Source organism: Eumetopias jubatus, unplaced genomic scaffold, assembly GCF_037043125.1.
Source record: "Eumetopias jubatus isolate StellerSeaLion01/CBP00866 unplaced genomic scaffold, mEumJub1_p1.0 scaffold_15, whole genome shotgun sequence".
Taxonomy (NCBI): Eukaryota; Metazoa; Chordata; class Mammalia; order Carnivora; family Otariidae; genus Eumetopias; species Eumetopias jubatus.
The window spans coordinates 54,868,789-55,012,967 of NW_028274821.1; positions in this window are offsets into that span (position 1 = coordinate 54,868,789).

The following is a 144,179-nucleotide window of genomic DNA, read 5'->3' on the forward strand; positions in this document are numbered from 1 at the left end:
CTTGAAAGGCAGGTGTTCTAGCAATGAATTGCCTTGGTTATTGTCTGAGAAAGTTTTTATTTCTCCTTCAATTTTTAAGGAGAATTTCACTGCATATTCTAGGCTGGTGTATGTTTTTCTTCTTTTATCACTTTATGTATGTCACTGCACTCTCTTGCTCTCAAAGTTTTTGATGTAATTTTGATGAAAAGTCTGATGTAATTCCTATCCTTGTTCTTCTGTAGATAAAGTTCCCCACCTCCCTACTAAGCCCAGATTGTTTTTAATATTTTATTTTTATATTTCCTGCACTTGTACTATGATATGACTGGTGTAGTTACTTTTGTATTATTTTGTTTTGTGTTCTCTGAGCTTCCTGGATATGTGGTGTGGTGTCTGTCATTAATTTTGACAGTTCTTGGTCTAAAGACTTCCAATATTTTTCTGTCCCATTTTCCCTTTCTTCTCCTTTAGATATTCTAGTTATACACATCACACATTTTGAAACTGCTCCACAGTTCTTAGAAATTCTCTTCATTTTTGGAAGTTTCTATTGATCTATCTTCAAGCTCACTGCTTATTTCTTCAGCCATATTTCATGTACTAATGAGCTCATCAAAGGCATTCTATAATTTCTGTTTCAGGGTTTTTTATTTCTTTTTTTTATATCAGGGTTTTTTATTTCTAGCACTTTCTTTGATTATTTCTTAGAATTTCATTCTCTCCTTATATATTATCTATTTTTTACAGCCTTTAATATATTAATCATATTTACTTTAAATTCCATGTTTGATAACTCCAACATACATGTTATAACTAAGTCTGGTTCTGATGCTTGTTTAATCTCTTTAGACTCTGTTTTGTTTACTTTCAGCATGCCTTATAATTTTTTGTTGAAAGCTGGACCTCTATTAGATAATAGGAACTGAGATAAATAGATCTCTAATGGGGAAATTCACGTTGATCTACCTGGAATTTAGGCTGTGTTTAATATTTGCTGTAGCTGTAGATGACAGAGGCTTAAAATTCCTTTAGTGTCTTTGTTTTGTTCTCCTCTCCTTTGTGTGGGTTTCACCAAATACTCTTCTTTCACAGAGTGTCTATGTCTTGCTGCAATTTCAGCTGTAACACACTTTTAAAATATTAGAGCCTTGTTGATATGGTAAAGTGAGGGTGAAGGGCCCTGGCTCTGGTCTGTGAATTTTACGAGTGTTTCAATTCTATATAGTTTTCTCCTCTCCTTCATTTAGTTCAGACAGGAAGATGGGAGAGGACTGTAGTGAGAAGAATGCCCTCCTCCTACCACTCTGGGACAGACTTGGATCAAGTCTTTCTCCTAGAGTCGTAGGCCTTTCTAATGGAGAAGAATCTGGATATATTTCACAAGGGTTACTTTTCTCACTCTCACTGTCATAGCCAGGAGGGGTCTTTCCCAAATTTCCCCTTTAAGAACATGGTGGCATTCATGGAGATAAAGAGTGACCTCCCCCACCTATGACTGCAGCCCCCAGGAGTTTCTCACTCTCTCACTGCTCCACACTCAGCCCCCAGCAAGTTTTTCCAAAATTACTACTTAATTTTTCCACCCACTTATTTCTCTAGCAGTTTCTACTGTAGGTAAATGGATCTTTGCTCTCTCTGGATTTGCCTGTCTCTCCAGATTTTGGGATATATTTTCTTCCCTACAAACTTAGTTCTTTGATGGGCCTCCCAAATTCCCTGATTTTTGGTTTGTCCTCCTTTTTCTTGTTGTAAGGATGAGAATGACAACTTTTAAACTCTATATTTTAAAGCTCATTTAAAGTCTAATTTACTTTTGATGGTGAAGAGAGGTCTCATTTAGTAGGTGCTATTTAATTTAAGACCTTTATGACAAAGCAGTTCTAGCCTAGTGACAATAAAGGAGAAGAGCATTCTATGCAAAGCAAACATTACATCCAAAGCTTCTGAGAAGGAAAGGCTAAGTAAGTTCAAATCCAGTGTGCCTGGGACATAACAAGTGAGTGGGAGAGTATCAGAAAAATAAGTTAATGATGCAGAAGGGGGCAAGAAGAGATAAGTTACTCTAGGTCATGATACGAAATAGATTTTCTTCTAAATGTATTGGAAAATTACTGGAAGTTTTATGAAAGAGAATGACATTGTCTGGTTCATCTTTTAAAAAGTGGCTTTGGCTACTATGTGGCATAACAATTGTTCTAGGATAAGAGCAGGAGAAGAAAGACTAATTGGGAATTTACTAGAATAACTTAATGAAGATGAGAGTCAAACTAAAGCTGTAGCAGTAAAAAAGGAAAGAAAGAGATACATTGGATTTTTTTTTTAAGATTTTACTTTTTTATTTGAGAGAGAGAAAGAGAGAGAGATAGAGACAGAGCAAAAGCAGGGTGGAGGGGCAGAGGGAGAAGCAGACTCCCTGCTGAGGAGGGAGCCTGACATGGGGCTCAATCCCAGGACCGCAGGGCACCAAGATCATGACCTGAGCTGAAGGCAGACTCTCAACTGACTGAGCCACCCAGGCACACCCACTGGGAAATTTTTTAGAGACAGAAAGAGAACGGCTTTCAGACATAACTGACTGGGAAAAGTACGGAGAGGGGGAAGCTAACTGGTGAACATTATTATGGGAAAAGACCTGAGAGGGATCCTAGATTAATTAATTCATTGCCACATTAATCAAACAAACAAAGTTGTCCAGAGAGATTATAAAAATTGACCAAAGGTAAAAAGCTAGCATGATCACTGCTCAAAATTCGATGATCTTCATAATAGGCCCCTCAGTCATCATTACACTTTGCTCTATTATTTCTGAGCATTTTTATTTATGCATAAAAATAAGATATTTCTACCTCAAGCTTATTTATATATAGCATTCCCTTTTTTCATCACTTTTAAAATGAGCTGCAAGCTAGACTCTAGTTTCTTTAAAAGTTTGTGAGTGTTAGATAATCCTTTCATAACTCACACAATGAGTTAATTTTGGTAAAAATTAAAGTGAAAATAAGACAAAGACTCAACCAGATAACATTAAATGGTGTCACTGTAACAATGACTCAGAAAGAAAGAGAAATTTTACACTACAGCACCAGGTAACTGTCTTAAACACACAGCACAGTGAACCTTGCCAATTAGTTTATAAAGAACATACCCATAGTCCGATGTAAATTCAAATGCATCTATGAACTGTGACTGAATCAATTAAATGCATATGCAAAAGTGACGGTTTAAGATATGTAATTGCAATTTGCAATGCTTGGAAAAGTATCTGCCTTTAAGTTGTTCTAAATCTTCACACCCATTTTGTGGTTTGACCCTATCTATACTATAATGCTTTAAATAATAAAGTGCTAGCATAATTTTGCCAATGGGAAAAGCCTGTAGAAATAGTCCTTAGCTGTATAAAGAGAAATATTTATTCTGTAGGATTGGTAAATAGGCTAGCATAATTTTGCCAATGGAAAAGCCTCTAGAAATAATCCTTAGTTGCATAAACAGAAATGTTGATTCAATAGGATTTTATAGGATAGGTATACAAGTTACCCAATAACCTGTGAACCTTGTTATCTTAACTTTGAATATAACTGAAATTTTTGAAGAGTAGGCATTAATATTTCAGTTGTAAAAATAGCTATTATGTATTGTGTGCTATTGGCCAGGCATTCTCTTAAGTATTTTACATGAATTATTTAAATTTAACCTATGAATGGAATTTCTTTTTTACCCTCACTTTTTAATGAAAAATATGAGACACTAACAGATTATATTACTTATATAGTATCACACTTCCAGTAATTTTAGGAGCCAGGACTGAAACCAAAATAATCTGACTCCAGAATCTCTTCTCTCAATTGACTGCCATACCGCCTTCCTGTTGCATCATACTGTCTTCTTTTTCTATACTGGATTATCCCCACTTTGTTATACTCTTCTTCACAAAGGAATTGAAAAAAAAGGACTAATTTTAGGTACAATTATTAAATAAGATTAGAACAAAGAGAATATATTTGCACTTATCTTTCACCTGTTTCTTCATTCACTTATTATCCAACCAAAATTTCTTGAGCAGCTCTCAGGCATTGTGACAAGATAGGAGAACACTGAGATTAAAGACAGTCATTATATTCAAGTAGTTTTAAATCCATGAGATGTCTACAGAAATCTGCATTTTTTTTATTTTATTATGTTATGTTAATCATCATACATTACATCATCAGTTTTTGATGTAGTGTTCCATGATTCATTGTTTGCGTATAACACCTAGTGCTCCATTCAGTATGTGCCCTCCTTAATACCCATCACCAGGCTAACCCATCCCCCCACCCCCCTCCCCTCTAGAACCCTCAGTTTGTTTCTCAGGGTCCATAGTCTCTCATGGTTCGTCTCCCCCTCCGATTTCCCCCCCTTCATTTTTCCCTTCCTGCTCTCTTCTTCTTCTTCTTTTTTTAACATATAATGTATTGTTTGTTTTAGAGCTACAGATCTGTGATTCATCAATCTTACACAATTACAGCGCTCACCACAGCATATACCCTCCCCAATGTCTATTACCCAGCCGCCCCCTCACCCACCCCCCACCACTCCAGCAACCCTCAGTTTGTTTCCTGAGATTAAGAATTCCTCATATCAGTGAGGTCATATGATACATGTCTTTCTCTGATTGACTTATTTCGCTCAGCATAATACCCTCCAGAAATCTGCATAATATGGGTCCTTGGTCAAACAGTATCAGTATTGCCTGGAGGTTTGGTAGTAATGCACAATCTTGGGTTCCATCCCAGATCTATTGAATCAGAACTTGCATTTCAATAAGAGCCCTGGGTAATTTGCATGCACACTAAAGTTTGAGAAGCAGTGACATAAAGATATGTACCCTGAATGTCTATGTTCCACAGACACACTTGCACATGTTGCTTATTAGAGCTCCCTTTTGCACTCATCAAGAGATAAGTAGTATCTCTTTGAGGACCCACAGTGAGTACAGGTCATGAGTCCCACTCATACTCAGGGAATAGCTGATATTGCTCGAGTGCAAAGTATTAGAGCCAGGATAATTTTTGTCACGCATCTGTTCTGTTTATATTTGGCTTTAGTGGTTAGAATTTTCTATTATGCAAGATGAGAAGAAAGAGGTTAAGTGAAAGAGATGTCTACATCTAAACAAGAAGGATTTGGATTGTTCAGACAGCCAGCAGAATAATATTAACATTAACAACAGGGCGCAGAAAATTATACCCAATGATAAGTTAGCATAATAATGACAGAGACACAATTAATATGCAGACTTCAGCACCCCAGGGAATTCATCCCTCACTTCAAAATAATATGAAATTATTGAGCACGTGTGAAGTCATGCAATGAGCCATTTTAATTACTAAATCTGATCATTATAGAATGTAGGTTGCTATGTGATGAAAGATACTAAGAAGGGACTTTAGTGTTGGAAGTGCTTAGATTACACAAGTTTTTGCAAAAGTTCATTACTAACACTTTGGGCTGTCTTTGGTTGACTTGTTACAAAAGCTATGCTATATGTGTGGTCAAAGTCAATAAAACAGATTTTCCAAATTAATCTGGCCACTAACCGAACGCTAAACCTTTAAACTGGTGATGGGTATTAAAGAGGGCACGTTCTGCATGGAGCACTGGGTGTTATATGTAAATAATGAATCATGGAACACTATACCAAAAACTAATGATGTAATGTATGGCGATTAACATAACATAATAAAAAAAAAACTAGGACAAAATCATGAGAGGTAAAAACAATCAAGCCTATTCAGGATATTTATTGAGAAACTAAGCTCTAGAGACATGAATAAGTGAAGGTCACCTCTATGATTCTTAGTCCCCAGATAAACTTCTACTATCACTCAGGTAGTTCCATAAGACACTCTATTCTCTAGCTATACAAAATTTCTAGATAAATATTGTAGATTTATTAGAATTGAAAAGCCAGAAGCTAAGAGAGAAGAGGAATGAAACATAGTCATGGACATGGAATTTGTTAGAAAATATTTACAGTATGCAGAGCAGAACCTGACACAAAGTGGAGTTAACAAGAATCCATCTTTTTGTGTGAAATTTGATAGTCAAAAACAACTAAATAAAGCCTCACTGCCCCACTAAAATGAATACAAAATTTTCTTTCTGCTAAAGCATTAGTAACTTAAAATTCAAATATGTAAAGACATGCATTTGCTTAGCATGTGTCATACCTTGCAGAATGTCTTTATGTACATCACAGATTATTAGTTGGGAAGAGTAAATCATTAGTTTGTTGTACTATATTAGTGATTTATCTCAACTATGGAATTTACCAGTATTTTAAGTGGAATTTAACTCCTCATTCTGCCATTTTCAGGGTGTGAGATCTTAGTTAACTTAGTTTCCTCATCTATAACCTAAGGTCATAATATCTACTTCATAGAGTAGGTACTCAAAATATAAACCAAGTCAAAAGGGTTAAGAGGCCCAAAGAGACAAACATGTAACATTCTCTCAGGTGCTAATGCTCACATGTTAATAAAATTCTTCATGTTCTGAGCTGCCATCTGAGTTTTCTCTATCGATTACAATTGAATCCATCAGTTTCTTTTCCTGTTTACCTTGGTGTGCATGACTAGTGCTCTTATTACTTCCTTTTGTTTTTTCCAAAATGACAACTGCTTTTCTTCACATAAGTGGACATTCACTTTTGGTCCAAGGTAATGATGCTCACTAGAACAACATTTAGTCTGAGTAGCACTTTCAACAAATCCAAGGCATAGCTATCTGTCTGCCACTAAGAAAGTAGATTACTGCAAGGATTCTTACTACTATAAGAGTCATGTCAGAAAGAGTTATTGATTTATTGTCAAAAGAAACAAACTCATGTTGAAAGCACCTGGAAATCAATTTCATCCTTCTTTTTTTTTTAAAGATTTTATTTATTTATTTGACAGAGAGAGACACAGCGAGAGAGGGAACACAAGCAGGGGAAGTGGGAGGGGGAGAAGCAGGCTTCCCGCGGAGCAGGGAGCACAATGCGGGGCTCGATCCCAGGACCCTGGGATCATGACCTGAGCCAAAGGCAGATGTTTAATGACTGAGCCACCCAGGCGCCCCTCAATTTCATCATTCTTAAATACAACTTTTCCAAATGAAATGTGCAGTTGATACAGAGCTCACAAATTAGAGAGTGTGATATATGCATACTAATTTGAGGATATACTCTGTCCTAAATGCTTTCATATTCACCAGTACCATGATCCTCGCTTTATAATGTTCTATCCCATGGATAAAATATAGTGACAAGGAGAATTTATGGTCTAGCTATAACAATCCATACTTACGTAAACACACACATATATAGATATGCAAATACACATACACAGCCATATGTACATTATATATATAAAACAAGTGTATTCATATATTCCTTCTCTAACTATATTTTATAAAATTAGAACCACAAAACAGAGGAATAAAGAAATTTTACTATAAAAATAAGGGCTCATCTTTGTTTCTGTTCCCTAGGCCAAGGAATAAGATCTAGCCTAAGTTGAGCTCCCTACTCTGCTATTTTGCTGATATCACCCAAGTATATATGTTTGATTATAATGTAGTCTTTAGAATAATATATTCTTTTTTTAAAAAAAAATTTATTTATTTATTTATTTGAGAGAGAGAGAAACAGCATGAGAGGGGAGAGGGTCAGAAGGAGAAGCAGGCTCCCGCCGAGCTGGGAGCCCGACGTGGGACTTGATCCCAGGACTCCAGGATCATGACCTGAGCCGAAGGCAGTCGCCCAACCAACTGAGCCACTCAGGATAATACATTCTACATGTGGTCCTGTGATTCGGGGGAAAATAACATTGGTGAACATATATGCATTCCCTTCATTTCAAGACTCTCAGAATTAACTGAATCTCTTTAAAGTAAACGTCCTACACTGGCATATGTGTACTCTTCTCATTATTATAGGTTTTCTATTCTAATTATTTTATGTTATCTCATATTTTTGTACCTAGAAAGTAATGTAAAAATTCTTATAAATAAATGTAAGGTATACATTAATACAAAAGAACAGGTAAGTTATGTAATTAAGCTCAACTGAGAGTGGTAAATGTTTGCTGATTACCTAGAATAAAGTAATCCCTAAATTCTACTCACACTTCCCATGAAGTCATAAGAAATTTTTTTTAAAACAGAATTTATGAGAAAAGAGTATTTTAAACTAAAAATCATTTTTTAATTTTTAATTTTTTAAAGATTTTATTTATTTGAGAGAGTGAGAGTGAGAGAGAGAGAGCACATGAGAGGGGGGAGGGTCAGAGGGAGAAGCAGACTCCCTGCCGAGCAGGGACCCGATGCGGGACTCGATCCCGGGACTCCAGGATCATGACCTGAGTCGAAGGCAGTTGCCCAACCAACTGAGCCACCCAGGCGCCCCTAAAAATCATTATTAAAATCTCTATTTTGGAGATCACAAGGGTCAACCACACCATTAATAATATTTTGAGCTACCTTCAAATTACATCTGATGTACATAACACTCTGTAATTCTTTGTGCCATTTATCAAATTAGTCAAAGTCCCTTCTCTCAAAGAATACTGCAGTTTAAGCAAGCCTGAAGTATTTAAAATATAGCTAAGAAGATTTTCATAATTCGTAAATAAATTTCTTCAACTTTGTGCTTGTTAGTCACAGTGGGTATTGCTAGAATGATCATACTAGCACAGCATGTCCTCTGGGTTTATCTAGCACTAATTACTCAAGTGACCTTCTAGCTCACAAAGTCAAAATGTCACATTAACACATGTATTTCCTTTGATGTGCTTGCCAGACTTAGAAATGCACAGTGCTATAAATTGTACACAAACATGCTACACACGTACCCCCTTCCCATGGCAGAGTGGGGACAATTTTCTGACATATTTGTAAAGTTAACTAATAAAAGCATTAACACAAATCTTCCAAATGTAAGACAATGAAAGGAAATGAAAACAACACATTTGAAAACATTTCCTTTTCCTAAAGAACAGCTTTTCAGAGCATACACCAGAAATAACCCTAACTAGGAGCACTATAGCTAAGAAAATTGTTAAATCCTAACCCTAGGAAATAGGCATTGATTTCTGTACAGAGACTGAGACTATAGCTTGCTGTGGAACTCCTTTTTTGGGGGCAACAATGACTCTGAGCATGATACCATTTTTAGTGCCAATAGATATCTGCACAGGACATTTTGATGAAAGAACAAAGGATATATTCTTCAGTTGGAGTGAGTTTGCTATTTCACTCTAATTGTAAGGTGATGACTAAATATATCTCCCCCACTACAAGTCAGAATAGCTGAAGAATTCACAGGAAATTTCATTTCAAAGACTTCACGAAGGCTGGGGAATGGTGAAGTGGGTGAGGAATTTTAGTCATCACGACATTCAAAATGAGACAAGATCTCCCAGTAGAATTCTAAGATGTGATAGCTCTAATTTTAATGCAACTCATTTTAAAGTTAAAGTCTTCATTATTCATTAGAACCTTGGAGTTTCAAAATGTGAACTTTGTGCTTCTTACCACCCTATTAACCAGAAAAGTACTTGCAGATAGATATTTTTTAAAATTTAAATCTCTAAAGCCATAAACTGGATACTCCAAATGTTACCCCCAATTATGTGCAGTTCATATCAATATTTGGATAGGATCGCAAATATTAAGGTAGGATTTCTTTCTCTCGCTTTTTTTTTATTACAATGGAACAAACTCTATTACCATCAGCTATTAGAAAATCACTGCATTACAGTTTATAAAAGAAAACTGTGGAAAGGTGGGAGAGTCAAAGGGAATAAAGGTGAGGAGATTCATGTTGAACACATGAGCAGAGACTGATACCTGCTTCCTGTATAAAGATTTATGAAAATGGAAGACCAACAAGCAGAGCACCAGGCAGTAAAGCAAACATCATGCACAGCATAGATGACCTAGGTCTATTACAATCTGCCTCATTCTTAGGCTCTAGTGCTATTTCAGAAAAAACAGTTTTCCTCAGTCATTCTTGTAATTCCATCTGTAGTCTCTGAGAAGAGCGAGGGGGCAGATGGACGACTGAGCAGTTGACTGCTGATATTATATATAGTAAGATACCACCCTTCATTTTTCTAAAAGTTCAAATAATAATATTGTATGTGAATGCATATTTTTATAATAGAAGTATGAAATCTCCAGCTCTATACATAATTCATCATAGGGATTTCCTCTAGGGAGGAAAAGAGAGCTTTGTGAAGAAAAAGGTAACATAAAGGACTTAACATTTATATCCAATGTTTTATTTTTTACTAAATAGTGTCTGGATCAATTATAATACAATGATAGCATTTATTTTGGGTGGTTGCAGAATGAATGTTTGCAACTTTACTCTTGATACATATTGACTTTTTAAAATATAAAAGATAGGGTGCACTTTCCAGTTTTGGAACAAAATGATATAGACTCCCGTTCCCCTGTTTTTCCACTTGAAATACAAATTAACACTCTGGGAATAATCCAACAATCACAGAAAATAGAAAGGTGGAAATACTCTAAAAACTGGAAAGAAGACAGTGGACTGACAAGAAAAGTTGAGACTTAAAGAATAATACTGTGGTGAGTTCCATGGAGTTGTTAAATCTTCCACACAGCACAAACTGCGCAGCACAGAGACCTGCAACCACGAATGGCCAATAGGCATAAGCATGAGAGGGAGCAGAAAAGAGAGGAAGTGGGGAGAAAGAGATAGAAGAAAGAAAGAATAAAGGAAGCGAGGAAAGGGGGAAGGAAGAAAAAGCCCCTACTCTCCCAAAACAATAGGGAAGAGGAATTGAGGAGGGGCCTAATGGGAAGACCTATAGCTAGGGTCAGCACTGTCCTAATCTGCCAGCAGTACAAGGGCTAACCTTTGTCCCAAGATGTTCCCAAAACAGTGCAACAGTGGAACTGGGCAGGCTGACTCAACCCATGCCTCACATCCATAGACAGAAGACAAGCTCTTCTTATAGAACTGGAGATGACAACAGGCCAAGTATTTCCTGGAGCTTCACCCACTTGCAAAAAGCAACTTTAAACCAATGTCTCCCTATCCTCTACATTAGAGTGGTGGTCACCCAGACAGAGTAACTCCTGCCTTCTACATAGCTGCAAATGATGATTCAGGTCAGGTACCACCAACCCTCCACTCAATGGTAGAAGGCAATTCCTTCCAGGATCTCCTGAACCTCCACCCAGTAACAGAGAACCACCCAATCACACAGCTCCTGGTCCTCCACCCAGTATCAGAAGGCTGTCAAGGTGGGGGCTTTCTCCCCCATACTACTGGCAAAGATAGAGTGGGAAGACAGTTGGCACTCGATGGCCATGGAAAAGGTCAAGGGAAACACTCTCTGTCATAAATTTCTGGAATCTATCAGCACCCTCCTCCAGCCTAAGGACACTGTGGACCAGGAAAATACCTTCTTCTCCACAGATTGCACCAGCAGAAATCTCATCTGAGCTCAAGTGAAATCAGATGATAATAGCATTGCAAGGGCCCAGTAAACTAAATTGCCTTCAGAACTACAGCCCACAAATTAAATCAAAACCAACATATTAAACAGGCAAATGCCTGCTAAAATAAAAGATTAAAACAGAACTAAGAATCTCCTAAAATAAGACAAAATGTCTAAGAGACTTGAAAATCACTCATCATACCAAGAACCAGGAAAATCACAGCATGAATGAAAAAATACAATCAACAAATGCCAACACTAAAATGAATCTGATACTGGAATTAGCTAACTAAGACTATCAAAAAAGTGCTTCAACAATCAATTGCACATTCTTTTGAAACAAATGAAGGAAAAAAAACTCTCAACAAGAAGTTTTTAAAAGATAAACAAATGAATACTGTAGGATTGAAAAAAAACTAATTCAATTACCAAAATAAAAATCTTGTTGGATGGTTTCAACTGTAGAATGGAAATGACAGAAGACTCAAGGAAATTTATGATGATCAATATAAATTACTTAATTTTAAGGAGAGAAAGAAGATAGATTGAAAAGAAAATTAACAGAGGCTCAGGGTTTTACTGAACATAAGAACTAACATTTATACTTTGGTGTTCCAAAAGGACAGGCGAGATGAGACTGACAAAAAGTGTGAAGAAACAATGGTTAAAATTTTCTCAAATTTGTTGAAGACATAAAGACAGGGGCTCAGGAGGCTGAGAGAACTGCAAACAGGATAAATCTGGAGATATCTATGCCAATACACTCCTTAATTAAACTTCTGGGCTAAAGACAAAGAAAGAAATGTTAAAAGCAACCAGAAGGAAATAGCATACTACCCGTGGAAACATGCTAACTCAAATGACCTCAGATTTCTCATCTGAAACCAGGCTGACCAGTGGGAAGTGAGACAATATTTTTCAACTGCTGAAAAAGACAACAGCCAGACAAAAATTATTTATTTGGCAAAAATATACTTTAGGAGTAAGAAAGAAATAAAGACAATATCAGAAGGATAATTAAAGTAATTTGTCACTAGCAGATCTTCCCTTAAAAAATGGCTAAAGGAAGCTGTCTAGTTAGAAAGATAATGAGAGTTGGAATGGCAAAAAAACAAAACAAAAAAAAGACCAAACAAAAAAGCCCCAAACCAAAACCAAACCAAAACAACCCAAAAAGCAAGCAGAAGATTAGGGACTCGAAGGGTAAATACAACAGACTATTGTCCTCCTGAGTTTTTTGGATCATATTTGATGGTTCTAGCAAATCATGACATATACTGTGGTGTTCAATGTATGTAAGAGAATCTATTGACAAAATTACATTTAAGAAATGGAGAGAGGAAAGGAAACTAAGTAGAAATAAGATTTCAACATTTACCAAAAGTTGGAAAATGTCGAGAATAGGCTGTGGTAAGTTATGTATTGTATCCCTAGAGCAACCACTAAGGAAATGAACAAAGTGCTATATTTAGAAATACCATAAATGTAAAAAGATGGAATTCTATAGAAATTCTCAAGTAATCCACAGGAAAGCAAGAAAAGGGAAACAAAGACATGAGAAATAATGAAACAAGCCAAACAGATAAAAATGTGAGCTTAGCTCTAACATACTCATAATTACTTTAAATGTTAATGTTTTAAACATACCAACTAAAAGAAATTGAAAGAGTAGATTCAATACTCCACTCAAAGTAATTGATGGAACTAGTAGGCAAATAATTCACAATTCTAAGACACTCACCAAAATAGACCATATTCTGGTTCACAAAACAAATCTCAATGAATTTTTAAAAAATGAAATCATATAAGGCATGTTACCTAATGATAATTAAATCAATCAGAGAAAAAACAGGAAAATTTATAAAGCAATTGGAAATTAAACAACACATCTCTAAACAATCCATGGATTAAGAGGAATTCTCAAACATAGTTTAAAATATACATAGAACTAGGGGTATCTGGGTGACTCAGTTAAGCATCTGCCTTGGGCTCAGGTCGTGATCCCAGGGTGCTGGGATCAAGCCCCATGTCTGGCTCCCTGCTCAGCGGGGAGTCTGCCTCTCCCTCTGCCCCTACCCCTACTCATGCTCTCTCTCTTACTCAAATAAATAAATAAAACCTTAAAAAAAATACATAGAACTAAATATAAATGAAAATACAAAGAGAGTGCTCAAGTAAAGCACTTGGGGTTGGGGGGCAGAGGGAGAGAGAGAATCCCAAGCCAACTCCCCACCAAGCCTGGAGCCCAACATGGGCTTGATCTCAGGACCCTGAAATCATGACCTGAGCCAATATCAAGAGTCAGAGGCTCAATTGACTGAGCCACCCAGGCGCCCCTTCCTTTTATCACCTAATCTGTTACTAAATTAGCCATTTCTTCCTTTGAAAGATTTCCTAATTAGATTTACTCATTAAAGCTTCCCCGTCTCCTACTCCATTCTTCCTTCAAGCTCAGTTTTTGGTTTTATTACTTTATGTTTCAACTGAAAAAAGAAAAATACTAATTATCTTCTTTGATTTCTGCCTTTGTGCTATACCCTAGAATAGTCATGCAAGCAGCACACGGATTTTACAACGCTACTCCTCTCCTGTCATTCCACTCAAATGTAAGCACAATGCTCCTCCTCTCCTTGGTGACAGTATCAGTTCCAAACCATCCTATCCCATCCCATTCCATCACTTAGCAGGATCTTATCGCACAAAATACACTTCCTCTGTTCTTTGTGTCTGCTCCCCTTGGTACCACATAAGTATTATTCCTCCACCGTTGTGCCTTCCCATTGTAAATCATAACCAACATTCCCATGAAATTTTCTATTGTCTCTTCCATCTATAAAATTATACTTCATATATGAGGTTGTAGCTGGCATGAAGCTTTCACTTCAGGTCCTTCAGCTTCAAATATCATGCTCTTCATTCTATTTAACTAGCTAATAAAACATAATAATAAAGACTTGGTAAATAATTCCATTCTCTTAAAAATACAAACTATTATATTCATACCCTTTTGCTCTATATTAATGCTGTAATTAAAATCTACTTAATTTGGGGGCGCCTGGGTGGCTCAGTTGGTTGAGCATCTGCCTTCTGCTCAGGTCATGATCCCAAAGTCCTGGGATTGCCCTGCACAGGGCTCCCTGCTTAGCGGGGAGCAGGGGGGTGTGGGGGGATGGAGGGTTGGGGGGGCGTCTGCTTCTTCCTCTCCCTTTGCCCCTCCCCTCACTTGGGCTTGCTCGCTCTCTCTCAAATAAATAAAATCTTTAAAAGAACAAAATCTACCAAATTTTGAAAGTTTGATGTCTCTATTAAAAATATCTCCCTCTGGATGTGACAAAATACTCTTCACAGGAATTCAGACTCTCCTACCCTAAACCATTTACTTCTTTTAAGTCTTAGCAAAAAGATTAGACATCCATATTTAACATATTTTTAAATTGCAAAGCCAACACACACACACACACACACACACACACGCACACACACACACACACATGGAAAATTGAATTTGAAAATGATAGACCTATTTTACTTCTAATTTGATAAATTGCTAGGATATAAAGCACAAAGTACTTAAGCATTCAATTCAAATGTAAAGTGCTTTATGGAATTTCAGCTTACCTCTAAGCAATGATTTTTTTTTATATACATCATAGTTTATTAAGAAGTGGTTTTTTAAATCAGTACTTTTTCCCCAAATCTAGTGGAGTGGCAATTTAATCATTGGTCATTTAAAAAAATTTTAGAACCAGATTCATAATGTATTTTTATACATTTTGTATTGATTTCAGTTAAACTAATTTTTTCCAATATATGATTCATTTTCATTTCATATAAATGATACTCTGTAATCTAGAATGGCTGTTATATTGTCTTACATCTAAAAATACTTTTATATAAGTCAAAATATACATTTTGCCTTATATGATGCAAAAAAACAGACATATAGCTGTTCTATTTAACACAGTATTTTATAAATCCAATAACATATATAATTCTTACTCCATTTAGCACACCATTTCCAAGCTCATTCTTTTTATGGGTTTTTATTAGAATATTAAAAAATTGCTTAGATCAAAGATAGCATTAAAGCTCTGAACCATTTTTATGTTTATGAAAAATTAAAGAGCAATTCCTAGTGATAGTGGTTGCCATTTGGTTAGAATCTGGCGATTCTATGGTCTGATCAAAACCAGAAATATAAAATAGGTGTTGTCAACCAAACTTAAAATCACACTGTTGTTTGTATGGTAAGAACTGTGCTAAGGTGACTTTTTAAAAACTTTATACATTGCATTGTATTAAATTGATAGGCTAGGTTTTTCTTTTGATGTAGATTTCCATGTCACTGCACAATGACTATAAAGAGCTCTAAACCATATTGGATTGTTTTTATGCCTTGGTACTGTCTCCAGCTACATACATATATGATTATATCATGTTATAAATTTCAAGAAAATTGTACAGAACTGTGTCATCACAATGTCTTCTATTGGGGAAAGCAAGAATTTTTTTTTTTAAGATTTTATTTATTTGAGAGAGAGAGAGAGAGCATGAGCCAGGGGGAAGGGCAGAGGGAGAGGGAGAAGCAGACTCCCATCTGATCAGGGAGCCCCATGTGGCGCTAGATCCTAGGACCCTGAGATCATGACCTGAGCCGAAGGCAGTCATTTAACTCACTGAGCCACCCAGGTGCCCCAAGATTTCCGTTTTTTTAATGCAGATCTCAGTATGGGTGTGACTAAAAATGTTTTATGAAATCAGTTTTCAAAATATAGTTGCTTTGTGTAGGTATATATCCATGTAAATTTTATCTTTAAAAACTCTATTCCATTATCTTGGTTTCCTATTTTGTAAAACTAGGTAACTAAGCTCATTTTTAAGTTTGTGATTTTATGATTTTATGGTTAGACAACCATAAATTTATTTTGGTTGATCTACAGGGAAAAACAAAATGGTTGTTTTCTAAAACTCAAAGAATGGATTTGCTTAAGGGGTATTCAGATATGATCCAGGCTCAAGAGCATATTCCAAAACTGGACGTCCATACACATGCAGATTTATTCAGTTACAATAAAGTTGGAAAATAGGTTTCTGTGTTTTTCAGCCTATCTTACTCTCTTTTCTCATACTACTCCCATTCTTGGAAACTTCTGACCTACAAATTTATACTATCCAATATTTATGTGCCTTATCTTACAGAATAATGTTGTGATGGATTTATTTGAGATCAAGTTTTAGAAATGCTGTAATAATATAGCCTTGCAGTCCTGAAACTGCCTCTTTTAATAATATCAGTTTAGCTGGGAGTAAAGGTTCATAATTTAAATCTATGGTATAATTCAGAATAGACTAAAAGAGTCATCTAAGGACGTACCTGATGTCCATTATCATGAATATGTTCTTAGAGCTGACTGCGCTCTTGTATTTAGAGAACAAAATGCTGCCTCTATCACTGGTAAGCGGGGAATGCAAAAACAGGACGATAAGACTAATCTCTCATAATATCTGTAACAAGAAGTCAAAATTTAATTGTTGAAAGCATTTGAAAGACGGCACATTTCCAACTGCTTCGAAGTAAGTAAGAAGTTGTAAGTGGTAAGTTTGTGAAAGACTTTCAGTTTGTTCTACATAATGTATATTTAGAGGTAACAGTTAAAGTATATGTATCAGAAGATAGGCCATCAACATTCTGGGAGTGAGTAAAGAAGCATTCAATAGAGAAATGCACACAAACAAGCATACATTCTGACCCTAGACATCTAAAATGTTACATAAATTTATTGTAAAATTTGTGCCAAGTCTGAGGGTTTGCAAAATAGTAAAATCATTAGTTAACATTTTATCATGCTAATAAATTATATACCAAAATGAAACTCAGATTGATAAATTATATAACAAAAAGAAACTAAGTCTTAACTAATTCACTGCTTCTTATCTTTGTGACTCTAAAGACTACTCTTCAGGTAATCCATGTAATCAAGTGCTTATGATAATGATTAATCAACAAAACATTCAATAAAAGAAAGCATTGTTCCTTGATTTTATATAACATTACAGAATGACTGAATATTTTGTTAGCAAAGTACAACGTATGTACAATAAAGTGTACACATCTTGTATTCAACTTGATGAATTTTGGAAAAAGTTGTGTGTACCCATATAATCACCAGGCAAACTTGGGGCATAGAACTTTTCCACTATTCCCAGCAATTCCCTTCTGCAAATATCCAGACAATCCAACCTCCACCTAGGGGCAGTCACTGTTCTAATTTTGCTCTGGATCCTTTAAAGATTTTCTCTTTATTTCTCAGCCCTTTGATTATGATGTACCTAGATTTTTAGTCCTTCACATTTAATATTGGAAAGTGGTGAACTTGGGCTTGTATGTTTTTGTGTTGTTTTTCAGCAAATTTGGGAAGTACTTGCACACCAGTTTCTCAAATATTTTTATGTTACGTTCTATCTTCATTCTAGAAATCCTATGTTTGTCATACAGTGTGATAATTTCCAAAATAGTTCCTGATTAGGTACTCTTTTTTGTCAATCTTTTTCTCTCTGTTCTTGAGATTGAGTAATTTCCTCTTATCTTTAATTTGCTGACACTTTCTTCCACCATCTACAATTTACTGTTAGTTTCATTCAGTAAGATTTTTCTACTTTATATATTGCTCTTTTCACTTCTAGAACTTTTCTGGTCTTTATGGTTATGTTTAACAGTTGAAATTCTTCCTCTGTTTATTCATTATGGCAAATGTTTCCTTTAAGTCTTTGAACATGTGTATAATGGCTGCTTTAAAATTCTTGCCTGTTACAGTTTCCATTGACTGTTTTTTTTTTAAGATTATATTTATTTATTTGACAGAGAGAGAGAGAGCACAAGCAGGCAGAGCTGCAGGCAGAGGGAGAGGGAGAAACGGGCTCCCTGCTGAGCAGGACCCTGGGATCATGACCCAAGTCGAAGGCAGATGCTTAACCGACTGAGCCACCCAGGCGCCCTGCTTTTGTTTTCCTTGACCTGGAATAATATTGTTCCTGTTTCTTCACTTGTCTGGTTATTTTTCATAGATACAATACATGGTGATAGATGGACTGTAGACAGTCCAGATACTGCAATTATCCTCTCTAAATCTTTTATTTCCATTTTAATAGATGGTTAACTTGGCTGGATCTCAATTCCTAATTCTGGGTCTTCTGCTCCCTATTTTCTACCTTTGAACTATTGCTTTCTGTTGTATTTCTTATTATTTTCTTCACTAATGAACAGTACAGTGGTCAGCCAAAGTTCTGATTTAGTTCCTGTAAAGATTTGGGGGATGCTTCCTCTGTAGTATCCTCCCCTAGAGTCTCCCCCCGCCCTTAATTTCCAGACACTCTTACAGTTTTGCACTCTGTTCTCTGACTCCCTAGGTGGACCGAAGCTTTATCTTTGAGTTTCAGATATCCATACCAAAGAAAGATTTTTTTCATACTCCATTGACTTCAAATAGTTGGATTTTCTTTCCCTGGTTTTTGTTTTATGTATATTTTGTCTAGTGTTATAATTAATATGTGAAGGAGAGTTAATATATTTCATAACCTGACCTCCCTTGTTAGGTATTTCAATAATCTGGAATTCTGGACTGACATTTATTTTTCTGACAGCATTTGAAAAATATGATACCACTGTCTTCTGGCCTCCCTTGTTTCTAATGAAGAAGACAATGATGATACTTGCCATGGTTCCTTGGTATGTCATATTTTCCCCATTCTGGCTGCTTTTATTATTTTTTTTGAAGTATAGGTTATTTTTTTATTTTTTATTTTTTTCTTTAAATTTTATTATGTTATGTTAATCACCATACATTACATCATAAGTTTTTGATGTAGTGTTCCATGATTCATTACTTGTGCATAACACCCAGTGCTCCATGCAGAACGTGCCCTCTTAAACCCATCACCAGGCTAACCCATCCCCCACACACTGCCCTCTAGAACCCTCAGTTTCTTTTTCAGAGTCCATTGTCTCTCATGGTTCATCTCCGCCTCCGATTTCCCCCCCTTCATTCTTCCTCTCCTGCTATCTTCTTCATATTTTTTTTTCTTAACATAAATTGCATTATTTGTTTCAGAGGTACAGATCCGTGATTCAACAGTCTTGCACAATTCACAGCACTCACCATAGTACATACCCTCCCCAATGTCTATCACCCAGCCACCCCATGCCTCCCACCCCAACCCCACTCCAACAACCCTCAGTTTGTTTTCTGAGATTAAGAATTCCTCATATCAGTGAGGTCATATGATACATGTCTTTCTCTGATTGACTTATTTCACTCAGCATAACACCCTCCAGTTCCATCCACGTCGTTGCAAATGGCAAGATCTCATTCTTTTGATGGCTGCATAATATTCCATTGTATATATATACCACTTTTTCTATATCCATTCATCTGTTGATGGACATCTTGGCTCTTTCCACAGTTTGGCTATTGTGGACATTGCTGGATAAACATCGGGGTGCACGTACCCCATCGGGTCCCTACATTTGTATCTTTGGGGTAAATACCCAGTAGTGCAATTGCTGGATCGTATGGTAGCTCTATCTTCAACTTTTTGAGGAACCTCCATCCTGTTTTCCAGAGTGGTTGCACCAGCTTGCATTCCCACCAACAGTGTAGGACGGTTCCCCTTTCTCCGCAACCCCGCAAATAAATGTCATTTCCTCACTTGTTAATTTTAGCCATTCTGACTGGTGTGAAGTGGGATCTCATGGAGGTTTTGATTTGGATTTCCCTGATGCTGAGTGATGTTGAGCACTTTTTCATGTGTCTGTCGGCCATTTGGATGTCTTCTTTGGAGAAATGTCTGTTCATGTCTTCTGCCCATTTCTTGATTGGATCATTTGTTCTTTGGGTGTTGAGTTTGATAAGTTCTTTATAGATTTTGGATACTAGCCCTTTATCTGATATGTCATTTGCAAATATCTTCTCCCATTCTGTCGGTTGTCTTTTGGTTTTGTGGACTGTTTCTTTTGCTGTGCAAAAGCTTTTTATCTTGATGAAGTCCCAAGAGTTAATTTTTTCCCTTGCTTCTTTTTCCTTTGGCGATGTTTCCAGGAAGAATTTGCTGTGGCTGAGGTCAGAGGTTGCTGCCTGTGTTCTCCTTTAGGATGTTGATGGACTCCTGTCTCACGTTTTGGTCTTTCAACCATTTGGAGTCTATTTTTGTGTGTGGTATAAGGAAATGGTCCAGTTTCATTCTTCTGCATGTGGCTGTCCAATTTTCCCAACACCATTTGTTGAAGAGATTGTCTTTTTTCCATTGGACATTCTTTCCTGCTTTGTCAAAGATTGGTTGACCATAGAATGGAGGGTCCATTTCTGGGCTCTCTATTCTGTTCCATTGATCTATGTTTCTGTATTTGTGCCAGTACCATACTGTCTTGATGATGACAGCTTTGTAATAGAGCTGGATGTCCGGAACTGTGATGCTGCCAGCTTTGCTTTTCTTTTTCAACATTCCTCTGGCTATTTGGGGTCTTTTCTGGTTCCATACAAATTTTAGGATTATTTGTTCCATTTCTTTGAAAAAAGTGGGTGGTATTTTGATGGGGATTGCATTGAATGTGTAGATTGCTCTAGATAGCATTGACATTTTCAAAATATTTGTTCTTCCAATCCATGAGCATGGAACGTTTTTCCATTTTTTTGTGTCTTCCTCAATTTCTTTCATGAGTATTTTATAGTTGTCTGAGTACAGATCCTTTGCCTCTTTGGTTATATTCATTCCTAGGTATCTTATGGTTTGGGGTGCAATTGTAAATGGGATCGACTCCTTAATTTCTCTCTCCTCTGTCTTGTTGTTGGTGTATAGCAATGCCACTGATTTCTGTGCATTGATTTTATATCCTGTGACTTTACTGAATTCCTGTATGAGTTCTAGCAGTTTCGGGGTGGAGTCTTTTGGGTTTTCCACATAAAGTATCATATCATCTGTAAACAGTGAGAGTTTGACTTCTTTGCCAATTTGGATGCCTTTGATTACTTTTTGATGTCTGATTGCTGTGGCTAGGACTTCTAGTACTATGTTGAATAGCAGTGGTGAGAGTGGACATCCCTGCCGCGTTCCCAACCTTAGGGGGAAATCTCTCAGTTTTTCCCCATTGAGAATGATATTTGCTGTGGGTTTTTCATAGATGGCTTTTATGATATTGAGGTATGTACCCTCTATCCCTATACTCTGAAGAGTTTTGATCAAGAAAGGAAGCTGTACTTTGTCAAATGCTTTTTCTGCATCTATTGAGATGATCATGTGATTCTTGTTCTTTCTTTTGTTAATGTATTGTGTCACGTTGATTGATTTGTGGATGTTGAACCAAACTTGCAGCCCAGGGATAAATCCCATTTGGTCATGGTGAATAATCCTTTTAATGTACTGTTGGATCCTATTGGCTAGTATTTTGGTGAGAATTTTTACATCCATGTTCATCAAGGATATTGGTCTGTAATTCTCCTTTTTGATGGGGTCTTTGTCTGGTTTGGGGAACAAGGTAATGGTGGTCACATAAAATGAGTTTGGAAGTTTTCCTTCCATTTCTACTTTTTGGAACAGTTTCAGACGAATAGGTATTAATTCTTCTTTAAATGTTTAGTAGAATTCCCCTAGGAAGCCATCTGGCCCTGGGCTTTTGTTTGTTGGGAGATTTTTGATGACTGCTTCAATTTCCTTAGTGGTTATAGGTCTGTTCAGGTTTTCTATTTCTTTCTGGTTCAATTTTGGTAGTTGATACATCTCTAGGAATGCATCCCTTTCTTCCAGGTTATCTAATTTGCTGGCATATAGTTGCTCATAATATGTTCTTATAATTGTTTGTATTTCTTTCGTGTTCGTTGTGATCTCTCTTCTTTCATTCATGATCTTGTTGATTTGGGTCCTTTCTCTTACTTTTTGATAAGTCTGGCCAGGGGTTTATCAATCTTGTTAATTCTTTCAAAGAACCAGCTCCTAGTTTCATTGATCTGTTCTACTGTTCTTTTGGTTTCTAGTTCATTGATTTCTGCTCTGATCTTCATTATTTCTCTTCTCCTGCTGGGTTTAGGCTTTATTTGCTGATTTTTCTCTAGCTCCTTTAGGTGTAGGGTTAGGTTGTGTATTTGAGACCTTTCTTGTTTCTTGAGAAAGGCTTGTATTGCTATATACTATCCTCTTAGGACTGCCTTTCCTGCATCCCAATGATTTTGAACAGTTGTGTTTTCATTTTCATTGGTTTCCATGGATTTTTTTTAATTCTTCTTTAATTTCCTGGTTGACCCGTTCATTCTTTAGTAGGATGCTCTTTAGCCTCCATGTATTTGAGTTCTTTCTGACTTTCCTCTTGTGATTGAGTTCTAGTTGAAAGCGTTGTGGTCTGAATATATGCAGGGAATGATCCCGTTCTTATGGTACTGGTTGAGACCTGATTTGTGACCTAGGATATGACCTATTCTGGAGAATGTTCCATGGGCACTAGAGAAGAATGTGTATTCCGTTGCTTTGGGATGGAATGTTCTGAATATGTCTGTGAAGTCCATTTGGTTCAGTGTGTCATTTAAAGTCTTTATTTCCTTGTTGATCTTTTGCTTAGATGATCTGTCCATTTCAGTGAGGGGAGTGTTAAAGTCCCCCACTATTATTGTATTGTTGTAGATGTGTTTCTTTGCTTTTGTTATTAATTGCCTTATATAATTGGCTGCTCCCATGTTAGGGGCATAGATACTTACAATTGTTAGATCTTCTTGTTGGATAGACCCTTTAAGTAGGATATAGTGTCCTTCCTCATCTCTTATGACAGTCTTTGGTTTAAAATCTAATTTTTCTGATAGAAGGATTGCCACCCCAGCTTTCCTTTGATGTCCATTAGCATGGTAAATGGTTTTCCACCCCCTCACTTTCAATCTGGGGCTGTGTTTGGGTCTAAAATGAGTCTCTTGCAGACAGCATTTTGATGGGTCTTGTTTTTTAATCCAATCTGATAGCCTGTGTCTTTTGATCGGGGCATTTAGCCCATTTACATTCAGGGTATCTATTGAAAGGTATGAATTTAGTGCCATTGTATTGCCTATAAGGTGACTGTTACTGTATATTGTCTGTGTTCCTTTCTGGTCTATGTTGCTTTTAGGCTCTCTCTTTGTTTAGAGGACCCCTTTCAATATTTCTTGTAGGGCTGGTTTCGTGCTTGCAAATTCCTTTAGTTTTTGTTTGTCCTGGAAGCTTTTTATCTCTCCTTCTATTTTCAATGGCAGCCTAGCAGGATATAGTATTCTTGGCTGTATATTTTTCCTGCTTAGTGCTCTGAATATATCATGCCAGTCCTTTCTTGCCTGCCAGGTCTCTGTGGATAGGTCTGTTGCCAATCTAATATTTCTACCATTGTAGGTTAAAGATCTCTTCTCCCCAGGTGTTTCAGGATTTTCTCTTTGTCTCTGAGACTCGTAAGTTTTACTATTAGATGTCGGGGTGTTGACCTATTTTTATTGATTTTGAGAGGGGTTCTCTGTGACTCCTGGATCTTGATGCCTGTTTCCTTCCCCACATTAGGGAAGTTCTCTGTTATAATTTGCTCCAATATACCTTCTGCCCCCCTCTCTCTTTCTTCTTCTTCTGGCATCCCAATTATTCTAATGTTGTTTCATCTTGTGAAACATTCTATTCTAATGTTGCTTATCTCTCAAATTCTGCCCTCATGATCCAGTAGTTGTTTATCTCTCTTTTTCTCAGCTTCTTTATTTTCCATCTTTTGGTCTTCTATATCGCTGATTCTCTCTTCTGCCTCATATCCTAGTAGTTAGCGCCCCCATTTTTGATTGCACCTCATTAATAGCCTTTTTGATTTTGACTTGGTTAGATATTAGTTCTTTATTTCTTCTGAAAGGGTTTCTCTAATCACTTCCATGCTTTTTTCAAGCCCAGCTAGTATCTTTAAAATCATGATTCTGAACTCTAGGTCCGACATTGTACTAATGTCTGTATTGAGTAGGTCCCTGGCAGTCGGTATACCTCTTGTTCTTTTTGTTGAGGTGATTTTTTTCCGTCTTGTCATTTCATCCAGAGGAGAATAGATGAATGAGAGAACAAAATGTTAACAGGGTAACAATGTCCCCAGAATATATATTCTAAACAAATCAGAAAAGTCCTGAAACCAGGGGAAAAGAAAGGAAAAGAAAGAAAAAAGAAAGAAAAAACAAGATAAAGACAAAAACAGAACAAAACTAAAAAAAAAACGAATATGATCAAATATGATCAGGCTGGTGCATAGATCAGTGCCACACAGTAGATTACGGGTGTATTTTGGTCTGTTAGAAGAAAGTGCCTCCCAAAATTTTAAAGAAAGAAAAACTTATATATGTCCAAAAATAAGGGTTCATACGAGAAGGGATAGAATATGACTGTAAAGATTAAAATTACAAAAAATTTTATAAAAGGAATTGATAAGATAAGAAGTTGTTTGAAAAAAGAAAGAAGAGGATTTAAAAAAAGGGAGGGAGAGAATGTGAATAGGCAAGAGACTAGAACAAAGCCATACACTAGAGTTTTAGGATATATTTTGATCGGTTAGAAGAAACCATATCTCAAAATTTCAAGGAGAGAACAACATATATATATATATGCCAAAAATAAGAGTAACTACTATGAAGGGATAGGACTCTAAAAATGAAAAATAAAAATGTTTTTTAAAAAAGGGATTGATAAGATGTGGTTGAAAAAGGGAAAAAGAAAAGTTAAAAAAATTAACTTTGATAGACTTAAAAGAATCATGGTAAAAAAGTCATGAATTCTATGTGCAGTATTCCCCTAGCGCTGGCGTTCTGCCGTTCTCATTAATAGGTAAACATGGTCTTGGCTGGCTGTTCTTGCTGATCTTCTGGGGGAGGGGCCTGTTGCCGTGGTTTCCCAAATGTCTTTGCCGGAGGCGGAATTGCCCCGCCCTTGCCGGGTCCGGCCTAAATAATCTGCTCGGGTTTGCTCTTGGGAGGTTTTGTTCCTCTCCAAGCTGTCTGTAAAGCTTTGGAGGACGAGAGTGAAAATGGCAGCCTCCCAATCTCTGCCCTGGAGGAGCCGAGAACTCGGGGCCCTGCTCCTCAGTGCGCCCCCAGGGAAAAGCAGTCAATCACTCCCGTCTCCCCGGTCTCCAGCCGCACTCGTGCTCACCTGGCCTGTGACCGAGCATTTCTATCTCTGGCATCCGATTCGGTGTGGCGTCTCCAAACCCAACAGATCCCTGCGGTGAGCTCCCGCGCCGCTCCTCCCAGGGGAGGAAGGGGAGTCTCCCTGGATCTGCCGCTTGTTGGGTACCTGCTGGAGGAGCAGTGCCCCGACTGGGCCGCGGATCACAGTTTATGGCAAGCCCAAGCTGAGAGCCTGTGCCTTGGCTCTGTCTCTGCAGCCGGCTTCCCCGCTCCGATACCTGGGAGCTTTGCCGTGCTCGGGTACCCCCGGTCTTTCTGCGACCCCAAAGGTCCTGAGACCACACTCTCCTGAGAGGGTTCCACCCCCTGCTTAGCCACTGGAGTGACGTCCCTCAGCAGAGTCGACTTCTAAAAGTTCTGATTTTGTGCTCCGCGGCTCTATCACTTGCCAGAAGCGGCCAATGGAAGCCCCCTCCCCCGCCGTCTATCCTCCCGAATATCGCCTCCGATTCACTTCTCCGCACATCCTACCTTCCAGTAAGTGGTCGCTTTTCTGTTCAGAGAGTTGTTGCTATTCTTTTCTTCGATCTCTTGTTGAGTTCATAGGTGTTTAGAATGGTTTGATCCCTATCCAGCTGAATTCCTGAGACCAGACAAAATCCAGGTCTCGTACTCCTCTGTCATCTTGACAATCCACCCTGGCTGCTTTTAATACCATTTTCTTTGTTATTAGTTTAAGAATTCTGATTATGATATGTTTAGGTACATTTAAAAAAGATTGCTGTCACTGAGAATCCAGCATCTTGAGTTGGGAACATTAATAAATTTGAAAAACTACTGTTATGGGCTAAATTTCTATGTCCCCCAAATTCATATTTTATGTCCTAATTCCCAGTACCTCAGATATTACTATATTTGGAGACAGTCATTAGAGTGGGCCCTAATTCAGTATGACTGGTACCCATATAAGAAGGCATTAGGACACAGACACAGAAGAAAAGGCATGGGGAGGTCAAGGGAAAAGATGGCCATATAAAAGCCAAAGAGAGAAGCCTCAGAAGAAACCAATCCTGCTAACACTTTGATTTTGAATTTTAGTGTCCAGAATTGTGACAAAAGTAATGTATACTGTTTAAGCAACCCCGTCTGTAGTACTTTGTTAAAGTAGCCCCAGCAAACAAATAAAGTTACTTTCAAACATCTGTTTGTAAACTTTAGGTCTATTTTCTTTTCTCTCTTCTAGGGCGCAAATTACATACCACTGTGGTGTAATTCCTATTGATATCACATTTACTAAGACTTTGTTCTCTGGGCCAGATCTGGTCTTTTCCTTCTTTCCTTCCTTCCTTTCTTTTCCTTTTTAAAAGCTTGATTTAGATAATATCTACATTAGCATAAAACTGATTGGATGAAATTGTACATTTCAATTTTTTTAGTATATTCACAGAGTTGTAAAACCATCACAAAAATCTAATTTAAAAAAAAATTTAAAACCCGAAGAAACCATGTATCCATTTTCAGCTACCCCCCATTACCCTTCTACCTCACAACCACAGGCGTCCATTAATATTATTCTCTCTCTGTATGTATCTCTATTCTGGACAGTTTACATAAATGGATTGGATTCAATTCCTAGCAGCAGTGTATAGGGTTTCTAATTTTTTCTTCTTAACATTCTTTATTAACTTTCTTAGTATAGCCATCTTGGAAGTTGTCAAGTTGTATCTTAGTGTGGTTTTGATTTTCATTTCCCCAATAGCTAAGGATCCTAAGCATCTTTTTATGTGGTTACTAAACACTTGTGTATCTTCTTTGAAGAAATGTATATGCAGAGTTTTTACAAATGTTTTAATTTTGTTTTCTTTTTAAAAATTTTTTTACTTAAATTTAATTCACTTAACATATAATGCTCATTACTTTCAGGGGTAGAATTTAGTGATTCATCAGTTGCATATAACATTCAGTGCTCATTACATCAAGTCCTCTCCTTAATGCCCATCACCCAGTTATCCCATCCCCCCTCACCTCCCCTCCAGCAACCCTCAGTTTGTTTCCTACAGTTAAGAGTCTTGGGGTGTGGAGGTGGCTCAGTCAGTTAAGTGTCTGCCTTTGGCTCGGGTCATGATCCCAGGGATCCTAGGATCAAGCCTCACGTCAGGCTCCCTGCTGAGCGGGGAGTTGCTTCTCCCTCTCCCCCTCCCCCACTCATGCTCTCTCCCTCCTTTTCCCTCTCTCAGATAAATAAAAAATCTTAAAAAAAAAAAAGTCTCAGGATGCCTGGGTGGCTCAGTCGTTAACCGTCTGCCTTCGGCCCGGGTCATGATCCCAGGGTCCTGGGATCGAGTCCCACATCTGGCTCCTTGCTCAGCAGGGAGCCTGCTTCTCCCTCTCTCTCCCTCTGCTTGTGCTCTCTCTTCAAATGAATAAAATTAAAAAAAAAAAGTCTCTCATGGTTTGCTGCACTGTTTTCATCAAATTTTTCCTTCCCTTCTCCTATGTTCATCTGTTTTTTTCTTAAATTCCACCTATGAGTAAAATCATATCGTACTTGTCTTTCTGTGACTGACTTACTTTGCTTAGCATGTTTTCTTTTTATAACTGTATTTTAAGAGTCCTTTTATGTTCTGGATACAAGTCCTTTATCAGATATATGATTCATGAATATTTTTTTACAATTCTGTGGGTTATTATAATTTTATTGTTAGTATCTTTGTAGCACAAAATATTTTAATTTTGATGAAGTCCACTTTATCTTTTTTTCTTTTTTGCTCATCTTTTTGTGTTGTATTTAGAAATGCTTTGCTTAATCCCAAATCAAATTGTACTTAGTTGTTTTTGTTTAAGTGTTTTATAACTTTAGCTCTTACATTTAGGCCCTTGTTCCATTTTTGTCTCTTATCATTATTATTATTATATTATTATTTGTATATGGTGTGGAGGGTCCAACCTCATTCTTTTACATGTGTGTATCCAGTTGTTCCAACACAATTTTTATGAATATAATAAAAAACAACAACTATTCTTTCCCATTGAATCCCTTCGCATGGGGTTTATTCCTTTTATTGTGGTTTTCATTTCTTGGAATTTTCATTTACATCCTCATTTACATTCGTGCTGATTCACCACCCCCCCGCCCAAAATTCCTGCATGGTATTCTCCTTTTCCAAATAAGCCTTTGATACATTTATAATAATTATTTTAAAGTCTTTATCTGCTAATTTGAATATCTGGGCTATCTCCGTATCTGCTCTTACTGTTTGTTTCCTTTGTTAACCATGTGCCAAATATTCTTGCCTCTTCACATGTCTCATTATTTTTTATTTATGCTGAATAAAGTGGGTAAGTGAACAGTTGAGATCAAAGTAGGTAATATTTATCTCCAGAAAATGACACGCTCCCTCTTGTCAGGCTTCTAGTAATGGGTGAACAATTAATTTCATTTGTATTTTTCTTACTTTGTGTCTTTGTTCATCTTCAGATGGATTTATTTTGATATTGGTTTTAGACATGTTGCAAGATTATACATCACTATCCTTTCAGAAGTGTTTGGAATATGAATACCAACAAGACTCTGGAAATCAGTATCTCTCTCTCTCTCTCTCTCCGCTTTTTTGCTTTTTTTAACCCAGTTACCAGCTTTTTGGATTACAGATGAGTTTTCTTCACTAATCTTATTCTGGCTTTTTTACCAAAGAACATCTTATCATCTCTTGCTGTCTTGTCCCCAGATACTAGAAGCTGCTAACTTATGCTTGGTTAGGGACAAAGTTGCATTGATGGGATTTCTGAGACCTCTACTGCTATGAAAACAGTCTTTACCAGGCCACTGTTTTGGACTTAATCCAGTTCCCACAAGTTTCCAATGGTTTCTTTCAGCTCTTCTGCCCAGAACTTTCAGAATATACTTGGTGAATGAATGTGGAAGAGTTAACAGATAATTGCAGGTTTGCTCTGTGATTTGTTGCCTTATTATGTAAATGAACTATGATAATGTAGCTTGTCCAGATTCCTTATATAGTAAGAGGTAAAGTCTCTTGTAACATTATACATCCTAATTAAAGTAGAAGTCTAAATCATTCTATATGTTTGAAAGTAATGGAAATTTTGCTTTCTAATTATACCTTTCAATATATATGTGTCTCTTTTCGTTTGTGGTTGTTTGTATTTTTAATAAGAATAACTTGTATGTCTTCAGCATAGGTATTAAGATATCTACCAGTTCGCAAGGAAAACTGGGATCCAAGGAACTGAGAATATACTTCACTCTTAATAAAGAATTTGTAACAAAGATAGTTTAGGGAATTTAGTTTTTGTCAAAGATTTGAGATGACCAAAAAAAGAGAAGCAGGCCTTGGGCAGTGGAGACATGTGGAAATGTATTCTAAATCATGTTGCAGGGACCCTAAGTAACAAATCATAATAATAAACTTGATTGCAAGTGAGTACTTTTCTGAATGTTAAAGATAAATGGAATGGCAGACCATATAGAATCTACATTTTTTACTTCTATAATAGAAACTCATGTTAGTTTAAACATAAATTTTGTTTCCTTCAAAGTTATAAATATAATTCTAATGTGAATTCAAGACTAATACTAAGGAATCCTATTTTACAACCCACTGAATTCTTCAGAACATGGGGGTGACATAATTGTGGGCACTGTCCTAGTCAAGGTCCAATAACACCTGAATTAGAAATGGACTTAACCTGATTATTTATATTTTTATTAAACTCATTTGACTATTAGCAGACTTTAATTGTAGTAGCTAATAGCATGTTATCTTCTTGCCCACAGACAATTTGTGTAAAAAAAATGGAGAAAAGCAATTTGAAGAAAATAGGTGTTTTAAAGAACAATTTAAAAAATAATAGAAAATATAACCTATTTTTTTCTATTTTTCTACTTTGTCTACTATCAAAACGTTCAGCACAATATGGTAAGCATTTGTTCAACTGTTTAAGCATTTATTCTTACCTATTTTTCAGAAATGTTTAGATGATTTTATTTTCTTATTTCTAATTGTTCTTGTCTTAGTTTCCATTTTACAAGACTTTATATATTTGATATATGGCTGGTTTTTCTCAGTCACAAGTTCACAATATTTTAAGCATGTATTTTATCATTATCCATTAATGTAAAGATATACTCAACTTATTTTATATTAATGAACATTCTAGCTTTTTAATTTTTTTCATAAATTCATCTCATTATAATTAAAAGTAAAAAGATAGGTAATACCTTTTTATAAAACTTAAATATCTTCAAAATTCAAATATTTTTTTAAAAAGCTCTCCATTTATATGACCCAAAATATCAACAATGAAGAAAAATGAACAGTGATTACTTCAACCAAATAGGCAACTCATTATTTAGATTATAAACTGTTGTCACTTCCATTCTGTCCACAAGGAAATTTTGAAAGTTGGCGTGAAGTATATACTGAATAAAAATGAAAATGAGGAAAGAAAAAAATGAATATACAACCGAAGACTCAAACTGGGATACACTCTCCCAGAAAACACTAATTCTACTTTAATTATAAAGTATGTGGATTAAAGGAGAATATCATTATTAGGCACTATTAATTAACAAGCTAAACAAAAGATAGTGGGTAAGAACAGATCTTTGGAAGTGTTTTCTGTCACAAAACTATCTGTGTTTTTCATTGATGTCGAATTGAAACATCCATCTTGAAAAAGTCTAGTATCCCCTTTCTCATGATTACCATTCAATTCTCAAAAAGGCCCAGTTCTTGAAAATCTTATAAATAGTATGAATACCAAGAGTAGTTTAGGAGAAAATTACAGGATAAATCCCTCACTCTAATACCCACATCCAGGTTTCCAGACACTCCAAAGAGATAAAAGAAGAAATAAAGAAAAATGTCTTTTACATTGTGTATCATTACAAAGAATTTCCATAAAAGTTATTTTTTGTTGTAAATACATGAGTTGGTTTAACCAATGTTTCTACATCATAATTTAGTCTAACTACAAGGTAAATAAGTAAAATGCATCAATGTTAAATAGTCTCATTTTTCACCTATACTCAGCACAAATAAATTTTATACTATAAGTATAAAAAATAGACAAATATGTTCTTGCAAAGTGCTTCATAAGTTCATAAATCTTAAATTAGTGCACAGCTTTCAAAAAAGTTCTATTTAGTAAAATAGGCACCTAAGTTTTAAAGTCCTGTTACCATCAGGGAATTGATATAAAAACCTGCCTCACAGAATCTTCATCACTAGATTTGTTGAGAAAGTAAACCGAAGATAATTATTACATAACTGTTTACTTACTGGTAAAACTGGATTCTTCTTAAATACGTGGGATTGCATACTCAGTTTAGAATCAACATTTGCTCCTTTTACTTCAGCCAAATTGAAAGCATTTGGAAATTCAAAATAATCTGAAAGCAGGATGTATCACTCATGTTGTATTTAAATGTTGTCTCTAATCATAGTCAGCCCAAACTAAAAAACAAAAACAAAAACAAATGGGAATCTACAATAAGCAGAGCAAATGGGTTGGAAACACTCAAAAAATGTACTGAAGCTCTGGAATGTACTACCACCGTGTATAATCAACTCTGGAGTAAATGAAAAGTAAACCAGGCAGCTACATTTCAGAAACTCCTGTCATCCAGATTTATGTGGCTACTCTAACCGGATCCGGGCCCCCTTCATTAACACGTGACCATGCAGTGCCACATAGGGACTCAGAAAGGTCCCACACTGTTTAATGCTCTCCTTTCACTATCTTTAAAATTCTTAACAACTTAATCTTTGAACTGTGTTTTGACAGTTAAGTCTGTTGGGACAATGAAACAAGAGCATGAGCAGAGAAGAGATGTACAGTAACTGTGTCCTCACGTGAAAGATAACTTGTAGCTACTTTTCTCTTCTGTCCTTCCTTACTCATCAGTATGCTGAAGGTAGAGAGTGCTGGTAGAATTTACATGAGTCAAGTAGTGAAATATAAACCACTGAGATAGTTTCGTGGAGCATTTCCAGGGTTCTGATAAGAACAAAATATACTTGCATGCATGAGCTACAAAATACAAATTGTGTCATTTGGTTATTCCACACTATAAGCAAAATGCTCTTATATTTGTATTTAAAATTGGAATTCTACAATATAAAGATGAATAGTGAAATTCATACTAACTATTTAAAATTTTAATTTTACATTACTTAGAATGACTTTAAATAGCAAAAGAAAAGCACCATGACAATTTGAAGGACAGACACCACGGAAGAAAGGGAAAAAAGCTTTATTTTGTATTATCATTAACAGCATTTTTCTTGGATCTTGAAAATAAGGGGCCCATATTTTTATTTTGGACTGAGGTCTGCAAATTGTATAGCCAGCCCCTAAAACTTACAGCTTGTGTTGAGAGTTTGGCTAAGTCACTCCATGCTCTTATTGTCTCAGTTTCCATTTTGTTTGGCCAAAAAGCCTGCAGGGACCTTACACTGACACCAGCCCCCCTCACTCAAGAGCATGCCCTATAGAGGAGACAGCAAAGTTACAAGCAAATGTAAGATCCTGATATGACTTCCCCAAAAGCCCTTGTGATCAATAGTCTCCTCTGCCCCCCAGGGCCTTCCTCTTTTGCACCCCTACGGAGTTTACCAAAACTCTGCTCTTTCTGGTTTGAACTGACCAATCCAGTCTCAGCCCAGGAACCCCAGCACTCCACCCACAGACCTCATTAAAGCATGTGCACCAGATCCAACCTCACTCTCTCCCTGCAACCTGCCTTGACCTCCCAGAATGGTTCCTCAAAGGGTGCTGTGTACTTCCTCCATGACCTGTGAGTAATAAACTTGTCTATTTCACTCTCTCTTTCTGGTCTGTTGTTGAACTTCATTTCATCATTCAGCACCCTATGCTCCATGTAGTGAATGCTAAGTCAACAAAGTTATAACAACTTGGTTTACCATTTGTAATCCACCCCTGTTTATTCACTCTATGTCCAGGGTAAAGCATATCGCCATTCTTCATTTCCATCCTAATGCTAGTGTTTCTTTAAGGACAATTTCAAGTTTTTAATGGGTATTTCTGAACATGTTTCACTTTCCTTTTTTTCTGACTTTTTTCATGGCCCTGTTCTACTGTCTGACACTTAAAAATGTTTCTTTCATGGAGCACTGAGTGTTATGCACAAACAATGAATCATGGAACACTACATCAAAAACTAATGATGTAATGTATGGTGATTAACATAACATAATTAAATAAATAAATAAATAAATAAATAAATAAATAAATAAAATCTTCAAAAAATGTTTCTGTCACCATCCTGGCCTTGTGTGCTCTTATTTTTCTAAATAATCTCACAAATTTATTTTCCAATCCCATGACCTCACTATATCTTGTTCCTTATCCTTACTTCAAACTTATATTCCCTTATTCAACAATCATAGCTTTTTAATTCACATTTTACTCTTCCAGAATCATTATCACCAATATTTGTCTATCTCTTTATTTACTTTATTTAAAAAAGTCTTCTGCATAATGCTCTGGGTAACAAAATATCAAAAGTTTAGTTAAATACACTTCCCTGAATAAATATAGATTTATGCAATCCTTATCAAAGTACCAGTGGGTATTTTGTGTCAAGGTGATTTCAAAATTCATATGGAAACAAAATTGTCTAAAAATAGCTAAAGCAATATTGAAAATGGAGTACAAATCCAAGAAATTTAGATGATCGTATATCAAGATTTATCATAAAGTTAATATAATTAAGACAGTGTGATATTTTTGTAAGGATAAACAAACCAGACCAAATAAGGAAAATAAAAATTTCACTTCACTTATGATAAAAAAAAATAATAGCACTGTAGTGCCAGTATCTTTTCCAAATGGAAAACACGAATTTTGACCATGAATTTTACTCCATGCACCACAATTCCAAATTCAATATTAGATCCAAATGAAAACATAATCAATAAAGTTCCTAAAAGAAAACATTACAAGACTACTATCCTGCTGTTAATTTTCTTACACAAGTGAAACAATAACCACAAAGTGAAAGATAACACTCTATTAAAATTTAAAACTTTCAATAAAAGACACCATGAAGAGAGTGAAAATGAGTCTCGACATGATAAATATATTTGCAATAGAATAAACAACAGAGGACCCATATACTGAAATAGAAACAACTAATACTGATGAAAGAGAGAGATAGAGAAATAATTTCTCTTTAATGCATGGTGGATGATTCCTTTAATCTACCTCTCCCTGACCTGTCTTAACTAGTCAAAGAGTTAAAACAGACACTGAGTTAAAAGGAGAACAGACAAGGTAGTTCCTGAAAATAAATAGATTTATAGTAGGAGATAATTATAGATAGGTAAATACAGAAATAAGATTATATATTGCTAATAATTAGCTATTAATAAATTGGTAATTAATAAATGAAATTATTAATAGTTTAAGGCCATTACTTATTCTTATATCAATATGATTTTAATTGAAAATAAAATTAATAAGCAAGGTAATTACTTATTCATGTGCATTGCTGAAGTATATCTCTTTTAAAAAAATTTTTATTTATTAATTTGAGAGAGAGAAAGAGAGAGAGAGAGCATGAGCAGGGGGAGGGGCAGGGAGAGAGGGAGAAGCAGACTTCCCATTGAATCACTGAATAGGGAGCCCGATGTGGGACTTGACATTGGGCTCCACACAGGGCTCCATCCCAGGACCCTGGGATAATGACCTGAGCCATCCAGGTGCCCCTCAAGTATATCTTCTAAGAATCAGAAGTTTTAATCGAATTTCCACATGTCAAATAAGTCATTTATTGTCTGATTTTCTAGTCCCCACCTTGTACCTATGTTACCGAATTAGTGGTACTTGATTTCTGATTATAGAATATTGAATATTTATTAGTAAAACCATGTGCATTACTTTTTCCCTTAACCTAAATTTTGGGAAACTGCCAATATATGAACTATTTTGAAATATTATTCCCAGTGCTTCCTTTGCTTATTGAAATTTTAAAAAAAAGACTTTTAAAGAGAAAATTCATTCAATGGACAAAAAGAATTAAAAATTACATGCAATTCAATATCTGGGTATATTCCCTGTATTCTCCATTTTGCAACAGTTCCTACTTTCTACTTTAGTATTTTAATGTCTGATGATTTGATTCTTCCTGTCTGGCTCCATTGGTACTTACTGGTGGATACCAACCTACAACTGTCAACTGAAAATCTTACTTGCATTCCTAAGATTAACTGCTTTCATATTATTCTAATGTCCCTCAAACAACCATGTTTATTTAGGAAGCATTGTGTGCAGAACCCTTTGCTAGGCACTATTAAAATCTACATTTAACCGACACTAACCTAGAAGATGACTCACGTTCACAAATAACACAAAATACTATTCAACTATTTAATTACTTAATATTAAGAGATTTTCCAGCTGATGTCATATATTTCATCCATTTCAGATTCCATATTTTTATTTATTTCAGTGAAGAACAATCTTTCTAAATATAACTCCATAGTAATATACTTTTTGGTCTGTTTTCAAGTAGAGACATGACTTTAGACTCAACAAAATTCTTTTTTTTTTCAACTTTTCCTTTCACATACTTTTCAGAAGTTCTTTGGCATATGATTTTAAAAAATGAAATATAATTGACACCTACCATTATATTAGTTTCAGGTGTACAAAATGATTTGATATTTGTATGTCAAAATGATCACCAAAATAACTCTACTCAACATCACCACAAACAGATTCAATTTGTTTTTCCTTCTGATAAGAACTTTTAAGATCTCTCTTAGCAATTTTCAAATATACAATGTAGTATTATTAACTATAGTCATCATGCTGTTCATTATACCCTGAACTTATTTATTTTATAACTGGAAGATTTTATCTTTTGACCCCCCTTCACCGATTTCACCCACCAATCTGTTCTACATTGTATCTCTGAGTTCCTTTTTGTTTTGTTTTGTTTCTGTCCATTTTTAGTTCCACATATAAGTAAGATCATATATGTGCTTTTCTCTCTCTGCCTTATTTCACTTAGTGTAATACCTTTAAGGTATATCCATGGTGTCACCTGGCAAGATTTCCTTCTTTTTATGGCTGAATAATACACCATTGTAGCTATATACCACAATTTTTCTTTCTTTCTTTCTTTCTTTCTTTTTTTTTAAGATTTTATTTATTTATTTGACAGAGAGACACAGCGAGAGAGGGAACACAAGCGGGGGGGGTGGTGGGAGAGGGAGAAGACTCCCCGCTGAGCAGGGAGCCCAATATGGGGCTCGATCCCAGGACCCTGGGATCATGACCTGAGCTGAAGGCAGACGCTTAACTGACTGAGCCACCCAGGCCCCCAACTTTTCTTTTTTTTTAAGATTTCATTTATTTATCTGTCAGAGAGAGACTGAGAGCACAAGCAGGGGGAGCGGCAGAGGAGAGGGAGAAGCAGGCTCCCTGCTGAACAAGGAACCCCATACGGGACTCAATCCTAGGACACTGGGATCACTACCCGAGCCAAAGGCAGATGCTTAACCAATTGAGCCACCCAGGAGTCCCTATACCACACTTTCTTTACCCATTCCTCCAATGATGAACATTTAGGTTGCTTCCATGTCTTCGGTATTGTAAATAATGCTGCAATAAACATGGGGGTACAGATAGCTTTAATATATGAAACACATTCTTAGGTTTGTCTTTTGCTTTACCTACCATCCTGTTTCTTCTGCTTTTTAGATGATTTTATACTTAGAGAATAATTATTAACAATTACAAGGTTTTTTTAAGTAATAAATATATGCAATGCCTTTTAGGTTCATAAACAGCATCTTACATGTCACACTTCAGTTAATAATCCAGCATGGTCACGCAAGTGGAAAAGCACTCACCATAAAATTTTATTTTAGCAATTAATATAAAAATAATGTTTATGGAAAAATGTTCCTTTATTTTCTTCCTTCTGTATACTGACTCATCTTTCTGACATTTTATATTTTACAATTTTGTTTTGTTGTAGCTGATAAAAAAATTTTAGGAGTTTTACAAATCCTCTTAAATTGTAAAAACAAAGGTTATCATGCATATTTATCTGTGCAATATTTGTTATCTTAACACGTATGTATATAACATTTAAATCTAATACTTAAATTCATAAAAGATAATAATCTACTATATACTTGAATATTCAATATCCTTTACAATTTAATATCATCTAAAATGTTAGTCTAGTGGTAGCCTTAAGGAAAACAAAGTTTTCATTGTTTCATTTTGCTGCTAACCTATCTCTTTTGTTCTACCATCTGCTACATATCCCTAGACTATAATGACATTCAATTCTTTAAATTACAAATATTTATTTACCTGTCATTCTAGACCTCTTCTCTCTGATTCTCTTGAGAGAAGGAAAATGAATGTTAGTTGGGTTTTCTTAACTCACACAGCCTTGCATGTAATAAGTTTTGATTAATGAATGAATGAATGCATGAATGGGAATCAATATCTGTCCTCTGCCTCGGGGTTTGTGTAACATTTTTTATGCATTTAAAGTGAACTAAAATTGTCATAGGGGATTTAAGGAATTATCTTTTTGGAGTAGAGTCTATATGAAAGTGTACCAGATATAATGTCATATTTGCCCAAATATATAGCATTCCAGGAATGCTCGATTGATTTTGTATCCTTTAATTCTAGCAAATGTATTCTTGCTCATCATCTTCTTTTTTTAACTTGAAGTTATATTTCTTTTTTAAATACACAAAAGCAATTCAGGCTATTAGTGGCTATGGGGATTTGGAAGAGGAGGATAGTAGCATGGGTAGAATGAGATATAAAGGCATGTTCTGGGATGCCGCTGATATTCTGGGTGCTGGTTATATGCATATGTTCACTTTGTAAAATAAATCACCATGAGGGATATACTCATAAATTGCAGACTGTTCTGTAAATACATTTTAATAAAAATTGTAACAAAAAAGTGTTTCCTTTATGTCTTTAAAAAAATACAACAAATCACTAGATTTTTTTCTTTTTTGAAACTGTTCTCATACTGTTGCTTAGACATGGGACAAATGCTGCTATACAGAGAATAACTATTAGTAAATTAACTAATTGAGAGTGATTATCACGATTCTAATTTCTACCAGAAAAAATTGCTTCCTAAAACTGATGACTACTGAGTTTATTGCTGATAGCCTTTCAAAGATAATGCAATTTCATCTTTCAAATTGCTCAATCTGCAAACTGCAGTTATTGTTTTCAGATAATTTTAGTTCATTGACAAAAGCTTTTGTTTTTCTTTAAAATTTTTATTTTATGTTGGTAAGAACGCTTAACATTTTAACAAAAATCTACCCCCTTAACGATTTTTTAAATGTACAATGCATTATTGTTGGCTATAGGTACAATGTTGTACAGCAGATCTCAAGAGCTTATCCATCTTAAGCAAAATGTTGCTGTTGCTATGAAAAACAATACTGAGGTGCCTCAAAAAATTAAAAATAGAACTACAGCATATGATCCAGCAATCCCACTTTTGGTTATTTATCCAAAAGAATTTAAATCAGGATCTCAAAGAGATAAAAGCATTGCCATGTTCACTGTAGCAATATTCACAGTAGCCAAGATGTGAAAGGAACCTAAATGTCCATCGACAGATAAATGGATAGAGAAAATGATATTCACACACAGTGGAAAACTTTTCAGCTTTAAAAAAGGGAAAAAATTATTCTACTTTATGTCACAATATGGATGAACCTTGAAGATGTTATGCTAAGTAAAATACACTGATCACAGAAAGACAAGTACTATACAATTCCACTTCAAGAGTATCTAACAGGGCACCCTAGTGGCTCAGTTGGTCTTGATCTCAGCTCAGGTCTTGATCTCACGGTGTTGAGTTCAAGCCCCATGTTGGGGAACTCACTTTAAAAAAAAAAAAAAGAGGTATCTAAAATAGTCAAATTCATAGACTCAAGAGTGGTATGGTGGTTCCCAGAGGCTGGTGGGGAAAGGAAAACTGGGTAGGTACTAAGAAATCAGTTTTTAAATATCTTAATAGATTTTACTGTTCCTATGTTCTTTAGAATTAGTAGTAGAATAAATCAATTTGCTCCTCTTTACTCCCCTTTTAGAAACAATCTAATAATCAATTTTCATTTTGTGTTTCATCATCTTATCAGTAAATGAAAAAATAAGTAAAATTCTAGTTCGAGTCCTATGCTTGTGTTATTTCAATAATAAATGCATCAGTGTTACTAATTTTAAATGTTCACTCTGGCACTAAACAAGGATAATACAAACCTAGAGACTATCACTTGTGAAATGAATGTTATTAACAAAGGTTTCTTTGCATAACTACTAACATATAATTGAGACTATAATTTTACCTATGAAAATTGCTTTCTACAACTTGTCATAGTTTTACACATATACAGGATAATTACATCATTTCTTTCCAATGAAAGGAAATTGTAAAAATGCAGGAATGAGTTCACTTTGGAAGTTACAATCACTTAGAACAATTTAATCCCAATTATATGGATAAATTTATGCAAGGAATTTTCAATTATATATGAATAAAATGTTTCTTTTGATAGTTCTGGGTACAGAGATTGTCCATAAACGTAATCTCAAACACACACACACACACATAAATACATAACCATAAATTGTTTAATGATAAAGAATATATCTAATTTCCTACCTTAATTTTTTTCACATCTTTTTGTACATTGGTTTACCCTACTTGTCCAAAATAACCTTTCATGACTACAAATTTTCCTTATAGATCCAACCCCTACCTCTTATTTTCTCAGAATAAATCATCTATTTTTCTGCTTTGCTACTGTACCTCACACGCACTTCTATAATTGTGCAGAAATACAATAATGCCATATCAAGTGGAATTCATGTATCAGATTCCCTCTTGATATTAGAAGCATTGCTAGGAGGTGATAAATCTTATTCTTGTTTATATTCATAGCTCTAAGGACAAAGCTTGGCATATACTTGTTCAGCAAGTATTTATTGATTAGATACATGTTCACTCTAACATTTAGAAAATAATAACTTTCAGAAGTTGATTCTATTAAAAGTCAAATTCATATCACTTTATTTTATCACAATTATGATCTAGTATAAATACATACACACTAGAGTAATACAAATCCAAAGCACACATGATACATATCCTAAGTATGGTATACAAATTTAATCAAATATGGGAAATGGGGGGGCCACCATATCAGTACTGGGAATGGTCAAAATAGCACAAAAGGAGAATTCACTCATCTGAAATTAATTTACAAAGCAAGACACTAAATGCTTATTATGAAAGCAGAGTTTATTTTCTTTAAATAAGTAACTCATCAATTCACCACCTCATTTTTTTGTATTCCTTTTTATCTTTTATTATGTTATGTTAATCACCATACATTACATCATTAGTTTTTGATGTAGTGTTCCATGATTTATTGTTTGTGTACATGCCCTCTTTAATACCCATCACCAGGCTAAACCATCCCCCCACCCCCCTCCCCACTAGAACCCTCAGTTTTTTTCTCAGAGTCCATAGTCTCTCATGGTTCATCTCCCCCTCCAATGTTTATAGCAGCAATGTCCACAATAGCCAAACTATGGAAAGAGCTAAGATGTCCATCGACAGATGAATGGATAAAGAAGATGCGGTATATATATATATATACAATGGAATATTATGCAGCCACCAAAAGGAATGAGATTTTGCCATTTGCAATGACGTGGATGGAAATGGAGGGTATTATGCTGAGCAAAATAAGTCAATCAGAGAAAGACATGTATCATATGATCTCACTGATATGAGGAATTCTTAATCTCAGGAAATAAACTGAGGGTTGCTGGAGTGGGGGGGTGGGAGGGATGGGGTAGTTGGGTGATAAACATTGGGAAGTGTATGTGCTATGGTGAGCGCTGTGAATTTTGTATTCCTTTTTAAAGTAAAATATATAAGTAATATATATCCATTGGTAAGAAATGCACAAAATATAGAAAAGAGTAAAGAACCAATTTTAAAAATCAACTGTACTCCTACAACATAGAGATATACATTCTAATGTAAAAAAAATGGTGCATTTCAATTCAAACATTTGTGAATAGGTATATGTGTGTGTTCATGTGTATTCACAAAAATCACCGGTATAATGTGAACCATATGGAAATAAGGTTTTTGTAGTCTGTTCATTGTGTCTCATTTTCAAGTCCCTATTTAAAAGTAAAAATTAAAAAATAATATAAATATAAAGCTAAATGTAAAATTTTAAAGTATTTAAAAATTCTGGCATTATTATATTTCAATACTTGCATTATAATTTATTACATGCATGAACTGTAGTTTAATTAACTGACTCCTTTAATTAGATTTAGTGTATACTTTTAAAATATATTTGTTTATAAATTATCCTCTTATTAATAATCTTTGCATTAATCTATGCTGAGATTTCTAAAATAATCCTTTATGGGACTCAGATTTAAGGCTATCTACATTTTTAAGGATAAGACTGAAGGATATCTACTTCTGGATTTAGAAGAGTCAAAGTTTTCACTACACAGATCAGGTAGGCTATTGACTAAGCATGTATTGTTATGAGTATCAGAATTCTGCAATGAACTCTGAGTCCAAATATTAATGAAAAGGTTTTACTGATGCTCCATATATTGTTAATTGGAGACTAAATTAAATATATCATATGTTTTGCAGAGTCAGAGTCTGATCTTCATCAGAAGTACTGAGTATGGGAATCAATATCAGGCTTCTTCATCACTCAAAAAAGAAGATGCAGTTCATTATAAGAAAATCTATTCATTTTTATTTCCTTAAGGATTAATGTAAATAGTATGGATCACTCTAACAGCAAAAGACATAATAGGAAGTAACAAAAATACATTAAATATACAAGAATAAGGGCATATTAGAGCACTGTGTGAGACACATAATGTTAGTGGGTTTTCTTGTTTGATTTTCTTTTATTTCAGTTTTAGTGCCTCTTAGATTTTAGAAACTACTTCCAATAGCATGAAATTGTAAAAACAGAATCTTTAGTTGAAATCTCCCAGTACATGACATGAAAAGTACCCTCATTTTGTGATTTCCTGTTAGAGAGATTAGGTTTGCTCAAATTTTCTTAAATCCCAAACTAGCATATAGTAAACTGAATGAGAAAGAGTTTTGAGGGACTGGTGAGATCTACACTGCTTTTTAATAAACAAACAGATTGATAATTACATAATTCAATTGTATCTGTAACTGTGCTAACTGAAAAACATAACACAGATTACCTATTACTGTGTTCTAAGTATTTTCATAAGAGATCATGGAACAGAATTTATCTCAGAGGCTTGTCTTTCTATAATACATGCTCACTACATCTATTTTTTTATACATATAGAAAATGTGAATGACAGAGTCCTGAGTAACTAAGCACATTGTGTGAAAATATAATTATGCTAAAATTGCATTTTTCTTCCAGTTTTAAAATTACTTCTGAGGCTAAACTATTAGGAAGCAAGGCAAGTAATATAGGTCCAATTGCGCAACTCTTTGACGTCATGGAAAATAAGCATTAAAACTAGATCCCAGCTGAACAAGGACAAGTCACTGGAGTGGAGTGAGTATTTTGATGCAAATGGAAAGAGAAAGACTTCCTGTAATAGTGAAAGAAGCAATGAACCTGAGCAAAGAATGACTATCTATGAGAATCCTGTACTCACATATAGAATACACAGCTCCTATCTCTTCTTGGGCTCTGTCCAAACTCATTAGAAAGCTAATTGCAACTGTCCGTTCAAATACTGGAAAACAGCAATTGCTTTTTCCCCCTTTCCTTCCTATTCCATTCACAGGTAATCTCTCTACTATGTCTGCTTATGATAAGGGAATAACATGCAAACCTTGAATTCCGTGTGACCACTGGACTATTTACTGCTAGAATGAAATAGAATCTATTGTATTTAAAGTAGATTTAATTTTTTAAGGCACTATAATTCTTGGTGGGACTTAGGGTATATTAACAGTAAAACTGTTAGGAGAGGATTTCTTTTCCGTCTGAGAAGCCAAATCAATGCAAGTCATTTTTAAATAGTCTTGGCATTCACAGAATTAATCCTTTAACATGCTCCATTGCAAAAATTTGTTTCTACCTCAGACATTTAAGGGTGTCTTCCTCACAGAGATTATGACTGGAACTCAACTGTCATCATCATGACAACTGTAGTTTTATTATTAACTTTCTAATATAATTATCATAATTACCCTACTGAGTTATTTTTTATGTAGCTGAAGTATGTGATATGCTGAGCATTTTAAACTAACATGTAAATCTGACATAAAGGTATGTTCCTTAATACAAATTAAAGATGACAGGGTAGAATAAACAATAGTTTTGGAGTTGGAGTCCTGGCTCTGATACCTTTTGTGTGATAGTTCATTGACTTTAAAATGGAAATAAAATACCAGCAACACAGTATTATTTCAAATTAAATAAGGCATTTCCAACGATGTCAGACAGAGCGATTTCCTATTATATATATTTTTATATCTTTACAATCTTGAAGCCCTTTCTCAAACTTCTCTTTCATGTATCAAATTTATGTTTTTCCCCCCTAGATAACCATGTACATTTATGTCCTCCAGACTGTTTAAAACATTTTTTGAAGACCTTCTCAAATGTCACCATCCGCAGTCAAAGGACTTTTTTCCTACATTAGTTTCCATAGCTTATGGTAAACCATACAGAAAGAAAAAAGTGCTTATTTTCCCCCTATAATCTCTGATGGGCATCTTTTAAATAATTTTATCCCCCAAAACAACTACATATAGATCCCTTATCATCATAGAATATTGTATAACCACTAAAGTTGAAATCAACTGAAACACTGACATAACTGTAAATATGATCTTCAAGGCTTTCTTTAAGTCATCACTTTATAACATTAATTCAGGATAATAAATAACTTTTCTTATTTATCTACATTTTCATGTACAACTCAAAAGTTGTTTGAAAGTTTCAAGACTATTATTATTTACCTTCATCTAATTTGACCATATTTTGCTTTATTTCTTACTAACCCATAATTACATCAAATAGCAGAGGATAAACAAACTTTCTAAGTACTTGTTGCAGTCATTTTGTTGTTGCTGTTGTTACAGTCATTTTTAAACACCAAATGCTATATTATTTTGCTTTGCATAAAAAAGAAGATTCCTGATCCTAATTATAAATCATTGTTTATCAGCCTTCAGTAGAAGATCAAAAATCAAAAAATCATCCTAAACACCCCAGAAACCTATCTGAAGACTGACTGAACAAACTCCACAACTAAGAGAAGAGAAGAGGCTACATCAAAGAAGGTAGGAAGTACAGAGATGGAGGAGAAGACGTCAGTGACACCCTCACCACAGAGATGAGAGAGTTAAAAAAGAATCAGTGAAAGACGAAGAATTCAGTAAACGAGACTGGAAATGGGCTTGATGCAATGAACAGCAGGCTGGAAGAAGCAGAGGCACAAATTAGTGACCTAGAAGTCAAAATAATGGAAAATAATGAAGCTGAACAAAAGAAACAGTCATGCAACACGAGAATAGACTTTGAGAACTCCGTGACTCCATCAACTGTAATAACATTTATATTATAGAGTGCCAGGAGAAAAAGAAGGAGAAAGGGGGCAGAAATTTTATTTTAAGAAATAATAACAGACAATTTCCCTAATTTGGGGAAGGAAACAGACATTCAGATCCAGGAGGCACAAAAAACTTCCATCAAAATCAACAAAAGCAGGCCAACACCAAGACATATTGTAATTACATTTGCAAAATATAGTGATAAAGAAAAAAATCTTAAAAGCTGTAAGATAAAAGAAGTCCTTAACTTACACGGGAATTCCCATAAAGTTATATGGAGATATCTCAACAGAAACGTGGCAAGCCAGAAGGAAGTGGTATGATATTTCGAAGTGCTAAATGGGAAGAATCTGTAGCCAAGAATACTCTATCCAGTAAGGCTATCACTCAGAATAGAAGGAAAGATAAAGTTTCCCAGCCAAAAATTAAAAAAACAAAACAAAACAAACAAACAAACAAAAAACAACTAAAGGATTCTGTGACCATGAAACCAGCCCTGTAAGAGATATTAAAGAAAACCTTCTGAGTGCAAAGGAGAGACCAAAGTGACAAAGACAAGAAGAAATCAGAGAAATCTCCAGAAACAATGACAAAACAAGTAATAAGATGGCACTAAGTACATATTTGTCAATAATTACTTTGAATGTAAATGGAATGAATGCTCTGATCAAAAGATATAGAGTGTCAGAATGGATAAAAAACCAACACCCATCTATATGCTGCCTAAAAGAGACTTATTTTATTTTATTTTTAAAGATTTATTTATTTATTTATTTATTTGAGAGACAGAGACAGAACCCCTGGGGGAGGGGCAGAGGGAGAGAGAGAATCCTAAACATACTCCCTGAGTGCAGAACCCAATGTAGGACTTGATCCCATGACCCCAAGATCATGACCTGAGCCGAAACCAAGAGTTGGATGCTCAGCTGACTGAGCCACCCAAGCACCCCTAAAAGAGAATCATTTTAGATCTAAAGACACATACAGATTGAAAGTAAGGGTCTTGGAAAAGAAAATTAATAAACCAATTAAAAAATGGGCAGAGAACATGAATAGACATTTTTCCAAAGAAGACATACAGATGGCCAACAGACACATGAAAAGATGTTCAACATCAGTGATCATCAGGGAAATACAAATCAAAACTACAAGAAATCACCTCACACGTGTCAGAACGGCTAAAATCAACAACACAAGAAACAACAGGTTTTGACAAAGATGTGGAGACAGGGGAACCCTCTTCCTCTGTTAGGAATGCAAGCTAGTGCAGCCACTGTGGAAAACAGTATAGAGGTTCCTCAAAAAGTTAAAATAGAATTACTGCTACTCTTTTAACTACTAAATAGTTAAAAATAATACTACTACCCAGCAACTGCACTACAATTACTCAAAGAATACAAATATACTAATTCAAAGGGATACATGCACCCTGACATATATAGCAGCATTATCTATAATAGCCAAATTATGGAATCAGTTCAAGTGTCCGTCAACTTCTGAATTGATAAAGAAGTGAGATACATATATACGTATCTGATATATATACAAACTGAACTGATTCCATACACACACACACATGCACGCACACACACACACAATAGAATATTACACAGTCATAAATAAGAATGAAATCTTGTCATTTGCAATGACATGGATGGAGCTAGAGAGTATTATGCTAAGCAAGATAAGTTAGTCAGAGAAAGACAAATACCAAATGATTTCACTCATATGTAGAATTTAAGAAATGAAACATATGAGCAAAAATAAAGAAAAAGAGAGAAAGGCAAACCAAGAAACAGACTGTTACCTATGGAGAACAAATTGATAGTTACCAGAGGGGAGGTGGGTGGGAGATGGGTGAAATAGGTGATGGGGATTAAAGAGTTCACTTGTTGTGATGAGCACTGGGTCTTGTATGCAAGTGTTGAATCACTATATTGTACATCTGAAACTAATATTACAGTGTATATTAATGAACTGGAATTTAAATAAAAACTTCAAAAAATACGAAATAAAATTAAAAAATTGAAATCCAAAATTATTAGATTATGTCAAAAAGTGTATTTATACTGGTGTTTAATTTTTTAAAAACAGTAAAAAAGTTAAAAAAATAAATAATTGATTAACTATTTAAAAAATAAAATGAATATAGTTTTTAGCTGCAAATAGCATAGTATTGTTCTAGAATCTTAGGGGCCAATCCTGTGATTCTATGACTGTGGTTTGCCATAAGCTTCACATGGCATCTTTTCTAACCAGTGATACCTCAAATACCATAGAGCCTGCCTACTTGTATGGCCCAGGCAATAGTGATGCTTGCACCTCAGCCTGAATGTGCTGTAAAGCCCTTTCATTTTACAAGACCCACTCAAGTGGTAGTCTTTCATGGTATCCAGTATATGAATTGAAATGGTATTTCAATATATGGGATATGCTGCCTCCAGAATCTGAAAAGGCTTACTGGGTATTATATTTACTATTCTTCTGTCTTCATGGTAGGAAATTCAAGGTATAATAAATTAACTCATACTTTGAAAGGGACATTCTAGTTCATATCTGATCACTGGACCCTTAAAAATTTTACTGATGCCGCAGGCTACTGATTCTACATAAGGATTATCTTTCATTTCTGAAATATATACATATATGTCTTATCCAGTTCTCCAAGGTGCTAGCCACTTCTTGTTCATCTAACCTAATGAGCATAATATGAAGGAGGTTGAGCAGTATAATGTTCTACAGAATATTCAGATAGTTCAGATCTCTTCAGACTATATTATGACAGATAGCTGGATAATTAACATACCTCTGGGGTAAAACCATAAATGCACATTTTTGTCCACTCCATGTGACTGCAAAATTTCTCATCCCTTTTTCTGATCTGAATAAAAAACAATGCATTTGTCAAATTAGTGACTACATACTATGTGCCTGATGCATTTTAAATCTCTAATGAAGATGTACATCCAGCAGAGCGGCTTCAGCTGTGGAGGAGGTGTGGTGAGGGTTTATTTCATTGCATTTGAAGGCTGCTGTTATACTCCAGTATTCGTCTGATTTTGAAGGACCCAAATTGTTAATAAAATGAGGACATAATGAAGATAACCACCATGCATCATTAGATCTTTAAAGGTGACCCTCAATTCCAGAATTCCCTAAAGATACAGTATTAGTTTTTATTTACTGTAATGACCAGAGGTGGGAATTTCAGAGGTTTTCATATGCTGTCTTCTGGTATAATAACCTTTACCTTGCAGGCCATGAACCCAATGGGTGGGTTGTGGCAAACACTAAGTTTGCCCATCCCAATTATACTTTTGGAAATGGGCATGTAATCATCAAGTGAATCTGAAGATCTAGTAGATCCAATGTGAACCAGACCTTGTCTAGAACTCCAGATATTATCCAGCTCTAATTTATCCCAACTTTGAGAAGGGCCATCAGCATCAATGTCCAGCCAGACCTATGTTTCATAATCCTCAAAACCTTTGGGCACTTTATATTGCCCTTGTATAATTACCTGAGTAAATGGTTTAACATCTGTTTAGGAAGGACTGGGAGCTAATCCTAGCATATACCTGCTATGATATTATGAGGTCCTCCTTCCTGGAACTCGGTTTCCTTTTGGCCAAATGGGTTTTGGAATTGAAAACTGGCTCAGAACTAGAAACTGGGCAAGGGGATCACCACTTCTTATTTTGGTGCCTGTTCTAAGGCTCCCAGTTATGCATCCTTGTGTCTTCTGATGACAGAATTGTACTGAATTGTACTGATGACAGGATTGTACTGAACTGTACTCTTTGGGGATGACTATATATATTTGGTCCTAGGGATTTTGTGTTCTTTTAACCATGTCCTTAATGCTTTGCAGTTCTTGATCATTTGGCTGTCACTCCATCTATGTCATTTATAATAATTTTATCCATCCTATTTCTTGGGTTAACAACATGGCCTCTGTAACGTTAGGGTTTTACCACTGCCATTGCTTTCAGTGAGCCTTGTTTTTTAATGGCCTTTTCTGCCTATAATCTTGCCACAGAGAAAAGAGCCACCACTAAATTTTTTACCAACACATACCTTATATACTTTGTAAATAAGGGACCCTCTGTGCAATCTGGTGTGTCTTTTAGACTTATATAGTTTATCTATTTCAGAATGGCCACTTCTTGAAGCTTTTAAATTCTTTCCTCTACCATCTGCCACAGTGATCCTGGTATTTCAACTTTCCTGACAATATGCCATCACTTTCTCTATCTTCTAGGATCTATCCAAGTAGCAAGTTGAGATTACCTCCTAAGTACGGCTCGATTTTTCAATCCTGTCTCTTCAGAGAATTATCTCCCTATTCTACATGTGGGCTCCCTTGATTAAGCAATTTTAGATCCTGCCACACATGTACCCTCCTGCTTCTTCAAGTATATGATGCCAAGGTTTTGCAGCTCCTTTGGAGTATAGTTCATTTCTTCTGTTATTAGATCTAGCACATTCAAAGCTAGGTTATACTCCAACTTGACCTTACTTATAGCCTAGTGGATAGTATGGGAAGTAAGAACAAATACTGTGAGGGACTGAAGAATAATTTTAAAGAAATTTTTAATAAAAATCTATTCTTGATCTTGTTCTTTTCAACACTGGCATAACTAATTTGGCAGAGAATTCATTCTAAAAATATTTGTGAGTGAGAAATGAAAAAGAAAAAAAGCAAATGCACTAAAAATAGATTGGGTTGCTAAAGTAGAAGCATTTTCCAAGTTTAGCAAAATTAAAATTAAGAGGCTTTTCCACAGCAAAGGAAACAACTAATAAAGTGAAAAGACAACCTATGGCATGGGAAAAAAATATTTGCAAGCCATATATCTGATAACAGTTTACAAAAACAAAAACAAACCAAAAAACACACAAAAACTAATAACACAATTGAAAATGGGCTAACAGACATATCCTCAAAGAAGACATACAAGTGGCCAACAGATATATGAAAAAAATATTCAACAGTAGTAATCATCACGGAAATGCAAATCAAAACTACAATGCAATATCACCTCCTACCTGAAAGGATGTCTACTATCAAAAAAAAAAAAAAAAAAAAAAAAGGAGGGGCGCCTGGGTGGCTCATTTGGTTAAGCAACTGCCTTCAGCTCAGGTCATGATCCTAGAGTCCCAGGATCGAGTCCCACATCGGGCTCCCTGCTCGGCAGGGAGTCTGTTTCTCCCTCTGACCCTCTTCCCTCTCATGCTCTCTATCTCTCATTCTCTCTCTCTCAGATAAATAAATAAAATCTTTAAAAAAAAAGGAAAAAGATAAATGTTGGTGAGGATGTGGGGAAACTGGAACCCTTGCACTGGTGTTGATAGAAATAAAAAACCAGTCTATCTTCTACAGAAAATAGTATGAGGAGTTCCCTCAAAAAATTAAATATAGAACTACCATATGATCCAGCAATCCCACCTCTGTGTATTAATCCAAAATAATTTAAGTTAGAATCTTAAAGGGATATTACCATACCAACGTTCATTGTAGCAGCATTCATAATAGCCAAGGTGTGGAAACAAACGTCCACTGGCAGAGGAATAAATAAGGAAAATGTGGTATATACATACAATGGAATAGTATACAGCCTTAGAAAATTCTGCTATCTGCCACAACATAGATGAATCTTTAGGATGTTATACTAAGTGAAATAAGCCAGTCAAAGAAAGACAAATACTGCATGATTCCACTTATATGAGGTATTAAAATAGTCAAATTTATATAATCAAGGGTGGAATGGTCATTTCTAGGGGGTAGAGGGATGTGAGAAATGATGTTACTAATCAATGGGCATAAAGTTTCAGTTGAACAAGATGAGCTCTAGAGATATGCTGTACCTATGTTCAACAATCATGTATTTAACATTTTAAAAAAGATTTAAGAGGATAGATCCCACATTAAGTGTCCTTTCCAACATAAAATAATAAAAGGGAAGTTAATAGAATCAATTATTAAATACATAATTGAATAAAAAAACAGCAAATATGCAGGTGAAATATGGAGGTACATGAATATGAAATACAAAGAGTCAAAATCATAGTGTTGTTTCCCTATAGAGATACGTACACATCTGTTATACAGGACTTCTTTTTCTCTCCTCAGTAAATAGGTTAAATACATGCCTGATGCTGAAAATGTTGATAAGTCTCCTTCCTTTTAAATTCTGACCTTACCTACTATATGGGGATATTATCTAATATCCTTAAAGGCCTAAGATATTAGTTATAAATTGTCACTCAATTATAGCTTCCTGTTCTTGTATTCACTGGATTGTCTTCATTCAAATTACTTACAAGAGAGGACTAAAGCTATAACATTTCATAACTTATTTATAGCAATAGCTATTGTCTTAGTTTGCTTCAGCTGCTTTAAGAAAATACATTAGGGGCACCCGGGTGGCTCAGTCAGTTAAGCGTCTGCATTGGGCTCCCTGCCTGCTCAGCGGGGAGTCTGTTTCTCCCTCTCCCTCTGCCCTCCCCCTTGCTCCTGCATGCTCTCTCTCCAATAAATAAATAAAATCTTAAAAAAAAAGAAAATACCTTATACTGGGTGACTTAAACAACAGACATTTGTTTTTCACAATTCTGGAGCCTGGGAAGTACAAGGTGAAGGTTCTACCATTTGTGAGGGCCCTCTTTCTGACTCACAGATGGATCCCTTCTTACTGCCTCTCACATGGAAGAGAGAGTGAAATCTGGCCTCTCTTAGTTTTCTTACAGGGACATAAATCCCATCATGAGTCTTATCCTTACAATCTCCTCCAAACCTAATTATCTCTAAGTCCCCACCTCTAAATATCATCACACTGGGAACTAAGGCTTCAACATATACATTTTGGGGGAACACAGACATTCACAGATATGACAGCTATTTCTTAAAAAAAAAAACAGTTAGGAGTGACATCAGCATAATGGCTAAATAAGGCATCCCTTGTTCATGTTCCTCATCTTAGCTACAAAAAAGTAGCAAGCGTCCATGGACAAAAGTGTCTATGTGAGAGCTATGGGATCCATCATCATATGCCAAAGGACCAGGAGGAGTCTTGCCCAACTGTGTGTCAGGTAATAAATATACAGATCTTGGTCCTGGCAGTGGACTCTGTAGTGGCCCAGGAACTGGCGTCAGCCCCTCTCAGCTATAGTCTAAGAGCCCATGGCAAACACTATCTTAGACAGTTACCCATGGATGAGAGAGCCTTTGTACCAGAGGAGTGCCAGCATACCACTGGAGAAAAAAAAAATACAAGTTTGTTTGCACTGGAGAGGGCTACATGGAATAGTTTTACTTTACCTACATCACCCCTACCCCAGGGTGGCACAAAGCTCAGGACAAAGGATCTTCCTGGTCTGTGATTTTTCCTTTGGAGGAAAGAGAATGTGTGAGGTAGCATCAGGCTTCCTCAACTGTGTGAAATGCTGCCAAAGGGGCTCATTTCTCTCTCACTCCATCAAAACTACTGAATCACTGGCTACAATACTGGAGGGAAGGAATGCTAAGAGAGTGTCAGATGGGACTCTCAAAAGGTATTAAAGGAATACAGATCCTATGAACTGTGTTACAGATTTTATCAAGAAGCATTAGTTAAGTCTACACCTATTGATATTTACTCTAAATGTAAATAGATTGAATTCTCTATTCAAATGGCATAGAGTGGCTGGATGTATTAAAAACAAAACAACCACCACGGCAAAAAAAAAAAGACCCAATGATCTGCTGCCTAAAACACACTCACATCAGCTTTAAGGACACACATAGTCTCAAAGTTAAGACATGGAAAAAGATACCCTAAGCAAGTGGAAACCAAAAAAGAGCAGGAGTAGCTAAACTTATATCAGGAAAGATATATTTTTTTTAAGATTTTATTTATTTATTTATTTATTTATTTATTTATTTATTTAGAAAGAGAGAGAGAACAGGGGGAGGTGCAGAGGAGAGGGAAAGAAAGAATCTCAAGCAGACTCTGTGCTGAGCATGGAGCTTGTCTCAGGGCCCGATCTCACAATACTGAGATCATGGCCTAAGCCAAAATCAAGAGTTGGATGCTCACCTCACTGAGCCACCCAGGCACCCCTCAGGAAAAAGTCTTTAAGCCAAAACCTGTAGCAAGAGACTAAGACATTTTTTATATAAAGATAAAGGGGTCGATCCATTAAGAAGATATAACAATCTAAATATGTGTCTAGGTAACATCAAAGTACTCACTTAAGTTAAGTAATACTAACAAATCTGAATGGAGATATACACAACAATATAATAATATTGGGGACTTCAATACTGTGCTTTCAAAAACTGATAGATCATCTAGACAGATAATCAATAAGGAAATATTGGACTTGAAACATATGTCAGACTAAATAGTCTTAACAGGGGTGCCTGGGTGGCCCAGATGGTTAAGTGTCTGCCTTTGGCTCAGGTCATGATCCCAGGGTCCTGGGATTGAGCCTCACATCGGGCTCCCTGCTCAGCGGCGGGGGACCTGCTTCTCCCCTCCCTCTGCTTCTCCCCCTGCTCATATTCTCTCTCTCTCTCTTTATCTCTGTGTCTTGAATGAATAAATAAAAAAATCTTTAAAAAAATAGACTTAACGGACATATACAGACCATTCCATCCAAAAGCAACAGACCACATTCTCCTCAAGTGTACATGGAACATCCCCAGGACAGGTCAAATAATAGGTCACAAAACAAGTCTTAGCAATGTAAGAAGACTGAAATCATGTCAAGTATCTTTTCTCACCACAGTGATATGAAACTAAATATTAATACAGAAGAAAAGCTGAAAAATTCCAAACATGAGAATTGAACAAAGCACTCCTGAATAACCAATGTATCAAAAAAACAAAAGAAAAAAAAATCTTGAAACAAACAAAAACTGAAATAATATACCAAATTCTATGAGATGCAGTAAAAGCAGTTCTAAGAGGGAAATATACAGTAATAATTGCCTACCTTAAGAAAAAAAAAATCTCAAACTAACTTTATATCTCAACAAACAAGAAAAAGAACAAACTAATCCTAAATTTAACAGAAGGAAGGGAATAACAAAGACAAATCATAAGTAAATGTAGTTGACATCAGAAAAACAAAAGATCAATAAAACTAGAGCTGTTTTGTTTTTGAAAAGATAAACACAATTGACACACTTTTAACTAGACTAAGAAAAAAAGGAAGAAGACTCAAATGAACATCATTAGAAATGAAAGAGGAGACAACACAAAAGTACAAAAAAAATCATAAAAGGTTACTATGAACAATAATAGGCTAACAAATTGGATAACCTTAGAATAGTTAAACTGCTATAAACATCCAACCTACCAAGGTTATTAAAGAACTAGAAGATCTGAACAGACCAATAATGAGTAAGGAGATTACTCAATAATCCAAAATCTCCCAACAAAGTAAAATCAAGGACTGATTGCTTCCCTGGTGAACCCAACCAAACATTTAAAAAATTAACACCGTGCTGTGAATTGTGCAAGATTGTTGAATCACAGATCTGTACCTCTGAAACAAATAATGCAATATATGTTAAGAAAAAAAAAAAAGAAGAAGAAGAAGATAGCAGGAGGGGAAGAATGAAGGGGGGGAAATCGGAGGCGGAGACCAACCATTAGAGATGATGGACTTTGAAAAACAAACTGAGGGTTCTAGAGGGGAGGGGGGTGGGGGATGGTTTAGCCTAATGATGGATATTAAAGAGCGCACGTTCTGCGTGGAGCACTGGGTGTTATGCACAAACAATGAATCATGGAACACTACATCCAAAACTAATGATGTAATGTATGGTGATTAACATAACAATAAAAAATTTAAAAAAATAAAGAAAGAAATAGGGGTGCCTGGGTGGCTCAGTTGGTTAAGCGTCTGCCTTCGGCTCAGGTCATGATCCCAGTGTTCTGGGATTGAGCCCCACATTGGGCTCCCTGCTCAGCGGGAAGCCTGCTTCTCCCTCTCCCACTCCCCCTGCTTGTGTTTCCTCTCTCGCTGTCTCTCTCTGTCAAATAAATAAATAAAAATCTTAAAAAAAAAAATTAATACCAATCCTTCTCAAAATCTTCCAAAGAAATGAGGAGGAGTGAACACTCTTAAATTCATTTTACAAGGCCAGTATTACCCTGATACTAAAACCAGGTAAGGATACTATGAGAAAAAAGAGTGTAGGCCAATATTCCTGATAAATATAGATGCAAATATTAGCAAACCAAATTCAACAGTACATTAAAAGGATCACACACTATGATAAAGTCAGATTTATCCCTGGGATGCAAAGATGATTTGCAAATATTTTCTTCCATTACTTAATATCCAAATTATATAAAGAACTCATACAACCCCATCACAAAGACCATGATTAAAAAATGGGCAGAGGAAAACAATGGAAAGAGTCTAGATGTCCATCAATAGATGAATGGATAAAGAAAATGTGGTGTATACACACACACACACACACACACACACACACACACACACACACACACTGGAATATTATGCAGTGATCAAAAATGATATCTAGCCATTTGCAACGACATGGATGGAACGAGAGGGTATTATGCTAAGCAAAATAAGCCAATCAGGGAAAGACAAGTATCATATGATCTCACTGATATGAGGAATGTGAGAAACAAGACAGAGTATCATAGGGGAAGAGAGGGAAAAATGAAACAAGACGAAACCAGAGGGGGAGACAAATCATAAGAGACTCTTAATCACAGGAAACAAACTGAAGGTTGCTGGAGTGGAGGGGGGTGGGAGGGATGGGGTGGCTGGGTGATGGACATTGGGGAGGGTATGTACTATGGTGAGTGCTGTGAATTGTGTAAGACTGATGAATCAGACCTGTACCCCTGGAACAAATAATACATTATATGTTAATAAAACAATTAAAAATAAATAAATAAACTTTTAAGTGTACAACACTATTGTTTAAAAAAAATGGGCAGAGGTAATGAATCGACATTTTTACAAAGGCATACAAATGGCCAACTTTTACATGAAGAAATACTCAAGATCACTAACCATCAAGGAAATGCAAATCAAAACCACAAAGAGATATCATTTCATACCAGGTAGAATGGCTATCAAAAAAAAAAAAAAAAGACAAGGGACAAGTGTTAGCTAGATGTGGAAAAAAGGGAAGCCTTATACATTGTTGGTGGGAATGTGAATTGGTGCAGCCACTACGGAAAACAGTATGGAGGTTCCTCAAAATAAAACCAGAACCATCATATGATGTACCAGCCCTACTTCTGGTCATATATCCAAAGGAAATAAAATCACTATCTCAAAGAGATATTACATTCCCATGTTTATTGCAGCATTAGTCACAATGGCCAAGTTATGGAAACAACCTAAGTATTCTACAGATGAATGGATAAAGAGAATGGATATGACTTATCATTCAGTCATAAAAGGATATCATTGATATGTAAATATATATAGATAGAGATATAGATATCATTCAATCATAAGAGGAAGGAAATCTTGCCATTTGCAACTACATGGATGGACCTTGAGCATATTATTTTAAATGAAATAAATCAGACAGAGGACTAATACTGGATGATCTCACATGTGTGAGATTTTAAAAAGCTGAACTCATAGAACGAGAAAGTAGAATGGGTTTGCGGGGTTGGAAGTGGGGGAAATGTTCAAAGGGTAAAAATTTCAAGTTATAAGACAAATAGGTTCTGGGAGGTAATATACAGCATGGTGATTATAATTTATGATACTATATTTATATTTATGAAAGTTGCTAAGAGAGGAGATCTTAAATGTTATCACCACAAAAAACTATGGAAAGAGGCAAGATGTCCATCAACAGATGAATGGATAAAGAAAATATGGTATATATACAATGGAATATTTTGCAGCCATCAAAAGGAATGAAATCTTGCCATTTGCAATGACGTGGATGGAACTGGAGGGTGTTATGCTGAGCGAAATAAGTCAATCAGAGAAACACATGCATCATATGATCTCACTGATATGAGGAATTCTTAATCTCAGGAAACAAACTGAGGGTTGCTGGAGTGGTGGTGGAGGTGGGAGGGATGGGGTGGCTGGGTGATAGACATTGGGGAGGGTATGTGCTATGGTGAGCGCTGTGAATTGTGTAAGACTGATGAATCACAGACCTGTACCTCTGAAACAAATAATATATTATATGTTAAAAAAAAAGATAGCAGGAAGGGAAAAATGAAGGGGGGGAAACCGGAGGGGGAGATGAACCATGAGAGACTATGGACTCTGAGAAACAAACTGAGGGTTCTGGGGGGGGGATGGGTCAGCCTGGTGATAGGTATTAAAGAGGGCACATACTGAATGGAGCACTGGGTGTTATATGCAAACAATGAATCATGGAACACTACATTAAAAACTAATGATATAATGTATGGTGATTAACATAACAATAAAATAAAAATTTAAAAAAGAAATGGTAATTCTATGAGGTCATGGAAATATTAACTAATGTTACTCTGGTAATCATTTCACAATACCCAATCAACATATTGTATATCTTAAGCTTATACAATATTATATGTGAATTATATCTCAATAAATCTGGAAAATATTAATGCTACATTAAAATATTAAGGATGCAAATAACAGCTGATGCCGAGAGACAATTTCACCATAGTAACATCCCTCTAAATATGATATATTGAGATCCTATGGTATTTATAATGTAAAATTTGCACATTACCATACTGAGGGCATGAGAATATTTGGAAGGCACACCCTGTATCTAATGCTTTATTAGGATCTTATTCTTCCATCCTAATTTGCCGCAGTCCTATATTCACTTCAAATCCTAAGAAGAATGAAATATAACACATAAAGAGGGCATGTATACACAGGGAATTTTGCACAAACTGACCATGTGTACATCTAATTATCTCTTTAAAATATTCAAGTCAGATTAAAAAATAGTAACAAAATGTCAGGACCACAAGATGCCCTAGGCTGTGGTTTAAACAGAAGGATAAAAACAGTAATAGGTCCAGATTCCTGCTGAAAGATTTGTTATTTTCTTCTTTTGAAACATAAACAATCTGCCCATAACTAATTGTATAAGCAAGCTGTAAAACTTTACTCTTCAGTTTTTTTTTGTTTTATTTTGTTTTGTTTTTTTTTAGCAGGGCTCTGCAGAATTGATTTATACTCACATTGTACCTATCACTATGTCAAGACAGTTTCCCAGGAATCTCCATCAGTAACTGGTTATTTTAATACAACACCGAATAGGCTGATATGTATTTTATATATGCCTTAAAAATACCTATTCAAGAACTAAAGCCTCTAATACCATTTACTACTTTACTTTTGTGATTTTGTTATATAAAATAATGTAAAATACAAATGTATTCCTAACTGCTATATTGGAAGATGAATCTTTTTTTGGTATAGGGTTTATTTCCCTCATGTCATTCAATTAAAATAATGCACATTATTTTATCTGTTGTCTGCTACATTACACTTTAGAACTCCAAAGTTAGTTTTAATAGTCTACTGTGCAATCTGCTGTTCCTGATATTTTGACATTCATATGCAGTGTATTTATTCATATGTTTTTGCTTTGTTGCTCAAAAAATTACTTTTATACTCTAGAGTTCTGCATCATGACTCTCAAGTGGCCTTGGACAAGCATGGGTAAATCACTGCACTGGCACCATCATAAAGATAAGTGTTTTCTACACTCAGAGTGAAAGATCCTATCAAAACAATTACCTACCTGTGTTCTGAAAGAGAGAAAGAAACATGATGATGGAATCTGAGCAGTAGGGGCCATGTTAATCCCTGTCACTCTTCCTAAGGGAGGAATAGTGGTCAGGTGCTTATACCATTTTTCTTTTTGTCAGACTGTCTCTTCATGCACATTTCAGCTTCATCACTTACTAGCTATGTCCTTCTGTAAGTTAATCAATATCCTTGAGTCTCAGGTTTTCAATAAAAATACTCTATCACTCCTTTCATCTCATGTTGTCTGACCAAAATAAATAAATACATATATACATACATACATACATACATAACAAAAAAATGGGAAAATCACAACTACTTGATTTCTCTGTTCTTATTTATACTAGGGCAGTTTTGTACTGGTGGATAAAATTGAATGTCAGAATAGATGGGTAGAATCTAAGTATTCATGATCATTAACCTAGCTTGCCTATAAATTCTGCTATGCTTTTTTGGCCCCTGAATTACAAAATGCAATGACCATTACACTTTTATCTACTCTTCTTCAAATCTCCATGCATCTATCTGGATCCTCACCGCATGTCTTTTGTACTGGCAGAGGATTACCTAACACTGTATGTTCCATAGATATCTGGAGCTGTAGATACAAATTCAATTATCAGACATGTAAGTATAGCAATACCTGCACTCAAATTATCCTATTTGTTTAAACACAAGAGTGTTTATCAGTTAAATAAAGGTTTGTAAATTTTATTAGTATTTTCTTAGTAAGTTTGTTTTGTTAATATATTTACTGGTTCTATTCTCTATTTCATTATTTTTTGTTTTAATTTTATCATTTCCTTCTTTCCATTTATTGCGGGTGCAGTTTGCTTTTATTTTTCTAGTTTTTTAACACAGACTTAGGTTTTTTGGGTTTTAGTTTTGTTTGTCTTTTTTAGCTGAAAGATAATTAACATATAATATCCTCTTAGTTTCAGGTGTGCATTGCAGTGATTGAGTATTATTATATATTGTGAAATGATCCCCATGATAATTCTACTAGATATCTGTCATCAAAGTTATTACAATATTATTGACTATATTTCCTATGCATTATATCATCATCACTTATTTATTTCATAACTGGAAGCTTATGGCTCTTAATCGCCCTCACTCATTTGCCTACCTTCCCAAACCCTCTTCCTCTGGTAACCAATAGTTTGTGTTCTGTGTCTAGAAGTCTCTTTCTGTTTTGTTTTGTGTTTTTTTAGATTCCCCACATAAATGAAATCATGTGGTATTTGTCTTTCTCTGATTTATTTCACTTACCATAATACCTTCTAGATATATCTACGTTGTCACATGTGACAAGATTCCAATATTTTTAGTGATGGGGTAACATTCCGTTGTATATCAATAGACATTAGTTTGCGTCCATATCTTGGTTATTGTATATAATGCTACAATGAATATGGGGTGAATATATATCTCTTCATTTTGGTGCTTTTTGGTTTTTTCAGATAAATACCCATACATGGAATTATTGGATCATATAGTAGTGCTATTTTTAATTTTTTAGTTCTATTTTTAATTTTTTAATTTTATTTTTAATTTTTAAGGAACCTCCTTAATGTATAACATAGTGGCTGCACCAATTCAATTAGCAATTTGAAATATCTCTTTTCTTCAATATAGCTAGTTACAGATAAGTATCCCTATTAGAACTGCTTTAGCTGCATTCCATAAAGTTTTAGTATGCTGTGTTTTGTTTTCATTCATCACAAAGTATTTTCTAATTTCTGTTCTGGTTTTCTCTTTGACCTGTTGTTTTTATGATTGTTGTCTTCAACATCCACAGAATTGTGAATTTTTCCAATTTCTTTCTGCTATTTTCTAACTCCCTTGCACTGAGGTCTAAGAACCTACTTTGTATGATTTCAATCTTTTTAGACTTGAAATGTGTTTTATAACCTCATATATGGTTCATCCTGAAAAAAGTTCCGTGTATATTTGACAAGAATATATATCCTGCAGATGTGAAGGTATTCTATAATATGTGTCTGTATCTCTAATTGTGTTATAGTGTTATTGTGTGTATTCAAGGCCACCGATTCTTTCTTCTGTTAGCTCAAATCTATTGAGTAGTCAGTGTGAATATTTTCATTTTAGTTATTGTACTTTCCAACTTGATAATTTGGTTCTCTTTTATAATTTCTGTATCTTTGATATGTTTTCTTTGTTGAGATATCATTCTCATATTTTCCAAAAGCTCTTTAGAAATGGTTTCCATATTTTTAAACATATTTAAAACAGGCAACATTTTTTTTATTAAATCCAATATTTGGGCTGACCCTAGAACAGTTTCTATCGACTGCTTCTTTTCCCCGTGTATGGGCCATAATTTGTTTCTTTATATATCTCATATCTTTTTTATTGAAAATTTGAAATTTTAAATAATACAATGTGACAAGTCTGGAAATGAGATTCTCCCTTCTCCTTAAGTTTTGTTGTTATTGCTGTTTATTTAAGTATTTGCTTTCCTGAACTAATTCTGTGAAGCCTGAATTCTTTGTTAGCAGTAGCTACTGAAGTCATAGCTCAGTTAATTTAGTGGTCAGATAATGACTTCAGAGATTACCTTAAATTCTTCAAATAAATAAGTCTTCTAGTATTTGCCAAGCGAATCCATGTGCACTTTAGGCATACTTTCATTGCTCAGGAAGGCAGTTTATGGCTCTGGTTAAATTTCTTTTCTTTCTTTTTTTTTTTTTTTTTTTTTTAGATTTCATTTTTGACTACATAAAGACAAAGTCAGCTACAGGTGAGAGCCAAGGGCCTTCTCAGCTTTCCTCAGGATACACACATTTCTAGACATGCACAGTCTGAGATATGCCTGTAGTTTTCTAGACTCCCAGGAATATGTCGGAGACTTTCAAAGTCTCCTATGGACATCTCCTTCCCTAGTTTTTTCCTTTTGAATAAGCATCAGTCTGACATTTTCCTCAACTTTTATTACTGTCTAAGGCAGCTGCAATGTTACCCAATTGCTGCTGATTGTTTTTGAAAATGCACCCAAGGTTAGCTCAGGAATGTCTATGAATGAGATCAAATAAAGATAAGCCTGGTGAGTAATAGGGTTTTCCAGGGAAGTTTTATACAGGTCCAGTAATGACCACTCTCTGGATATGGGGCTTTGGAGGAGATTAAATTCTGTTTAGTTATCTCCTAGGCTTCTAGGCTGCTGGCTTACAGCATCATTTCTGGCTGTTGGTTTTCAAAGCTATCCCAGAGCTGAAGAAAAAAAGGACTAAAATAGAAAAAGTTACAGTGCCACAAAGCTCACTATTCTTACTGAATTTAACCATTTTTTCGAGTAAATGCTCCCAGATTTTTGCAAGTTTTGAATGACTTCTTAAGTTGTGAAAATATTGGTTATGACAATTTTTGCCAATGTACTGATGCTTTTATGAAGAAGAGGAGTTTTGGAGGTCCTTTCTCCACCATTCCCACTAATGTCTGTATGTCCATATTTTATACCTTTATATATATAGTGTTAGTTTAGGTTTTTTTGTTTTTTGTTTTTATTTCCATTTCCTTTCTTCTTTAGGAAAACAAATTTTATATTTATTTTATTTTGTAGTCTTCCACATCTATTATCTACACTATAATTATTGTATACGTCTCTCCCACTTAAAGACTTATAATTTCTTGACTGTATTTGCAGTCACAGTCGCTTTATTATTCTTAATTTCCCATTTAACTCTTAACATTTAAATTTTTATATAAATATTTATATTTTCACCTCTGCTTCTTTTAATCTCTGTCTCTTTTCTCAGAATCTCTTTTTGAGGTCATATACTCTTTGAAAAAAAACAGCCTGGAATTTCTTTGAAATTTTAGAAATATTTCTCCTGAACTCTACTCCTATTTCACTGAAAATCACCTTGGGAAAAATATTTTTATCTCCCATTTGCAAGTGTTTATTCCTGCCTTTTTTCCCCAATATCAATGTATAAATTTCTTAAAAGTTGTGCATCATTATTACTCATTTTTTGAATGGGGGCAGTTTTCCTGAAAACTATTATGATGAAGAATGAGAGAAAAAAATTAGTTTCACTTCACATTTGTTGTACCCAACTGCATCTCACCAAATATGATTTACTTTGTCCTATGAGCTCACCTTCATTCAATTTTTAGCATTTAATATTCACTGTGGTTCTGGAAAAACTTCTTAGAACCACAAGCACTTGATGTTGTCTGGCCTTTGCTACCTCATCTTTCCTTTCCTCACTTTGAGAAAATCTGGAAGTCTGAACCAGAGACTATTAACATGGTATCATCTCCCATCCACAATCACGTATTCAAGTAGATCTAGGTCTCTGCACTGGGACTTGCCCATGCTCCTTGATCTCACTGTTTTAGTCAATAATTTTTGGATATATATATTTCCTTTCTCTTTCTTTCTCTTTCTTTCTCTTTCTTTCTTTCTTTCTTTCTTTCTTTCTTTCTTTCTTTCTTTCCTTCCTTTCTCTTTCTTTCTTTTTCTTTCTTTCTTTCTTTCTTTCTTTCTTTCTTTCTTTCTTTCTTTCTTTCTTTCTTTCTTTCTTTCTTTCTTTCTTTCTCTCTCTCTCTCTCTCTCTCTTTCTTTCTCTCTCTCTATCTCTCTCTTTCAGAGGGGGAGGGAGAAGCAGAGGGAGAGAGAGAGAGTCTTAAGCAGGCTCCCTGCCCAGTGCAGAGCCCAACATGGGGCTCAATCTCACAACGCTGAGATCATGACCCGAGCCAAAATCAAGAATTGGATGAGTAACCGAATGAGATATATTTCTGTTTGGTGACATTTAATTAAATAATAATTGGTTTTAGGGGCACCTGGGTGGCTCAGTCGGTTAAGTGTCTGCCTTTGGCTCAGGTCATGATCCCGGGGTTCCTGGGACAGAGCCCTGAGTCAGGCTCCCTGCTCAACAGAGGGAGCCTACTTCTCCCTCTCCGTTTGCCCCTCTCCCCTGCTTGTGCTGTCTCTCTCTCTCTCTAAAATAAATAAATAAAATCTCTAAAAAAAATAATTGGCTTTACTGATTAATATCTGAGGAGGTACTGTTTTATCTCAATATTTCCTTCATTTTTAATCCATCTATTCCAGTATATGGCACATACACATAACATTTTACAATTATGGATGACAGCTCCCTTCCTGTTTATTAAAACATGAAAATTGTTCCTCCCCCCTTTTCTTCCTCTTTTTTTTGTTTCCCTCCTTCCTACCTTCTTTATTTCTTCATTTATTTGTTGCCATAAGTAAATTCCAAAAAATAGGCTTAAGGACATAATATCAACTTATTTTAACAAGAAGTCTTCTTTCATAACAATGAAAAACCATTAATGAAAGGAAAAATATCTTTCTGTACATCAGTGATCTTTACCAAACTCTTAAAACCTTAGTATTAAGACTTCCATTAGGTATTGCCACTTCTGTTACTTCTCATCTCACCCCCCGACACACCCCACACTCAACAACATCCCACTGAAATAGGTTTCCTTAAATTTGATTGTTTTCTACCTATATATATTCCTTTACATTTATATATACATTATATAATATATATATAATTTCACTTGACACTTCAGCAGCATTAAAAAATGTTTGATTTTTCCTTTCTCTTGAAATGTTATCTTTATTAGACTTGAAGAGATTAATTTTTATAGTTGATTTTTTCTATTGCACTAGGCCGTCTTCTCAGTGTTTTTTTTACCTTGTAATATTTCTCTTACTTTTGGTCATCTTAATAATTCAGTCAAAGTTTTCTTTTTCTCTTATTCTGAGTGCTTTTCTTAATCAATTTAAACCACAACCATTTTTTAGGCAAATCACTTATATAATGACACATACCATATTTTTATATTCCCTTTTTAAACTTCTCTGAGGTCTACATTTCTTTTTTTATTAAAAGATTTTATTTATTTATTTGAGAGAGAGAGAATGGAAGAGAGAGAGCATGAGAGGGGGGGAGAGTCAGAGGGTAAAGGGTAAAGCAGACTCCCTGCTGAGCAGGGAGCCCGATGAGGGACTCAGTCCTGGGACTCCAGGATCATGACCTGAGCCAAAGGCAGTTGCTTAACCAACTGAGCTACCCAGGCACCCTGAGGTCTACATTTCTAATATCCTGACTACTCACTTCTCCACAGGTACCTCAGGTTTAATATGACCCAACAAACTCAGTATCTGCCTGAAGAAGAAAAATTTATTGGTCCTACTGGTGTATTTTATCTGAGTGAGTAGTACGTCTGTGAACATAATTTCACAAGTGAGAAACCAAGGATAACACAAAAGCCTCATATGTGATATCTTCTTGTACCTCAATAGTCATCTCCCCATCGATGTCATTTATCCATAATTCCTATATATTTTTGAATGTCTAAAAACTGTAGTAAATATTCAGAAAAGTACCTAGTATATGTGGCTGGGTTAATATTCCCAGATTGATCAAATTGCTGTTGAATTTTGTCAAATGTTTTTGTCTATGTCTATTGAAATGTCCATAAATTATTTTTATCTCTTCATATAATGAAAAACAATTTATTTTTGAATGTTGAATGCATCTCACCTTCCTAGAGTAATCCTGACTGTATCATAATATATGATCCTTCTTAGAAATTTCTGGAATTGATTTACTAATACTTCATTAAGGATATTTACATTTATGTTCATGAGGGATACTGGTCTACAGTTTCTTTGCTTATATTTTTATCTCGTTTTGGTATCGAGATGAAGCAAACATATATAATGATTCACAGAAGTCTTTTCTATTTTCTAGAAATTTCTGTGTAGATTTTTTTTTCTCAAATGTTTGGTAGAATTCAACAATGAAACAATCTGGGCAGTGTTTTTCTTTATGGGCATGTTTTAACTTATGTATTTAAATATATATATATTTATATAGTAGTAAATGGGTTATCAAGTTTTTTCTTCAGTGAGAGGGATATGTCTTTCTAGGAATTTTCCCATTTAAGATATCAAATTTATTGGTATAAAGTCATTTAAAATATTACTTTTTTTTAATATATCTCTAGGATCAAGAGTTGTAAGTCATCTTTATTTCCTGATACTTGAAACTCTTATTTTATAAATTAACAAATTATAACCCACTCCAAGATTTTAAGCATAGTTTTTCATAATCTTCTGTTTTCATCAGTTTGATTTTTTATTATTGTTCTGATACTGAAATAATTTGAAATTTATGACTGTGAATGCAATGATTCAATTACTCCTTCACCATTCCTAATAAAATAGATGGCTAATTGCCATAAAACATAATTTTCATACTCTATCTTCTCTACATTGATTTGAGTAGCTGTGCTCATCATACTACATTTACACATATTCAAGTGTCTGTTTCAAGATATATGGATCTAGTTCAATCACCTAAGAATCAATTTTTATTTCATTACCATATGATTTTAATTATATCTGAATATATTTCTCTTGTCAATCATCCCTCCCTTTTTCTTATTTTTCTTATTCTTTCAAATTGTCTTTGCATTTCTTTGTCTTTTCTTTTCCTTCCTAAATTAATTTTAGAATTAGATTGTCAATTTTACACAGGGAAAAATTCCTGTTATGATTCTAACTAGGTTTAAACTGAAACAAAAAGATTAATTGAGAATTATGACATTGCTTTATTTTTTCATTTTTTAAAATATTTTATTTATTTATTTGAGAAAGAGAGAGAGGGATAGCGAGAGAGCAAAGCACAGGGGAGACAAAGAAGCAGGCTCCCCACTGAGCAGGGAGCTCAATGCTGGGCTCAGTCCCAGGACCCTGAGATCATGACTTGAGCCCAAGGCAGGCGCCTAACCCACAGAGCCACCCATGCACCCCTAATGATTTTTTCTTTTAAATCACTTGGATATTTTTAAGGAATAGCTAGTTTTTCTATATTAGAGGCAGAGCCTTATGATTATCATTTAAAATTTTTAAATGCCTAATAGAGGGAAAATATGGAGACTTTACCAAACGTATAGCAAACCGGATAAAAGATTCCTCTCAACAGACAAAAGCATTGGCAAACTTACCTAAAATCAAAATTAAATATTCAACAAATACTTTTAAAATAATTGTTAACAGGATGTACCCCTGTAACTTTTGCCAGCTACAAAATGGTTTGAATTCTTGGATAAAAATGAAAATATTCCCAGATGGTATATCAGTCATGATTCAACTAGAGAAAAAGAGGATATGTGTGTGTGTGTGTGTGTGTGTGTGTGTGTGTGTGTGTGTGTGTGTGTGTAGAGAGAGAGAGATGGAGGGAGGGACAGAGACTACGTACAGTGTGTTTGCATGTGCGTGTATGTGTGTATAGACAGATACATACATACATAGATACATAGATACAGAGAGGGATTGGGAATAGGAGATTGAGAGGCTGATCGAGAGATAAAAAAGGAAAGGAATTTCCATATGTAACTGTGACAGCTGGCTAAGCAAGTCCAAATCCAAAGGGCAGGCCAATCAAGAGGAGAACACCAGCAGACCGGAACTTAAAATTACTGGTACAGGTAAAAGCTGCTGTCTACAGGTAGAATTTCTTTCTGTCTCTTTTTCTGTTCTGTCTCTCTTGGGGAAATTTCACACATGTTTTAAGGTCTTTTAACTAATTGATTCAGGCCCAGCAAGATTAACCAGGATAACTTTCCTTTAAGTCAACTGATCAGTGACATTAATTGCATTACATCTGCAAAATACCTCCACAGCAACAACTAGATTAATGTTTGTTTGAATAGCTGGGGACTTAGCTTACCTAACCTGTTACATATAAAAAGACCATCATCTCTACAAATACAGAGATGATAAAAAAATGCTATTTAAATTATGAAAATTTTGTCAGAAAATTATGTGGACTTTTTATTTTTTTTAAAGATTTTATTTATTTATTTGAGAGAGAGAGAATGAGAGATAGAGAGCACGAGAGGGAAGAGGGTCAGAGGGAGAAGCAGACTCCCTGCTGAGCAGGGAGCCCGATGTGGGACTCGATCCCGGGACTCCAGGATCATGACCTGAGCCGAAGGCAGTCGCTTAACTGACTAAGCCACCCAGGCGCCCTATCTGGACTTTTTAAAAGTAAAATTCTTCAATAAGTCACCAAACTATTTTTCACAGATTATGAGAGTTTTCTAATAGTTTCAAAATCCAACAGATTCCCAATATGAAAAAGATTAAGTTTTTTCTTCTTCACAAAAAAAGACAAATAAAAAACACACATCCTCACCCTGAGGAACTTTGTAATCTTGTAAAGAGAGATACAGAATGAAACACAGACACACAGACACCCAAACACGTGCACACACACACACACACACACACAGAAATAAAAACTAAAAGTCATGTTTTCTGATAACGAAATACTATTTGAAAACTAGTAACTTAAAAGAAAACCTGATACCTCACAAATATGCCTTTGTTTTTGAAGCTTAGATTTTTTTTTTTTTTTTTTAAGAGGTTGGTCTGTTCTCTCAAGAACAGTTTGGGAGCATGGTTACAAAACAAACAGCCTAATTAAGCCCTCACTGTATGTATGCTTTACTAATGTGGTACCATTTATAAAAGCAGATGCCTTTCTGAGGAAATAAAACACAATTAAGGACAGATCTTCTAACTGAAAGGCGTAAAACTATGGAGACAATATTGTACTTGCAAAAACAAAATTGTCCTTGTAAATACACATGGGGCCATAAAATGATGTTTTAACACAGTGGGGATTAAGTAGGAGCACAGTATGAATTGGCACTCTCCTTGTTTGCTTCTAAAAACGCCTGCTAGTGGGTCAAAATGTCATTAGACATGAAGTTTCAAAGATTAGATATGACTCCTTCTTTTAAAATGTTTTACATATTTTAGGAAAAAAATACATTATATATACAAAGGTTGTATAAAGCCAATGAAGAATTTAAAACAATATATTAAAAGTGAAAATTTGGTAATAAAACATTCCTTTTAATACTCAACTTACCTACTCCCTAGGTGTGACTACTATTGCAGGGCATCTGATACTTTTCCCCTTAGTTTTCTTTTTACCTAAATGATTTATGAATATTTCTTTAGATCAAATTGTGTAATCTGCCTTGTTTTGAACATTTTATGTGTCAAATTGTACTATACATCTTCTTTTTACTTTTGACTCCTTTGCTCAAATTTATGTTTATGAGATTCATTTAATGTTCTTGCAGGTAGCTGTTATTTCATTCAGTCTCTTTACTTATAGTATTCCGTTGTACTACCACATCACAGTTTGTTAATTTTGTCAATATTGAACATTTAGATTTGCAGATGAATTTCGTTGGCATTCCTTGCCACTTCAGTTTTTTTTTTTTAAGATTTTATTTATTTGAGAAAGAGAGAGAGAGAGAGAGCAAGAGAAAGAGCACAAGCAGGGACAGAAAGAGAGGGAGAAGCAGACTCCCTGCTAAGCAGGGAGTCTGACATGGGGCTTGATCCCAGGACCCTGGGATCATGACCTAAGCCGAAGGCAGACGCTTAACTGACTGAGCCACCCAGGTGCCCCAACCACTTCAGTTTAAGTATGGTGTTTTAATAGTTTTTATCTAACTTATTTTTGTTTTCTGTATTTCCAGCTATAATTAATAATGTTATTTTCTCAGACTCATAATTGTTTTTGTAAAGTAATAAATAATTTTATCATGTGGTAGTTATAAAAAGTGAGATGTCTGGTTCAAAATAGGATATACCCAGTAGCTCACACCCAGTAACTCATAACTTCTCACTAGAAAAAAAGCTTACAATAATGCTGAAATCTAGATTCACAAATTAATAGCAAAACCTAGGAGAAACTGAAATTACTTTTAAGAGAGATGGAGAACATTCTATGAGTGTTCAATTTTTAAATATCCTAAATTTGATTCATGAATAAGTGATCTAAAACAAGAAGAAAATTCATGTTTTCTTGAATTATTTTCCTCTTAGAAAGAGAGAACAAGTGACTGTCTCCATGTGATAGTGGAGTGTCCAATATTTGCATCTATGCAAATCTGATCTGTGCAGTGGCTGAAGTAATATTGTCTCTCTTGTTTTGCACACACAGATATTCACATAATGTAGTTCATTAAGAAATTCCATTAAGCATAAACTGCAATACAGTATTAATTAGAAATGAGTGAATTTCTTAGAATTCTCTCCACAGATACTTACAGCTTATATATGAGAGATTTCTTGTCTTTCAAGGGAGTACTAATGACTATCCCCCAAGGAACACATAACCTATCAAAATGAAAATCTTACAACAACACCAACAATTAAAGTATCAGGTGGTGGAGGATCCACTTCTAGGATGAGGAGGTCCATGGACCCAAACTTTAGTGAGACAGATATCACTGGTAAAAATTACTTTAAAAAAATGAAGTCTCTGGAAACTGTCTTAGAGGCACAGAACAAATGAATAAACATTTATTCAAGATAACCTAGTAAATCTTGTTAAGAACAGTGAGATCTGTAGCACTGGAGCTATGAGTTGCCCCAACTCACCCTCTCCCCTACCAGCCAGTGGAACAGAAGCCCCATTCCAAGCAAAGGTTGCCAAGAAGATGGGCTTACAAACTCCCCAGCTCCAATCCATGGCTATGGTAGCTCCCTGGGAGGAACAAGCTTTATCATTTCTCCTTACCGTTCCTTCTGGGTTACAGAATCTATATTCCAGGTAATTATAATTGAGAGGTAGGAACTCCCCCCCTTCTATCACTCATGCATAATGTAAAGCTCTACCTCAGGCATAGCAAACCAAGAATGCTGAGGCCTTGATTGCCTTCAGCTTAGTTCATTCATAGGGCAGACGTCTCAAGTTTGGAAAAGCAATCTAAGAAGACCAGAGGCTACTACTCCCACCAGCGTCCTGATTATCAAGTAGAGATGTCAGTATGAGAGAAGCAAACTACCATTGATATACCCAACTTCAGAGCAGTGACTCTGAGAGATATGGCCGAGGGAGAGAGGCAAACTGACTTTAAGTAGAACAGAGTGTAGGAAATCAAAGCCTAAGAGTGCCCTCAGAAACAATGGAGATGTTGGTGGTAAGTAATTAATAGGATACTGTTAGCTCAATGAAAGCAAGGAGCTAAACTAGGCTGTTTACCAGAGAGACTAGCCAAATAGCCAAGAAGAACTGTACAGAAAATACATATATATAAATACATCTATGTGTGTATACATGTTTGTATAAATAAATATATATAAAAATCACATACAAAAAATGAAATATTATTCAGCCATATAAAAGAAAGAATCCTGATTTTTGCGACAACATGGATGGACCATAGGCACATTATGCTAAGTGAAATAGGTTAGACAAAGACAACTCTATGTTCTCACACTGAGATCTGAAAAAACTAAACTCAAAGAAATAAAGGGTAGAAGATGGTTGCCAGAGGCTGGGGATTGGGGAAATGGGGAGATGTTGGTTAAAAGGTACAAAATACTAACTATAAGATGAATAGATTCTGGGTATCTAATGTACAACATAGTGACTATAATTAATAATACTGCATTATATATTTGAAAGTTGTTTAAGAGTAAATCTTAAAAGTTATCACCACATACACATACACACACAAATTATAATTATGTGAGGTGACTAACCTTATTGTGATATTCATGTCCCAGTACATATGTGTATAAAATCATCACAATGTACACCTTAAGCTTACATATGTTATATATCAATAATATCTCAATAAAACTGGGAGAAAAAAAAGAGCTATCCTGAAGTCAAAAACTGGACTCAAAAACTGCAAAGAAGTCTGAATTAATTGGATAAGACTTAAAAAAAAATAGAGCGATCTGTTGAAAAACAGTGGAATCAAATAGCTAAGTACCATGCCAATAGAGGCAAAGTGTTTAACAAAAAGATAAAGAAAACATATATCAAAATGGATAAAACCACTGGAATCCCAGGTGACTGTATGTAGGCCAAGGCTGGATCCTCTAAGACAGACATCAAAAACTTAAAAATACCAGGGATGTAGACTTAACATAAAAATGTCCAGCCAAGTCACTAGGCAAACAAACAACCAAACAAAAAAATAACAACAACACAACACTAAAGTATGTGTTTCAGTATCCAGAGTTGCTACAATACATAATCTTAAATGTCCAACTTTTAGAAAAGAAAAATATGAGACATGTAAGGGAACAGGAAAGTATCATCTCTATATAGGAAGAAACAAAACAAAACAGGAGCAAAAACTGCCTGCAAAAAGACCCTAGTGCTATGTATAATAGACACTCAAATCAACTATTATAAATATGTTAAAAATTATAGAAAACCATGTTTAAAGAAGTAAAGGTATGATGACAATATCTCATAAAATAGTAAATATAAAGAGACAGACATTATTATTATTATTTTTTTAAATGATTGCTGCTGTTTTTTTTTTTAAGATTTTATTTATTTATTTGAGAGAGAGAGAGAGAATGAGAGATAGAGAGAAGAGGGTCAGAGGGAGAAGCAGACTCCCTGCTGAGCAGGGAGCCTGATGTGGGACTCGATCCCGGGACTCCAGGATCATGACCTGAGCCGAAGGCAGTCGCTTAACCAACTGAGCCACCCAGGCGCCCGAGACAGACATTATTTTTAAAATGGAAATTAGAAGTTGGAAAGTACACTAAATGAAATGCAAATTCAACTAAAGGAGATAAAAGGTAGATTTAAACCGGCAGAAGAAGCAATCAGCAAACTTGATGACAGATCAATAGAGATTATCCAATCTAAAGAAAAAACAGAAAAAGAAAGGAAAAACAAACAGTGCTCCAGAGAAATGTGTGACATTGTTAAATACACCTACATATGTGTAATGGAAATGCCAAAAAAGGAGGAGAGAAGGGTAAAAAAATAAAAAATGTTTGCAAAAATAATGGCCGAGCGATGCCTGGTTGGCATAGGTCGTTAAGGTCTGACTCTCGGTTTCAACCCAAGTCGTGATCTCAGGGTCACGATATCAAACCCCACACTGGGATCCACACTGAGCAGGGAGTCTGCTTGGTTTTCTCTCTCCCTCCGCCTCTGCACCCCCGGCCCCCGCTCATGCACGCACGCACACACTCTCTCTCTCTCTCAAAAAAAAAAATAAATCTTAAAAAAAAAATGCCTCAAATCGTCCCCAATTTGATGAAAAGTAGTAATCTACACATTTAAGATGGTCAACAAACCCTGAGTAAAATAAATGCCAAAAGATCCTTAGCTAGGCACAGCATGGTAAAAATGTTGAAAATCAAAATCAGAACGAAAATTGTGAAAGTAGCAGAAGGAAAACCAATCTTCTTGTACAAGAGAACCTCGATAAGATTAAAGCTGACTTCTCTTCAGGAACAATGAAAGTGAGAAAAACTGAAAAATGTTTAAAACTTCTCATTTATAAACGATATTCAATGAAACTATCTTTCAAAACTGCAAATGAAGTGAAACATTCCCACATAAACAAAAAACTGATAAAATTTGTTGCTAAAAGAACTACTTGTTAAAAATATTAAAATGAATTCTTAAGGGTGAAATTTCATGACCTTAGACAATAACTTGAAACAATATACACACAAGAAAAAAGATCACCAAAAAGAATAATTATGTAATAATGAATGACAATATAAATGCATATTTGTTCTTACTTCTCTGAAGTGAGTTAAAAAGTACACACATGTGTAAACAAACAAGAAGCAGAATCAGACCTATAAATACAGAACCCTGATAGTGCCACAGGGGAGAGAGTGGGGGTGGGCAAAATGGATGAAGGGAAGAGGGAGGTACAGGCTTCAAGTTATGTAATGAATAAGTCACATGAATAAAAGACACAAAATAAGGAATACAGTCAATTATACTGTAATAGTGATATAATAGGGCAGACAGTAGCTACACACACAAAAACAATAAATAATAAATTAAAAAATATTGTAAAACATTATATATAATTGTATTATGGGGCATATAACAGAAATGTAATATGTTTGATAATATCACAAAGGATATGTTTGGGGGCAAAGTAATCTTGGATTTGGAAAATATCAAAAGATAATAACTTGAATCAATAAACACATAAAAACCTAGTAAATAAAATTATGTACTTGCTTTCCTTTGTTCTCTCAGCTTTTTAAAAAAGACATATTACAGAAACTAATATTAAAAGTATGCTTGCAACTCTCACTTTTTGCAGATGATATGATACTTTATGTGGAAAACCCAAAAGACTCCACCCCGAAACTGCTAGAACTCATATAGGAATTCAGTAAAGTGGCAGGATATAAAATCATTGCACAGAAATCAGTGGCATTGCTATACAACAACAACAAGACAGAGGAGAGAGAAATTAAGGAGTCGATCCCATTTACAATTGCACCCAAAACCATAAGATACCTAAGAATAAATCTAACCAAAGAGGCAAAGAATCTGTACTCAGAAAACTATAAAATACTCATGAAAGAAATTGAGGAAGACACAAAAAAATGGAAAAACGTTCCATGCTCATGTATTGGAAGAACAAATATTGTGAAGATGTCAATGCTACCTAGAGCAATCTACACATTCAATGCAAGCCCCATCAAAATACCACCCACTTTTTTCAAAGAAATGGAACAAATAATCCTAAAATTTGCATGGAACCAGAAAAGACCCCAAATAGCCAGAGGAATGTTGAAAAAGAAAAGCAAAGCTGGCAGCATCACAGTTCCAGACATCCAGCTCTATTACAAAGCTGTCATCATCAAGACAGTATGGTACTGGCACAAAAACAGACACGTAGATCAATGGAACAGAATAGAGAACCCAAAAATGGACCCTCAACTCTATGGTCAACTACTCCTCAACAAAGCAGGAAAGAATGTCCAAAGGAAAAAAGTCTCTTCAACAAATGGTGTTGGGAAAATTGGACAGCCACATGCAGAAGAATGAAGCTGGACCATTTCCTTACACCACACACAAAAATAGACTCAAAATGGTTGAGAGACCTCAATGTGAGACAGGAGTCCGTCGACATCCTAAAGGAGAACACAGGCAGCAACCTCTGACCTCAGCTGCAGCAACTTGTTCCTAGAAACATCGCCAAAGGAAAAAGAAGCAAGGGAAAAAATTAACTCTTGGGACTTCATCAAGATAAAAAGCTTTTGCACAGCAAAAGAAACAGTCCACAAAACCAAAAGACAACTCACAGAATGGGAGAAGATATTTGCAAGTGACATATCAGATAAAGGGCTAGTATCCAAAATCTATAAAGAACTTATCAAACTCAACACCCAAAGAACAAATGATCCAATCAAGAAATGGGCAGAAGACATGAACAGACATTTTTCCAAAGAAGATACCCAAATGGCCAACAGACACATGAAAAACTGTTCAACATTGCTCGGCATCGGGGAAATCCAAATCAAAACATCAATGAGTTATCACCTCACACACGTCAGAATGGGTAAAATTAACAAATCAGGAAATGACAGATGTTGGCAGGGATGCGGAGAAAGGTGAACCCTCCTACACTGTTGGTGGGAATGCAAGCTGGTGCAGCCACTCTGGAAAACAGGATGGAGTTTCCTCAAACAGTTGAAAATAGAGCTACTCTACAACCCAGCAGTTGCACTACTGGATATTTACCCCAAAGATACAAATGTAGGGATCCAAAGGTGTACGTGCACCTTGATGTTTATAGCAGCAATGTCCACACTAGCCAAACTGTGGAAAGAGCCAAAATTTCCATCGAGAAATGAATGGATAAAGAAGAAGTGATCTATATACACAATGGAATATTATGCAGCCATCAAAAGGAATGAGATCTTGCCATTTGCAATGATGTGGATAGAACTGGAGCGTGTTATGCTGAGCGAAATAAGTCAATCAGAGAAAGACATGTACCATCTGACCTCACTGATATGAGGAATTCTTAATCTCAGGAAACAAACTGAGGGTTGCTGGAGTGGTGGGGGGTGGGAGGGATGGGGTGGCTGGGTGATAGACATTGGGGAGGGTATGTGCTATGGTGAGCGTTGTGAATTGTGCAAGACTGTTGAATCACAGATCTGTACTTCTGAAACAAATAATTCAATATATGTTAAAAAAAAAAAAGAAGAAGAAGAAGATAGCAGGAGGGGAAGAAAGAAGGAGGAGAAATCAAAGGGGGAGATGAACCATGAGAGATGATGGTCTCTGAAAAACAAACTGAGGGTTCTAGAGGGGAGGGTGGTAGGAGGATGGGTTAGCCCGGTGATGGGTATTAAAGAGGGCATGTTCTGCATGGAGCACTGGGTGTTATACGCAAACAATGAATCATTGAACACTATGTCAAAAACTAATGACGTAATGTATTGTGATTAACATAATAAAAAACAAAAAATTAAAAAATTAAAAAAACACAAAAAGTATGATTGCATTTGTAGCATATAGATATATAATGTGTATTACATTACTCACATAAAAACAGGGAAGAGGCAAAAGAGCTGTGTAAGAATAATATTTCTATATCTAGATGGAATCAAGTTTATAAATCTGAATGAAGTAGATTATAAAATAAAATGTATATGGTAAGCCACTGAACAATCACAGAGAAAGTAGCTTAAAAAACAGACTTGAGGGGCACCTGCATGGTTCAGTCAGTTGAGCTCCAACTCTGGGTCATGGCTCAGATCATAGTCTCAGGGTTATGAGGTCAAGCCCCACGTGGGGCTCTGTGCTCAGTGGAGAGTCTGCTTGAGATTCTCTCCCTCTCCTTCTGCCCCTCCCCCATCTCTAAAAATAAATAAATCTTTAAAACAAATAAACTGAGGGGCACCTGGGTGGCTTAGTTGGTGAAGCGGCTGCCTTCGGCTCAGGTCATGATCCCAGGATCCTGGGATCAAGCCCCACACTGGCTCCCTGCTCAGTGGAGAGTCTGCTTCTCCCTCTCCCTCTGCTTGCCTCTCTGCTTACTTGTGCTCTCTATCTCTCTGTCAAATAAATAAATAAAATCTTTTAAAAAACAAAAAGAAAACAAAAACTGAACAAAATCCTTAACAAAGTTAAATGTTACAATAGAAAATATTTAGTTAATGGAAAAGAAAGGAGTAAAGGAGGAACAGAGAGACATGTGGAAAACAAAATTAAAACGGCAGACATCAATCCCGTATCAGGATTATTAAATGTGGATGGTTTAAACAAGGCAATCAAATTGCAGAGTTTGTCAGGATTAAAAACAAGACCCAACTCTATTTAGTCTGTAGGAGATACACTTTAAATGGAATATTATAAAGAATGGGAAAAGATAGAATATGCAAACAGCAAACATAAGAAAAGATCAAATGGTTCTACTATCAGAAAAACCGGCCTTTAAGAACAAAAATGCTGGTAGTGATATAGAGTTATTTTTTGAGAGTTATTTTCAAACGATAAAATAATCGATTTATAAGAAAGATATAACATTGTAAACATATATTTTCCTAATGACAGAGTCTCAAAACACACAAAGCACAAACTGATAGCACTAAAAGGAGAAATATGCAATTCAATCATAATAGCTGAAGAATGAAATACTCTTTATTTTTTAATTTTTTTAAATTTATTTATTTGACTGAGAGACAACGAGAGAGGGAACACAAGCAGGGGGAGTGGGAGATGGAGAACCAGACTTCCCACAGGGGAAGGAAGCCCAATGCGGAGCTCGATCCCAGGATGCTGGGATCATGACCTGAGCCAAAGGCAGAAGCCTAAGGACTGAGCCACCCAGCCGCCCCACAATACTCCTCTTTAAATAGTGGTTAGAACAAGTCAGAAGATCAAAAAGGAAAGAGAGGATTTAAAACACACCATGAGACATAGGCCATAAAATAATCTTCAATTAATTTGTAAGTATTAAAATCATGAAATTATTTTCTGTGAACAATAAGTGAATTTAGAAGTCAGTAAAGAATTTCTGGAATTCACAAATATGTAGAAATTAAACAATACACTCTTTATATAATCATAAAGTAAATCAAAATATGTTGAGATGAACAAAAATAAAAACATAGGACACAACTAAGGGTGAACACAATGCTTTATAGCTATAAATGTTTATGTTAAGAAAGAAGAAATAGCTCAAGTCAATAACTTAAGATTTGGAGAAAGAAAAGCAAACTATATCTGAAGCAAGCAGAAGGAAGTTAATCATAAATATTAAAGCGGAAATTAAGGAAATTGAGAATAGGAAAACAATAGAGAGAATCAAGAAAACTAAAATTATTTATTTGTAATATCAACAAAATTGACAAAACTTTAGATTAATCAAGGAAAAAGAGAATAACAGCAAGACATTGTTGATCTTACAGATATAAAAATGACTGTATGAGACTACTTTAAACAACAACTGTATGTTAATAGATAACTTGGATGAACTAGAAAAGTTCCTAGAAAACACAGAGTACCAAAATTGACTCAAGAAGGAATAAAAAATATGAATAGACCTATACCAGGTATAGAGACTGGATTAGTGGTGAAATTATTACACACACACACACACACACACACACACACACACACACAGTCCAGGTCCAGATAGCTCAATGGCAAACTCTATCAAATATTTGAAGAATAATCAATAGTTCTCTATACACTGTTCATAAAAATTGGAAGAGATAAAAAACAAAAAACAAAAAACACTTCCCAACTCATTCTGTGAGGCCAGTGTTAGCCAGGTAATAAGCCAGAGAAATATATCTCAAGAAAAGAAAGCTACAAAGTTCTTGTATTAATACTTTACAAAAATGCCCAGTAAGATTCCAGCAAACCCAATCTAATGCCATATAAAAAGGAATATATACCATGATCAAGTGGCATTTATCAAGAATAAAAGGCTGACTTAACATCCAAATATCAAAGTAATATACTATATAATGTAATATACTGTATTTAATATACAATACTATAATATAATGTGATATATTACTAGGTATATTATATGTGTATCTATATACTATATGACTAGAATAAAGGATAAAAATCACACGATCATCTCAATATATTGTGGCTCAGTAAATTGTCCTCATGCTTAAAGAAAGCTACTACAGCTTCATCATACCAAGTTTCAGAGAGCAGGAGGTAGCAATCAGCATATGGCCCTTCTTTTAAGAATGCTACATAAAATATCATATTATTCTGCTTATCCAATTTGCCTAACTAATTACAGAACCTGAAAATATTGCAATAAGTTTGAAAAATTGAGTCTTTTATCTGGGGCAGCAAATTTAGGAAGCAATTAACAGTCTAAGCCACAGATAATTAAGGTTCCTTCAGAAAAGAACATGATTATTCACAATAAGTAAATAAACTGAAAAGAGAAACGAGACTATAGGGAGAAAGAAAACTGATTTTAAAGATAACAGCAGATTTGCAAGAAAGAAAAACTCAGAGACATAATCAAGAAGCTGCAGTCACACTAATTAGACTATTGAGGTTGAACACCAATAATCAATCAAAGTTCTAATATTAGAATGAAATTAGAAGTTAAATCAGAAATTTTCAAAGTAAGGCCAGATGAATTTCAATTACCTTACTCTGCATAATGGCTTCCTTGTTTCCTTCTGTCCCAGAACACTGATATAAATATTAAATATGATTATAAATGTGTCAGCATTTACAGCTCGGCTATGTAGAAGTGCTTAGAATAAAGACGGGGGGAAAGAATGTGATCTATCTCTATATCTACCTCTCTATTAGAAAAGAGAAAATTAGAGAAACAATGTTTGGAATACAGTGAATTGCAATCAGATCATGGCCTATTTGGAATATCAAAAAACAAAAAGAATCCAAAAGTTACTAATTGTGAGGTAATTTATCCTGTCTTCCACAGAGTTAATCAGCAAGCTAAATACTATATACTCCAGCTTGCACTCCCTAGAGACTCTAAAGGCCACAGATATAGAGGAATGGAGCCTAAACATTTATTTAGTTCAAATGATCAAATATCTTTGCATGCATTAATTAAATGAACCTTCATCTATCAGGTTAGTACAAATATTATCTCCATTATGTAGCTGAGGCAATTGAAGAAGAAAGAAATCAAGTAAATTCCCTAAAATCTTACAGCTCCTGCTTGAAAATGATGGAGCCAGGACTCAAATTTGTTTGAGTGGCTCCAGAGCTTTCTCTCAAATATTTCACTAATAGCCTACCGTGGTAATCTGAACATTTGGGAAATTAGGCCGCTTTTTGTCATCGAAGCCAAGGAGAAGAATCATTTGAGGAAAGGAGTGATTATGAGTTTAAAATATTGCATAGAGATACAAGATTGAAATATTTCTATGTAAGTGGCAATAAGGTAGTATAATGAAGCTGGGTAATTTTATATCACATTTAGATAGCAATTAATTATGTGAAGGAAGACATTTTGATTTCAATCAATCCTCCTGAAAATGAGAGGAGAGAAAGACAGACTGACAGAAAAGCTGCAGGGCATGAGTGGGGGTACTGATGTAGGATTAATCAAAGTATTTTTTAACATGGCTGAAATGTCATCATTTTAAAATACTGATGGTATGAAGCTTTCAATGGATGAGAGAGGGTGAAATTATTGGTAAGAAACTTGGGGTGCACAATATACAGTCTTACATCTAGTTAAATCATTGTTATGCTTATTATGCTTATTTAAATAGTTTACTGCCAAATCAAGTGGGATATATACCCATATATTTATTTAGTGAATAATACTGAATATGTATGTATCGTCAATATATATGCATATAAAATAGAATTATATACATGTGTATATAATACACATATGTGCCTCCCAATATACAAATATGTATGTTATATACCATTTTTAATCTGGATATTTCTCTCTTAGAAACCTTTACTATTATATCTGGAGATTAGTAAATTTAGCACTACCATCACCTTTTTCCTGTGTTGGGTCTAGTTTGTCCCAGACCTGATGACTGCACACTTTATTTCCCCCCCTCACTTTGCTAAATCAAATCTCATATTAACTACTAAGAAGTGATTGAATGGAAAGACATTTTTGAACTCATGTGTTGGAAACTATCTAATTTTACCCTGAAATTGGATAAAGTTTGGGGCTTGGAATAAGAATTCTAAAGTAAAAATAATTTTCCTTAGAACTTAAAAAGCATAATCCAAATCATCAACTTTCAAAAATTGCTACTTAGAAAACCAACATGGTTGTAATTCTGTTGCATTGTATGTGATTATGTTTAACCCTCCAGCATATTTTAGACTCTTTTTTTCTGTATTCCTAAAAGTCATAAGGAATCTCATGACTTTTTTTTCAGGAAGACAATCAACCCTTATAAGAAATTCTTGCATTCTACAAACTTTTATCCCCCTATTATTCATGTATTTGTTTGTTTTCTACTATCTGCTTTTTGTCTCCTTCTGAAATCATCATTAATAAGATGTTTGAACAAAAACTTTATTCTCAACTTATTTGATCCCTTTTCGCCTAATTGTTCATCTTTTTGTTTTGTGTGTTTCTTTCAGGAAAAATTCTTTCATTTTATTCTGTAGCACTGCAATTATTATTATATTTAATATGGCTAATATACTTTCCAAAAGATAGATGTTATCTCCTAGCATTTCTTTTTATTTTAATGGATGATATAACTTCTCTGTCTTTGAAGATATGAAGCTGGGTAATTTTATATCACATTTAGTCTCACAATGCTGAATTTCATTTGATTTGTTAAGTGTTTATACATAAATTTTCATTTGAACACAGTTTAATAAGAAAAAATAGTTCTGAATGATGATATATAACATCAGCAATCTCTAGACTGGATCATTCCATTGTCACTTTAACTAAACAAAGAGCCACATGTCCCAGAACTCCCTTCCTTGTATTATTTCAAGTAAAATTTGGTCAAAATAACTAGTTTGAGATTTGGAAGCAGACAAAAAGCAAGAGACTGTACTCCCTGAATGTTCACATTGTTATATCTGTTAACAAATAGATGTAGAAATGCCCAACAGATTCAAGCTTGTCCTTGATCACCACTATGTGTATAGATCTTCTTGCCAATAAGCCTGCTGAAAAGGTGTTTTCTTGTTAATCACAAGACATTTAGTTGTGGATCATCAGAGGCAACAATTTCCTCTAGACTGCTCTTCCAGGTTCCCCTTTCTGGCTCTCCTTTGTGATTAAAGTTTCTGGTCTTCTCAGATTGATAGATTGTTGGTATCTTTAATCTTCCAGTTCTACCTTTAAGACCTTCACATCTTATATAGTTCTTCCCACAGATGTATAGGTCTAATGCCTATACTAAATAAATTATTTAATAACTCATAACAGAGTCTGTGATAAAATACTTACAAACTGGGTATCCTTGTTTTGTGCCAGATTTTACAAGGCAAGTAAATAATATTTCAACATTGAGTGTGATTAGGTGTTTTGTAAAAGCCAATTATCAGATTAACAACTTTCTATTTCTAGTCTGCTAAGTGTCTTTTAATAAATGACAGTGTAATTAAATAAACTTTTTTGAGATAATTAACATGTTTTTTATATCTTGTTTTTAATGGATAATCACATTGGTTTTTGAATAAACAAAACTTGCATTTTTGGAATAAATCTTATTTATTATATTTATTGTGACAATTCAGTTTGCTAAGAATTTGTTTATGAGTTTTTATATTCATGTTCATGAGTTAAATTTCCTTTAGTTTTCATATATGTGTAATGTCCTCAGGCTAGTATCAGAGTTATACTAGTTTCAAAATTTAAGGTTAGTATTTTTTTAAAGGTTTATTTATTTTGAGAGAGAGAGAGACAGAGAGAGAGTGCATGCACATGCATGAGCAGGGGAATTGGCAGAGGGAGAGAGAGGGAAGAGAAGCAGACTCCCTGCTGAATGTGGAACCTGACATGAGGCTCAGTCTCACAATGCTGAGATCATGACCTGAGCTTAAATCAAGAGTTGGACTTAACTGAATGAGCCACCCAGGTGCCCCTTAAGATTGGTATGTCTTCTTTCAATATTTATAGTTTTTCTTCATGGGGAATTTTTTTAATTCAAAATTTAACAACTATGAGATTACCTACATTTTTCTATTTCTTCTCCTGTCAATTTGGTAAGACGTTTCTTCAAAAAATGTATCTATTTTGTCTGGGTTTTTGTATGTATTGACATAAATTTATTTAATTTTCTTATCTTTTTTTTTTAGTGTAGGAAGGGCTTGAAATGGTTTCTTATTCTTGGTTTTGGAATTTATATTTTCACATTTTAAATCAACCTGACTGAAGATTTATCAATTTATTATTCTTTTAAAAAACAACTTTTAACTGTTGATTTTACCTTATGTTTGTTCCCTATTTTATTTTAACTTACACTTGTTAACTTTCTTCTGCTTTCTTTGGTTTTATTAGCTATTATTATTCTACCTTATTGATACAACAGCTTAAATATTTTATTTTTATATATTTTTTCTTTTCTAACATGCACAATTAAACTTATGAATTTCTCTCAAGTCACTAATTTAGCCGTATCCCACACTTTTTTTTAAGGATACATTTTTAGACAGTTTTAGGTTCACAGCAAAACTGAGGGGAAAATACAGATATTTCCCATATACCCCCTGCCCCACATATGCATAGCCTTCCACTTATCAACATCCCCACTACTCTGTTACATTTGTTATAACTGATGAACATTATAATCACTAAAGTCCACAGTTTACAGTATCGATCAATCTCAATGCTGTACATTCTATGGGTTTGCATAAACATATAATGACATGTATTATCATTATGATACCATACAGACTATTTCACTGCTCTAAAAATCCTCTGTGCTCTGCCTATTAATCCCTCTCCCTTGCAATTGCTGATTGTTTTTTACTGTCTCCATTGTTTTGCCTTTTCCTGAATGTCATTTAGTTGGAATCATACAGTATATAACCTTTGCAGATTGCCTTCTATTACTTAGTAATATACATTTAAGTTTCCTCTATGACTTTACATGGCTTAATAGCTAATTTTTTTAGTGCTGAATAATTTCCATTTTCTGGATATACCACAGTTTATTTAACCATTCACTTATGAGTAGACATTGTGGTGGCTTCCAAGTCTGGCAGTAATGAATAAAGCTTCTAAAAATATGTGTGTACAAGTTTTTGTGTGGGCCTAAGTTTTCAACTCCATTAGGTAGATACCAAAAAGCATGATTGCTTGGGGCGCCTGGGTGGTTCAGTCGTTAAGTGTCTGCCTTCAGCTCAGGTCATGATCCCAGGGTCCTGGGATCGAGCCCCACATCGGGCTCCCTGCTCGGCAGGAAGTCTGCTTCTCCCTCTCCCACTCCCCCTGCTTGTGTTCCCTCTCTCACTGTCTCTCTGTCAAATAAATACAATCTTAAAAAAAAAAGCATGATTGCTGGATTGTATGGTAATAGTGTATAGCTCTGTAAGAAACTGCCAGACTGTCTTCCAAAGTGGTAACATCACTTGACATTTTCACCAGCAATGAATGAAAGCTCTTATGGCTCCACATCCTCACCAGCATTTGGTGCTACCAGCATGTCAGATTTTGGCCATTCTATAGGTGTATAGCGGTATCTTCTTGTTTTAATTTGCATTTCTTGAGGACATATGCTATGGAATGACTTTTTATATGCTTATTTGCCATCTGTATATCCTCTTGGGTGAGATGTCTATTCAAGCCTTTGACTCATTGATTAATCAAACTGTTTTCTTATTGTTGAGTTTTAAGAATTCTTTGTATATATCAGATAGTCTTTTACTGGATGTGTCTTTTTTTAAAGATTTATTTGAGAAAGAGAGCGAGAGTACTCTCGCCCCAATGTGGGGCTCAATCCCAGGACCCTGGGATCATGACCTGAGCCAAAGGCAGACACTTAACTGACTGAGCCACACAAACACCTTGAATGTATCTTTTAGAAATATTTTCTCCTAGTCTGTAGCTTGTCTTCTAATTCTCTTGACATTGTCTTTTGCAGAGCAGAAAATTTTAATTTTAATGAAGACCATCTTATCTATTATTTCTTTGATTTTGCCCTTGGTGTTATACCTAAAAAGTCATCATCAAACTCAAGGTCATCTAGGTTTTCTATTAGGTCATTTTCTATGAGTTTTATAGCTTTGTGTTTTTAAATTTAGGTCTGTAATTCATTTTTTTTTAAATCTTGTCTTTTTGGATTGTAATCAATTTTGAGTTCATTTTTGTGAAGGATGTAAGGTCTGTGTCATGATTTATTTTTTATTTTTTTGCCTGTGGCTATACAGTTGTTTCAGTACCCCACACAATTTGATACGTTCTATACTCATATTTCGTTTCAAAGACTTTCTAATTTCCTTTGTGTATTATTTAAACCTTAACTCACGGACTATTTAATATATATATATATTTTTTGGATTAGAAGTTAATGTTTTTAATATTTTTCTTCTAAGTTTCTATTTAAATTCAAGTTAATTAGCATATAATGTAGTAATAGTTTCAGGAGTAGAATTTAGTGATCCATTATTTAAATATAATACCCAGTGCTCATCACAAAAAAAGCCCTCCTTAATGTCCATCACCCATTTAAGCCCATTCCCCCAACCACATCCCCTCCAGCAACCCTCAGTTTGTTCTCTATATTTAAGAGTCTTTTATGGTTTGCCTCCTTCTCTGTTTTTATCTTTTTCCTTCCCTTCCCCTATGTTCATCTGTTTTTCTTCTTAAATTTCACATATGAGTGAAATCATACACTATTTATCTTTCTCTGACTAATTTCACTTAGCATAACACATTCTAATTCCATCCATATTGTTACAAATGGCAAGATTTCATTCTCTTCGATGGCTGAGTAATATCCCATGGTATTACTAGATATTATAGTTTGGCTATTGTTGATAATGCTGCTGTAAATATTGTGGTGCATGTACCCCTTCAAATCTGTATTTTTGTATTCTTTGGGTAAACATCTAGTATTGCAATTGCTGGGTCATACGGTAAAGTATATTTTCAATATTTTCCAAATGTAATCCCTGGAAGTGCTTGTCTACTTCTAGTTCACATATACTTCAAAAGTACAGCTTTAGAGGGTTAAGATTTTATAAAATACATTTAGGAAAAGTTTTTTTAGATGAGGGATAACTACAGGGTTTTCTACCAAATACACCAAAAGATGCAAAAAATGGCAGAGACTTGTGGTCTAGTAAGATATACCAGTCATAGAAGAAGAATTGCCATTGGGATCTGTGTTTAGGGATGACCCAATTTGAAAAGACACAGATATCTAGAAGACAGTTATTATCTAAAAACTGAATATTCTTTAGTGTGAAAGTATGTGCTCAGAGGAGATAGTGGGATGTTCCTCTAAAAAAATTTAAAGACTATCAATGAACATGTTCTTGCAAAGCGGTTTACATGTTCAAGAATGGGACCTTTCTTAGAAATTAAACACTTATTCTATTGGACTAAGGCTGTCAAAATTTCTGCTGTGAAAAATATTCCTTGAAACAAAATTCTTCATTGAAATATGGTTTTTGGATACCGGACAGAAGTTGGAGAGGATTTGTACAAGAGTCCTAGATATGGTAAAAACTGCTATAGTCCTCTATTTTTTCTTCTTTTAGGGTGTCTAGTTTTGAAAAGATAAAGGGAAAATAAGAGTGACTTACTACAGGGTCTGTGGCAACACAATGAAACATCTACAAAACCCTGAAAAATAAGGATCATATAACTACTCAGAAGACTTGCACCATAATCTTAAATAGTTCCCATTCTCAATTAACGCTTTGAGATTAAGAAGAGAAAAATTAAGCAAATAATTAAAAATGAGTCACTAAAAGTAAAACATAAATAAAGATCCCTCTTTACTTAATTTTACTAGATGTAGGATACGTAATACAGATAATATTATCTCTGATCTCAATGAAATTATAGACTCAACCAACAGGCAACTGCCAATTACAAACAAATTATAAACTACAGGAGGATACAAAATGTAATCCTCCATGTCTACTGTGATTTAGGAAATAGAGTACAGACTTACAGAGGCATATGTTATGGTTACAAAATTCAGAGGGATAAGCCTGATGTTTTATTGATCTGATATGAGTAATACAATTTATAACCTATTTAAAGAAATCTTGGTCAGTTTTTATTCTGTTGAAACTGAATGCCATAAAGAATAGTTGAGGTGTCTCAACATGACCCTTTTTAAAATCAGAATTAGTAATATAAATGGATACTATTTATGAGTGCAAATGGACACACTGACAAATAATTATATTTCAGAATATAGTATATTGTTCACAAACTTAAGAAGTGTGATTACACTAGCATTAACAAAGATTGGAAAGGAAAACATTTTTGTAACAGAAGACTAAATGTTACAATATTCAATCCTAGTTGAAAGTGTTATTAGCTATGGCTATAGCATACTTTCAGTGTTTATATTCAGGTTCACTAAAAAAGATAGTTTTAGATACCTGCAAAAGATTCCTCTCTAGTGAGTATATAAATATTGAAGATGTATAATTCCTTGCATATAACTTTATAAATATTTTAACAGAGAAATAAAAGAGAGATGCTGATTTAAAGTTACTTTGAATTTCCTATATTTTCTTACCATATTTTACCGAATGCAACATTAATGTTATAGGATGTCTATGCATGAGGCATAAATTGCTTGCAAATAGTTAAATTGAATCACTCACTCCTAGATAATTTATTTGAATAAAAGAAAACATGCTTCTGTAGCCAACTAACTTTTATATACTTGTACAAAGTAGGGAACTATATTTAATCACAACTGTAACAGTCTGACGTCAGGATATTTCCAGTTTTAATTTTTTTCTATACTTTTCCTTAGAATTAAAAATGTATATGTAAAAATTCTCTCCAAATATAACATAATACATGATACTGAAGCATGGTATATCAATTTTAAAAGAGTGAAAAATGTTCTTTGTTCTTCTTTCAGATTGAAAATATTAAAACAACTGCCAAAATCATATGTTGCAAGTGTATTAGAAAAGGGTAGGGAGAGAAGGAGCAAGATGGCGGAGGAGTAGGAGACCTAAATTTCATCTCCTCCCAGGAATTCAGCTAGATAGGGATCAAACCATTCTGAACACCTACAAACTCAACAGGAGATCAAAGAAAAGAGCAACAACTCTCTGAAGAGAAAAGCCACCACTTTCTGGAAGGTAGGACGTACAGAGAAGTGAATCTGAGGCGATATATGGGAAGATAGACGGCGGGGGAGGGGGCCTCTGTCAGCCGCTACCGTCAAGTGATAGAGCAGTGGAGCACAAAATCAGACCTTTTAGAAGTTGGCTCTGCTGAGGGACCTCACTACAGTGGCTAAGTGGGGGTGGAACCCTCACTGGGACAATGTGGTCTCAGGACCCTTGAGGTCACAGAAAGAGCGGGGGTGCCTGGGTGCGGCAGAATGCCCAGGTATGGAAGTGGGGAGCCGGCTGCAGAGACGGAGCTGAAGAGTGGGCTCTCAGCTCGGCGTTGCTATAAACCATGATCCGCAGCACAGTCAGGCCACTGCTCCTCAGAAATCTATAAAAAACTCATGAGAGAAATTGAGGATGACACAAAGAAATGGAAAAACGTTCCATGCTCATGGATTGGAAGAACAAATATTGTGAAGATGTCAATGCTACCTAGAGCAATCTACACATTCAGTGCAATCCCCATCAAAATAACATCCACTTTTTTCAATGAAATGGAAGAAATAATCCTAAAATTTGTATGGAACCAGAAAAGACCCCAAATAGCCAGAGGAATGTTGAAAAAGAAAAGCAAAGCTGGTGGCATCACAATTCTGGACTTCAAGCTCTATTACAAAGCTGTCATCATCAAGACAGTATGGTACTGGCACAAAAACAGAAACATAGATCAATGGAACAGAACAGAGAGCCCAGAAATGGACCCTCCATTCTATGGTCAACTAATCTTTGACAAAGCAGGAAAGAATGTCCAATGGCAAAAAGACAGTCTCTTCAACAAATGGTGTTGGGAAAATTGGACAGCCACCTGCAGAAGAATGAAGCTGGACCATTTCCTTACACCACACACAAAAATAGACTCCAAATGGTTGAAAGACCTAAATGTGAGATAGGAGTCCATCAAAATCCTAGAGGAGAACACAGGCAGCAACCTCTTCGACCTCAGCCACAGCAACTTGTTCCTAGAAACATCGCCAAAGGAAAAAGAAGCAAGGGAAAAAATGAACTCTTGGGAGTTCATCAAGATAAAAAGCTTTTGTACAGCAAAGAAACAGTCAACAAAACCAAAAGAAAACTGACAGAATGGGAGAAGATATTTGCAAATGACATATCAGATAAAGGGCTAGTATCCAAAATCTATAAAGAACTTATCAAACTCAACACCCAAAGAACAAATAATCCAATCAAGAAATGGGCAGAAGACATGAACAGACATTTCTCCATAGAAGACATCTAAATGGCCAAGAGACACATGAAAAAGTGCTCAACATCACTCGGCATCAGGGAAATCCAAATCAAAACCTCAATGAGATACCACCTCACACCAGTCAGAATGGCTAAAATTAACAGGTCAGGAAATGACAGATGTTGGCGGAGATGCAGAGAAAGGGGAATCCTCCTGCACTGTTGGTGTGAATGCAAGCTGGTGCAGCCACTCTGGAAAACAGGATGGAGGTTCCTCAAAAAATTGAAAATAGAGCTACCATGTGATCCAGCCACTGCACTACTGGGTATTTACCCCAAAGATACAAATGTAGGGATCCGAAGGGGTATGTGCACCCTGATATTTATAGCAGCAATGTCCACAATAGCCAAACTATGGAAAGAGCCAAGATGTCCATCGACAGAAGAATAAAGAAGAAGTGATCTATATACACAATGGAATATTATGCAGCCATCCAAAGGAATGAAATCTTGCCATTTGCAACAACGTGGGTGGAACTGGAGGGTATTATGCTGAGTGAAATAAGTCAGTCAGAGAAAGACATGTATCATATTATCTTACTGATACGAGGAATTCTTAATCTCAGTAAACAAACTGAGCGTTGCCGAGTGGAGGAGGTGGGAGGGATGGGGTGGCTGTGTGATAGACATTGGGTAGGGTATGTGCTATGGTGAGTGCTGTGAATTGTGTAGGACTGTTGAATCACAGACCTGTACCTCTAAGACAAATAATACATTATATGTTTAAAAAATAAAATAATATAGCAGGAAGGGAAAAATGAAGGGGGGAATTGGAGGGGGAGACAAACCATGAGACTATGGACTCTGAGAAACAAACTGAGGGTTCATGGTGGGGGGATGGGTTAGCCTGGTGATGGGTATTAAAGAGGGCATGTATTGAATGAAGTACTGGGTGTTATACGCAAACAATGAATCATGGAACACTATATCAGAAACTAATGATGTAATGTATGGTGATTAACATAATAAAATAAAATTAAAAAAATAAATAAATACAGACTTAAAAAAAAGAATGGTAGGTCATGGCACAAATGAGTAAAAACACACAGGAGAATAAAGGAATGAGTTTTTTCTCAGCCATGTGCCAAATTCTGCTTACTGACTGGCTCTTCTCCATGTAGTGATTCATGGAACTGTGTCACTTTAAGTGTAGGACCTAATGCCAATCTATATCTATAGCAAGTCACAAGAAAAGAAAATGAGAAAATGTGGGAGACATATTTGTTTATTAAAAGTGCTATCCCAAATTGATAAGGCCTCTGCCCATCCATGCTGTCTTCTGTATATCCACAAAGGGGAGACCAGAGAGAGTTCAAACAACCCTAGTTAAATGAGGACCATAATCTCCCCCACCCACACATAGATTCATCAGAAAAGGCTGAAACACCAATTGGCTCAAAATGTTTGATCACAAACTCTAATCGATTGTTAGTCAACACCTAAGCAATATAGACTAAGACCACTAAAACTCATCCTAGGCCACCTCTAAAACCCCAAATTTTAAAAAAATTAAATCGAGGTTAAGAGCAATAGCAACCGTAAACTGAAAAGAGACATCAGTGGCCATATACTGCAGAGGAGAGAGACTGGGTAGATTTAGACATAAAAGTTACTAAAAACACAAACAAATCAAGAAACATTAAAACAATGAAATAAACACAGAGAAAATAATCCAGAATTGTTGATATTATCTAAAAAGGCTTAGTTTTAAACAACTAGAAGGAATATGAAATATCCAGGGAAACAGAAAATTCTGACCAAGTACTCTGAAAATACAACAGTCAAAAACACTCTCACCGAGAGTCCCAGATGTTGTATTTAGTGGATAAATACTTAATAGGCATTAGGCATTAGGATTTTCTCTATACATTCAAATGTATACATAACTGAATACTGTTATTTTTCACACCCTAAATATTAGTCATGATAGTAACTTGCATTTAGAGAGATAAAATTTTAAGATAGAAATTTAGTATGTATACAATATATTCAAATATTTTCTAATTCTTGGATATTTAGATTATTAAAGTTTTAAGAAAGCATTCTACAAACAAAACTCTTGTAATACATATTTCAAGATCTACTATAATTTTAGACAATATACCAAGCACACAATAAAAATTAAACTCACAAATAAGCAGGAAAATGAAATTCATAGTTAAGAAAAAAAATCAATATACATACTTATTGACAATTTGGATGCTAAACATTTGGGTTATGTTTTTCCTCCAATTTTTGAATATTATTAATAAAGCTACAGTGAACATTCTTATACTAGGATAATAGCATAACAGTATTATTACAGAGTAGATGTTTGTGCCCCCTCAAAATTCCTATATTGAAATCTGAACCCTGATCATGATGGTGTTTAGAGGTGGAGCCTTTGAGGGGTGGTTAGATTTAGATGAGGTCATGGGAATGCAGCCCTGATGGGACTGGTGACTTTCTAAGAGTAAGGGACCAGAGCTCTTTCTTTCTTTATTATGTGAGGATACAATGAGAAGACAGGCGCCTGTAAACCAGGAAGAGGCTCTCACCAGAACCCAAACATAGTGCCACTTTGATCTCAGACTTCCCAGTCTCCAGAACCATGAGAAATAAATGTTTATTTCCTCAACTGCCCAGTCTAAGGTAGTTTCGTTACATCATACAAAGTTAACTAAAACAAGTATCTTTTGAGGTGGTAAGTGTTCTATACCCTAATGCTAGATTTAGTTACCCAGATGCATACTTTTTGTTTTTTATTCATTTATTTGTTTATTTGGGGTGAGAGTGAGAGGGAGAGAGAGAATCTTAACCAGGCCCAGCATGCAGCCCAACATAGGACTCTATCTCATGAGCCTCAGATCATGACCTGAGCCAAAATCAAGAGTTGAACATTTAACTGACTGAGCCACCCAGGCGCCCCAAGATGCTTACTTTCATCAAAACTCATCAACCTACATACTTTAAATATTTCATTTTAATTTATAGATCATATTACTTAGTAGTTGATCTAAGAATTTTCAAAAGTCAAGGATGAAATATTTATGACATTTTAAAAAGTTAATTTAAAGACTTTATTCAAAGCAGGAAAAGACCAGTAATAAAATAGAAAATTGTACAAAGAAGTGAAATAGAAAAATGTTTGAACCTATGGAAATAGGTCTAACCTTTTTTTACTCATAAGTTTAGCAAAGAACAAATGATCTGTAACATCACTGGAAAGATGCTATTATGCTCACCCTTACATTTATAGTACAAATGAAATTGCCCCCACCACTACATAGGAGAATTTGGCAATATTTATTGAAATACAAAATGTATATGCCCTTTGTTTACCAGTAAAAGAACTTTAAAATTCATGCCCTCACACCTCATACTTTAAAATGGAGAAGGAGCTAAGAGAGAAAAGTAAGTCATATATATAAAATATATATTATATATACTTATATATTTTTTCATATAACTATAACATAGTTACATGAAGAATTGAAAAGCAAGATAAGAATCCTAGGGCTTCTGCCTGAGATAAAACGATGAAAGAAGTCTTCTGAGGAGGAGACTTTCAAGCACTGATACAAATGAAGTCACGAGTGAGTTTCTAGGTTGATGGGACTAGAATGTCATGAGGCTTGAATGAGGTTAACTTATTCAAGAATCAATAAGGAGTTCAGTGTGTTAGACACCATAAAGCAAGACATAAAAGGGTAGGAGATGACATTACACTTATTATCTGTGGATTAGGCCATGTTAGGACTAATAGAATCTGGTAAGGATTACATTTTTAATATGATAAAAACAGTATGGAGTGAGACAGTGATTTTAAGTGGATCTCTCCAGCTTGTGGAGAAAAGTTTAAAGGAAGCCAAGAGTGGAAGCAAGAAGATGGGTTAGAAGTTTACTGCATTATTCTCAGTAAACAAATATTTTGGTTTAGGATGGGATGCTACCAATTGAAGAGGTGAAATGTGGTTGAATTTAGAATATATTATGAATGCACTACCGATCTGATATAGTATGGTTTATGAGAGTGAGAGGAGTTTAAAATATTACCAATAACTTTTCTAGAAGAACTTGTAGTTCTACTTACTGATTAGGCTTTCTGGGGGAAACAAGAGTTCAGTTTTATGGATGGTAACTTTAAGATGGTATTATAGGTCTGAGTAGTGATGTACAACACCTGGCTCCACATATGAGTAGTTAATTCAGGGCAGTGGTAGAGCTAGATGGGATCATCCAGTGAAGATGTGCACCTGAGAGGAGAAATATTTCATTGACAAAAGCCTGGGACACTCCAACAATTGGAAGGTAAAGCAGTAAAAAACAGATGTCAGCAAAAGAGACTGAAAAGGAGTGGCCAAAATTTTGGAAAACAAAAACAAAAACAAAAACAAAAACAAAAACATGAGAATATAATATCCTGGTAGCTGAGATTAAAAAAAAAGTTTTTTTAAAAAAATTTATTTATCTTATTTTAATAACATAGGGAGTGATCAACTATCTCTAAATACTACTGAAGAGTTGAGTAAGGTAAGAGCATTGGAATTTCACAATGTGAAGGTTACTGTTGACTTGCCATGAGCTGTTTTTGTCCAGGGATAAACTCCTGATTGAGAAAATGAGAGCTGAAAAATTAGAATTAGCAAATATAGATTAGTCTTCAGTAAGTTTAGCTTTCAGTAACAGCAAACAACAACAGAGAAATGGCATAGGAGCCAAAGAGTGATTTGATGTTGATAAATGCTTTTCCAAATTTGTAGTCTGGTTAGAATGACTCGGTAGAGAGGGAAAATTGGTGTTGTAGGAAAAGAAGAGAAATATTCCCAGGGAAGAACTGAGTCACTGAATGGGCAAAGGTGGACGGGATTTATTGTAGTTTTTTAGCTTGGGCTGCCATAACAAAATGCCATAGGCTAGGCGGCTTAAAAAACAAAAATCTATCTTCTCACAGTTCTGGCAGTTGGAGATCAGGATGGCATATGGTAGGTTTCTGGTGAGAGTTTTTTTTTTTTTTTTTTTCTAGTTTACAGACAGCCACCTTCTCACTGTGCTCTTCATGACTAGAGAGAGGGGGAGGGGAGGGAGAGAGACAAAAAGAGGGAGGTAGGGAGAAGAGAAAGGGAGGTTAATCCCCAGTGTCTCTTCTTATAATGGCACTAATTCCATCATGAGGACTCCCCCATGACCTCATTTCACCAGATTGCCTTCCAAAAGCTCCATTCCTAAATATTATGAGTGGGGGTTAGAATTTCCACATATGAATTTTAGGGAACACAATTCAGTCCAAAGTGTCATTGATAGAAGAATAGGCATATTTTGGGGGGACATATGCCCTTAGGTTGGTAGACTTAGTAAAATATTTTATTTTTCTTATAAATGTGGTTATGTATTTTTATTTTGATGTATTTCTAAGCCATTTTTATTTCCTTCCCTTTGCCCAGAAAACTCAAGGGGTGTGTGTGTCTATGAATAGTTATATTTATATTTATATTTATATTTTTATTAACATAGAATACTGCTGAAATAAGAAAAATCCATTAACAGAGATCAGATCCACTGCATTTATTTCCTTATTATCTGTCTTACTCATAATTCTGTGAATTCTAAAATTTCATTAATATATATTCTTATATATACATAGTATATATACAGGCATTGCATATATTGTAGAGGAATGCAAAGTATAAAAAATGTGGAAGAGAGAAAGAAACAGAGATTGAAGCTGCAGCCATGCTTCCTAACACAATTGTCCTTGGTATATAGTATGCATTCAATAAATAATTCTAAAAATTAATAGTAATGCCTAAATAAGAGATTGAAATTAGTATGCTGTTTTGTAAGCACTTTTCAGAGCTTCTATTGGATGTGAAGCATTAATATGTTATACATTTCTTTGAAACCAAGTTTAATGTATTTGTATTTCATATATTTGTAGTATAGAACTTTAATTTGAAGTGCAAACTTTCAACAAAATACCTTTCTTCCACTTTACATATTATGCCATGTTTCAACCACTAGATCCTACATCTCCTATCTTTTGGCATTAAATTAAAAGAAGGAAAAGAGAAAAAAGAGACTACTAATCAGAAAAAGCAGGGCCACAGCAACCACCTTGTTAGTGTCAAATTTTAATTTTCTCATTTGCAAGGAATTTCAACTGCATCAGTAGATGGGTTCTTTGTGCACATGCCTCTTCTGCTTTGAAATGCTGTTCCAAGGGGCTCACAAAATAATCAGCCCCTTTGAAATCATTTGGCTAGAGCTAAGTAAGTCCTAGTTCCAATTATATTAATGAAGCAGTAAAGGGAACTGCTCATTTGGGAGCTGCACTAAAGCATTCAATTGTTGCTTGTACAGCAGTTTGCAAGATATCCATGTCAGTATCTTAGAATTCTACAGATAAAGCAATTTGTCTTGGTTAGTCTTTATATGTAATAAGATGCCTAGGGTTAATAAATCTGCATGATTTTATTAGTTTATCAATAAAATTCAAATTTATATATTTAATGAATGTCCAAAGCCCATCAAAATAGAGAATTTATGAATTATAATATGTAGACCACTGTAGCCTTATTGAAATATGAAGTTTTATATGAGTCTAATGACATTCACGGTGGTTGATGTGAATTAGCTGTGGGTTGTACTTCTGTAACCCACCACATCCTCCCTTCATTCTTCTGTATATCATCTATTATCAGCTATTTGGCCATTGTGCTTGTCTTATCTGAGAGAGAGGGATTAGTTGCTTGCTGAAATATTTTATTACTGATCTGATTTTAAAGATGAAATTAAATATAGGAATTTTAGTTATTTTTCATGAACTATGCAAAAGCTGATCACTCCATTGCATCTCTCTAGGCCTAGTGGTCAAAGGTAATCTCATTCTTTGCCACATTCATATTTCACAACTTTTTCTCTAGTATGTTATTTCAACATTATGGAGGATTTCTTTTTTGGTGAGTTATTAGGGAAATGTATGTCTTCTTCATTAAAGTGATCTTCAGGGGCAGGGAAGACTACCTTTCATTTCAACTAATCATTCAACTCAGTATTCTCCATGGGACATCATCATGATGGCTCTGATTGATCACTGTACTACAGTAAATTACTGAAATTTCTATGAACGAGACAGAGCACAGTACTTATACCACTCCACTATATCTAACAAGTATAGGTCTTATATTTTCTATATTATACCACCCTAAAAATTCATTTAATGCTTGACCCTTTCTGGTTAAAAATCAAATTTTTTTCAGCAAGTTTTATATATATATATATATACATACATATATATGTATGTATATATGTGTGTGTGTGTGTGTATACATACACATATAGTTTATATATGTAGAGTTCTAAGATATTGACATGGTTATCTTGCAGGCTGCCATATATATATATATATAAATAAAAATACATATATATATGTGTGTGTGTGTGTGTGTGTGTGTGTGTGTGTGTGTGATGATCAACTAATTCAAATAGGTCTGTGAATTCCTGCCTCCTCTTTGTTCATTTGTTTCCATTGTAAGAGCATTGCAATAAAAGAAGGAAGCAGAACAAATTTGAGTAACTTTAGACTACAAAGATCAATAGGTTATATGTTTTCATATATATTACAGAAGCAATGAAACATGGATCTAAAGATAAATGATCACTTATTAGGTCCTTATAAATCAAAAAGAAATAAAATACAAGAATATTTAAGGTAAATAATCCGTTCAGAAATAGGTATTTAAAAGGTATTACCTTTAATTTTGATGTGGTAGGAATTATGCGTTCAATACATCTGAATTTTATACACACACACACACACACACACACACACACACACCTATACTAATTTTATACATATATATACATATATAAACACGTTCAATTTAGGAAATTCATAAAATACTGGAAAGTTTAACACTCACTCAAAATAACCATAACCAACCCATAATGATACCACCACAGGCAACATCATTAACAAATTTGAGGTATTTTGAATTTTTTGCAGATCTGACTCTTTGTAAATGGTGCTGAGCATGACCTTTGGGGTCTGTTCAGTTCTTATACTTATTCACTGTGTTATATTGGATGAGTCATTTAACCACTGAATATTTAAGACTGAAATTTTATTGGAAAAATGAAGAAGGTAAATGTGGTAATATGTGTTAATCAATATGTGTGGAACTTTAGCTGCTGTAGCTATGATACCAAAGGTGGGGATGATAACAAAGATGATGATGATGATGAATTCTGCCCCAAAGTAGCAAAATTGGGAAAAAAAAATCTCATAAACCAACAAAATTATTCCTATAGGCATAAATCAAATGCATATCTATATAATATCTATATAATACTAGTTTATTCAGTTGAAGTCTTTGGAAATGAGTTACAATAAATTAAAATATACTGGCAAGTGGGGTTAAGCTAAATAAATAAATAAATAAATAAATAAATAAATAAATAAAATAAAATGTTGGAAAGAAATCCTAGGACTGCTCTTCTGACAGCCTAAGACATTTGGATATGAAATTCATCTTGTACTCTACCGCTCCTATTCTGTTCTTATAAGTACAGTGGATTCCCTCTTCACTAGGAAAAACCTGCTAAAGGTTTTAGTTGTATTTATTGCTTGGCCAGAAATAGTCTAAGGTCTACATTTAGTGTGGGAGACAAGATAACCAAATCTAGGCCAGTGTTGTTGGTGCAAGAAGGAGAAGGCAAGGAATAAGGGGAAGAAAGAAGACATGATAAAAAAAATGGGTTTGGAGGAAGGAGAGAAGGGGAGATAGAGAGTATGTTGGGAAGAAAAGGGGAAGAAATAATAATAAAAAGGCAGTAATGGGGCACTTGGGTGGCTCAGTCATTAAGCGTCTGCCTTCGGCTCAGGTCATGATCCCAGGTCCCTGGGATCAAGCCCTACATTGGGCTCCCTCCTCAGCGGGAAACCTGCTTCTCCCTCTCCCACTCCCCCTGCTTGTGTTCCCTCTCTTGCTGTGTCTCTGTCAAATAAATAAATAAAATCTTTTAAAAAAAGAAAAAAAGGCAGTAATAATTTTGTATATGAAAGAGCTTTACATCTTCAATTAATATCCAATTAATATTTCATTAACAAAAATCAATTTCTTTAAAAAATTCTCTTATGCAAGTGGATATTTATGTACACGTGACTTAAAGCAGCATCTTGGAGTGCAGTGGTTTTCACACTGTATTCCACAAAATTCTATCACTGCAGATGTGCAACATGACTTCCCATGGTAGGTTTAGGGGTTGCTATGAAAATCTGAATGAGAGTAGGTTCTTTATTACTACTCTAAGGTGCAGAAGTTTGTTAATTCCTTTGTATATATTCAACTTGAAAAAAAAAAACAGTGGGTGGAGAGAAAAAATTGAAAATCCTGGAAAGAAGGAAAATTAGAATTTTTAAAGAAAACTAAAAGCTCTTCATTTTTAAAAACCATAGCATCATTGAAGTCATATAATATATGATTTGGCCCCCTTGCATGTGGTACTGACATAAGTTGAATAAGGTATAATAAGTTGAATATGGTATAATACTCACTTTTGTGGAGATAGAATTAAATATGAATCCATATGCTATCAGGTAACCCCTTTTTCAGAGATGTGTATTTTAAAAAACTATCATGCATAGTTACTCTTGCTATACATGTATGTGTCAAAAAGTGTCTTGAATGTAAAAGGATGTGAGAATTTTTTTCATAGCCAATTAGTTGTACTGCCTACCAAAACAAACAAACAAAAGTTCCAATTCTTAAAAAAGTATGCAGCTGGGCATGCTGGCCCAGTTTTAACCTGAGGGAACGCACCTCCCTTCAATGGTTGAGGTTCACCAATTCCAGCATTGTTATTAAACTGCCTGCCTTTCTGACAGGGCATTGTGTTTTCTCATGCCTCCAAGACATGCAGAAGTATTTCTCTGTAACTAGAATGTTACCTTCCTAAGAAAGCAACTTTCTAGATGCAGCTTGAATTAATGTCGCAGACTGAGTTGTGTACACTTTTTCCTTTGTGTTTTATTAGTATCCTCATAATAGTTGTATAACTAGTCACATTTTACTATAATGACCTGATAACTATAAGAGACTACTGTCTTTATCTTAGTATTTTTTGTGAAGACAATTGGCACTTATTATACAACATTAATGTTTTTGTGTGACCCTTGATACTCTCAGCTTTAATATAACCTTTTTTATATAATTTATTTTATCCACTAGATTGAGCTCAGAAAAGGGGGTAATTTAGTTATACCGAGGGAGGTTTGGGATCCTACATTCCTGTACTGTATTTGAAGATGTATTTCAAAGTAATTACAGTACTCTAAGATTCCATGGGTGAGTAAGTACATTCTGAAATTATTAATGTAACACTCTAAGTCCTAAACTGTTTCCACCACATAGGTTTTATCACAGAAAGGAGTTTGCAAAGTGTGATTGTTTAGTTTTATGTGTCAACATGGCTAGGCTACAGTATCCAGCTACTTAAATCAAGCACTAATCTAGGTGCTGCTGTGAAAGCATTTTGTAGCTGTAGTTAACATCTACAATCAGTTGATTTTAAGTAGTCTAACCTTCATAACGTGGGTGGACTTTATCCAATCAGTTGAAAGGCCTTTAGAGCAAAAACTAGAGGTTTTTCAAAGAAGAAAGTCTGCCTCAAGACTGCAGGCACAAATCCTGTCTTGCTTTCAAATCGTGAGGTTCTAGTCTTCATGCTTGCCCTCCGCAGATTTTGAACTTGCTTGCCTCCACAATCACATTGAAGTCCCCACAATCGCAATGCTTGCCCCCACAATCACATTGAACCAATTTAAGTGATAACACACACACACACGAGTTGACCCTTGAACAACAGGGGTTTAAACTGGGTGGGTCCACTTATATAAAGATTTTCAATAAATATGGTACTATAAAGTAAATGTATTTTCTCATCCTGCTTTTCTTAATAACATTTACTTTTTCTGGCTTATTTTAAGAATACAGTATATAATACATACAAAATATGTGTTAATCAACTTTAGGCTATTGGTAAGGCTTCTGGTCAAGAGTAGGCTATTGGTAGTTACGTGTTTGGGCAGTCCAAAGTTATATATGGATTTTGACTGTTAGGACCCCTAACTCCCACACTGTTCAAGTGTCAACTGTATGTTGTATGTATGTATGTGTGTGTGTGTGTGTGTGTGTGTGTGTGTGTGTGTGTGTGTATTTTTTTTTGCCCTCTCTGGAAAACCCTGATACACACAGAATAATGAGTTACAAAGAATAAAAGAAACAAACAAACAAACAAAAACAGGTAGCATAATAAATGTTAATGTTTTCAGCTTCAGTATAAAGTGAAAAAAATGTAAAGTTAATGTTCTGATAATAGCACTAAATACTCAAGATACAGACTTTTAAGACATTATGCTTTGGTTGAGTCCATGTGATGCTTATATATAAAAAATGTGAATGTGAAATCAGATAACAAATGACCACCTTATATTCACATTAAGCAAGAAAACAAAGAACATAAAGCAAACATAACATGTCTTAATTTTAAGCCTTGCAGTATTTAGGCTGCTAGATGTAGTATCTGGTAGTAATAATTTAACACATTGCACTATGTTTACACTTAGATGTCAAGAAGTAAACCTTCCAAATGAAATGCAGAAAAAATCATTATTATGCTCTAAAAATTATGTAAATGAACAACATAGCATGTTCTTTTAACTGTTTATTACACCAGACTATTATTCAGAAACTTTTGGTTTCTTTTCTCAAAGGGGACAGAAAGGGAGGGATGGAGGAGGAGAAGGGGATGGGGGAAGAAGGGGAGGAAGGGGGGAAGAGGAGAGAAATGTATTTTTATTTGATTAATAGAGAGACTACTTTCAATATCTAAGTATCCTTGGGGACTGCATTATGTATTTATAAAAAAATTTAATTTTCCCACCCAATTTTGACAGTTATCATGTATTTCTATTTTTTAATTCACATTGCATTCCCCAAACAGTAATGCATTTCTATGATTGTCTCTGACAGACCCTGGCCTGTTACTCAATTATCTGCACATAACTGCTGACTTTCACACAAACGCTAAACCTCAAAGATTCGAAAACAAATCCTGGCCGAGGTATGAAATGTGTCAGAATTCTTAGCCTCATGGTGGGTTTACTTCAGATTTGGAATGGGGAGTATTTGTATAGAAAGCCCTGTGAGTGCCCATGGTGCTCAGTCATTAGCCTGTTCCTATTCTTTACCATACTGACCCAAACCGAAAAACTAGGCTTCTGCCAACTTTTTCTGCATATAGTTTTAGTTTTTCACTAAGTGGAAATTCCTGTCACAACCTCAGATCCGGGAAATAGTGTTCTTGGTGAGTAATACATTACCTACCAACCTAAATAAACACTTTCTCTAGGAAACTGTATTTTCTTCCCACTTCCCCGATTAACTGACCTTCTCCATGCTTTCAATGGATTAATTTTTTAGAATCTTTGGGTAGCTAACTATATTCTTCAAGAATCTGAGAAACTAACAACTTATCCCAACCAATCCTATCCAGTATCATCTTTCTTATTCTTCCCCACATCTTGGTGTTGGGGCCCTAGCATGCCTGAAACTTAAATCAAACTGAATAATAAAAGTATGCTTTGAGGGCACGTTCTGCATGGAGCACTTGGGTGTTATGCACAATGACTCATGGAACACTACATCAAAAACTAATGATGTAATGTATGGTGATTAACATAACAATAAAAAAATCTAAAGAAAAAAATATGCTTTCAATTACTTCAGAGATTGTAAGCATAATAGAATATACACTATGAAGTTAAAACTATATAGACAATGATAATTTCAAGAAAGACTTCCTATTCCTCTAAAATTCATAACTGTGTATTACTTAACTAACTAGAATATTTATCTTCAAGGTTAGTATCTATTGAATATAGACTTAAGTAACCATCACTTATATCAGTAGTTAATAAAAACCTAGTAAAATGCCAATAATGTATGAAAAAGACCTTGCAAAAAATGGATTGTTTTAAAACACAAGAAAATTATATAGTGTCAGTTTCATTGTTTCCAAGGAACTTATAAGTGAGGAAACAGAATAGTCAATGTGAAAGAATATATAGCCAGTTTTGGCACAAAAACAGACACATAGATCAATGGAACAGAATAGAGAGCCCAGAAGTGGACCCTCAACTCTATGGTCAACTAATCTTCAACAAAGCAGGAAAGAATGTCCAATGGAAAAAAGACAGTCTCTTCAACAAATGGTGTTGGGAAAATTGGATAGCCACATGCAGAAGAATGAAACTGGACCGTTTCCTTACACCACACACAAAAATAGACTCCAAATGGATGAAAGACCTAAATATGAGACAGGAATCCATCAAAATCCTTGAGGAGAACAAAGGCAGCAACCTCTTCGACCTTGACTGCAGCAACTTCTTCCTAGACACATCACCAAAGGCAAGGGAAGCAAGGGCAAAAATGAACTATTGGGACTTCATCAAGATAAAAAGCTTTTGCACAGTAAAGGAAACAGTCAACAAAACCAAAAGACAACCGACAGAATGGGAGAAGATATTTGCAAATGACATATCAGATAAAGGGCTAGTATCCAAAAATCTATAAAGAACTTATCAAACTCAACACCCAAAGAACAAATAATCCAATCAAGAAATGGGCAGAAGACATGAACAGACATTTCTCCAAAAAACATCCAAATGGCCAACAGACACATGAAAAAGTGCTCAACATCGCTCAGCATCAGGGAAATCCAAATCAAAACCTCAATGAGATACCACTTCACACCAGTCAGAATGGCTAAAATTAACAAGTCAGGAAATAACAGATGTTGGCGAGGATGTGGAGAAAGGGGAACCCTCTTTCACTGTTGGTGGGAATGCAAACTGGTGCTACCACTCTGGAAAACAGTATGTGGGTTCCTCAAAAAGTTGAAGATAGAGCTACCATACGATCCAGCGATTGCACTACTGGGTATTTACCCCAAAGATACAAATGTAGGGATCCGAAGGGGCACGTGCACCCCAATGTTTATAGCAGCAATGTCCACAATAGCCAAACTATAGAAAGAGCTTATATGTCCATCAACAAATGAATGGATAAAGAAGATGTGGTATATATACACAATGGAATATTATGCAGCCATCAAAAATTTGAAATTTTACAATTTGCAATGACGAGGATAGAACTAGAGGGTATTATGCTAAGCGAAATAAGTCAATCAGAGAAAGAGAATTATCATATGATCTCATTCATATGAGGAATTTGAGAAACAAGACAGGAGATCATAGGGGAAGGGAGGGAAAAATGAAATGAGATGAAACCAGAGGGGGAGACAAACCACAAGGGACTCTTAATCTCAGGAAACAAACTGGGGGTTGCTGGAGTGGAAGGGGGTGGGAGGGATGAGGTGGCTGGATGATGGACACTGGGGAGGGTATGTACTATGGTGAGCACTGTGAACTGTGTAAGACTGAAAAATCACAGACCCATACCCCTGAAACAAATAATACATTATATATTTTTTACAAAATTAAAAAAAGAATATATAGCCAGTTTCAAAGAAATTTTGTAGTTTTGTACATACAATGAGTAATCCGTAAGAACAAGAGTTTCTCTACATCTGTTAACTAGTTTTCCTCAATTTTTAAACTTCTGTCAAAGTATGTGGAAGGTAAATGTAATATTCATGATTTTCTAAACCAGCCACTTTATTTTACAGATGGACAGAAAGCCATCAGAGATTATACTTTATTGAAAAGTTTTAAAATACAATGTCTGGTTAAAACCTTTGTGCCAGATGAATTTCCTACCTTGGCATAAATCAACACCTATGGCCACCTTATACTTTGTCAACCACTTGGCACAGTTAGGTGTTTATTAACATTTATAATGAATATAAATGAGTAAATAATCTTTGCTAGGCAAGAAACACCGTGATGAACAGTAGTGAATAGTTCGTAATATTTTTCATGGACTTCACTGCCACTTCATCTTTTTATGATTAGATTGGGCTTATTATTACAAGACAGCACATGAACAAATAATAAATTATAGATTTGAGATATGTGTTTTACACACCCCATAGTCAGCTTTCTCTTTTTCTTCATGGAATCCTATCCAAGGAAAAGGCTTGTATAGAATGTACGGTCCTACTCATATGCTTTGTATTAATTAGGATATTGGTTTGCTTACTTCACTAGAGGCTAAACAGAAATCTGAGCTGGTAAGGCAGTCCAGAAAGATAACAATGTCCTGCAAGGTCCCACAAAGGCTCAGGCTCCTCTCTCTTAACTACAGGGTGTCCAGCACTCATAGTAAGTACTCAATAAATATTTTGAGTGAGTGAATGAATGCCTGAATGAATGACATAATCTATGTATTTGCTCTTCCTCTCGAATAAACCCTCTCTCCTACACACACATACATACATACACACACACACACACACACAATGGTAAAACAGGACAGACTTTAATTTAAACAAAGACTACCAAGCTCTGGCAGTGCTATAGCACAATAAATGGACGATATGTTTATTTTACCCAATTCTTAGTTTCATTAGTTAAATAGCTGCATACACTAGAACTTCTAGTGTCTGCAAGTCTCTGTTTTCCTAGAATACACTATGGGATGTAATTCTTATTGTAGATGACATGACTCATATCTATCTACTTGTTAAGGCATATACTTTCAAAAGAAAGGATTTTATAAAATGCCTTTTATCAGGATCAAGGATTTATATAATCTGTTTTTCTTCAGATATAAGCAGGGAAATACGGAAATAACAGGAATTAGCTAGTCAGTTTTTGAAAAAAAAAATTATCATCTCTGAATCACTACACCAATACTAATGTTTCAACTTTATAGATATGATACTTCTTTAAATACGGACATCATAGGGGTGCCTGGGTGGCACAGTCAGTTAAGTGTCCAATTCTTGGTTTCAGCTCAGGTCATGATCTCAGTGTTGTAAGGTCGAGCCCTGTGATGTGCTCTGTGTTCAGCGTGGGGTCTGCTTGGGATTTTCTTTCCCTCTCCCTCTATCCTTCCCCACCACCCCGCCAATAAATAAATCTTAAAGAAAATGGACATGATACTCCATACTATTGTGGCTTTCTTATCATATATATAAATCATGTTTATACCTCTTACATGTATTTATATTACACATAAACTTTGTTTATATTTCTTATAATATATAAAACTATTAAGGTAGGATACCTGCAGACAACTCAAAAATACAAAACATAAAAATATTTTTTGAGATAGGAACATCTTATTAAATCAAAGGCCTTCATCTCCAACATCTTATAGGAAAAGAGATTTTATATAAATTTTACAGGTTTCCAGACTGCTAAATAATGAATTTCCTAATCAATTTTTCTTGATGAGTTTTGGGTTTAACTACAGAAGATCTATAATCTTTATTTCTAATATGACTTTGGATAAAGTCCATTAGCAGTAATTTAGTAAACAAAGAAAGAATCTCTATGGATTCAGAACATGTTAAAGTAGGCATTCAATGATGCTCCTCAAATTAAATGCAAATTATAATGCATATACTAATTACCAAATAACTCTAAGAGTTATGTCAGAAATCTCCTGAGAAATATTAAGGTTTAATTTTTACTAAAGTCGTCAGGTTATAGGAAAGGGTCATGTTTAAGGAAATACTGTGGGTAATTACAACAATTATTTTCAGAGAACTTTGATACTCTAAACAGGTATGATAAAAATTATAATTCTTTCTCTTTTATTCATTATTAATGCTTTAAATCAGTGGTTCTTAAAGAGGGGTAATTTTGTTCTCCCCCCGCTTCCCACTAAGGAGACATCTGGCCAAGTCTTAGAAATATTTTGTCATGACTCAAGAATTGCTACTGACATCTAGTGGGCAGAGGCCAGGGATGTTCCTAAATATGAGGCAAAAATAACCCCTCACAGCAAAAATCACCTGGCCCCAAATACCAAGAGTACAGAGGTTATTATTCAATAAAGTGTTGAAACTTCATGTTAAAATTTAACTTCCTGTACTGAGTAAGTAATCCCACACCTTCACATGTAGAGCTGAATCTGAAGATCATTCAGGATAAAGAAAAAAATCTTCAAAGCAAAGTAAAAAGAGACTAATTAGCTAAAAGGGAACAACAGTAAGGTTAACCGCAGACTTCTCATCAGAAGACACAGATGCTAGAAAAGATATTCAAAATGTACATCAGAACAAAAATAGAAATCTGTTAAACTAGAGTTCTATGTCAAGAAAACATTTCAGATATATAATTGTTATAAGGTCACCACCCACAGTTCTTCACTGAAAATCAAGTTAATAAAAAATATTCTTAGGTAAGAAGAGTAAACTTAGAGGAATGTTAGAATGCCAAGGAAAAAAACAAACTGCATCAACAATTGATTGTAAAATTTATAAAACCACAACTCATGTTTTGTGTTAAAAAGTGGAAAATGGACCCCTATAATTTATTGTTATGAAACATTCATATCAAAATTAAGGCATTTTATTTATATTGTTCCTAAAAAAGACTGAGATTTAATACATTTACTCAGTTATAGAAGTCTTCACTTAGATATGTTTAACATTTTTAAGGCAGCAGTTTTCAAATTAAACATGGCAGCTTGGATATATATAGTTACTAATGCTGTTTCACAAAATCAACCCCCAAAAAATGACAGTAAAGAAATAAAAGGACATTAACCCATAACAATAAAGTAAATGTAAAAAAAAAAAAGATGATAGAAGTATTTTTGAATCTGGAAAGCAGATTAAAAATGCAAATTTAGAGGAGGAGCAAGATGGCGGAGGAGTAGGAGACCTAAAATTCATCTAGTCCCAGGAATTCAGCTAGATAGCTATCAAACCATTGTGAACACCTACAAACTCAACAGGAGATCAAAGAAAAGAATAGCAGCAACTCTCTGAACAGAAAAGCGACCACTTTCTGTAAGGTGGGATGTGCAGAGATGTGAATCCGAGGCGATATATGGGAAGACAGACGGCAGGGGGAGGGAGCCTCTGTCAGCCGGCTATGGGCAAGTGATAGAGCAGAGGAGCACAATCGGAACTTCTAGAAGTCTGCTCTGCTGAGAGACGTCGCTCCAGTGGTTAAGCGGGGGGGGTGGAACCCTCGCTGGGACAGTGTGGTCTCAGGACCCTCAGGGTCACAGAAAGACCAGGGGTGCCTGAGTGCTGCAGAGCTCCCAGGTATTGGAGCAGGGAAGCCGGCTACAGAGACGGAGCTGAGGAGTGGGCTCTCAGCTTGGGGTTGCCATAAACCATTATCCGTGGCAGAGTCAGACCACTGCTCCTCCAGCAGGGACCCAAAAAGCGGCAGATCCAGGGAGACACCCCTTCCTCCCCTGGAAGAAGTGGCACGGGAGCGCACCACAGGGATCTGCTGGGTTTGGAGATGCCACACAGGGTCGGGTGCCAGAAATAGAAACACTTGGTCACAGTCAGGGTGAGCACGGAGTGCAGGCAGAGATGGGGGAGACGGGAGTGATTGACTGCTTTTCTCTGGGGGCGCACTGAGGAGCAGGCCCCGAGTTCTCGGCTCCTCCAGAGCAGAGATTGCGAGGCCATCATTTTCACTCTTGTCCTCCAAAGCCGTAGGGAAAGGGAAAGCTTTCAGGGAACAAAAGCTACCCAGGGCAAACCCAAGCCCGGCCCCAGCAAGGGCGGGGCAATTCCAACTTTGGCAAAAACATTTGGGAACCACGACAACAGGCCGCTCCCTCAGAAGACCAGCAAGAACAGCCAGCCAAGACCAAGTTTACCAATCAATCAGAACGGTAGGACTCCAAAACTAGGGGAATATGGCACAAAGAATTCATGGCATTTTTTCCCCATGATTCTTTAGTCTTTCAAAGTTAATTTTTTATTTTCTTTTTCTATTTATTTTAGTTTTCCTTTTTCCCCTTTTCAACCAAATCTTATCAATCCCTTTTTTAAAAATCTTTTTTATTATTCATTTTTAGAATCATATTCTATAACTTCATTGTAGTTAACCTTATTTATATATATATATATATATATATATATATATATATATATATATATATAACTTGTTCTCTCTTTAAATTTTGGGATACAGTTTCTTCTAACAGACCAAAATATACCCTAAATCTCTAGTGTATGGCTTTGTTCTAGTCTCCTGCCCAATCACATTCGCCCCCTTTTTTTTTTAAACTTCTTCTTTCTTTTTTCAACCAACATCTTATCAATTCCTTTTATAAAATCTTTTATAATTTTCATCTTTACAGTCCTATTCCATCCCTTCATCATATTTACCCTTATTTTTGTACATATATAAGTTTTTCTTTCCTTAAAACTTTGGGAGGCAGTTTCTTCTAACAGACCAAAAATACACCCAAAATCTAGTGTGTGGCACTGATCTGTGCACCAGCCTGATCCTATCCTTTTCCTCTTTTTCTTTTTCTTTTTTCTTTCTTTCCCTTTCTTTTACCCTGGTTTCGGGTCTCTTCTGATTTGTTTAGTGTATATTTTTCTGGGGTCGTTGTTATCCTGTTAGCATTTTGTTCTCTCACTCATCTATCCTCCTCTGGACAAAATGACAAGATGAAAACACTCACCTAAAAAAAAAAAAAAAGAACAAGAGGCAGTACCGACTCCCAAGGACCTAATCAATACAGACATTAGTAAGAGTCGAAAAAGAGTTCAGAATGATGATTATAAAGATACCAGATAGGCTTGAAAAAATGATGGAAGATACTAGAGAAACCCTTAAAAATCAATAAAAATAGGCCAACACCCCAACATCTAACAGTAAAACTCACAAGTCTCAGAGACAAAGAGAAAATCCTGAAAGCATCTTGGGGCAAGAGGTCTGTAAACTACAATGGTAGAAACATTAGATTGGCAACAGACCTATCCACAGAGACCTGGCAGGCCAGAAAGGACTCTAGCACTAAACGAGAAAAATATGCAGCCAAGAATACTATATCCAGCTAGGCTGTCATTGAAAATGCAAGGAGAAATAAAAAGCTTCCAGGACAAACAAAAACCAAACGAATTTGCAAACATGAATCCAACCCTACAAGAAATATTGAAAGGGGTCCTCTAACCAAATCAAAATCAAAAAGACTATTAATGAGGTGCAATAAAAAATGGTGCAATAAAAAATCCTCTAACAGCTAGGATAAATGAGGCAGAAGACAGAATTAGTGATATACAAGACCAAATTATGGAGAATAAAGAAGCTAAGAAAAAGAGATAAACAACTACTGGATCACAAGGGCATAATTCGAGAGATAAGTGATACCATAAGATGAAACAATATTAGAATAATTGGGATCCCAGAAGAAGAAGAAAGAGAGAGAGGGGCAGAAGGTATATTGGTGCAAATTACAGAAAAGAATTTCCCTAATTTGGGGAAGGTAACAGGCATTAAAATCCAGGAGGCAGAGAGAAACCCCTTAAAAATCAATAAAAATAGGCCAACACCCTGACATCTAGTAGTAAAATTACAAGTCTCAGAGACAAAGAGAAAATCCTGAGAGCAGCTTGGGAGAAGAGATATGTAACCTACAATGGTAGGAACATTAGATTGGCAACAGACCTATCCACAGAGACATGGCAGGCCAAGAAGGACTCAAGCACTAAACGAAAAAAATATGCAGCAAAGAACATTATATCCAGCTAGGCTGCCATTGAAAATAGAAGGAGAGATAAAAAGCTTCCAGGACAAACAAAAACTAAAGGAATTTGCAAACACGAAACCAGCCCTACAAGAAATATTGAAAGGGGTCCTCTAAACAAAGAGAGAGCCTAAAAGCAACATAGACCAGAAAGGAACACAGACAATAGACAGTAACAGTCACCTTACAGACCATACAATGGCACTAAATTCATGTCTTTCAGTAGTTACCCTGAACGTAAATGGGCTAAATGCCACAATCAAAAGACACAGGCTATCAGATTGGATTAAAAAACAAGACGCATCGATATGCTGTCTGCAAGAGACTCATTTTAGACCCAAACACACCCCAGATTGAAAGTGAGGGGGTGGAAAACCATTTACCATGCTAATGGACACCAAAAGAAATCTGGAGTGGCAATCCTTCTATCAGACAAATTAGATTTTAAACCAAAGACTGTCATAAAGGTTGAGGAAGGACACTATATCCTACTTAAAGGGTCTATCCAACAAGAAGATCTAACAGTTGTAAATATCTATGCCCCCAACATGGGAGCAGCCAATTATCTAAGGCAATTAATAACAAAAGCAAAGAAACACATCGACAACAATACAACAATAGTGGGGGACTTTAACAACCCTTACTGAAATGGACAGATCATCTAAGCAAAAGCTCAACATGGAAATAAAGACTTTAAATGACACACTGGATCAAATGGACTTCACACACATATTCAGAACTTTCCAACCCAAAGCAGCAGAATACATATTCTTCTCTAGTGCCCATGGAACATTCTCCAGAGTAGATCTCATCCTAGGTCACAAAACAGGTCTCAACTGGTACCAGAGATTGGGATCATTCCCTGCATATTTTCAGGCCACAATCCTTTGAAACTAAAACTCAATCACAAGAGTAAGTCGGAAAGAACTCAAATACATAGGAGGCTAAAGAGCATCCTACTAAAGAATGAATGGGACAACCAGGAAATTAAAGAATAATTAAAAAATTCATGGAAACCAATGAAAATGAAAACACAACTATTCAAAATCTTTGGGATGCAGCAAAGGCAGTCCTAAGAGGAAAGTATATAGCAATACAAGCCTTTCTCAAGAAACAAGAAGGGTCTAAAATATACAACCTAAGGCTACACCTAAAGAAGCAGGAGAAAGAACAGCAAATAAAGCGTAAACCAGCAGGAGAAGAGAAATAATAAAGATCAGAGCAGAAATCAATGAAATAGAAACCAAAAGAACACTAAAACAGATAAATGAAACTAGGAGCATGTTCTTTGAAAGAATTAATAAGATTGATAAACCCCTAGCTGGACTTACCAAAAAGAAAAGAGAAAGGACCCAAATAAATAAAATCATGAATGAAAGAGGAGAGATCACAAACAACACCAAAGAAATACAAACAATTATAAACACATATTATGAGCAACTATATGCCAGCAAATTAGATAATCTGGAAGAAATGGATGCATTCCTAGAGATGTACATTCCACCAAAACTGAACCAGGAAGAAAGAGAAAACCTAAACAGACCAATAACCACCAAGGAAATTGAAGCAGTCATCAAAAATCTCCCAACAAAAGTCCAGGGCCAGATAGCTTCCCAGGGGAATTGTATCAAATATTAAAGAAGAATTAATACCTATTCTTCTGAAACTGTTCCAAAAAAGAGAAATGGAAGGAAAACTTCCAAACTCATTTCATGAGGCCACCATTACCTTGATCCCCAAATCAGAAAAAGACCCTATCAAAAAGGAGAATTACAGACCAATATCCATGATGAACACGGATGCAAAAATTGTCACCAAAATACTAGCCAATAGAATCCAAAAGTCCATTAAAAGGATTATTCACCATGACCAAGTGGGATTTATCCCTGGGCTGTAAGGTTGGTTCAACATCGCAAATCAATCAATGTGATGCAATACATTAATAAAAGAAAGAACAAGAACCTCATGATCCTCTCAATAGATTCAGAAAAGCATTTGACAAAGTACAGCATCTTTTCTTGATCAAAACTCTTCAGGGTATAGGGATAGAGGGTACATACCTTAATATCATAAAAGCCATCTACGAAAAACCCACAGCAAGTATCATTCTCAATGGGGAAAAACTGAGAGCTTTCCCCCTAAAGTCATGAACACGGCACGGATATCCACTATCATCACTGCTATTCAACATAGTATTAGAAGTCCTAGCCACAGCAATCAGACAACAAAAAGAAATCAAAGGCATCCAAATCGGCAAAGAAGTAGTCAAACTCTCTCACTCTTTGCCGATGATATGATACTTTATGTGGAAAACCCAAAAGACTCCATTCCAAAAGTGCTAAAACTCATACAGGAATTGAGTAAAGTGGCAGGATATAAAATCAATGCACAGAAATCAGTGGCATTGTTATACAACAACAAGACAGAAGAAAGAAATTAAGGAGTCGATCCCATTTACAACTGCACCCAAAACCATAAGATACCTAGGAATAAATCTAACCAAAGAGACAAAGAATCTGTACTCAGAAAACTATAAAATACACATGAAAGAAATTGAGGAAGAGACAAAAAAAATGGAAAAACGTTCCATGCTTATATAGTGGAAGAACAAATTTGTGAAGATGTCAAAGCTACCTAGAGCAATCTACACATATAATACAATCGTTATCAAAATACCATCAACGTTTTTCAAGGAAATGGAACAAATAATCCTAAAATTTGTATGGAACCAGAAAAGACCCTGAATAACCAGAGGAATGTTGAAAAAGAAAAGCAAAGCTGGGGGCATCACAAACTGGATTTCAAGCTCTATTGCAAAGCTATAATCAATAGGATAGTATGGTACTGGCACAAAAACAGACACATAGATCAATGGAACAGAATCGAGAGCCCAAAAATGGACCCTGGACTCTATGGTCAACTAATCCTTGAAGACGCAGGAAAGAATGTCCAATGGAAAAAAGACAGTCTCTTCAACAAATGGTATTGGGAAAATTGGACAGCCACATGCAGTTGAATGAAACTGGACCATTTCCTTACACCACACACAAAAATAGACTCCAAATGGTTGAAAGACCTAAATGTGAGACAGGAGTCCATCAACATCCTAAAGGAGAACGCAGGCAGCAACCTCTTCAACCTCAACCGCAGCAACTTCTTCCTAGAAACATCACCAAAGGCAAGGGAAGCAAGGGCAAATGTGAACTATTGGTATTTCATCAAGATAAAAAGCTTTTGCACAGCAAAAGAAACAGTCCACAAAACCAAAAGACAACCGACAGGATGGGAGAAGATATTTGCAAATGACATATCAGATAAAGGGCTAGTATCCAAAATCTATAAAGAACTTATCAAACTCAACACCCAAAGAACAAATAATCCAATCAAGAAATGGGCAGAAGACATGAACAGACATTTTTTCCAAAGAAGACATCCAAATGGGGAACACACACATGAAAAAGTGCTCAACATCGCTCGGCATCAGGGAAATCCAAATCAAAACCTCAATGAGATATCACCTCACACCAGTCAGAATGGCTAAAATTAACAAGTCAGGAAATGACAGATGTTGGCAAGGATGCGAATAAAGGGGAACCCTCCTACACTGTTGGTGGGAATGCAAGCTGGTGCAACCACTCTGGAAAACAGTATGGAGGTTCCTCAAAAAGTTGAAAATAGAGCTACCGTACGGCCCAGCAATTGCACTACTGGGTATTTACCCCAATGATACAAATGTAGGGATCCGAAGGGGTACGTGCACCCCAATATTTATAGCAGCAATGTCCACAATAGCCAAACTATGAAAGAGCCAAGATGTCCAACAACAGATGAATGTATAAAACAGAGGTGGTATATATACACAATGGAATATTATGCAGCCATCAAAAAAAGTGAAATTTTGCCATTTGTGATGACATGGATGGAACTGGAGGGTGTTATGCTGAGTGAAATAAGTCAATCAGAGAAAGACATGTATCATATGACCTCACTGATATGAGGAATTCTTAATCTCAGGAAACAAATTGAGGGTTGCTGGAGCAGTGGGGGTTGGGAGGGATGGGGTGGCTGGGTGATAGACATTGGGGAGGGAATGTGCTATGGTGAGCGCAGTGATTGTGTAAGACTGTTGAATCACAGAACTGTACCTTTGAAACAAATAATACATTATATGTTAAAAAAAAAAGAAGATAGTAGGAAGGGAAAAATGAAGGGAGGTAAATCGGACGGGGAGACGAACCATGAGAAACTATGGACTCTGAGAAACTGAGGGTTCTAGAGCGGAGGAGGGTAGGGGGATGGGTTAGCCTGGTGATGGTATTAAAGAGGGCACATATTGAATGGAGCACTGGGTGTTATACACAAACAACGAATGATGGAACACTACCTCAAAAATAAATAGATAGATAGATAGATAGATAGATAGATAGATAGATAGATAGAAAAATGCAAATTTATAGTGCAAATCTGAAAAAAAACCCTAGTAGCGTATAGTCACATCAATTAGTAGGACTTTGCATGCCCTATGACCCCAGAAACATTCAGGAATTGGAAGCACTATATATATTCAAAAATGAGGGCTAAACATTTATAGCTGAAAATAAGATTAGTTGTACATTTTTTGAGAAAACTTTATTTTTCCCTCTCTTCTTCCAATCCTCAAAATAGCAGAATAAACTTTAGTCTCCTAAGAGTATTAACTGGAGAAGTTGCAGTTATGAACACGAGGTCTAGTGTGAGATCAGGAGTGGTATTCTGCATTTAATATTGGTGCAACTGTCATTCCCCCAACCCTTGAGTCTGGAAATACTGTCTGGAAACTTATTATAACCTTAACCTCAACGCAAACCTACTGAAGATACACTATCATTCAACCGCTCTGCCTAACAGAAAACATTGACATTGGGGATGGATTAAAAAACCCGAATTCACTCACAGTGAGGCTTACCATGTATCATTTAGCCCGTCCCTAAAGAAAGCACACCCACATACAAATTTTGTGTTTATTCTTCAATCTCAATGCTAAGCCATAGTTTACAAACAGCAAATATTTAAGGAAAGTCTGACATGAGAAGCAGGAACCATGAGAAATAACAGGATAAAAGCATTTTAAGATAAAAGGAAAATGCAAATAACAGAATACATTTTAAAACAATAATAATTCAGAGAAAACGTATGCATACATTTTAAAAAAGACTATAAGGAAATAATAAGGGAACAGAGAATGAAAAGAGGTCTTGGAAATTATATATAATTCCAAATATAATGACAAAGAACATAATAAGAATATAATGACAAAACATAATATTCATAGACATTTGAAAAATAGTGTTGCCAGAAACAGAAAAATGAAAAGAAAAAAAATCCACAAAAAAGTAAGGAAAAAATATTTTGTAAAGGTAGAATCAGTCCAGAAAGGTCACCAGACAAAGAAGAGTAGTTCTAGGGGTGGAGCAAGATGGCGGAGGAGTAGGAGACCTAGATTTTGTCTGGTCTCAGGAATTCAGCTGAATAGGGATCAAACCATTCTGAACACCTACGAACTCAACAGGAGATCGAACAGGAGAGTAGCAACAACTCTCTGAACAGAGAAGCGACCACTTACTGGAAGGTAGGGCGTGCGGAGAAGTGAATCCGAGGCGATATTCGGGAGGATAGACGGCGGGGGAGGGGCCTCCGCCAGCCGCTTCTGGCAAGTGATAGAGCCGCGGAGCACAAAATCGGACCTTTTAGAAGTTGGCTCGGCGGAGGGACGTCGCTGCAGTGGCTAAGCGGGGGGTGGAATCCTCCCGGGACAGTGGGGTCTCAGGACCCTTGGGGTCACAGAGAGACTGGGGGTGCCTGAGTGCACCAGAGCTCCCAGGTATCAGAGCAGGGAAGCCGGCTGCAGAGACGGAGCAGAGTCACGGGCTCTCAGCTCTGGGTTGCCATAAACTGTGATCTGCGGCCCAGTCGGGCACGGCTCCCCCAGCAGGGACCCAACAAGCAGCAGATCCGGGGAGACTCCCCTTCCTTCCCGGGGAGGAGCGGTGCGGGAACGCACTGCAGGGATCTGCTGGGTTTGGAGACTCCGAGCGGGGTCGGGTGCCAGAGATAGCAACGCTCGGTCACAGGCCGGGTGAGCACGGAGTGCGGCCGGAGACCGGGGACACGGAAGTGACTGCTTTTCTCTGGGGGCGCACTGAGGAGCGGGGCCCTGAGTTCTCAGCTCCTCCGAGTGGAGATTGGGAGGCCACCATTTCTGCCCTGGTCCTCCAAAGCTGTACCGAGAGCTTGCAGGGAACAAAAGCTCCTGAGAGCAAACCGGAGCAGCTTCCTTAGCCAGGACCGACAAGGGCGGGGCAATTCCGCCTCCGGCAAAGACATTTGGAAACCACAGCAACAGGCCCCTCCCCCAGAAGATCAGCACAAACAGCCAGCAAGCCAAGACCAACTTGATCGATCAAGGAGAATAGGAGAACTCCAGCGCTAGGGGAATACTGCACATAGATTCATGGCTTTTTTTTTTTTTTTTAACCATGATTCATTATTTCATCAAAGTTAATTTTTGTTGACTTTTTTTTAGTTTTCTTTTTCCCTTTTTCAACCAACATCTTATAAATCCCTTTTTAAAAAAAAAAAAAACAATTTTTTATTTTTTTTTTCATTTTTAGAGTCATATTTTATCCCTTCATAGTAGTTACCCTTGTTTTTGGCATATATATATAAGTTGTTCTCTCTTTAAAATTTTGAGGCACAGTTTCTTCTAAGAGATCAAAATATATCCTAAATCACTAGTGTATGGCTTTTTCCTAGTCTCCTGCCTGATCACATTCTCTCCCTTTTTCCTTTTTTTTTTTCCTTAAATCTTCTTTCTTTTTTCAAACAACTTATCTTACCAAGTCCTTTTATAAAATCTTTTATAATTTTCATCTTTACAGTCATCTTCCATCCCTTCATTGTATCAACCCTTATTTTGTGCATATATGTCTTTCTTCCTTTAAAATTTTAGGAGGCACTTCTTTCTAACAGACCAAAATACGCCCAAAATCTAGTGTGTGGCACTGATCTATGCACTAGCCTGATCATATTTGATCATATTCTGCCTTTTTTGAATTGTTTTGTTTTTGTTTTTATCTTTTTTCTTTTTTTTTTTCTTTTTCTCTTTCTTTTTTCTTTCTTTCCCTTTCTTTTCCCCTGGTTTCAGGTCTTTTCTGATTTGTATACAGTATATTTCCTGGGGACGTTGTAAACCTGTTAGCCTTTTGTTCTCTCATTCATCTATTCTCCTCTGGACAAAATGACAAGACGAAAGAAATCACCTCAGCAAAAAGAACAAGAGGTAGTACCGTCAGCCAGGGACCTACTCAATACGGACATTAGTACGATGTCGGACCTAGAGTTCAGAATCATGACTTTAAAGATACTAGCTGGGCTTGAAAAAAGCGTGGAAGTTATTAGAGAAACCCTTTCTGGAGAAATAAAAGAACTAAAATCTAACCAAATCGAAATCAAAAAGGCTATTGATGAGGTGCAATCAAAAATGGGGGCACTAACTGCTAGGATAAATGAGGCAGAAGAGAGAATCAGCGATATAGAAGACCAAATGATGGAAAATAAAGAGGCTGAGAAAAAGAGAGAGAAACAACTACAGGATCACGAGGGCAGAATTTGAGAGATAAGTGATACGATAAGACGAAACAACATTAGAATAATTGGGATCCCAGAAGAAGAAGAGAGAGAGAGAGGGGCAGAAGGTATATTGGAGCAAATTATAGCAGAGAACTTCCCTAATGTGAGGAAGGAAACAGGCATTAAAATCCAGGAGGCACAGAGAACCCCTCTCAAAATCAATAAAAATAGGTCAACACCCCGACATCTAATAGTAAAACTTACGAGTCTCAGAGACAAAGAGAAAATCCTGAAAGCAGCTCGGGAGAAGAGATATGTAACCTACAATGGTAGAAACATTAGATTGGCAACAGACCTATCCACAGAGACCTGGCAGGCCAGAAAGGACTGGCAAGATATCTTCAGAGCACTAAACGAGAAAAATATGCAGCCAAGAATACTATATCCAGCTAGGCTATCATTGAAAATAGAAGGAGAGATAAAAAGCTTCCAGAACAAACAAAAACTAAAGGAATTTGCAAACACGAAACCAGCCCTCCAAGAAATATTGAGAGGGGTCCTCTAAGCAAAGAGAGAACCTAAAAGCAGCAAAGAGCAGAAACGAACACAGACAACAGACAGTTAACAGTCACCTTACAGATAATACAATGGCACTAAATTCATATCTTTCAATAGTTACCCTGAATGTAAATGGGCTAAATGCCCCAATCAAAAGACACAGGCTATCAGATTGGATCAAAAAACAAGACCCATCAATATGCTGTCTGCAAGAGACTCATTTTACACCCAAAGACACCCCCAGATTGAAAGTGAGGGGGTGGAAAACCATTTACCATGCTAATGGACACCAAAAGAAAGCTGGGGTGGCAATCCTTATATCAGACAAACTAGATTTTAAAACAAAGACTGTAATAAGAGATGAGGAAGGACACTATATCCTACTTAAAGGGTCTATCCAACAAGAATATCTAACAATTGTAAATATCTATGCCCCGAACATGGGAGCAGCCAATTATATAAGGCAATTAATAACAAAAGCAAAGAAACACATTGACAACAATACAATAATAGTGGGGGACTTTAACACCCCCCTGACTGAAATGGACAGATCATCTAAGCAAAAGATCAACAAGGAAATAAAGACTTTAAATGACACACTGGACCAAATGGACTTCACAGACATATTCAGAACATTCCATCCCAAAGCAACGGAATACACATTCTTCTCTAGTGCCCATGGAACATTCTCCAGAATTGATCACATCCTAGGTCACAAATCAGGTCTCAATCGGTACCAAAAGATTGGGATCATTCCCTGTATATTTTCAGACTACAATGCTTTGAAACTAGAACTCAACCACAAGAGGAAAGTCGGAAAGAACTCAAATACATGGAGGCTAAAGAGCATCCTACTAAAGAATGAATGGGTCAACCAAGAAATTAAAGAAGAATTAAAAAAATTCATGGAAACCAATGAAAATGAAAACACAACTGTTCAAAATCTTTGGGATACAGCAAAGGCAGTCCTGAGAGGAAAGTATATAGCAATACAAGCCTTTCTCAAGAAACAAGAAAGGTCTCAAATACACAATCTAACCCTACACCTAAAGGAGCTGGAGAAAGAACAGCAAATAAAGCCTAAACCCAGCAGGAGAAGAGAAATCATAAAGATCAGAGCAGAAATCAATGAACTAGAAACCAAAAGAACAGTAGAAGAGATCAACGAAACTAGGAGCTGGTTCTTTGAAAGAATTAACAAGATTGATAAACCCCTGGACAGACTGATCAAAAAGAAAAGAGAAATGACCCAAATCAACAAAATCATGAATGAAAGAGGAGAGATCACAAGCAACACCAAAGAAATACAAACAATTATAAGAACATATGATGAGCAACTCTATGCCAGCAAATTAGATAACCTGGAAGAAATGGGTGCATTCCTAGAGATGTATCAACTACCAAAATTGAACCAGGAAGAAATAGAAAACCTGAACAGACCTATAACCACTAAGGAAATTGAAACAGTCATCAAAAATCTCCCAAGAAACAAAACCCAGGGCCAGATGGCTTCCCAGGGGAATTCTATCAGACATTTCAAGAAGAATTAATACCTATTCTCCTGAAACTGTTCCAAAAAATAGAAATGGAAGGGAAACTTCCAAACTCATTTTATGAGGCCAGCATTACCTTGATCCCAAAACCAGACAAAGACCCCATCAAAAAAGAGAATTACAGACCAATATCCTTGATGAACATGGATGCAAAAATTCTCACCAAAATACTAGCCAATAGGATCCAACAGTACATTAAAAGGATTATTCACCACGACCAAGTGGGATTTATTCCTGGGCTGCAAGGCTGGTTCAACATCCGCAAATCAATCAACGTGATACAATACATTAACAAAAGAAAGAACAAGCATCATATGATCCTCTCAATAGATGCAGAAAAAGCATTTGACAAAGTACAACATCCTTTCTTGATCAAAACTCTTCAGAGTATAGGGATAGAGGGTACATACCTCAATATCATAAAAGCCATCTATGAAAAACCTACAGCGAATATCATTCTCAATGGGGAAAGGCTGAGAGCTTTTCCCCTAAGGTCAGGAACGCGGCAGGGATGTCCACTCTCACCACTGCTATTCAACATAGTATTAGAAGTCCTAGCCACAGCAATTAGACAACAAAAAGAAATCAAAGGCATCCAAATCGGCAAAGAGGAAGTCAAACTCTCACTCTTCGCAGATGATATGATACTGTATGTGGAGAACCCAAAAGACTCCACCCCAAAACTGCTAGAACTTATACAGGAATTCAGTAAAGTAGCAGGATATAAAATCAATGCACAGAAATCAGTGGCATTCCTATACACCAACAACAAGACAGAAGAGAGACAAATCAAGGAGTCTATCCCATTTACAATTGCACCCAAAACCATTAGATACCTAGGAATAAATCTAACCAAAGAGGCAAAGGATCTGTATTCAGAAAACTATAAAATACTCATGAAAGAAATTGAAGAAGACACAAAGAAATGGAAAAACGTTCCATGCTCATGGATTGGGAGAATCAACATTGTGAAGATGTCAATGCTACCTAGAGCAATCTACACATTCAATGCAATCCCCATCAAAATACCATCCACTTTTTTCAAAGAAATGGAACAAATAATCCTAAAATTTGTATGGAACCAGAAGAGACCCAGAAAAGCCAGAGGAATACTGAAAAAGAAAAGCAAAGCTGGCGGCATCACAATTCCGGACTTCCAGCTCTATTACAAAGCTGTCATCCTCAAGACAGTATGGTACTGGCACAAAAACAGACACATAGATCAATGGAACAGAATCGAGAGCCCAGAAATGGACCCTCAACTCTATGGTCAACTTATTTTTGACAAAGCAGGAAAGAATGTCCAATGGCAAAAAGACAGTCTCTTCAACAAATGGTGTTGGGAAAATTGGACAGCCACATGCGGAAGAATGAAACTGGACCATTTCCTTACACCACACACAAAAATAGACTCCAAATGGTTGAAAGACCTAAATGTGAGACAGGAGTCCATCAAAATCCTAAAGGAGAACACAGGTAGCAACCTTTTCGACCTTAGCCGCAGCAACTTCTTCCTAGAAACATGGCCAAAGGCACGGGAAGCCAGGGCAAAAATGAACTATTGGGATTTCATCAAGATAAAAAGCTTCTGCACAGGAAAAGAAACAGTCCACAAAACCAAAAGACAACCGACAGAATGGGAGAAAATATTTGCAAATGACATATCAGATAAAGGGCTAGTATCCAAAATCTATAAAGAACTTATCAAACTCAACACCCAAAGAACAAATAATCCAATCAAGAAATGGGCAGAAGACATGAACAGACATTTCTCCAAAGAAGACATCCAAATGGCCAACAGGCACATGAAAAAGTGCTCAACATCGCTCGGCATCAGGGAAATCCAAATCAAACCCTCAATGAGATACCACCTCATACCCGTCAGAATGGCTAAAATTAACAAGTCAGGGAACGACAGATGTTGGCGGGGATGTGGAGAAAGGGGAACCCTCCTACACTGTTGGTGGGAATGCAAGCTGGTGCAACCCCTCTGGAAAACAGTATGGAGGTTCCTCAAACAGTTGAAATTAGAGCTACCATTCGATCCAGCAATTGCACTCCTGGGTATTTACCACAAAGATACAAATGTAGGGACCCGAAGGGGTACGTGTACCCCAATGTTTATAGCAGCAATGTCCACCATAGCCAAACTGTGGAAAGAGCCAAGATGCCCATCGACAGATGAATGGATAAAGAAGAGGTGGTATAGATACACAATGGAATATTATGCAGCCATCAAAAGGAATGAGATCTTGCCATTTGCAACGACGTGGATGGAACTGGAGGGTGTTATGCTGAGTGAAATAAGTCAATCAGAGAAAGACATGTATCACATGACCTCACTGATATGAGGAATTCTTAATCTCAGGAAAGAAACTGAGTGTTACTGGAGTGGTTGGGGGTGGGAGGGATGGGGTGGCTGGGTGATAGACATTGGGGAGGGAATGTGCTATGGTGAGCGCTGTGAATTGTGCAAGACTGTTGAATCACAGATCTGTACTTCTGAAACAAATAACGCAACATATTTTAAGAAAAAAGAAAAAGAAGAAGATAACAGGAGAGGAAGAAAAGGGGAGTATGTCAGAGGGGGAGACGAACCATGAGAGATGATGGACTCTAAAAAACAAACTGAGGGTTCTAGAGGGGAGGGGGTTAGGGGGATGGGTTAGCCTGGTGATGGATATTGAGGAGGGCACGTTCTGCATGGAGCACTGGTGTTATGAACAAACAATGAATCATGGAACACTGCACCAAAAACTAATGATGTAATATATGGTGATTAACATAACAATAAAAAAATTAAAAAAAAAAGAAGAGTAGTTCTATGACTTAAATGGAAAAAATTATAAAAGGTCAAAACGGCCATCATAATGTTGTAATCATTATGTGATATTAATCTAAAGATACAAATACATCGAGAGAGTGAAGAGAAGAGAAATACAAAGGGTGGTGGCAGGCTGAAAAAGAGTTAAATCCTTACCTTCTAAATCAAATTAAGATGTAATAGATTATATATATATATAGTAAAAATATCAAGTAGTAGCACTACATATAAGGAATAGGTGTATTTCAGAGAGTTTACATTAATGAAAACTAGAAAGTATTATGGTATATAAAGTATTATACAATAGAGTGAACGAAATAAGTTTTGTATATTATCATATAAATACCATGGAAATAATGAATGAATAAAATTTCATAATCTCGTATCAGTTTCATTTGTCTGCAAGTAAAAACAAAAACTTCCCAAATCATCTCAATAATAATAAAATTTGTCATTTCATTTTTAAAGAACTTTAGTACTTGTTCGAGATTTTTATTTTTTTATTATTATGTTAATCACCATACATTACATCATTAGTTTTTGATGTAGTGTTCCATGATTCATTCTTTGTGCATAACACCCAGTGCTCCATGCAGAACGTGCCCTCTTTAATACCCATCACCAGGCTAACCCATCTGCCCACCCCCTCTAGAACCCTCAGTTGGTTTTTCAGAGTCCGTCATCTCTCAGGGTTCATCTCCCCCTCTGATTTCCCCCCCTTCATTCTTCCCCTCATGCTATCTTCTTTTTTTTTTTCTTAACATATATTGCATTATTTGTTACAGAAGTAAGATGTTTTCTCCACATCCCCACCAACATCTGTCGTTTCCTGACTTGTCAATTTTAGCCATTCTGACTGGTGTGAGATGGTAGCTCAGTGAGATTTTGATTTTGATTTCCCTGATGCCAAGTGATGTGGAGCACTTTTTCATGTGTCTGTTGGCCATTTGGATGTCTTCTTTGGAAAAATGTCTGTTCATGTCTTCTGCCCAATTCTTGATTAGATCACTTTTTCTTTGGGTGATGAGTTTGATAAGTTCTTTATAGATTTTGGATACTAGACCTCTTCATCTGATATGTCATTTGGAAATATCTTCTCCCATTCTGTTGGTTGTCTTTTGATTTTGTTGACTGTTTCTTTTGCTTTGCAAAAGATTTTTATCTTGATAAAGTCCCAATAGTTCATTTTTGCCCTTGCTTTCCTTGCTGTTGGCAATGTTTCTAGGAAGAAGTGGTTGCTGCTAAGGTCGAAGAGGTTGCTACCTGTGTTCTCCTTTAGGATTTTGAAGGACTCCTGTCTCACATTTAGGTCTTTCAACCACTGGAGTCTATTTTTGTGTGTGGTGTAAGGAAATGGTCCAGTTTCATTCTTCTGCATGTGGCTGTTCAATTTTCCCAACACCATTTGTTGAAGAGACTGTCTTTTTTCCATTGGACATTCTTTCCTGCTTTGTCGAAGATTAGTTGAGCATATAGTTGAGGGCCCATTTCTGGGCTCTCGATTGTGTTCCATTGATCTATGTGTCTGTTTTTGTGCCAGTACCATACTGTCTTGATGATGACAGCTTTTTAATAGAGCTTGAAGTCCAGATTTGTGATGCCACCAGCTTTGCTTTTCTTTTTTAACATTCCTCTGGCTATTCGGGGTCTTTTCTGGTTCATTACAAATTTTAGGATTATTTGTTCCATTTCCTTGAAAAAGTGGGTGGTATTTTGAAAGGGAATACACTGAATGTGTAGAATGCTCTAGGTAGCATTGACATCTTCACAATATTTGTTCTTCCAATACATGTTAATGGAATGTTCTACCATTTCTTTGTGTCTTCCTCAATTTCTTTCCTGAGTATTTTATAGTTTTCTGAGTACAGATCCTTTGCCTCTTTGGTTAGATTTATTCCTAGGTATCTTATGGTTTTGGCTGCAGTTATAAATGGGATCAACTCCTTAATTTCTCTTTCTTCTGTATTGTTGTTGTTGTATAGCAATGCCACTGATTTCTGTGCATTGATTTTATATCCTGCCACTTTATGAATTCCTGTGTGAGTTCTAGCAGTTTTGGGGTGGAGTATTTTGGGCTTTCCACGTAAAGTATCATATCATCTGCACACAGTGAGAGTTTGACTTCTTCTTTGCCGATTCGGATGCATTTTATTTATTTTTGTTGTCTGATTGCTGTGGCTAGGACTTCTAGTACTATATTGAACAGAAAAGGTGATAGTGGACATCTCTGCCACGTTCCTGACCTTAGGGGGAAAGCTCTCAGTTTTTCCCCATTTAGTATGGTATTTGCTGTAGGTTTTTCATAGATGGCTTTTATGATATTGAGGTATGTACCCTCTATCCCTATACTCTGAAGAGTTCTGATCAAGAAAAGATGCTGTACTTTGTCAAATGCTTTTCTGCATCTATTGAGAGGATTGTATGATTCTTGTTCTTTCTTTTGTTAATGTATTGTATCCTGTTGATCCATTTGCGGATGTTGAACCAACCTTGCAGCCCAGGGATAAATCCCATTTGGTCATGGTGAATAATCCTTTTAATGTACTGTTGGATCTTTTTGGCTAGTATTTTGGTGAGAATTTTTGCAGCCATGTTCATCAAGGATATTGGTGTATAATTCTTTTTGATGGGGTCTTTGTCTGCTTTGGGGATCAAGGTAATGCTGGCCTCATAAAATGAGTTTGGAAGTTTTCCTTCCATTTCTACTTTTTGGAACAGTTTCAGAAGAATAGGTATTAATTCTTTAAATGTTTGGTAGAATTCCCCTGGGAAGCCATCTGGCCCTGGGCTTTTGTTTGTTGGAAGATTTTTGATGACTGCTTCAATTTCCTTAGTGGTTATAGGGTTCAGTTTTGGTAGTTGACACATATCTAGGAATGCATCCATTTCTTCCAGATTATCTAATTTGCTGGCATATAGTTGCTCATAATATGTTCTTATAATTGTTTGTATTTTTTGGTGTTGGTTGTGATCTCTCCTGTTTCATTCATGATTTTGTTGATTTGGGTCATTTTTCTTTTTGATAAGTCTGGCAGGGGTTTATCAATCTTGTTAATTCTTTCAAGGGACCAGCTCCTAGTTTTGTTGATCTGTTCTACTGTTCTTTTGGTTTCTATTTCATTGTTTTCTGCTCTGATCTTTATTATTTCTCTTCTCCTGCTGGGTTTAGGCTTTATTTGCTGTTCTTTCTCCAGTTCCTTTAGGTGTAGGGTGAGGTTGTGTATTTGAGGCCTTTCTAGTTTCTTGAGAAAGGCTTGTATTACTATATACTTTCCTCTTAGGACTGCCTTTGCTGCATCCCAAAGATTTTGAATAGTTGTGTTTTCATTTTCATTGGTTTCCACAAATTTTTTAATTCTTCTTTAATTTCCTGGTTGTCCCATTCATTCTTTAGTAGGATGCTCTTTAGCCTCTATAGTTGAGTTCTTTCCGACTTACTCTTGTGACTGAGTTCTAGTTTCAAAGCATTGTGGTCTGGAAATATGCAGGGAATGATCCCAATCTTTTGGTACCAGTTGAGACCTGATTTGTGACCTAGGATGTGATCTACTCTGGAGAATGTTCCATGGGCACTAGAGAAGAATGTGTATTCCGTTGCTTTGGGATGGAATGTTCTGAATATGTCTGTGAAGTCCATTTGGTCCAGTGTGTCATTTAATGTCTTCATTTCCATGTTGATCTTTTGCTTAGATGGTCTGTCCATTTCAGTGAGCATTGTTAAAGTCCCCCACTGTTGTTATATTGTTGTCGATGTGTTTCTTTGCTTTTGTTATTAATTGCCTTAGATAATTGGCTGCTCCCATATTAGGGGCATAGATATTTCAACTGTTAGATCTTCTTGTTGGATAGACCCTTTAAGTAGGATATAGTGTCCTTCCTCATCACTTATGACAGTCTTTGGTTTAAAATCTAATTTGTCTGATAGAAGGATTGCCACTCCAGCTTTCTTTTGGTGTCCATTAGCATGGTGAATGGTTTTCCACCCCCTCACTTTCAATCTGGGGTGTATTTGGGTCTGAACTGAGTCTCTTGCAGAAAGCATATCGATGGGTCTTGTTTTTTAATCCAATCTGATAGCCTGTGTCTTTTGATTGTGGCATTTAGCCCATTTACGTTCAGGGTAACTACTGAAAGATATGAATTTAGTGCCATTGTATGGTCTGTAAGGTGACTGTTACTGTATATTGTCTGTGTTCCTTTCTGGTCTATGTTGCTTTTAGGCTCTCTCTTTGCTTAGAGGACCCCTTTCAATATTTCTTGTAGGGCTGGTTTCGTGTTTGCAAATTCCTTTAGTTTTTGTTTGTCCTGGAAGCTTTTTATCTCTCCTTCTATTTTCAATGGCAGCCTAGCTGGATATAGTATTCTTGGCTGCATATTTTTCTCAGTTAGTGCTCTGAAAATATCATGGCAGTCCCTTCTGGCCTGCCAGGTCTCTGTGGAGAGGTCTGTTGCCAATCTAATGTTCCTACCATTGTGGGTTACATATCTCTTCTCCCGAGCTGCTTTCAGGATTTTCTCTTTGTCTCTGAGACTCGTAATTTTACTATTAGATGTCAGGGTGTTGAGCTATTTTTATTGATTTTGAGAGGGTTTCTCTCTGCCTCCTGGATTTTGATGCCTGTTTTCTTCCCCAAATTAAGGAAGTTCTCTGCTATAATTTGCTCCAATATACCTTCTGCCCCTCTCTCTCTTTCTTCTTCTTCTGGGATCCCAATTATTCTAGTGTTGTTTTGTCTTATGGTATCACTTATCTCTCAAATTCTGCCCTCGTGATACAGTAGTTGTTTATCTCTCTTTTTCTCAGCTTTATTTCCATCATTTGGTGTTCTATATCACTGATTCTCTCTTCTTTCTAATTTATCCCAGCACTTAGTGCCTCCATTTTGGATTGCACCTCATTAATAGCCTTTTTGATTTCGACTTGGTTAGATTTTACTTCTTTTATTTCTCCAGAAAGAGTTTCTCTAATAACATCCATGCTTTTTTCAAACCCAGCTAGTATCTTTAGAATCATGATTCTGAACTCTAGATCTGACATCCTACTAATGTCTGTACTGAGTAGGTCCCTGGCAGTCGGTACTACCTCTTGTTCTTTTTGTTGAGGTAATTTTTTCTGCATTGTCATTTTGTCCAGAGGAGAAGAGATGAATGAGAGAAAAAAATGCTAACAGGGTAACAACGTCCCCAGAAAATACACTGTAAACAAATCAGAAAAGACCTGAAGCCAGGGGAGAAGAAAGGGAAAGAAAGAAAAAGATTAAAAACAAACAAAAACAGAACAAAACAAAATAAAAAAACAGAATATGATCAAATATTATCACACTGCTGCATAGATCAGTGCCACACACTAGATTTTGGGTGTATTTTGGTCTGTTAGAAGAAAGTGCCTCCCAAAATTTTAAAGAAAGAAAAAGTTATATATGTACAAAAATAAGGGTTGATATGATGAAGGGACGGAATATGACTGTAAAGATGAAAATTATAAAAAGTTTTATAAAAGGAATTGATAAGAAGTTACAAAAAAGAAAGAAGAGGATTTAAAAAAAATAGAAAAAAAAGGGAGAGAATGTGATCAGGTAGGAGACTAGAACAAAGCCATACACTAGAGATTTAGGGTATATTTTGATATGTTAGAAGAAACTGTAATCCAAAATTTTAAAGAGAGAACCACTTACATATATATATGCCAAAAATAAGGGTAACTACTATGAAGGGATAGATTATGACTCTAAAAATGAAAAAATAAAAATGTTTTTAAAAAAGGATTGATAAGATGTTGGTTGAAAAGGGGAAAAAGAAAAATTAAAAAAGAAAGACAGTTAAAAAAATTAACTTCGAAAGACTAAAGAATCATGGTAAAAAAGCCATGGCTTCTATGTGCAGTATTCCCCTAGCACTGGAGTTCTGCTGTTCTCATTGACCGGTAAACTTGGTCTTGGCTGGCTGTGGGGGGAGGGGACTGTTGCCGTGGTTCCCAAATGTCTTTGCCGGAGGCGGAATTGCCCCTCCCTTGCCTGGTCGGGCTAAGTGGCGGGACTGTGCAGCAGATCACAGTTTATGGCAACTCCAAGCTGAGAACCCGCTCCTCGGCTCCGCCTCTGCAGCCAGCTTCCCCAATAACCTCTGTGACCCCGAGGGTCCTGAGACCACACTGTCCTGCAAGGGTTTCACCCCGCACTTAGCCACTTGATTGATGTCCCTCAGCGGAGCCGATGTCTAAAAGTTCCGATTTTGTGCTCCGCTGTTCCACCACTTGCCAGAAGCGGCCGCCGGAGGCCCCCGCCCCCATCGTCTATCCTCCCAAATATTGCCTCGGATTCACTTCCCCGCACGTCCCACCTTCCAGAAAGTGGTCGCTTCTCTGTTCAGAGAGTTGTTGCTACTCTCCTCTTCGATCTCCTGTTGAGTTCGTAGGTGTTCAGAATGGTTTGATCCCTATCCAGCTGAATTCCTGAGACCAGACGAAATCTAGGTCTCCTACTCCTCCGCCATCTTGCTCCCTGTTCAAGATTTTTTTAAAGATTTTATTTATTTGAGAGAGATAGTGAGATTGACAGAACGAGTGGGAGTAGGGGCAGAGGAGCAGGGAGCCCGCCATGGGACTTGATCCCAGCACCCTGGGATCATGACCTGAGCTGAAGGTAGATGCTTACCCGACTGAGTCACCCAGATGCCCAAGATTTTTGATTGTCAGTAATTCAATGATATTGGTAGGTACCAATTCTTTCCACCTCTCTTTTTTGTTAGTTTTAAGAGATGGCTTCACTTTTAGTCTAGTAACAAATTGAATATGTAAATCCCAGGCATTATGACAGATTTGACAGAATTAGGTGACAAGATAGAATGTCTTCATGTTTTTCTTAGTAGAGGAAAATATTTTCTGAAAGGAAACTCTCACCCAGGAAACTCTCCTATATGTTTGGTCCCAATTAAATCACATGCTGTAGTGATATGCAAAGATTCGGAGTTGATCAAAAATAAAAGATGACCATGAAGGGAAAGTAGCACACAATAAGCTTGAGAAAAAATAAATGTCTATGAGTCTACACATACATATACATGTGTGTGAAAAGTCATAGAGATATATACATCGGTATCATAAAAATGCATGGCATATGCAAACTACAAGATAATTTACAAAGAGAAGGGAGGATATTAGGCTGTTAAAGAGGACACAAGGTGGACCTCAGTTGTGTGTATTGCACTTCATTGATTTAAAAAGATTTTATAAATCTGAAATAGAAAAATGTTAAGATATACTAAATATCATCTGCACATAATGAGCAATCTTCCATGCATTTTATCTACGGTCGATATAGCAAATAATAGAAAATGGGAAAATATGAAGGAATGCCTGTATATTAGAATGTTTAGAGGATTAAAAGAGTACACAGGAAAAATATGTAAAATAATACCATTACATAAAGTTAGCCAGAATTAAGTCTATCACATCCTAAAATTTTTGAAAATTCCAAAGTAATGATCATTTATTGTGCCACAAAAGTATATAACTTTTAATAATTAAGATGACTCCAGTTCAGGGGTGCCTGGGTGGCTCAGTCTGTTGAGCCTCCGACTTTTGATTTTGGCTCGGGGTCCTAGGATGGATCCCCACCGCATCCCCGCTGTGCTGCTTGAAAGATTCTCTTCCTCTGCCCCTCCCCCAACTCACGTGCGCACGCTTTTTCTCTCTCAAATAAATAAATCTTTGAGAAAACAGATGATTCCAATTCAATAATTAATAAGAATATAAATGAACCAATCCCACTGGAATGTAAATTGGTACAGCTATTGTGAAAACAGTATGGAGGTTCGTCAAATAACTAAAATCAGAACTACTATATGATATAGCAATTTCAAACCAAAATAAATGAAATCAGTACCTCAAAGAGATATCTGTGCTCCCATGTTCACTGCAACATTATTCACAATACCTAATATATGAAAGCAATCTAGAAAATATAGTATCTGGAATTATGTGACAAATTTGTTACAAATATCTCAATCTCCTCAAAATAAAATTTTTATAAGAAAACACAAACTTTACCTTTACCTCATGAGAACTAGCTATTTCAAAGACTGGGTAAAAAAACTTGACAAATCTTCTCCCCAAAATACAGTTTGAAAAAATTCTTTGACAAAAATGTCAAGAATTACCATTTAAGTCACCTATGTTAAAGAAGCATTCTACAAAGTCAAAAACTACCATATTAAGACCATACACCTCTAGTGGTGCAGAACATGTGCACCTGTGCAAGGCCACACACTATCAGGAGTGACAAGAGCGAAAATGTGTAAGCTACTGGTCCTTGACTAAAAGTGGCACAGAACTGCTAACTTCCTAAATCATGACCAAATGGAATTTATCCCAGGAATGCAAGGTTGGGTTAACATCAGAAAATGAATCAATGTTACATTCTACATCAAAAGAGTACAGAACAAAAACTCCAAAATCATCTCACTGGATGAAGAAACATCTGACAAAATCCAATACTTATTTATAATAAAAATTCTCAATAAACTAGGAATAGAGATATGAAAATATAACATGTGAAAATGGGAAAAGATTAGAGCTAACATCATATTCAGTGTGAGAGACTAAATGCCTTATTCCTAAAATCAGGATAAAGGCAAGAATAGCTACTCTCAACATTTTTATTCAGCATCATACTGAAGGACCTAGGAAAATGAAGAAAATAAGGCAAGTAAGGAAAATAAATAAGTGTAGCCTGATTTGGAAGAGAAGAAAAACTGATTTTATCCTCAAATTACGTGATTTTGTAGAAGAGTACCAGAAATAGTGATTTAATCCATTCTAACCCATTCTCTGGTGGTAGAGGCAGGGCTTCCAACCATAAATGTTTTACTAGAGGAAATGGCACCTGAGCTTAATATTGAACCATGATTAATATTTTCAGTTTAAGAGGTTTTTGGAAGAGAAATCGAGAGAGAGAGAGGGAGAGGGAAAAAATTGAGAACATGGTATGTGTGAGAAATCCCAAGCTCTTCAATGTGGCCAAAGTGAACTGTATAAGGTAAGAATGATTAGAAACATCAACAGAAGCTAAACAAAAGATGAATGTTTACCTCTGTACTGTGGTTGATGGAAATTACCACAGTTTTCTAAAACATGTGGTGTCATTTGCATTAAAAAAAATCACTTGGGTGATTTTGGATGATAAATTTGAGAAAGACATTACTGGCAACACAAAGACAATGTAGCTAGGTGACAGAGAACTTCAGACAATGAATGGTGGGGACTTCAATCATGACTTCAGTAATAGAGATGGAGAAGAGGAAATATTTCTTCCGACATGTAGAATGTAATATCAGCTGAGCTTTATGATTAATGGGTTTGGATAGATGAGAAAAAGAAGAGACACTGATGCTTCAAGCTTGGGTGACAAGGTCAAGGTTGTCTCATTACAGAAGAAAACATTGGTTTGGAAAAGGATGGATCAAGATGACACCTTCCATTTGAGATATGTTAAGCTTAAAATGCCTGTCGGTCAAAGTACAAAGGTATGGTAGAGAGTTAAATATATAGCTTTAAAGGTCTTAATAAATCTATGAATAATGTTCTTCTGGAAATAAAATTCTAAGGAAGTGGAAGTAAACAGCAAAAACATGGTAACTGATACCCTATAATGAAATCAGAAGTGAGAAGAACGGAGCCAAATATAAAATACTAAGGAGTAATTACATATAAGGTCATATAATAGTGCATAAAGAGAGACCAGTGCATGAGAATGAGGAGGAGAAGTAAGTGGATAGAGAGAAGGGGAGAAGCTGCAGGAGGAAGAGGAGAAGCATAAGGAGAAGGAAAAGAAGAAATGTTTAGAAATATGTAAAGATAATCAGAATACAGAATTTTAAGGTAGTAATGGCGAATCACCCAATATGGCAAAGAACAAACGAGATTCATTCCATGTAACATTAGAAAGTTTACTGCTCAACTTAGTAAGAAGCATTTAAACAGAATGATGACAGAATCCATGTGACAGTAGTTTTAAGACTGAGACAAAAGACAGGAATTTTTCAGAATGAGCTACCGGCACAAGTAGTTTAGTTTAGTAATCAACTACCCATAACTAATAATCATCAAGGGATAATCCAAGGAGCAGCCACTGGGAATATAAGCAAGAGATTTCACAGCTACCTGTGACGTATTTCTTCCTTGAGAACCAGTTACTCTTGTTATCACTGCTGTATTTTTGCTATTTATAGAGGGAAATGGCATTACAGAAGATGAAATAAGGAGCCCACAAATAGAAAAATATTCTGAATGTCAGATAGATATTAATGAATATTAAAAATTATATAAATCAGTTGCAAGTGAAGATCTAATAAGTTTTTTGAGTGTTTCTGGTCTTTGAAAAATTATTTTATTATAAATATTTTCTTGTTAGTCACAGATAATAATTCCTAAATAAATAAGGATAGTTCAATTTGAGTTTCATTTTTATGGGAAAAAGATAAGGCATTTAATTTGAAAATTTTCTTAAATGACAAAATGAATCATTTTTTTTCTAACCCAAGCATGTATATAAATATGTAGGTGTTGATGTAATATAATACTCCACAAATAAAGCAATTTGGTGACAGTAATCATTTAAAGCAGTCTAAATTATGGATAGAATTTTAATCTGTTTATCCATAAGATAAATAAAGGTGAATAATTTAAAGTATAATTACATTGGAATTTGGGTTATTATGATTCTGTTAACAATATGTTGGTTTATTGTGGATAAAATATCAACAGCATGAAAAGTTATTTCTTTTCGTGGGCTGACAGTAGAGTGGAAGGAAAAGCATAACAATTTCTACTGAAAAGAAGCTCCTTATTCATGTTTCTATATAGTGTAATTTATTTTGTAAAACAACAATGATAAAAATAATTGCAAGACTCCCACTCAAATAAATAATCACAGCGATTTCCCAAAGGAAAAAGAAAATTCCTCTAAAGCAGCTTGGGTGTATGTCCTTTTACTGCTTTTATTTTTAATATGTTTGTGAATATATTATGTAATATTTTGAATTTTCCAGGTGATTCTTTTCACTCTAACATCTATCTTATTCTGTAAACTTTCACTTCAGGAAATAATTAAGAGTTATAAATAAATGAAAAGAGGAAAAACTTGATAAGGATTTCTGAGGGGGGACAAAATTGTTTTCTTTTCCTTTTATTTAAACAGTAATCTCTCCCTACTGAAGATACCCATGATCAAAAACAGAGCAAAACTCCCAAATAGTATGTGATATGTAGGCTATTTTCCTAGTAGCAAATCTTATAAAATGTATCCTTTCATTTGCATGTCTAAAAGGTTATGCCTGTATCTGACAGATTAGAATAATAATTTTTCCACAGAATTGCTAGGTCACAATTCAAGGATTCCTGAACTGGAAAGGGACATGTAATTGCTGTAAGCCAGTTGAGGATTATGTAGTTCTTCAAACTTGTGCAAAGTTCACTGCCTATCACAAAACTCCACTTTGCATAATATGTATATAGCCTGGCATTTCCTTAGACCTCAGTAGGTCTAGTCATGCCCTTGGGAGAGCTATGTTGTGACAGCTGGAAGGTAATTAGTTGGGGTATAAATAAGCTGCTGCAACAACAACAACAACAACAAAAATCATAGAAAACAGTGGAAATCATTAAAGAGAATCTTTTTTTCTCACATAGTAGTCCAAAGTTAGGAGGGGATTCCAAGGTTTGCAACATAATTTTGCTATTGTCAACATGTGCTTCTATCCTTGCATCCAAGACAGTGCTCCAGTTTTTGCAATTTCCACCCAAATGGAAGAAAAGAAAAATACAGGGTAGGAAGAATTCAAAAATTCTTTTTGAAATTATGTTTAAACCAACAGTTCATACCAAAATAATGGTATATAGCCTAGCACAATTTCAAAATTAATTTTTCTTTCTCCCCTTCCAAAAATGGATCCATGTTTTAGAGAAGTTACGGTTGCTGGGTTACAGTTGGAAGAGAAGAGGGGAAAGTATGTCTTCTGCTTGCTAACAAGTCTGTCCTTGTTGCACGTCTACTTCTTTATCCTCAGTACAAAGTCTGGGTTCTGTCTGACCTTTGAGTCTCTCCCACAACCTCTCTCTAGGGTCTAGGGGCTCCCTAAATTGCCCCACCCCATCCAAGATAGACAACTTCTGCCTCCAGGATATGCAGGCCCCTGTTCTTGCTAGCATTACCCTCTCAAGTGCCCTAAAAGGAATCAGACCTTTAAGATCAAGTTCAAATTTAGAGTTACTGAGCTCCTCCGCAATTCTGCACAGGAACATGGTAGTATAAGTAGAGAAGACTCCAGGGTCCCTTCTTTTCCTATAATCAGGTTCATTCTGCAGATTTCAAGGGCTTCCTTCAAACCTGCCCAAATAGCTATTCCTTACCTAGCCTTCAGATATAGATATTACACTTATTAGCTCCATCCCATAAGACAGCATGGGAGAAGTGGGCTGCACAAGGCCTAAAACCAGGCCGGGGGGTTTGGGGGCAGAGACTTTCTAACAATTTCCCCAGACACTGGTCTAAAAGGCAGGGCAAGTCCCTTTGACCCCAAACTCCTTTGCTGCAGAGGAAAGCCAGAGAGAGGCCCTGTCAATACATGGAACTACACTAGGACCCCTCCTACTTGTCCACAGTCAGTGCTGATACTATGGGACTATAAAGGAGACACACTTAACCAGATGAAAACATGTGAATAGAACACTGCAGGGAGGCATGCGTGTGGGCTTGGTTTTGAAAGATGAGTAAATCTGGGGGAAGACATCTCTTTTCTATAAACCCCAAACTGGTCAGGATCCATATTCCAGTCTTGGTGGCAATTAATCTTCCAGCCATAACCTATCTTCTCTATTAGAATATTGTTTTGAAATATTTGAATCACTGAGTGTTCAAAAGTTTTTCTTTTTCAGTCATTCTTATTTCTTCAGTTGCTTTTTTTTCCCTTTGTTTTACTTTACCTTCTATTCAGATTTAATTTTAATTTGATTCTGCTTTTTCTCCTTAACATAAATACCCTCTTTCTAACTTTGATTCCCACTCTCTTTTTCCCACCCACACACTTTCCCGGAGTATCAGTTTTCCTTCTAAAGATCTCCATTAACCTTTGTTAACACATGTTAATAAGTGTTAATCATCAACAATTTGAAATAAGGAATTTAAGAAACACAGACAGAGGGAACAGAAGAAGTTAACTGGGTTTTCTCCAATTCCTGTGATGATGTCTATCACCGATAATCATTAGTGTGGATACTATATGCCAAGACAATAGATTCTCAAATTAATAATAAATACCCTTTATTAAAAATAAACACATTAAAAATATTTAGAGCAAAAATCACAAATCTCTGTCTTACCACTCATTGGTTTATATTGTTTACATGTTTGAGTGTCTCCACAGATTGTAAAGACCTTAGCTCTTTAAGTTTATCTTATTTACCTTTAAGTTTAACAAAGTACCTGGTACATGGTACATGGAGGAGGCTAATTATCTGGTATTAAGTTATGTGTTTCTTTAATTTATGTTACCCCCAATTTCTTGTCAACAAAATTAAAGCAGCTACTGCTAAGTATATAAACAGAAGCTATAAGAAAAGGATGGTAAAAAAAAAAAAAGTATAACTCTTTGCTTTTGAACCTTTTTAAACTTTCCAAAAATTGTTAGCAGAGCAAAATCTTGAAAGCCACATAATATTTGCCAGAACTAGTTCCTTAAGAAGTACAGGGGGAAATTATGAAAATCCCAGGCCTTCAAAAGGAATATGTAAGTAGTTGAAAGGATTAGAAGAAAAATAAAGGCCTTCAAACTTTATGAAAGAACAATTTAGAGTTTCTTCCACAACTAGGTATTATCTAGGAGCAGAGATTACAGGTAGATAATGCCACAGGGACAAAGGAAAACTGCCCATATACTTCAAGATGACTTAGAACTGAGTGGAGTCTAGCAAGAAAGAGTACAACCATGGACTGCCACTTAAATCATCCCTGATCCAAGGCTACACTGTAGGCCTCCTGGAAATCCACATATCACCTTACAGGATGAGCATGAATTATAGAGAGATGTAAATACTAACTCATTTAATAGGAACAGCAGAAAGAGTGAGCATAGACTGGCAGTGCTGAAGTTAGGAAAATTATACCATGAGCCAACTTAGTCTTAGTTACAAGAAATCAGGATTACATATATTTATACATAAAATTTATGTTTTTATGATTTTTTAGCTACTATGAAACAACAGCAATGTCTAAATGATTGGATAATTTCTTACAAACTTAAGTTTGATGCAAGGTTTGATCTCCCATATCTGACACAATCTCCCAAATGCAAATCTCATTTCAACTCACTCTTATGGATGCAGGCTCCAGTTTCTTTCCCAACATCTAATTGCTATCAGTATTAGCATTTCCATAGGTTAAAGCCCCTTTATCTGTTTGTCAACTCGTTATTAAAATTTTGTCCCAGTTTTCCTTGCACATTTGCATCACTAAGATACATTTAGCTGCAAGGAATAGAAGCCTAATGAATGTAGGCATAACTGCTACAGATTTGAGCTTTTGTATTTATTTAATAAGAGGTTTGAAGGTTGATTATATCAGGGTTAGTTTAATACTACTGCCAAGAAACTGGGATCTTTTCAGATTCTAAGTGGACCATGCATAGCTGTTGAGTTTTTAATCATTAAATTTTTCTACTCATGTGATCACAGGGTAGCTGATGTAGCTTCAGACACTTCTCAGGTACTAGGAAGAAAGAGGAAAAAGAATGGTGCCAGTGAAGAAGTCTCTAGCATCTTTGTGTTAACGTTTGGCAAAGGCTATCCCTGAACTTTCCTAGTAGGCTTCTCCTTATGTTTCATTGGCCATAAGTAGGTCAAATAATGATCCCTAACTCTCAGGGGTGTCGAGGGAAAAAAAAAAACTATCTTCACAAGGATTGTTCCATTAGTTTGGTTTGTTTGTTTTTTTAAGATTTATTTTATTTGAGAGACAGAACACGAGAGGGAGGGGCAGAGAGAGTCTGAAGCAGACTCCACGCTGAGCGCGGAGCCTGATGTGGGGCTTGATCTCAAAACCCTGAGATCACCACTTGAGCCAAAACCAAGAGTCAGACGCTTTAACCAAACAGTACCACCCAGGCACTCCGCTACATTAGTTTTAGACAGAATCAGAGTTCAATAAGCTCAGACAGCAACAAATTATGTATTCCTCTTGTTTGTGATGAATTCTAAAGATCATGTCTCTAGCTTCTCCAACAGAAAGTTATATTCATTTTCTTCATTCTAAAAGTCTATAATTTCAAATACTATTCCAAATGAACTTGTACAATATCTTTGTTGTTTATGCATGCTGAGACATGTTTCTTATCTTTCCAGAAGTCAACATGGTAGCCCAAGGAAAATAATTATATGAAGCCAATTGGAATAAGATTGTCTCCTTCCCAAATTACCACTATTTGGCTCAGAAGTAAATTCTACCAGATCGCACCACTTATCAACACAACACTTCTGGTTTCTGGAGGTGCATTAAAACTTTACAATTTAAATGCATATGAAAATACATGATTCAGATGGTTGCCTACAATTTCAATGAGTTCTGCCTTCTGAAAACTTTTCATCAACAATACCAAAGACACTCTAATTTTCTCTTGCACAGATAAAAGCCTCTAAAATTCTGGAAACACAATTTTCTCTATTGGTTCAAAATCTCAAGATAAGAATTATTTCTGTTTCACTGTCTTGAAAAACCAGTGCACCAAAGTTATCTAATACAGGATGTATTGTTAATTTAAATGCATAAAAATCAGTTACACATTCATTAAATATCATACTGTAAAATACTACAAGAAAATGTTACCATTTTTATATATGTATTGAGAATATAGTTAAATACCACCATAACTTTTTTTTAATCAATTACCTTTACCAAGTTTTACTGACAAAGGAAGAAAGATATTCAGACAGTGAGTGGTCCAGAGATCTTTCTTACCACTTCATAATTTTTTTTCTAAGATCAGCCCATATCCAAATGTATGTGGGAAAGAGATGAAGCAACCTGGATTGTAACATGGAGAACTTACATTATTAGTAAGTGACTGTTTTACTGCCATACAGTTTTTAAAGTGAACAATTTTTAAATAGATTTTACTCTCACAGAAGATTAGAGTCTGAATCATTATAATGATTTGTTGTAAAGTTGTAAAGCTCCAATACCACAGTCAACAATTCAAAGTTAGTTAATGCCTGTCCCTCAAAGCTTTATTTTTCTTAATATCTACAGTTTCCATTCTTTAGGCAAAATATATCAGTCACAGCACTTTATTCTTGTGCTTATGTGTTTCATACCTACATGTTTAGATTTGGTCCCAGATCCTCAAATGATTGCCTTAGTTCAGAAACGCTATTTTGCAGGAAAATTTAAAAAGCTCATAAATACTACTAGTTTCCACATACTACTTTGATTACAAATTGTTTTACCCTTTATCTACCTCCCACAGTTCTTACGTTGCCATCTTTTATTTATTTATAGCAATCCTGGAAAGCCAAACCACTGGATGCCCCACCTTGATTTTGATTATGCTTTCAGTTTTCAAATTAATCAGATAAAAATAGAGGGACCCATTTCACCAGATAAAAATAGAGGGACCCATTTCACCAGTAAAGTCATTCAAGATATTCAAGGAATTCTTTCTTTGTCCCAGCCTTGGATTCATGTCTCTCAACTAAAAAAGATACAAAAGCTACTGTGAATGGAAGTTCACTCCAAATGACAATGTTAAACTAAGGCTCTCTCTAAGAGCCCCCAGAAGCATGTAATGGCATGAGGTAGAAATCTTCCCCAGAATCTTGGACCAAGCAGATGAAATCATGAGGTCATAATTTTCCATCCAAGGTGTCAGAACAAGACACCATAGGAGTCCCTTTCCAATTTCCGATTGTCACCATTTTTACTGTCCTCTGTATATCCCTTTTCTCTATCCTCATTGCAACTGCAATCTTCTATGATGAACCTTACATTGTACTATCTCTTCTTGCTCCTCCTCTTCTCCCATCTCCTCCTCCTCACCCCAACTAGTCTTTTTTTTTTATAAGATTTTATTTATTTATTTGCAGAGAGAGACACAGCGAGAGAGGGAAACACAAGCAGGGGGAGTGGGAGAGGGAGGAGCAGGCTTCCCGCGGGGCAGGGAGCCCGACGCGGGGCTGGAGCCCGGCGCGGGGCTCGATCCCAGGACCCGGGGATCATGACCTGAGCCAAAGGCAGACACTTTAACAACTGAGCCACCCAGGTGCCACACCCAAGTAGTCTTTTAATAATAGCCATCCTTTGTCCCACCAAGGACCCTAGAATCTACGGCATTCTTTCACATGACTTGTCTCATAATCTTAGAATATTATTTCTTGATTGCTACTTATATACTACTTTTCCTTTGGAAGCCTCAGCTTCCCCTAAATTGCTAAACCTATCTCCAGTTTAAGGGCATTCTTTGTGTTAACACTAGGGAACTTTGCTTTTTTTCTGTAGATTTCAAAAGGAATATTCTTCAACTTCAATACTTTTCAAAAGAATGATCTATGCTTCTACCTTAACATAACCAAGGGTCCCTTCTATGAACCTAAGTTTTTGCAATTACAACTAGTTTTCTGCCAATATCTACTCTATAATTATATGAGGCATTCCTTACCTTGTTCTATGCCTCTAATAATAGATTCCGATGATCTTGAGCACAATTTTACCTGGTATATTTGGAACTGTCCATCCTGCTACAAAAACCTGAGAAGGAGGGTGGGGGGATGGGTTAGTCTGGTGATGGGTATTAAAGAGGGCAAATTCTGCATGGAGCACTGGGTGTTATGCACAAACAATGAATCATGGAACACTACATCAAGAACTAATGATGTAATGAATGGTGATTAACATAACAATAAAAATTTTTAAAAAACCCTGAGAATTCGTCTCATCCCAATTCTCTGGGACAGTGTCTCCATCAAAAGAACTCATATGAAGTCTAAAATACAAATCGAAGGGCAATTATTCTCATGAGCATTGCATAGCCCCTGATAAAACATATTTTATTTGTGGCAACTGTGCCTATAAGTATCTGCCTATTGACTGGCCTAGAACCTCCTATTTAGTTAACCTAATCAGTTCTTATCTAATCTTTATAAAAACTGACTTCTTTTCTTACCTTAACTACTTTGTTGCCTCTTATTTAAGTTTTTCCGACACTAAATGATCCCAAAGGTCAAAAACTGTGTTACACCTACAAGTTTAGGTGCAAACCCTAGTTCCATAAGGAAGATGTGGCCTTCTTTTTTTTACTAGGTTCTCAAGAAACTTTAGAACAAGAGTCTAAGAGACTGAAAGTAAACCTGTAAGAGTTAACTACCAAAGCAGTTCATGTATGAGCAACTTTGGTGACTGCAGCTCTGGAAAATAACCAGGGCTATGGACAATCTTACCAAAACCAACATCACTGCCAGAGAACCATAGGAGCTCCAGTGAGTGGTTTTCTAAAATGGAGTGGCATCGGATATGGTTGTGGCTTCTCATGGTGATACAGGTAGTGGTCAGAAGTGACTGCTGTACATATATTCCCTGAAACTTCTCTGATGTCTATGCCATCACCAAAAATATTCAGACTGTAAAACAGGAAATTTACTAGATCTCCACTGTCTTCATTCTATCATCTAAAGACATTTCATTTCAGGTCCAACCTCTTAGGATATTCTCAACTAGCTCCCATCAAATCTCAAATCTTGTTTTATTCCTTTATTCAACCTTTAATAATTAACTAGTCTTTCGAGGCTAACAAGAACATGAAGGTCAGCCCAACTCTAAAAACCGTTTTTGCCAAACTTAATTTCACAATGACTTGGATTCATTTTTTTATTTTTTTATTTTATTTTTTATTATGTTATGTTAATCACCACACATTACATCATTAGTTTTTGATGTAGTGTTCGATTCTAACCATACAATTGTTTAAGGACAGGTTTTGTTTTAAACAGCAAGGGGTAGGAGGCTGTTCACAATTACCTGTAATTTATCCATTGGCCCTACTTGATCAAACTGTAGTCAGGCTTTTCTCCTCCCCTAAGGCCCCTGAACTTTGGCTCACCAAGATTAAGCAAGCCCTAAGGTGCAGAAAGAACATCTCTCTTTAACAGCTCATTCCAGGAATGAACCAACTTCCAAGAAAAACATTTCCTGCTGAAGCATCTTACTTTTTCCACCTGTTCACTCCACCCCCCTATCCTTTTCACCCACAAAGTTTCTGCTAGGCCTACTTTCTCTTCTCTATAAAAATCTTTCCCTGTTTGATTCTGAGACACTTTGTACATCCTGAGATGGAAGCATTCTCCCTATGGCAATACTCTTTCTGAATAAAGCTTCTCTTTACCTAAGTCAGGATTTATTTTTAAATCACACCAGCAAGCTCGGAAGAGGTCCTGCACCTCAGATGTTGACTGCAGCCTTTAAGACACTAATCACCTTAGCTAGGCTGGAATTGGACTCCTGACACACAGAAATATAAGATAATAAGTGTGTGTTGTTTTAAGCCACTAAGCTTGTAGTAATTTGTTACATAACAACAGAAAGTCAATAAATGTAGAAATGCACAACATGAACTTCAGTCCCAGTATAGAACATGATTTAAGCCCATTTTTTTTAAACAGAAAAACTACCTTAAGCATTTAATATATTCCATGTAATTATTTTCTTCTGTGTTTTACTTTATGTTAACTAGAAAAATTCTTTATTCTAACTTACTGTAGTTAATAGCCTATACTGATTCAAATCAAATTTACATTTAAAAAACTTTAAAAATGAATTATAACATTTAAAATAAACTCTTCTGGGAGATGCCTTGAGAGTGATGATATTTCATGACTAAGATATTTCCCATCTACACATATGAAAAACTATTATAATATTTACTTAAAATTGATATTGCATACATTATTTGGATACAGAAGTACTTCCCATAGTACATTACATCTACAAATGAAAAAAATATTCTGTTGGTTGAACAGTAATATTCAATTAAAGTAAATATTAGCAGACATGATCTCCAATTCGTTTTCATTAGTAGAGCCTTTTCAGGCAGATTAGGAAATCAGGAGATCACTTGGTAGAGACAATAATGTGGGGACATAGTACAAAGATGGTTCTGACATTTAGTAAATATTTTTGTTAGACAACAAAGCTAAATTTTAGAAATTCAGTTTTGACCTGGTTAATAAGCAGATGCTTATTTTTACCAGTTGTACAGTGGTTCTCACAGACCATTACTGTGATGATTTATTGAAGTTCGTTTAATCTTATCCAGATGTGCCTGAAGATATTCTTTAAGTTGTAATTTTAGAAAAAAAATATATTTGAATATTTGAACCACAAGTCCATCTTATACATATTCTGTGACTTGCTGAACTGATATAGAATCCTGTATTCCCTTGGTCCCTTGCAGGAACTGTTAAGGATGTTCAAGGGAATAGCCAGTCATCCACTAGGACATATCCAAGTTCTTCATGCTAGCAGAGTGTAGCTCAGAGGAGCACAAGAGGCTGAAATTGTAACAATAATGATGAGATTTTTCAATTGTATCCAACAATGAAAGGACTGAGAATATGAATGTTTCAGCATGTTGTTCCCTATTTGCTACAAGAAATTTAAGGATAGTCAAGGATGTGTTATTTTGTTAAGACAACAAATACACAACGCTTTCTCCAGTGTGCTGTGGATTAAGTTTGTAGAAGGGAGCTATTGTTAGTTGTGCCTCAAGATGCAAAAAGTAAAGTTGACATAAAAAGGGTAACAAACTTGTGTAACTACATACACAATTTTTAAACATGCCCACCATAAAATTTTTTAAAAGGAAATACACATTTGCAATTTTTTAGTAACAGATATGTTCAATACACGGCAAACCGTACATGAACTTCAAATATCTGAGAGGTTGACCTCATAGAAAACAAAAAGAAAAGCCAGCGTGTTGTAATTAATTCACCATATTTTGATTTGTTTTAAAAGATTTTATTTATTTATTTGACAGAGAGAGACACAGCGAGAGAGGGAACACAAGCAGGGGGAGTGGGAGAGGGACAAGCAGGCTTCCCGCCGAGCAGGGAGCCCGATGCAGGGCTCGATCCCAGGACCCTGGGACCATGACCTGAGCTGAAGGCAGACGCTTAAAGACTGAGCCACCCAGGTGCCCCTATATTTTGAATTTTTAATATAAATGATATAAAACTTATTTTTTAGGAGTAGCATAAGGCAAAAATTAAAAGGACAGCTGCTCATAACAATGTCTTCTTTCCCAAGTCATCAGTAATAAGAAATTAAATAAATTTAGGCAAATGAATAGATGTAGCCTCTGTCACTGATAGCTTAAAAGAAATAGGACTTAAAAATTATTTTACGAATTTTCGAACGTAGAAAATGTAATGCATCCCTACTCTAGTGTCTAAGCTGGCTCTCATATTGAGACAAGAATATAACAATACAAATAAT